Source organism: Megascapheus bottae, chromosome 36, assembly GCF_031878675.1.
Source record: "Megascapheus bottae isolate mThoBot1 chromosome 36, mThoBot2.hap1, whole genome shotgun sequence".
Taxonomy (NCBI): Eukaryota; Metazoa; Chordata; class Mammalia; order Rodentia; family Geomyidae; genus Megascapheus; species Megascapheus bottae.
Genome location: NC_143544.1, coordinates 2,239,626 through 2,347,523, shown reverse-complemented (window position 1 = coordinate 2,347,523; position 107,898 = coordinate 2,239,626). Strand labels below are relative to the sequence as shown.

The following is a 107,898-nucleotide window of genomic DNA, read 5'->3' as shown; positions in this document are numbered from 1 at the left end:
TTTAGCCTGCTCTTGTAAGTCTCCTTATAGCAATTTCCAGCTGGGCCATGGAAAAGGATAGCAGATCCTCATTCAGATGTAATTTTGGTTCTCACCAAGTTCTAGGTAAGATGCTTAGAGACTATTTCTGTGTTGACCACCTTGTTGCTTTAATTGGAGTAATGTGGCCTTTTGTAGGACTCATTGATCTGAAAGCTGCAGTTTCGAGCCAACCCAGGAAAAGCAAAGTCCCTGTGAGACTGTGGTGTCTAATCTGCCAGCAGAATGCTGAGGCAGAGTTGCTTTGGAGCTCAAAGCGGCAGAGTGCTAGCCTTGAGCTGGAGAGCTGAGGGACAGTGCCCAGGCCCCGAGTTCAAATCCAGCAACCAACAAAGTGAAATGCCAATGGGATGTTCATCCCTGTGTGGAGAGACCCTACTGGGACAAAAGAAATAAAGCATCCAGATGCAGAAAGCCTCTGCTTGGATGGCAGAGATGGTGTCCGATCCTAGAGTCACTCGTGCTTGGCCATTCAATATTAACCAGAGCCGGGAGGTCATAGAATAGTCTGTAAGCATGCCTTACTAATGCCCGTGCCTTTCATAACTGGGCAGGAACTTGTCAATCATCTGTGACAGCAGGTAGTTTAAAGTCCTAACTAGCGAATTCAGGGAAGTTTGTGGATCTGAGGCTGTGTCCCTATTGATCTGTTTAGATCTGGCAACTGAAGCATAGTTAGAGTCGCAGGGATTAAGTTCCCCAGGAAATCAGGAAAATGCCTTTGCAAATGGGTGCTAAGTAAGCTAAACTATTGTAGCCAAAGAAGGTCTGTGCAGTTGTTAAATGCTAAATATGATCTCTAGTTTGGAGCAAATCATTGTTCCTGATAGCTAATCCTGGCAACCCCTTGGTAAAATAGGCTAAACTTTTTAAGGTCCCTGGTCAAGTACAGACACAACACCCCTGAGTCAGCTTGAAGAAGTTACAGAAGCTGAATCTCCGCCCATCAATCCCCTTTAGATAAAGGGACCAGGGAATCATTGGGAGAATTCACCAAAGTCAGGCCTTAGGTTAAGCTTCTTTAACCAGTTTGCTGTGCAGAAATTTGCAGGCAACCTAGCAGGAGGTGTGACATTCCACTGGAGTTCCTGAGAGATGAAGCTGCTGCCACATAGTCTGCCCTGCCTGATTCCACCACCACCGCACAGCTGTTTCCTGAGAGGACTGGAACTAAAAACTCTTGGTGATGGGACATTCTGTGCTAACCTCAAAGTCCCCTAGGTGGTTGCAGCCATTATGGTGACGCTGGATGGGTGAATTTTCCATCCAGTGCTGAACAGCCAAGACATGGGAGATGCTAAATGGGTATAAGGACTATGGGGCCCCCAGAGGAACCGTAATCCCCACCCGAGGGATATGCACCTGCAGTTGACAGGTGTAGGCATCTGCGTGAGGTGCAGCTAAGACTGCAAGGAGACGGCCTAAATGGCCATCAGTCTCGGGGTCTCCTGCGGGACACGCCCAATAGCATGGAGGTTGGCATCTATTAAAACCCTTCCCCCGCAAAAAGATACTTGGCCTCAGCAGAAAGACAGACACATCAGCCAGTGTGTCTTGCTTCTTGCTCAACATGGCCTCCTTTCTAGGGATCAGGGCCTCTGTCTCCCCTCTCAGATTAATGCCTACCATGATTAAGATATTGCCTAAATCCTCGCCCCTCACTTATTTTAAGATGAAGGTAGGAGGTGTCGGGGACATTCTCCCCCTCCCTGAATTCTTAGTGTAAGAATGTGTCTGCATCTTGTAATTAGTTCACTAAGCAGCACATTCCTGCTTGCGTTGATATGCAAACATCCTACCACCTGGCCTCTACCCCGAGCGGTTCCTATACCCCAACCCCCTCCTGCCTCTCCTGAAGAGGCATATAAACCCCTGTGTAAAAAATAAAATTTGCAGCTTGATCAGGATGCTCGTCTTGCTGCCTTCATGTCTCCTGTCCCTTTCATTCCTCCCTCTAGGTTCTTGGCCCTCTAGGTTCTTGGTCCCGCTGGACGGGACAATCGAACCCTGGTCTTTGTGCATGCTAGGCAAGCACTCTACCACTAGGCCAAACTCCCAGCCATGAAGTATTTTTTGATCACACACAGTCAGGTTCATCAAGAATGGCTGATGACATTAAGTAGAATAAATAGCTAAGCAAATCCATTTTCAAACTAACACAAGAACTATTTGCCAGAGCTTCACCGATAAATGTCAGCTACATTAATCAATATCTATTTGGGTACATTTTGCCTTCGTTTATATGCATTTATACTTTTATACAATATATATTCAGCAAGGGCCTTCTGTGTGTTAAACACTACCCCTTAGTATGTCTTCCCAAGAGCCCTGCAAACCTGATATTATTATTCCCATTTTACAGATGCGCCACCTAAGGTCAGATGAGATAATCCTATTTTCCAAATCAAAACTTATAGGAACAATGTCACAGGCTATTTATCATCTTGAGGCAAGAAGAGCAGGGGAAGGACCCAGAATGAGACACAATCCATAAGTGGCCCTGCTCTTGCAGTCACAACGTTTGGCCATCACCGATTTCTGACCACTGATTGATTACCTTTAAAACAGTTGGCTACCCTATTCTTATATGTTTTTTGAATACTGGATTTCTGTTGTTTGAAACAGAAAAAAATATGGTTAATCCAAAGTACCCTACTTTGTCCAGTCATGTACTGACTGATAACTTTTGGTAGGATAAGAGCACTATTGTGTTTTTTTAGTCAAATTAACCACATAATACAGACTAGAAGGAAACATAATAAGCCAAACAATAAAACCAGACACAGTGTATCCCAACTCGAATTTCCTCCTGTTCCATCCCTGTCTATTTTCAGACTCCTTTTTAATGGAGACTCAAAAGTACCAGGATGCTGGATTATCTGAGCCTATTTCAGTTCCAAAACCACGAGACAGTAATACTTAGCTTAAGTAAATTGATGAAACTAAATAGCTAAGACCCTTGAGCCTGGAGGTACACTGAAGGCTTGGTCCTCACGGGGCTGCTATTGCAAGAGGCTGGCTGGACATATGTGCTAGACAGTGTGAGATGGAGGTTCTCATTGACTGTGGTCCACCTCCGCCAGGCCAGTACTGTCTCAGCATTTCCCCCCGCCCCCTCTCAGGCCAAAATGTTCTCCTTAGGCTGGCTAAGCAGTGCCTCCACAACCTGAGAGGCCCCCCCCCACCCTGTCGGGGTCCTTTGTCCCCAGTTCCTCTCTACTAGTCGGAGGGATGGGGAAAAACACACCCTGACCAGTCCAAGCCTCGAGAGGAGAGACCCACTGTCCTCCCGCATTCAGCCTTCCTTCCAGGGAGCACAAACAGAGACAACACGCAACTTCATCAAAGCAGGAAAATCTCTCTCAAAAAAAAAAAAACCCTCCTGAGGCAGTCCCTCCAGCTAATATACCCTCACTCTAGGTCCCAGCAGAGTGATAAACAATAACACATCTGTAACCAATGGTAATCAAGTCTTGCGCCCTGCCTCTTGCGCCTTGCCTTGTCTCAGCAGAAAGTTATTAGACATGGCGTTACTCGGCCCCCAACACCACTCCATGTGCAAGATTCTGTTACTCTGCTGGGGTCTGTCATCTGGCAGATCTAAGATTTGAACCCAGGCTGCTCTGGCTTCGGTAATCCTTTATCCACTTTGTATACAAATAAAGCTAGATAGACAGCAAGGGTTCCATATGTTTGTTTTCAATCTGCTATGCTCTCCTGCACTGCACTTGCAGGCTTTGCTCAGAGTCAGCATCCCCTCTAGCCACTGCCACCCTCAAGGACTTCCACTAAGCCACTGTGCCACAATGTCATTTTGTGTGGCGCAGGAACCAAGACTCCAGATGGGAGCTGGGTGCCAGGGTGAGAGCCAGGGGCAAGCAGTGAGGTTGGGGTTCATGGGTATCTGGCATCTGAGTGACCATTGTCAATGTGAGGGAATAAATGAAGTAGACACAGTAACCTGTAAACAAAAATGTTTAAATGAGGACAGAGGGAATGAGATGGATGCCACAGTGTCATTCGCTCACTAAATGCTAATTATAGTTTTCAGGCAATATCAGCTCTATTTAACACGTGAAACTGATACACTGAAGCACACAGAGCCGGAATGGTGGCAAAGGCAACAGAGTTAAACCAGGGTCTTTAACTTATACTCCAACCTCTCCAACAGGTTGTGTTAAGCTGTCAGAGAGCTTTGAGTATAAATCAGAGATGGAAGGAATTGTGTCTACAAATCCATGTGGCGGTTCATGCAGTACACCTCTTGTAGGGCACGTCACATCAGGGAAATGGAAACCTATGCTGTAGAAAAGAAGGCCTACCTCCTGGCCCAGTGCTCATTTCCTGGTTTTGGGACCCAACCTGCTTGTCACCTGGTTGGAAGGCTTGGCTGTGGTTTTGTGATGTAAAGTAAGGCTACTTCTGGGATTGGCCCCGAACACTTCCACCCTCTCAGACAGCACCTGATTCCCCTTCTTTACCTACCTCCCACCGCCCTGCCCACCTTTGTGCTGACTGGCTCCTGCATCCTATACTAACTGAATGTACTTCCTTAATAAACGAGTTCCTGCCTGATGGGTCTCCCTGACGCGTCTGATTGTCCTCCTACAAGGGAGGGCTGGGAGCTGTCAGCTGACCCTTCCTCTCTCAGCTTGTCTTGATCAGGGCGTGTTCTCTCTATCCCTCTTGCAGGTCGGGAAGGACTAAAAACCCCGACACCTCTGTCAGGTGACAAATGCAGAACTCCCGAGAGCACTGCTTGTTATTCCCAGCATTCTCTAGCCCTAGAGAAGAACCCATAGCTTCCAGGAAATCCTAGAATCAGCAACAATTGTCAAGGAGCTGAACATCACGGTTCCACCAAGTCTGGTGGAAGTCCCTGACAGCCTGAGCCCCATAGAGTTAGGGTGCCAGGCAGCCTAGGGGATGCCTGAATTATCCATGAAGGTTCCACTTAGTGTTCGTCCAGCTCATGCCAACTCCTGAACCTACCATAAGAAGGGGAGCAATCCAGTCACCCTGGTTATGCATTAAATGGTATGGGTTAGCTATACGTAGGAATAAGATTGTAAGCCCTGCGAACTGAATCCTTCCTTAGCACAGCGCAATGTGCTCATGCTCTGATGATGTGCTGAGCTGCCCAGATCAGGACACACATCGCACTGCTCAACCATCCAGGACTACAAATGGATGACTGATGAGTGGTGACTGATTATTTAAATGCCCCACAGCATTGTTTTCTTCCTCTCCTCCCCTGAGTGAGCACAGCCCACACAGGTAATGAACCAATGATGTGACCTCACTCCAACAACAGAGTAGGGTCTTTGGAGGAGTTAATTCTGGTTCAAACCCCAAATGAAAAGTAATGAGAAGGCATACCAGTGGGGGAAACTAAAATGCTGCAGTGAACATCAACAGGCTGGGCTATAGCTCAGTGGTGCAGTGCCTGCCTGGCATCCATCCCTAGCACAAATCTAGCACAAGAGAGAGGGAGCGGGAAGGAGAAAAAGGAGTTATCATACCTCAGAATCTGGCTAAATCAGCTATGCTGCTTTAAATGAGTGTTGTATTTTTTTTTAAGTTCTAGCACAATGCAATTATTGTACGGTCTTATTTCCAGGTTTGGGGTGGTTGTCCACGACTCATGGTTGTCCATGAGAAGGTCCTAGGTAAGAAGCAATGGTTAGGCATACCAGCAACAGCAGCAGCCACCCACCAGTGACAGGCAAAACTACAAGCAACAGAGAAAACCACAAGAGGCACATAATAAACCATCTGTGCCCCTCCTGCCTTCTTGTCTGATTTTAACACCATTCTGCCCCCTCTATCAGTTCTGTGAAGAACTCCCTATATTGTGGCTTTGGTTCAACTCTGCAGAATTCCTGCACAACTCTATACAAAGGTCAGGAAAAGGCCTCATGAACATACAAGAAAAGCAGCGGATGATTCTGTGCATGCTGCCTTAGAAAGTACCGCCGTGGTTCTGAATGGACTACTCCACTGTCCAACCCCTTCCCTGATCTTGATAAGCACCACAGTTGCTTGCATTCTACCAGCATCGCCCTAAACACTGTTGATTAAAGCCTGGCCACCCTGAGAGCTCAGGACATCTGAGTGCTTGCTGGAGCTGTCAACCCCCAATTTCCTCTGATGAGCACTGTCTTTTGCTTTGCTAGCTGGCAATAAACCTTGCTGTGCAAACTCCTCTATGTGTCAACCCCTGAAGTCTGTCTTTGGTGAGACCAAGAACCCGCTGGGTCTCAGTGTTCTGACAGGTGGCAATACTGTTCCACGCATGCCCATGCTGTATAACAAAGCCCTTTCTCCTCCCTTCCCTTCCACTCATCTCTTTATTTGGTGTATAGGACCAAGTGGGTGGACTTGACACTTCAAGTGTTCTGGAGCCCTCCGAGTTGGGTCTAGGGCCTAAAACTCCTGTTATAATAATGTAAGCATGTAATAGAGGAAACTTGGGCCACTATGTTTTTAAACTGTTCTGATCCCTTTGCCCTTCTCCATGAACTTCACTTACTGTTGGGAAGACAAAAGCCTCTGAGGAAAATGGTTAGGAAAGTGGAGGAGAAACAAACAGGGTGGATTTGATTGACAACAGGTGAGGACTGTTTATTGAGGCACAGCAGGAAGAGACAGCAACCTTTCCATAGGATGAAGGTTGCCTAAGGAGGAGGGGCTGGAGTTAGGCTTTTATAGGGTCTGAGCAAAGAGATGGGTTATGGGCAGCTATTAGGCTTGGGGAGACAGGGACTTGCAGTTAGGCCCACAATTGAATGTTTATAGCCAGACTTAGGTGGGATTGTCCCTTCTGCAAGTCAAGCACGTCCCTGCATCCATGGTGTCTTGCCTGATGTCTGAGATAACAGTGTGGGGAAGTCAATCCTTTGTATTCCATCTTTAGATACATAAGAAGATTGGGCCAAGAGGGGAGAGGTAAGTCCTTCAAAAACCATGGTGTTCAGAAGCAAATATGCAGAAAAGCTGCTCCTGGAACAATGAAAAATGAATCACAAGTTGTGAGCAAAATAGCTTCTCTCCCACAGGGACCCCTTCAGTCCTGTCTGCATCATCTGAGGAGGAATACTAAGCCTGAGGAGAAACCGCTTAGACAGCGGTTAGTATTCATTGTTAGTGTTCACTGGTCCTTCCCCCTGACCAGAGCTTCGCCACTTCCCCCCCTTCTCATAGTACCTCTCCCCAGGGATTGACTTTGAAACCAATGTTCCCAGAGTAACTTTAACCATCGTGAGATAAGTAACAAAGAGAAGGAAGAAACTGACCCCTAAATTTCTGGCGAGATAAGTTTTTTGTTTTGTTTTTGCTATTCATGTCATTACTAGTTATAGTCTTTCTGGTTCTATAGTCTTCTAAGACCACTAACATTGAAGCCTGCTGTTGCTGTAGCTCAGCAGCAGGCAACCCCTGCTAGTGTTGCAACTTCACTGCTGGAGTACCATTGCCTGGCTCCATGTATCAGGAAATGTATGAAGTCCAGGGACAATGAAGGGTGAGCTTTTTATTTAAAAGTGAGAACTTTATTCAGAAGGGATACATAATAAGAGCCTGTCTATAACCAAAATACAAGTACACACATACACATACACACACGTACACGCACACGCTCCAAAGAATAAAGGTTCCATCCTTGTGGCTTCTTCAGTGTGTGGTAAGTAGTTGTTCAAAATACAAGTCATGGCAGAGGGTATAGGTCAGTAATTGAGCACTTGGCTACCATACATAAGGTCCTTGTGAAACTTATGTCTTTCTATATGCACCTGGAATGCAACTTTCACACTCATGCACATGAGGCAAGCTGTACACAATCCACGTCCCAAAGAAGCTACTTTTTGAAATACTGGACAACTATCTGGGGCTACCTGGATTGAAGTCTCGGGAAGTGCATTGAGCCACACTGTTGCTGCTCTCGAGCAACACAGGTATGAGAGGGACACCCAGGGCCAGCCTGAAGTCCCCTGGAGCCGAGCGAGATGGCAAGTATCGATGATCCAGCCCTCCCCCAATTACCGGGGAAAAAACCACACTGAGCCAGGAGCTGTGTCAGCCATGAAAGCGCAGCAGATCTCTCTCGTTTATTGCGTCAGGCACTTAGTTATATACTGTTGGGGAAAGAGAAGATGGCAACTGGGAAGCTAGCCAATAGGAAGAGGGCCACTGTGTTATCACTAAGGGTCAGGGCAAACTTTTAGGTACTGGGCGGGACCGGTGCAGGAAAGCACGGGCGTAGGCTCAGTTGAATCAAGTACACAGAGATACCTCAAGAGAGGAATGCAAGGAATGCCTGGCCAAAGCCCTTTAATGGCCTCAGAGATGGAGATCAGGCCCCAACACCACACCTCCAACCCTGAGGCAGGGGTGGGCGAGGGACAGTGTGCACAGAACAATTGGTTGTTTTTGGAATAGAGGCTTGAGCCTGCCCAGGTGCATGCCAGGATCACTATCCACCTATTTTAAGCTTTTTAATAGAATTGGGATGACAGGCACATACAACCAGAACCAGAATTATCTCCCCTGAGAAAAGAGAATGTCCTCCTTTGAGGAGGCCATTTCTGGCAAGGATAAAGGTGATAAATTTATTAGAGAAGAAATAGAGCAGAGAAAGGGATCATGTGGCATAAACATGTCAAAAGAAGACAACACTTCAGCCTAGTTACCCATTTTGCGCTGCATTCCTGGTTACAGAGCAGGGCCTTAAAAAAAATTAAATAGCTTGCGTTAAACAGTGAGAATTAGAGCTTGAAGATAGCTTTCTGATTGGCTGGTCTCCTTTCTGTTTCCTGTAAGGTTGTGACACCAAAGTCCTGTATTATTTTCCTCCCCCCTCCTTTTTTTGTCCTTCATGCGTCATGCCCCCATCTCATTGTCAGACAGGTTGTACAGTTTTGGTTTTGAGATAGGGTCTTGCTAACTTTGCTGTGGGTAGGCCTAATGCTCCAGCCTCTTCCTTGACAAGTAGCTTGATTTCGAGGCATGCACCACCATGCCTGGCTAAAGCTAAAAATATTCTTTAAAAATTAGGTTTATTTTCAAAATTAGCCCATTTTGAACCTCTCACAAGTATGACAGTAATGTAAAATATTTCTGTAAACATTTGCCTTCAGAAAAGTGCTTCCATATAGACCGCATGAATAAGGTATAGCAAAAGCTACAGGGAAATGGATTTCACTACAATAAGAAAATAACACCCACCACATAGTCAGTGATACACCGGATCAAAGAGAGAACATGTGGAAGAGACAGAAAGCATTTCAACCAATCTCCTCCTATAGAAACCATAGACAAGTAACCAGTTGTGAATCTCTTTCAGTAAGGGATGTGTGTGATCGATAGCTTGCTTGAGTCTGTTGGCCTGCTGAGCCTGCTGAGCTGCGGTTCTTTCCCAAGAGGGGAAATAAGCTGCTACTAAGAAATCCCTCCAATGACTAAGAAAGACATCCCTTCAGGAAGTCCAAATCAAGTTTGACTGTTAGTCAATGTGTTGAGCAATTGTTATATGTCATTGTTCATCCAGAAGATGGAGCTTTGGTCTAAAATATGGATGGAAACACAAGTCATCAAGCAGGGTCCAGAACAAGGGAGTCCAAAGAAAATGCAGGAAATGTGGTCAGTATCAAGAAGGCCTTCAAAAGCATTTGAAATCTCCTTGGAGATGGGGTCCTTTTATCTGATTTTCCTTCCCATCATCAACTCCCATTGCTTCCACTGTTTTTATCAAGACAAAAAGAACATTTCCATGAGAGTCACAAAAATGATTGTGTGTCACCTTACTTTTTATACAGTGTTTCTCTTCCCAGAAGTCTAAAGGTTCTCTATTGACGTGTTCCATGTTTTGTGCGTTGAAAGAGGTGATATTTAAGTTCACTTTTCCTGTGGATTTATTACGCAGATGTGAATTGTATGAATTTTCACCAAAATATTCAGGTAATAAAACTCCTTCTCTCTCGCGCTTTGTTCTAAAACAGCTTGGTGTAATTTAGGCCCCATCTCAGCCACGTTTTCCTCATATCTAGCATCCATATCCTGATTTTCAGACTCATCTTTGAGCTTAGCATGGTCCTTTGAGAAACCGACTTGCATTGTGTCCATACTTAAGCATTCAGGGCAGAGCAATCTCACTGATTGCTACCTACCTTCCCTGAGGTCAAGGAATCGCAACAAAAATGTCAGTTCCCTTAAGTAAAAAGTGAAAAGCACCAGCCCAGAAAACCATGTGGACACCAAGTCACACACAGCAAGGTGGACTGTCGGCTTGCAGCGACAGCACTTGTCCTTGAGCACGGCGGTTGGTGGTGGAGAATTTCACTAGGGTACTTTGCAGTCTGCTTTGAGCGAGGCATGGAGTTTGTGAGGTGTGAGAGCCCGTGATATTGCTGCAGCAGGCTACAGTTTATGGTTGGAGCTGCCTGCGTCACCTGATAAGATAAAGCCTGAGTGAACTAATTTCAGGGAAGGACCTGTGTCACTAGATTTCAGGGAAACCCGTGCTTTATAACAGGGCCTAAGATAGTGGAGTGGCTCCTGAGATGGTGGAGCTTAGGCTAACAGAAAGAAGATAAATACATGTTGGGCAGTAGAAAGTGCCTGCTATGTTATCTGTATCAGTTAGCTATTGCTACGTAACAAATGACTCCAATACTCCGTGACTTCAAATAGTAGGAATTTAGAGTTTGTAGGTCAACTGGCAATGCTGGCTCAGCTGGGCTCATGCATACATACCTGGGTTAGGTGTGGGGTGGATGGATAGGTGGCTCTAATGATCCAGGCTGGCCTTTCTGACATCATGCGTTTATTCAGATCACAGACTCCAGATTTCTAGGGAAGAAAGATCACTGGCTAAAAGCCCTTATTCGGACCTTTGCCCATATGTGCTACACTGTACTGAGCAGAAAAAGTCAGTAGGCCTGTTTGGATCAAAGGGCTGTGGAACCCAACCCCATTCTCTTTTAGGAAGAGCTGACAAGTAATATTTCAAAGAGTATTGCTAGAAAGAGAAAGAATTGTGGTCAATGTGGCACAAAATGGCTTCCAGAGAGAATAAACTATGAGCATGCCTAGACGGCAAAGCAGTATTTATAAATGTTCAGGGATCATAATTGAAATTTTAAAAATTGTTCATCCACCAAGATGTGCTGTATTCACAAACTGACCCACTGAATTGAATCAAACCATTTGGATTGTTGCATTTTTGTCCTTTCTGTTGTTTGTGACCAGGTCTGGTCACATAAGCCAGGCCATGTTCCTACTACCTTAGTATCACAAGGACTAGGATTATAAATTTGTACTAGCACAGTTGGTCAGACTACTGCATTTTGTGTTTGCTTGTGGTCCTATGGATGGAACTCAAGACCTTGCACATGCTAGGCATTGCTGTACCATTGAGCTCCCAACCCTGTTGGAGGTCTTCCTGTACTCTCACACATGCAGTATATAGAAGCTGTAGACTTCCTAAAAATCTCCAAGGGCTGAGAAGTGCCGTGAAGCTTTACTTCACCTTTACTTTCCCCATCTTCAGCTGACTGTGAGTGAGACATTCCATGATCTTCCTTTTTTTTAAGCATGATGCTTTTGAACTATGAAGTGGATTTGAATCCAGGTGAAACAGTCAAGCTGGCATCGAAAAAGCTAGCTAAATTCTAAATAGAGAATTATTTGAAAGGACTGCTCTCACTATTTCTGCAACCAGGACACAGACTCCCACACACCTCTTTTAAAAATCGCCTTCTCTTCAGAAAAGCCAGTTTTCTCAACCAAAATTCGGTACATTTTTACGGTAACGCTGTAAAAAAGCTCTGACACTGACAGATTCTGAAGAAAATGAGGCAAGATATAAAACTTAGAATACTACTCAGGGAGCATATGGCTAGACACTTTATTTAAAGGAAAGGACAAGGAATTCAGAAAGTCTATAATTAGAAAGAGGCTTCATGCTCGGCTCCCAAGAATAAGGAGCTTTCCTAGGAACCTGAACTATTAAGATAATGGCCTCTGACATTTTGGGGAAAAAAATGGCTGTATTGTTCAAAGTCAGTGAACATGAAAAGACACACCCGGGGAGCAGAAAACTAAATGGAGGAACATGTTTTTTTTTTGTTGTCTGTTCACAGGAATAAGATGATGGACAGTGTTTCAGGAAAACCTGGGATACAAAACAAGCCGCCAATTGAAATATAAGAAAGAAACAGACCAATCCAGACTTGTACGAAACTCAGTTTACTAGGGACTTACATAGAGAAACCTGTCTTGAGTAGCAGACAGATAGGAAGATCCCCACTAGCCCAGGAAGAAGGGGTTTTATAGCTACTGTAAAAATAGGAAAGGAAGCCTGAGACCAACCAGAATATACCCGGGTTGCAGTAAAAGGTATTAACATGTCAGGCGTCAATTAAAAAGAATCCTGGTGCCAATGACCAACATGAAAGGCTGCCACTCCTTTAGTGGCACTGTCCTGTGGGGCTTATCTTAGCTTGTTTGTTTGATGCTGGGATTCAAGCAGGGCTTCGTCCATGCTAAGCATATGCTGTGCCGCTGAACTATGTACCCCCAGCCTGGATTCTGTAGGGGTTCTTGGAGTGTCTTTCTACAGACAACATTTGAAATAGCCACTAATGAATTCCTGTGTCGAGGCCAAGATTTTTGTCTCATTATAGGAAGTTTCCACAGAAACTCTGGAACTGAGTTCTGACCATGGCCATAATGATCAACTTCTGTTCTTTTTGGGTTCTCTGTACACAGGTACCTATAGCTGTTAATGCATGTATGTGGAGGGAGATGGCCGACTGAAGAAAAATCTGTGACCCAATAATCCACGATTAAAGCCCTTGGCTTCCCATGTAACTCCATATTTCAAAGCCTTACTAGGAGACTCTTTAGCCTCAAGCTTTTTCAGAACCCCACTTCTGTCACCCTCTTTCTTTCCTGAAAGCTACTTGAGAATTGAGCTATTTTATTTAGAGGCCAGCTGCTCTTCACAGGGAATGTGGATAACAAGCACATGTATGAGGATAACAAATGTGGTTGGCCTTGGGGAGAAGGGAGTAGAGCAGATAAAGGGCCTTGAAAAAGAAATAAGGCACTAAAACCCATCATATGTCTTTGGGAAAGGGAAATTGTTGCAGAGCAGAAGTAAATATGCACAGCCTGTGTCAGGATAGAAAACAGAGACCGTGAACTGGGAAAGGTGGTTGAGGCAGGTCTGAATGACTAGGTGGGGGGGGGGGAGGATATGGCGGGAGACTAGAAGACCTCAGCTACAGCTGCAGCTGCTTTTTAGACCTGCATAGCAAGGATGTATCTTTGCTCCCATTACTTGGGAAACGGATGCAAAAGTCTTCTATATTAAAGCTTACTGTATGCCAGCACTATTCTAAGTGCTTTTCATAAATTAACTCATTTAACACTGTCAAAGAAAACCTGAGCCAGACGGTAAAGTGGCAAAGCCAGATTATACTCAGGAACTATTGCAATAGAGCACAAGAGTCTCAATGTAGAAATCGGCTCAAGGACAATCAGGGTGCATAACCAAGAAGAAGGGTGGAGGTGAGTGGGAAGGAGGAAGGGTGGGACAACAAGGAGAAAGGGGTCCTGTTGGACTGACCCAACAGGATTCCTGAGGCAGGCTGGTCAGGGGGGTCAGCAATCTCATGGGAAAATAGTGGGAAATAAGGAATGCCCTCTGGTATCAGGCAGGGGATACTGGCTAAACTGATTTGGCAAGATTATTACTAAACTTGGACAATAAAAAGAGGACATGGAAGGATCGTGGCCTTTTCTGCTCAGGCTAATTTTGAACAGAGATTCCCATATCTCAGCCTCCTAAGTAAACAGAATTACAGGAGTGAGACACTGGCACTGGGCTTTGAAGTTTCTTTTATACTACGACATACGAGGAGCGGCTCATGTCTGTAAGCCACTCAGGAGGTTGCTACGTTGAGGATTATGGTTCAAAGCCAGCACACAAGAAAGTCTGTGAGATTCTAATCTTCAATTAGCCACCCGAAAACTGGAAGTTGTGCTGTGGCTCAAAGCGGTCAAGCACTAACCTTGAGCAGAAGAGCTCAGGGACAGGACCCAGGCCCCTTGGTTAAAGCCCCATGACATATAAAAAAGAAACCTGGAAATCGACAGTAAACTTCCATCGTCAAAGTCTTAATCTTCAGAGACTATCTCCACGAGGTTGGCTTGAAGATATTCATATCTATCACTTCTTGAATTTTTCCACACTGCAATTATTTTTAGTTTTCATCTGAAGTAATTATTTGGATATTTTCCAATAAGATGCTTCCCTGTGTGGCAGGAGAAAAACTCATCCTTCACTAGCATGTTTCAGTTCCTCTCAAATGACTGGTTCAGTTTGCAGCTAGAACCCCAGCTCTTCCCTTTGCCATCCTAAGAACCACGACATAGGACAAAAATGGTTTCTTGTGGTGCTGGTTCACTCCTTGAACCAGACTCACCCACCTCATGATAGATGGACATGGTAAGCACACATCACAAAGGGCTTGTCCACTCCAGCAGAGGCTCACAGACGGCACAGCAGTGCCAGCTTTGTTCTGTCTGCCAACAACAACCCTCCCCCACCAGTCCTCCCTGTCCTCTGTGGCAGCTTGGTATCACCCTATTGCTTTACTTCTGTCCTTCAGTGATGCCTGCTCATACACCGTCTAGACAAAAGTGGCATTAGGCATTTGAAAATATCTCATTTATACAAGTTCTAAAATGAAAAGTAACGTCATGATTCCATAGACTATAGGTAAGAGATATAACTATGTACAAACCTCTACACTAGTGCAAATTAGTGCAGTACTCTATTGGTTTAAATACTTTTAACATTGTTTTGCTTTGTTTTAGCAGTCCTAGGGATTGAACTTGGGGCCTGGCACTGTCCTTGAGCTTTCTCAAGGCTAGTGCTCTACCCCTTGAGCCACAGCACCAGTTCCGGCTTTTCTGTGCATGGGTTATTGAGGATTCAAACCCAGGGCTTCAAACATGCTAGGTGAGCACTCTACCCCTAGGCCACATTCCAGGCCTAGGTTTTTAGAACACAGATGTCGGTATGTACCACACAAGGCCAAGCATGTCTATCCAGTCTCAAGGCTACATGCATACATGATTCAGGGTTACATGGATATGCTGAACAAGCTGGATCCTTGTCCTTCAGAAGTGCGGGCCCAAAGCTCCCCAGAAGCCACAGGGAGCAAAGCCTGATTTATTCCACTGACCCTACAACCAACTTAACTGCTTTCCCTCCTCACCTACCCACTGGTCCTGCGCCTCTTTGTGTTCAAGGATAGCCCTCTACCACTTGACCCACAGCACCACTTTCCATTTTCTGCTGGTTAGGTGGAGGTAAGAGCCTCACAGACTTTCCTGTCAAAGCTAGTTTTGAACCGCCATCCTCAGATCTCAGCCCCCTTGAGTCTAGGATTACAGGTATGTGCCACTGGCTTCTAATTACATTTCTTTTTTTTCTTTTTCTTTTTTTTTTTTGCCAGTCCTGGGAACTGACCTCAGGGCCTGAGCACTATCCTTGGGCTTTCCTCAATGTTAGTGCTCTTCAAATTGAGCCACAGCATCAGTTCTGTCTTTTCTATATATATGGTACTAAGGAGTCGAACCCGGGTCTTTGTGCATGCTAGGCAAGCTCTCTACCACCAGGCCAAACTCCCAGCCCCCTAATTGCATTTCTGATTAATAAAAATCCAGAGAATTTGACATCATCTGGTGAATGATGCACATGAAGAACTCAATCAGACCTTCAGAGAACATGGGAATAACAAACTCAGCTTCTCCAATTCCACCAGGCATTCATCTCAATACAGAGAAAACACTGAGATACTCAAACTGAATGCAATAGGTTCTCCCCTTGGTGAGTGTAAATGAAATGAGCAGAAGTAGAAGACACAAGCAAAGAGAACACTGAGTTTATTTGCACAACAAAGCTTTCCCTGAACGAAGGCCACATGGACAATTTCTTCAGGGTGCTTATCCTACAGACATTCACACACATATTGTTGTACCTGAACTCCTGGGACCCCGAAAGAACCACCAGAGGCCAAGGCCAAAGCAAAGGGGCAAGGGTCGTTTATTGCGAGTTCGAACCCGGACCTCCGCCCACTCGTTGCCAGTGACGCAAACAGGTCCCGAGCATAGGTTTTACACAGTTTTTATAATCATATACAAACAAGTTACAGCTATAGGCTCATGATTGGATGACATTTAGTTTGGTCCATGAGTATATTTCTGATTGGTTTGGGTGCAGGTGACTAACCTCAAGCCCTTGAGAGGTCATCACCATCATCACCCAGGGGTTCAAGTCTGGGTGAGTTCCAGGAATGGGTGTTTGTTGTTAATCTATAACATTGTGGTTCTCGCTTTCCAGATCAAGGGGCTTGGAGTAATTTCCCAGAATAGGGCTTGGGGTGACTGCTCCCCAGGGCGGGCCTAGGTCAACCAGACCTAGGCCAAGTTCGGGTTGGGGGGAGCTTGCCAGCCTGTCATTTCCCATAACTCAATATATGGGAGGGCACATTTCTACGCATGCTTAAGTCCTAGAGCCCATGTTCAAAGGAAAAGACAGTGCACAGCTAGAAATTTGCTCCGGGGCAATGCATGTGCCTAGCATATGTGATATCTAGTGTGTTTAATCCATATAACCATGGGGGGAAAAAGGAAAGACAGAGAAAACAAAAACTTCTTGGCATGTTCTTCTGCATTATAATGAACCAGGTTTATTCAAGGTTATCTAAAAGAAGAAGTCAGAGCAATTTAGTGACCTTGGTGGATTCTGCCAAAAGATTTAGTAGAAAACTATGTAACAGATACTCATCAACTGTTTTTGCTGAAAAATTACAGTTTCTTCACTTGGGCCCAAAGGGGAACTACAAGCACGAAGAAGTCCTGGTCTCTCTACATTTTCTAGTTGTGTCCTTTGCTTTGGACTTTTTCTTAATTCTGCATCATTTAAAGAGTGTGTGTCTTAAAATTGGTGGAACCTAACCTTTCTCATTCCTCTTCAAGGTTGGAAGCACAGACACAGGGAATCTGAGGTATTTTACTATCTGTGTTTTACTGTCTGGGTTTTCAGGAACAGTCCCAAACCTGCATTCCAAACCTTAGATTCCAGAAACAGCAGGCCCCTCAAGGCAAACTGTTACTGCAAGGAGATAATCCTACATGTAGGAACTTACAATCTCTAGGGAATCAGATTGTCCCCTCAAACGATAAGGACTTAAGCAGTCCATCTAGCTGAAGCAGGACTGAGATAAAGGCCACCTGGACTGTAGACTGGGTGGTTTGAATAAAACGGCTTACTTCTGCACACCTCCACTCTTACCCTGATAGTTCCTCTATTTAAACCAGAAAGATGGGCTCAAACTCTTAGTCCTCATCTTCCCCAAACAGCCATTTTAATTACAATCATCTCCTGGGTTGGTTGGTTTGTTTGTTTTACTGCTTCTTTTGTTTTCTTTCTTTGGGGGAAAAAAATAAACCCGGACTTGTCATGTTAGAACCCTTAAAGTTAATCACTGACCTAGGACTCTAGTTTTTATTTTTATTTTCATTTTGGCCTAGGCACTGTCCATGACCCTCTTCATGCTCAAGGCTAACACTCTACCACTTTTAGCCACAGCACCACTTCCTATTTTCTATTGGTTAACAGGAAACAAAAGAGTCTTGCAGACTTTCCTACCCCAAGCTGGCTCTCACTACAGTCTTCAGATCTCAGCCTCCTGAGTAGCTAGGATTACAGACATAAGCAAAGAATCTAGTTTTTAGAAGAAGCAAAAAGGACAGCTTGTTCCTGGGGGTTGATCTCAGGGCCCAGGCACAGGACTTTCTCAAGGCTAGAGTTCTACTACTTGAGTCACAGCATCACTTCCGGCTCTTTCTGTGTATATGATATCAAGGAGTCAAACCCTGGCTTCTTGCATGCTAGGCAAGCATTCTACCACTGGGCTACACTCCAGGCCCCCTGATCTTCTTTGTGCTCAAGGTTAACACTCTACCACTGGAGCCACAACATCACTTCTGGCTTTTTCTGTTTAGGTGGTACTGATGAATCAAACCAGGGCTTCTTGCTAGGCAAGCACTCTACTACTAAGCCACATTCCCAGCCCCTTGTAGCTTCTCTAAAATGAACTGCTCTTCATTGTGGAGGATATGTAAACTGCCAAAAAAAAGCTATCTTTTGAGAATTATGTATTCTACAGGTATATGTGTGCCATCTACATTCATAAACTGTTTTTCTCTTGTTAATTTCTCTCTCTCTCTTTCTCCCTCCCTCCCTCCCTCTTCCCCTCTTTCTGCCCCCCTCTCCTCTTCCTCCTCTTTCTTCCCCCCCTCCTCCACCATTCTTGGGGCTTGAAATTTGGGCCTAGTCCCTGGACTTTTTTTAATTTTTCTCCTTCTATTTCTTGAGCCACACCTGCATTTCTGCCTTTCTGTTGTTTTGGAGATAAGAGTCTCATGGACTTTCCTGTCTGAGCTAGCTTTGAGCCTTGAGCCTCATATTTCAGCCTTCTGCGTAGTCAGGATAAAGGCATGAGACACAGGAGTCCAGTTTGTTAATTTTTTTTTTTTGTGCCAGTTCTGGGGCTTGAACTCAGAGCCTGAGTACTGTCCTTGGGCTTTCTCAAGGTTAGTGGTCTGCCACTTGAACCACAGTACCACTTTTGGCTTTTTCTGTGTATGTGACACTGAGGAATTGAACCTGGGTCTTCATGCATGCCTGGCAAGCACTCTACCACTAGGCCAAACTCCCAGCCTGTTAATCTTTTTTATAACAAAGGTTTGTTCCAACTGGGCACTTAGATAAATTATTCAATTTTTCCCTATTATATCAATATGTATGACATACTATTGCTTTTCTGCATGTCCTAGAGATTGGAAAATGTAGAGGACTGGTTCTTCTGAAATAAAAGATGACAAAATGTGGGAACAGCAGGTAAGAGGCTAAAAATGTCCAAATGTATTTCTACTAACAGCTATGATCATTCCTGTAAAGAGTTCTCTGACCTCACAGAGACCCCCTCAGAGAACTGTAAACAGCTCTATTACAGCATGCACTGGACCTTAAAGGAAAACATACATTAAAATGTCAACCAACAACAAATGGGTCTCCCACAGAATGACAGTGAATAATTATGTGGCCTCTGGTGTAACTTTTTGAAGTTGTAACCCTCCAATTCTAGAGGTTCTAATATGTCAACTCTGACCACTTGTCTCAATATGCTTACTTTTTTATTTAAAAAAAAAGAATTTTGGTGAAAGCCAGAGAAAATGGTTTTTGTTTGTGCTTGTCCTAGGATTTAAATTCAGGGCCTGGATGATGTCTGTGGAGTTTTTTTGCTTAATGCCAGCACTCTAGCACTTGAGCCACAGCTCATTACTGGCCTTTGTGATAGTATTCAGAGAAGAGTCTCATAGACTTTCTTGCCCTGGCTGACTCTGCACTGGGTTTCTCACATCTTAGCCTCCTGAATAGCTAAGATTTCAGGCATGAGCCACCAGCACCCAGCTGAGAAAAGTTTATTAGTCAGCACACCATGGGAAAAAGGAGAGCAAGCATTTCAACCCATCTCTGAGATGCTGACATAAGCTTTAGATTTAAATAGAAGAAGAACTGGGGCTGGAGAAGAGTTATGAATAGTTGAACAGTCCAAGGCAAACCATGGCCTGGTTAATTCTTATCTCAGTTCTGGTTCTGTGAAAGGTTCTAGAGAAGTCATTCTTGTCATCACTTGAGATTTCATGTCTCCAGGAGATGCTTCCTCCTGATCCAGTGTACAGCCTCAGCATGACATGCAGTCACCCTCCTTTGGGGGGTGGTGAAGGGGTACTTTTGGTCCCCCCTGCTGTAGCTCAATCCTGTCAGTCCTGAAATCCAAGATGACTACAACAGAGAATAGCTCAGAGCAAACGAGTCAGGTACAAAATGGAGGGAGGGAAGCCAGGTTTTCCTTCCGCTTCTAGTTAACTGTGGCCCAAGAAACTCCAGTGCTTTTCAGCACAGCAGCCTCTATGCAGTTGTTATAAAATCACAAAGCTAACAAAGGAGCCATCAGGACATTACAGAAAAGTAAAACCCACAAGCAATGAACACAATCATCCACAAGTGCAAGGTGTGGATGGCCTTATTGTTTAGTATGTGATTCTATGTACAGCTAAGCAAACATTTTGAAGTGACTAGAGTCATCATGCTTCTTCACACAGCCTAGTCAGGAATAGTTATCACTTTGAAGTTCAGAAGCCATGAATTATTTTCATCACCAAAAAAAAAAAATACTGTCACAACTCCCAAAATGCAAGCTGGTCTTTCTCAAGGACAAAAAAAAACCTTTACTAAAAAGACAAAAGTAGGAACAGAACTCTAGGTAATGTATTGGGAGAATTACAATTAAAAGACCCCGTATTCTATGCCCAACATTAAATGAGACATGAAGCAATTGTGTTCCAGAAATATAATGCTTATAAGAGAATTAATTATTGAATATATTACTAAAAAAGCATGTTTCTATTGAGTTAATAAAAAAGATGCAAAGAATTATCAGAATCTAAATACATAATAAATAAGAATGTCAGAATATAATATATAATATACAAGTTCTGGCACTGACTTCTCAGGGGAACTTTAACAATTCTACATTCAAGATGTTTCCTAGTATGATTTTTTTTTGTCAGTCCTGGGCACTGTTCCAGACTTTCCTTTCCTTTTTTTTTTTTTTTTGTTGGCTGGGGGAGCGCAGTCTGGGCTTGAGCTCAAGGACTGAGCACTGTCCTTGGATTTTCTCAAAACTAGAGCTCTACCACTTGAGTAATAGCACCACTTCTGGCTTTTTTCTATGTTTGTGGTACAGAGGAATAGAACCTGGGTCTTTGTGCATGCTAAGCAAGCACTCTACCACTAGGCTAAACTCCCAGCATGTCCTGGACTTTCTTTTACTCAAAGCTAGCACTCTATCACTTGAGCCATAGTGACACTTCCCACCTTTTCTGTATATGTGGTACCGAGGAATGGAACCTAGGGATTCATGCATGCTAGTAAAGCACTCTGCCACTAAGCCAAATTCCCAGCTCTCCTAGTACATATATACATATTTAAAACAAAGAAACATATTTACAATCAGCCGTAGTGGCTCACACCTGAAATCAGAGCACTATCCTTAAGCAAAAGGGCCAAGGCCGTGAGTTCAAGCGACAAAATCAACAACACCACCTTGGCTAAGCAGCATATACATATATACCAAAAAGAAAAAAGCAAAAACAATGTTCTATCCCATAATGCTCAAAATGTCAGAAAACAAATGTTTCCTAGAAATCATAGTAGTTTAAAATCTATAATTCTCTCATGTATCAGCAAGCCACTTCTTTAAACACCTAGAGAAGACTTGATGTTGTGAAACAGGGACTATTTGTCCTCTGTACACACTAGTAAATATGCAGTATATTAACTGAAGAGATGGGAGTTTTTCTTCCTGAACAATCACAACACTGGCGTAGCACTTTTCCTGTTTGTGTTTCTTCTTTTGGAACAGCTGCCAAATACAATGTGCACCTTTGGGTGGAGAAAGAAAGGCCTGACCACTGCCAACCAAACAACACTGCTTGTGAATTTTAACAAAACTTTACAAAATGTTCTATCAGTATCTCTACTTTTAACATGCACATGTACTTTTAACAAAACTTTACAAAATGTTATATCACTGTCTCTGCTTTTAACGTACACATATACTAAGGAACATCTAAACAATACTAGACAGAACTCAACCTAGTCGGCTATAAATACAATGAGGCATAAAACCATGGAGCCAGGTGTAGGTGGTTCATGCCTGTAATCCTAGCTGTTCAGAAAGCTGACAACCCAAAATCGAATTTTGAAACCAGGGAGAGAAGGGAAGTCTCAAAGACCCTTAACTCCAAGTAACCCCCCCCCAAAGCCCGAAGTAGAGCTGCAGTTTAAGTAGCAGAACACTAACCTTGAGTGGAGAAAGCTAAGGAATCAGTGCTCAGGCTGAATTCAAGACTCCCCACCCCCCACACACACCCCAGTCACCTGTGGAGATGTTTCTTTCTTTAGCCAGAAGATTGAGCTCAGGGCCTGAGCACTGTCCTTGAGCATTTTCAAGACTCGTGCCCCACCACTGGGCCCACAGCACCCCTGCCAGCTTTTTCTTCGTATGCGGCCTTTTTATTTCTGGCCTTATTATTCAGGAACTGGGGGTCGAATCTAGGTCTTCTTGTCCCGTAGGCAAGCCCTCTACCCCCGTGCTATGACCTCAGCCATTAAATACTTATTTATTGGTTGACCGGTCCTTACCAGGGTTTGAATTCTGGACACGGGGCGCTCTTGCTAAGTTGAGGCCTGCCTTACCAGCTGGGCCGCGCCTTTCTTGCTTGCTCGGTTCACTCGGAGCTGCCAGGGCTGTCTTGAAAGCTTACCGATTGAAAAGGCGCGCACTTCTTACCTCGCAGGCCCAGCCTGGCCTCTGGCGGACAGTCCTGGCCCCTCAGCCCGCCTATCCGCACCGCTTTCTTCGCAGCTGTCTGCCTGGACTTCCGGTGGCCACGTGCTGGCGCGCAAGCGCACTGGCGCGGGGCCACGTCCATCCGGGTACTTGGCGCGGCTTTTCGCGGCTGCGTGGCCCAACGGCGCTTCCGGTGGCCGCCATGGGCCGGGCTGAGACCGTCTGCTGGGCGTGATCGCTTCACCCCGGGGTGCGGGTGAGTGGAATCTGAACTCGGGGGGGCTGTGGTGGCCGGTGTGCGGAGGCCAGGGCCTGACTTTGCACAAAACCTCGCCTTCCCTTTCTCCAGGCAGACCAGCCGGACCCGCCGAGCCTGGGCGCCTTCGCCCCTGCCCCGCGGAGGTACGGAAGCCGCCTTCCACAGCCGGGCCTGCAGCTTCCTTTTAGTTACTGGCGTCTGATTTTTCTGGTAGTTCTTTTATTTTTTTTTTCCCCCTCAAGGCATTCGTTCTACGAGGTAATGGAGATTAGAGTCCCGCGGGCCCTTCCTGCCAGGCCGGGCCTGGAACCACCATCCTCACAACTCAACCCCCTAGAGTTGGAAGTTTAAAAAAAAAAAAAAAAATTATTCAAATCCTCTGACATTTCCTGCTTTTTAGAAAATATTCTTGTTGCCATTTACCCTTTCTCCCTTGAACACATCAGTTACAGTCATTTTTAATCTAATTATCTTTAACCCCGATTTCTGTTTTATCTGTTGCCCTGCTTCACTTGGCTGTTTGCCATTGATCGCCACTGTCATCTTGTTTTCATTTTACGACTAGGTAAAATTTTGGCACTCTCTTGAGTTCGTTCCTCAGCATGTCTTCTCACAAGACTTTCAAGATCAAGCGTTTCCTGGCCAAGAAGCAAAAGCAAAATCGTCCGATTCCACAGTGGATTCAGATGAAAACTGGTAATAAAATCAGATACAACTCCAAGAGGAGACACTGGAGACGAACCAAGCTTGGTCTGTAAGGAATTGTGGGAGAGATGACACACACATCATCTTGCCACACCAAGAGGAAAATGTCATCACAGCCTTGATAGTTGAATGTGTTTTGTTGGGAATATGATCTCTGTTTCTGTACCATGCTGTCATAGGTGGATTAAGTAGTAAATGTGGGAAAAGTTTTGTCTGAAAGAAAAAATGTTTGGTGGTGTGCTGAAATATAACCAATTTTTTGGTTGTTGCTGCTGTTCTGTTTATTTTGTGGTGCTTTGGATTTTAACCCTGTGGACTTGTATATCCAGGCAAATGATGTACCACTGAAGAATATCGTCATCCCTTAACAAGATATTTTTTGGAGATTGGTTCTTGTTGTGAAGCCCAGACTGACCTCAAACACAATCCTTCCATTTCATCCTCCTGAGTTCAAGTTACAGGTGTGAACTACTTATACGTAGTTAACAGATGTTTTAACAAGAACTTTGTCAATTTGAGACCGTTCAAAACTCCACAATTTTGTCACTATATTTGAACACAATAGCTGATGTTGGATGATTTCTCTTGGACACAACATTCAAATCTTTTTTGTTTTTAGTGTGTGTGCGGTTCTGGGAGTTGAACCTAGGACCTTTGGCATTCTAAGCAAATACCGTATACCATTTGAGTCATGCTCTAGCCCTTTTGTTTGTATTTTGTTCTTGAAAAATCATTTTTTGAGATAGAATCTTCTTGGTTCTACATCCACCTACCTAGTTTTACACACAGACGTACACCAGCATATCCAACCACTGAACCTTGATTCAGTCCCCAATTAACTAATGACAAATAGTGTAAGCTCTTAACCATTTGATATACTTCTGGATTCTTTCTTTTCTGTAAATAAGTCTTCATAGCTTTGATGGCTCTGTAATACCTTTTGGTCTTTGTACTTCATTCTAGATCTTAGTTTTTGCCAGTGGGAGATCAGCTCAGCATGGTCTCCAGGGATTGGCTAGCTTTTTTGTAAAGGGCTTAGGTCTACTGTCCCCACTACAACCATTCAACTCTGTCATTATAACACAAAAGCAGCAGCACATGATAATGCAAGGGTAAGCATGACTCAGTTCCTATAAAATACTTAACCAACTGACCACATGAGATGAGCAATCCTTTATCCCACATGAAGTCCTCCAAAGGCCATTTTTAAGCTGTTTTTAAGCTATAATTTTTTCTATTTAGATACACTCCATCAAGCATTTCATGATACGTAATTACAATAACCAAGTACCATCTGCTTAGTATAACACAAAACAGTTAATACTAAGCATTATCTTACTATATTTCAGAGATCAATTTGGTATCCAAGATTAAATGTCCCAGTGGACCTGTGTTTGTCTAAGGATAGAGTTAGGCTGTAATCCCAGCACTGGACTACTACTGCTAGAACAGGAGAAATTGCAAATTTAAGATCAACCTGGCAATAAAATAAGATCCTGACTCTAACCAACAACAAAAACTTGACATCTATTGGGCACAGTAGCAGGATAGAACTTGGGGAAAATGTTTGGAAGCAGAATTCCTTTTACCCTGGGAAAACTCTTGTCCTTAATGCCCTGAATTAAGTGCTAAGACTGACCTGCATTATTGAAGATAAGCTTAAAATTACTTGACAATATCCACAGCACAAGCCTTCTCAGAAGTATCCATACTCACACTTTAACCACATGGGCAACAGTCCTGCCGACACACTAAACCCGGAAATTTAACCACACCACACTTTATAAAAAGCACATTCATGCTGATATTTGTCCTATAATTTAATGGTGAAATCATTAATGTAAGGTCTGCCGAAAGGAAACTCCGCGCAGTTCAGGAGAAGAGAGTTTATTATGTGAGGAAAGAGCAGACTCCTGCCACCCAAGATGGAGTCAGGAGAGCAAGAGAGCTTAGGGCGGGAAGAGAGAGATTATATAGGGGGGGGTGTGGCCACAGCAGAAATGGATGTGATCTCAGACGATGGGGAAATACTTCAGACTGGGGGACCTCCCACTGCCCCCAGGCATGCCAGTTACCAGGGTTACAGGTGCTGGGCAGGGATTTCCAGGGTTCAGGGGGAAGAAGGGAAGAAGTCATTTCTTCCAGTCGGACCTAACAATTAGTGATTATGTTGTTTGTAATTTTTCCTGCTAAAATTCAGTTCTGGACTGAAGGTGTGGCTTAAATAGAAGAGTGTCAAACCCAGCAAACTTGAGGCCTTAAGTTCAAACTCCAGTACACTCTTTTAATATGTATTGGAGAAAGTTATACAGTAAGTATGTTGAATAGCTTTGTAGACAAGGTCATTTTCATTTTATGAGCTTACAAAGAAGCATCCTTTATGTGCCAGATAATAGAAATGCATATTTATTGATCATGGGAAAGCGGTCTCTTGATTATATTTCTAATAGTAGTTGTAAAAAAAAAAAGTTTTATGAAGCACTGTGGGGTCAAGCACTCTTGTAAGTACTCGTGCCTAATGATTTCACATAGTACCTAAAAGATGAATTACTGCTCTTAACAATGCTCATACAGCACTCAAGAGGCTAATACATGAAGATTCTGAGTTAGAGGCCAGGCTGAGCTATATGAAACGAAAGAAAAATGTATTTGGTACTTTATATTGATGTTTGGTCCATGCAATGGTTGTAAGGGTTACGTTTTAGTGAGGAAATGGAAGCATGGAGAAATTGAGGTTTAAACAAAAACTAGATCACTTCTATGGGGGGAGATAGTCTTATCTAGCATGCATAAGACACTGGCACACTCCCAATAGTGCAATAAAAACAAGCCACTCCAGATACTTAAAAGTTTAGTGCACAGAATTAAGGGATTATACACATTGCCAGGCAGGGGATGCACATCTGTAATCTCAACTCTGAATAGTGGAACTCAAGAGAGTGGTAGTTTGAAGCCAGCCCAGGCAAAAAAGTAAGATCTTCATTTAAATCAGTAAGGCAGGAATCTCAGCTGCCTGTCATCCTAGTTTGTGGGCAAAGGTGATAGAATTGAGGTCTAAGTCCTACCCAGGGCAAAAACATGAGACCCTTCCTGAAAATAAAAGCTAAAAAGGCTTGGGTGTGGCTTAAGTGGCGGTAATCAGGCTAGCAAGGGAAGGACTTGGGTTCATATGCCAGTACCTAGGAAAAAAACCTGCCTGCCATTTTATAGTTCTATCAGAAGTAAAATAGACAATACTGGACACCAGGAGCTCATACCAGTAATCCTAGCTACTCAAGAGGCTGAGTTCTGGAGGACAGTGGTTTGAAACCAGTCTGAGAAGAAAAGTTTGTGGGATTCTACCAACAAAATAATCAGCAGAAAAGTCTGGCTGGGATGTGGCTCAAGTAGCAGAATGCCAACTGAGCAGGCAAGAGGCCTGGAGTTCAAGCCCCAGTACCACCAGTAAAAGAAGAGTCTGCTGGAAACTCTGCTTAAGGATTTCCAGATGGCTGACCTCAAGACACTAGCCAAGACTGGGAGAAAAATCTTTCCGTCTCAATAACAAATTGACTTCCTGAGTTTATGATTTCCCATTTGCCTATCACCAAACAGCTGCCCAAAAGAACTGTCTTAAGCTTTGAATCCCTATTAATTTTCTGTTGGATTTATCTGATGCATCCCTCATGGTAGAATCACATGATTACATTGTATTCACCTAGACAATCTAACCTAATCTCTCCATTCTAAGGCTAGCTGATAAGTAACTTTAATTACTGCAAAGTCCAATCATTACAGAATGCTGTAGGATCTTGTTGCCTAAATTCTGTCTATTGCTATTGGAGAAAGATAGCCCAACACAAAAAGCTAGGAAAAGCCAGGCAAATAGCCAGGACTACATATATGTGTAATCCTGACTATTGAAAAGACAGATTAAGAGGACCAAAAAACCATGTTGGTATAGGTGCCTTTTATCCAGCTACTGGGCAGAATAAATAGGATCACCATTCAGACCAATACAGGCATACCTACAAGACACTCCTCAAACAATAACCAAGCAAAATGGGTTGGATGTATGGCTCAGACAGCATACTGTAGCCCTGGGTTCGATTCTTTAATACTACATACACAGAAAAAGCCAGAACTGGTGGTGTGGCTCAAGCAGTAGAACACTAGCCTTGAGACAACTCAAGGACAGGGCCCAGGCCCTGAGTTCAAGCCCCAGGACTGACCAAAAAGATTTGAGAAACTGGGCGCTGGTGGTTCACACCTGTAATCCTGGCTACTCAGGAGGCTGAGATCTGAGGATCATGGTTCAAAGCCAGCCAGGGCATGAAAGTCCGTGAGACTCTTATTTCCAATTAACCATCAGAAAACCAGAACTGATTCTGTGGCTCAAAGTGGTAGAGCACTAGCCTTGAGCTGAAAAGCTCAGGGACAGCACTCAGGCCCAGAGTTCAAGCCTATGACTGACAAAAAAAAAGGAAATTAAGATTACACATAGGTTTAGCCTTATACATTTTAATAACTATAGTTACCAAATATGAAAAATGTACTATTAAGAAACGTACATGAAACTGTGTCTAGTTTGAGGATGATTGTTTTCCTATTCTGGGGTTTGAACTATGGGCCTCATGCTTGCTAAGCAGGTACATTACTTGAGCCATTCCCCAATTCTTTTTGCTTTTTTTCCCAGATAGGGTTTTGGGGAGGGGAGATTTGCCTAGCTGGTCTCTTTAATTAAGCCTCCCCAATAGATGTGATGGTAGGCATGCTACTACGCCTGGCTTGTTGGCTATAACTGGATCTCACTAACTTTTTGACTGGACTAGCCTTAAACTTTCCTTCTTCCCAATCTGCCTACCAGTACGAGATACAGTTGTATGCCCCTGTTGGGGGCCGAGTCACGCCATGTCTAATAACTTTCTGCTGAGACCTGTAGTAGGGGTAAACACGTGGACCTCTTTATCCTGCCCACCTGTTGTGCTGATAGGCTATGGCACTGAATATAAGGAGGAGGGATTTGGGGAATGGAGAGAGATTTTCCTGCCCTGATGTAGCTGCGTGGCGTCTCTGTTCGTGCTCTGGGGAAGGAAGGCTGAGTGCGGGAGGTCAGTGGGCCCTTTCCTCTCCTGGCTGGTCCTGGTCGGGGGTGTTTTTCCCCATCCCTCCTACTAGTCTAGAGGGACCAGGGTTGAAGGACCCCAACATGCCCCTGTGCTTAACTCACATGAGGCAGTGTTTGAGTCCAGCACCAAAAAATAAAAATGTTAAAAGATAGATTTTGTATACTGGGTTACGAGAATCAAGTTAAGTAATATGGATAAGTGCTTAAATAATTCATTGAAATTCACTTATTGATCTTATCTGGTTTTAGAGACAGAATTGCAAATGGACAAAGGAGTCCGTTAGGACATAGGATAGAGTTTGTGTAAAATATTTGCCGCCACACATTTAAAAAAAAAAAAGAAAAGAAACCTGGTTAAAACTGTGGTGCAAGTCTCAAGCATAAAAAAGGATGCTTGGAAGGTCACTCAAAGGTTATGGTATACATGGGATTTCTCTTAAAGTAGGATTATGGCCTGAGAAAAAAATTTTCTTGGGCAGGGAGTTTGGCCTAGTGGTAGAGTGCTTGCCTAGCATGCACGAATGGATTCAATTCCTCAGTACCACATACATAGAAAGATGGTGGAAGTGGTGCTGAGGCTCAAGTGGTAGAGCTCTAGCCTTGAGAAAGTCCAAGGACAGTGCTCAGGCCCTGAGCTCAAGCCCAGGACTGGCAAAAAGAAAAAAAAAAAAAAACACCTTTCTCAAAATTAAATCTTCATTCTTAAGAGTAAAATACACATCCCTGCATGGGGAACTAAGTTGAGACATTACAACACAGGAAGAGGCATATAAGCACAGGAATTTTCTTCCCATAAACACAAAGACTGGGCAGAGGGAGGGTAGAAAGAGGAACATGACCTCTACTCTGGAAAGTTCAGGAACTGTCTTCCCAACTCTCAAATGGCCTTTCTGTGCTTCAGTATAAAAATAAAGCCTTTGCTCTTGCATCAGTGTGTCCCCAGCTAATTCTTCTGGCTGAGGTTTCAAGGACTATATAAGATTATTGTGATTGAAAAGTGATCTAATTTATTCCAGGCCAAGTGGCCAATAAGTGACCTAGCCAGACTGAATATAGATTGCCCAGCTTCAAAGATAGAGGTGGAAATTATTGCTCGTGATGGACCAGATGAGCAGTAACGTTATCTTAGTAAATAATCATAATTATTAAAGTGTTAGACACATTACCCTAAAGGCACACAACACTGCAAAGGGTAAATTACTCATTGTTGACTAAATTAAGTGCAGATTCCTTATCTGGCTTCACTTTACCAATATCTACATCCGTTTCCTCGGCATCCCTCTATATACCTATCCATTATACTCAAAATAGGGGCTGGAATGTGTCTTTAGTGGTCTAGTGGCTTGCCTAGAATGCATGAAGCTTTGAGTTTGATTCCTCAGTACCACATACACAGAAAAAGCCAGAAGTGGTGCTGCGACTCAAGTGGTAGAGCTCTAGCCTTGAGCAAAAGCAGCTCAGGGACAGTGTCCAGGTCCTGAGTTCAAGCCCCAGGACTGGCGAAACAAAAAAATTATACTCAAAATGACTCTTCAAGGTGGGACAATCAAGAACAGTCAGGAGAGGCTGAGGCGGGAGCATCTCACGTTTGAAGACAGCCTAATCTAATTGTCAAGTTCCAGCTCACCCTGGATCAGATACAGAGACTGTCTCAAGTAAATAAGATCCATGGCGCTGGGAATGTGGCTTGGTGATCGAGAGTTAGCCTAGTGTGCAGGAAGCCCTGGGCTGGATTCCCAGACCTGGCTCAAGAGGTAAAGCGCTAGCTGTGAACAAAAGCAGCTCGGAGACAGTGTCCATTCCCTGAGTTCAAGCCTCAGGCCTGGCCAAAGGGGGAAAAAAAAAAAAATCCAAGATAGGCAGGAAGCGGAGATCAGGAGGAGGAACCTAGTCCAAGGTCAGTCCTGGAAAAGGAAGAGTTCAAGAGGCTCTGCGATGGCGGACCTGGACGTTACAAAACTGGAAAATAACCGGAGCAACCGGGGCCAAGTGGCCCTTTCCTGGCGGGTCCAGGGAGAAGCCCCGGAAAGACCTCCCTCCACCATTACCCAGCAAGAAACAAAGCGGGAGGCGGGGCTCAGCTCGGCCCCGCCCCTCCTCGCTCGGCCCCGCCCCTCCTCGCCCCGCCCCCAACCAACCGCCAGCTCGGTCTCCTCCGCATCCCCGCCGCGCTCGGGGGGGCTGCGGGGCTCGAGCTGGGCCTGCTCTGCGGCCCTCCACGTTCCGTGCGGGGCTGGGGGGGGCCAGGGGCGGCGGGGAGGGCCACGGTGAGGACCTGTGCGGTGCACGCGGGGCCGCTGCGGGGCCCGGAGCTGCGCAGCAGGAGAAGCCGGGGCTGTCGTAGTCCGCCGTGGGTGCTCCGTGTCGTGGTGCCGGCCCCGGGGCTTGAACTTGGCCTTACCACTTGGCCAGGCTCCGCTGGTTCAAGGCTGGCGCGCTCCTAGAGCCACGCCTCCCGTCCATCTTATTCGCCGGTCCCCGGACGCCTCCCGGCCGCCGCTGCGGTCCCACAGCCGCGCCGGAGGGCGAAGGGCCGGCCGGAGCCGCAGGCCCACAGTCGGCTTCTACTTGGCGCCGCGCCGCCCCGCCCTCTCCGCAGGCGGCCTCCCGATTGGCCACGCAGTCACCGCCTCGCGCTGCTATTGGCCAAGAGCCCGCGGCGGGGGTGGGCCCGGGGAGATTCACCTCCGGCGGCCGGGCGGAGCGGGTCCTTTTGTGGAGCTCGACCCGGCTCGGCCAGGCCGGCGGCGGACGCGGCCGGCACAGGTACGCGGGGCCGCGGCGGCGGCGGCGGCGGCGGGACGGCTGGAGACCGGGCTCCGCGGCGAGGAGTCCGGCTGTGGCAGGAAGCGGTCCCGCGGGGTCGTTCCGGAGGGGTCGGCGGAACGTTGGCGGGGTTTTCCCGTCACCGAGCCCCCAGCCCCGGACACTCCGGCGACCCGGGCCTCCACTCCGGACACCCTCGTGACCGGGCTCCCACCCCGGACCCCCCCCCTCCCCCGCGAACGGTTCCCTGTCCTCGGAAATCCTCGTGACCCGGCCCCACCCCGGAGACCCCGGCGAACGGTTTCCCCCACCCGGAGGCGCCCGCGATCCGGGCCTCCAGCCCAGAGCCCCTCGCTGTCGTGGTCTTAAAAGTAGGCAACGAAATCAGTTTTCTTCTTGGGGGGATCAAACTCAGCAGGGGAAACCATTTATCCTGAATAATTTCTGTTAAAGAATTTGACATCGAGTTAAGTAGACTTACTCTAGACTGGAACTCATTGTACTATTTTGTGGCACTAGTTCTTGAACTCATGGCCTCACATTTTCGCATGATTTTTTTTTTTCCTACTCAAACCTGGTAGTTTACCACTTGAGTACAGCTCCACTTCAGGTTTTGCTGGCTAATGAGTCTACCAGACTAGCTTTAAACTGATCCTCAAACCTCAGCATCCTGAGTGGCTAGGATTACAGGTGTGAGGTTACCAAGATCTTAAAACTGGTTTCATTAGGATCTTGGTCAGTTGTAGTTACTGAGTGACCTGCAGCATTCATAATTTGCAGAAGGAAAGGAGATGATTTATTTAACTAGCAACCTATTCAAACACAAAAGTGTCATTGAATTTGGTTCTTGTGAGCTCTGCTTTTCATCTTAGCTTGCTTATACAATATTCATTTTTAGAACTACTGGTGGAATCCAACCTCATATTAATCTACTTAATTCTCTATCTGCAGATATGGACTGACCACATCAACACAAAGTTGAGTTCTGGCACAACAGAAGTGCATGAGCAGTGCATTATTGAAAAGATGTGTGTGGTCTAGAGACTGCTGCAATCAAAATTCATCTTGAATTTTTCCATTCTACTTGTTTTATCCACCTTGTGCCTTACATCTGTCTCCAGGACCACTGTATTTGCTTACTACTGGAATTTCAGGTGTGTGCTTCCATTCCCAACTTAAATGTTTGCCCCAAGTTGGATTCCAATGCTGATTCTTCCATTGGAAGAATTGTTAGAGATAATCTTTTTTTGTTGATGGTCTTGGGGCATGAACTCAGGGCTTAGGCATTGTCCCTGATCTCTTTTGCCCAAGGATAGCTCTTTACCACTTTGAGCCACAATACCACTTCTGGTTTTCTGGTGGTTAATTGGAAATGAGAGTCTTAGGACTTTCCTGCCCAGATTGGCTTGGTACAGGGATCCTCAGACCTCACCTCCAAGTAGCTAAGATTACAGGCATGATCCATTGGTGCCCAGCTAAGAGAGGTGATCTTTTAACAACATTAAAACAATAATGGTGGAGAAAATGGTAATATGTACTAGCTGTAATCAGTTCAGAGAAGACCAAGGTTAAGTTGATAGTTCAGTGTAAAATAACCATAAGAAAAACAGTCCCAGTTAGTCATACAAGATGAAGGGATGGTGTGTGAGTCAAGTGGTAAAGTGCCTTCCTCTACCATCCGTAAGGCCCTTGGTTCAATCCACAGGCCATCGCAGATAAAAACACAAAAACAAGAGGTGGGTACATAATTGAGTTGATAGAGGGCTTATCTGGCATCTCTATAGCTCTGGTTTTAATTCTTAGTATTTAAACGAATGAATGGATGTGGAAGTGTATTTAGAAACAAATTTTTAGAATATGTTACTGAAATTAGTTTAAGGTAATTACCAATAGGCATTGAAGAGTATGGCAAGCAACACCTGTATTTCATTAGGAACAGTTTTATTGTTTGTACTAGTATTTACCTAAAAGTTTGTACTAGTACTTACATAAACGTTTTCTAATGTAACAGCAACATTCTCCTAGCGTTAATATAAAGCTGCTGTTTATGGGAAAATTTCTGTTTCAGAGCTTAACCTTTACCTGGCACAAATGGGTCGCTAAAAAGTTTTTTTGTTTTTTTTTTATCATTATGTTGGACATCCATTACCTGTTAAGGCACTTGTCTCTGTAATCCTAACTACTGAGATCAGTTTGGAGTCAGCTTGGGCAGAAAAATCTATGACTCCATCTCTAAAAATAACTAGCAAAAAGCCATACTGGAAGAATGGTTCAAATAGCAGAGCACCAGTTGTACCAGCAAGTGGAACAAGCAGTAGGCCCTGAAAAGAGAAAAACAGGCTTTTATCTCAACACTTGAACAAAATCAACAAATGAAAACCAAAGTGGAAAGGAATGATGCCAATGATGAAACGGAATACTAATCCCAAGCTAATAAAACAAAAAGTAAGAGTTTTTGAAAAATTTGCTCACCTATCAAAAAAGAAAAGCAGCACTGTCCATTGACTACTATGAAAGAAATTTATGCTGGTAAATCTGAAACTGAAGAATAACTCAAATTAACAAAAGGATAGACAAAATATGAACAGTTACATCTATTTAAAAGTTCAACTGGGTGCAAGTTTCTTATACCTATAATCCTAGCTAGTTAGGAGGCAGAGCTATGAGCCAGCCAGGGCAGGAAAGCCTATTGGACTCCTACCTCCAATTAACTGCCAAAAAGCTGGAATTGGGTGTGTGGCTTACGTGATAAAACTCTAGCCTTGAGCACAAAAACATTCACCCAGTTCAAGGCCCGGTACCAGCATATACACATGCATACACACACACACACACACACACATATGCATGCGCACACAAAAAACCCATATGACAGCCCCTAACTTCTAAGAATCTTAACAGATCATATCATGCCGGATACACAAGACCAAGGATAACCTTTGTCCCAGGAAGGATTCTGCTGAGAGCACGCTTTCATCTAGCTCAGAATTGCATGCAATTTAAACCTTGTCCTCAATGCACCAGTCTCACACCTATAAGCCTGCTTATTCAGCACTGAGATCTAAACACTGTGGTTCAAAGCTAGACTGAGCAGGAGAGTCCATGAGACTCATTTCCATTTTACCATCAGAAAGCTGGAAGTAGAGGTATGGCTCCAGGGTAGAGTGCAAACCTTGAGCAAAAATAGGGATAGGGACTGCACCCAGGCCATGTGTTCAAGCCCCAGGATTGTCACAAAAAGAAAGAAAACCAGATATGGGTGATTCACTGCTGTGATCCTAGCTACTAAGGAGGCTGAGAGATCTGAGAATCACAAATGGAAGCCATCCCTGGCAGCAAAGTATATAACATGATTATCTCCAATTAACCACCCAAAAATAATATCCAGAAGTGGAGCTGTGGCTCAAATGGTAGAGTGCCCAGGCCTTGAATTCAAGCCCCAGAGCCTGCACAAAGAAATGTGTATCCTTTATTTCTGAGATTTTTTAATTTAGTATTTTAGATTGGTATAAGAAAAGGTCAAGTGCATAGACTTGTTAACATTAGTAGAAAATTCCTAAACAAAATGCTGTACAGGAGGTAGTGGCTCAAGCAGTTAATCACCAGCCATGAGCACAAATCTCAGGAGGTATTATCTGCCTAGCAAGAATGAGGCCCTAAGTTCACTCCCCAGAAGGAAAAAAAAAAAAATATGTAATTGAGTTGGGTTTAAAATTGAAACCACTTGCCAGGCGTGGTGGCTCATATCCGTAATCCTGGCTACTCAGAAGGCTGAGATCTGAGGATCAAGGTTCAAAGTCAGCCCGGGCACGAAAGGACCTGAGACTCTTATCTCCAATTAACCTCTAGAAAATGGGAAGTGGGGCTTGGCTCCAAGGGTAGGGGGCTAGCCTTAAGTCTATTACAATGTGCTGTTACTTTTAAGTGTATTGAACCAGCCTTGGCCCTCTGATGGATGCAACTTGACACTAGTGAATAATTTTTGTTGTTGAATTCAGTCAGCAGGTATTTTGTTTAGGAGATTTGACTCTATTTACATCAGAGACATTGGTCTATAGTTCTCTTTTTGTTGGGTCCCTGTCTGGTTTTGAGGTTGTGTAATACTGGCTTCATAGAATGTTTGGTAGTGACTTCCCTTTCTGTTTTATGGAAAAGCTTGAGGAGTCTTGGTTTTCTTTAAAGTTCTTATAGAAATCAGCTGTGAATCCATGGAGACATAGAATTTTCTGGGAGATTGTTATGCCTCAATATTGATCTATTAATTGGTTTATATTTGGTTCAGGTTTGGCAACTCGTATGCCTCTAGAAATTGATGCCTTAAGAGAAGTAACTCAGAATTAGAGAGGTAAACAACACACACACCCTTTTTTTTGTTGTTGTTCCTGGTAGTGGTGAACTCTGGTCCTGGGAGCTGTCCCTGAGCTTTTCAGCTCAAGGCTAGTGCTCTACCACTTTGAGCCACAGCATCACTTCCGGTTTTCTGGTGGTTAATTGAAGGTGAGTATCAGGGACTCTGGTGCTCAGGCTACCTTGAACCACAATCCTCACATCTCAACCTCCTGAGTAGCTAGGATTACAGGTGTGAGCCAGAGCCACCGGTGTGTGGCTTACAGCACCTGTTTTCGTATGTGGAAGTTAGGTGCAAATTATAAACTTGAAATCATAAACAGCTATACACAGACTAAAGGATGATAGAGGAGGACTCTAGTGATATAATTCTCAAACAACTAAGAAGCACTTGAACAAATGAATGCCAGAAAGCTGAAATGTTTTGTCAGAGCATGGGATCAAGGGGAATAGAGGCAGATGAATTGAGGTGGGAGGCTGGATACAGTCATTATAATTAATACATATATGTATTTTTTTAAATGGAAATATATGAATGGGGTTGGGAAAGGATAGGGGAAGATTGACATTATTAATAAAGGTACAGATGCTTATAATCTAACTTGTTGAACTGAAACCCTTTGTGCAACTACTTAAAATTATATACATGTGTATCTATACAACTTAGAATAAGGTATAGAGTCAGCCTGGATAAGCAAATCTGAGACTCACTTCTAATTCGGAAAAAAGAAAAAAAAACAGAAGTAAAGGTGTTGCTCAAGTGGTAGAGCACCAGTGTAAGCAAACAAGCCACACCCAGCAAGAACACGGGCCCTGAGTTCAAGCTTCAATAGTGGTACACACACACATACACTCACCCCTCTAATATGTAGGGCAGTTAAAGTATTAAGAAATAGGCATGAGATAAATTGAAAAAAAAAATCACTAGGGAAGAAATCTAGCTTTTAATAATGATATCAAATGTGAATAGATTAAATAATTTAATAAGGCCTGAGATTATCAGACTAGAAGAAATACCAACATCCTTCTAAATACTGCTTAATAGGAGCATTTTATGTTCAGAAATACAAAAGATAACTTATAGAAAAACAACAGCTAGGCGCAGTGGCTCACGCCTGTAATTCTAGCTACTCAGGAGGCTGAGATTTGAGGATCCAAAGGTTCAAAGTCAGCCCAGGGATAAAAGGACCTGAGACTCTTATCTCTGATTAACCTCTAGAAAAACAGGAAGTGGCTCAAGGGTAGGGGGGTAGCCTTGAGCTGAAGAGCTCAGGAACAGTGTCCAGGCTGAGTTCAAGCCCCATGACCCACAAAAAAAAAAAAAAATAGAGTGGTCATACAGACAAAATTCACTAAAATAAAAGGTATTGTTAGAGATATAAAGAGACTTTATAATGAGAGTCAGTCTCCCATAAGCTTTTAGTGGCCACATCTAAGTATATAAGGCAAGCATTGGCAGAATTCAAGAGGAAAGTACAAAATTTACCAATGACCCACCAGTTTCACAGTGGGTAAAAAGCTAGTCAGTTTACCACAAAATCAAGACACTATTCAACTAGACGTCTTTTCAACACTTTACCAGCAGAATGAACAATGTTTGTCTTATGTGTGTTTTTCTTTTTGAGAAATGGTCTCTCTGAGTAGAATCTGGCCTGAAATTCAAATTTCTTAGCATTCCAAGGGCTGGGGTCACAGGTACAAATAACCATACCTGGCAGAATGCACAGTATACTGATGACATCCTATAAGAAAAATATTGCATGGAAACACCATAGTCCACTTGTAAGCCATGGCAAGAAATAAATGAACAAAATTTTTAAATGATATATAACAATTGAAAGATTGAATTAGAAACAAGAAAAGCCCAAATCAGATGTCTCTGTTGGTTAATTTTACCTTTTTTTTTTTTTTTTTTTTCCTGGAAGCAAGGTTACTATAAAGTCCAGATTGGCCTTGACCTCATGAAAAATCTCAAACCCCCAAGCAATGGGTTTATAGGTATTTATCACCATGTCCAGCTTCTCCTATACATCTTCTATACCAGTGCACACATTTGTCCAAGAAACAGATGGAACATTTCCCAAATTATTCTTGAGGCCACTATTATGCTATCAAAAGGAGATTAATATGTCACAAAAAAATGAAATTTCAGAATAATCTCTCATGACTATAGAAGGAAAAATGCTAAGCTAGATACTAGCAATTTAAGAACAGAAGCATAGAAAAGGGATTTTGCATCATCCCAGGAAGTGAGATTTGTTGTAGAAATGGAAGGTTGGTTTTCCATCCAACCACATTAGTCTCTTGTCAATATAGTAGAAAACAAGGTATATACAGTATGTATTTTGTGTTTATAAGAGGTTTGTCAGGATATAACACTATTAGTTGTACTTACTTATTTTATCTATTCATCTCAACCTTTGCATCTTAACAAAACCTGCAAATGTTTCTTATCAAGTGATTTTTTTAAATAAAAAGTATACAATAAAAGCTTCAAGTATGAAATGAAAAAGTTATCCAGTTGGTTTTACATAGTTTATTGGCATCTTAGCAAGTTTTAGAATCATTCTTTTTGCTTAGCAATGGCTTTGTACTTAGTTAGATAACTCATCTATCAAATGTTAGTATAGGGGCTGGGAGTTTGGCCTAGTAGTAGAGTGCTTGCCTAGCATGCACGAAGACCAGGGTTCGATTCCTCAGCACTCCACATACATAGGAAAAGCCAGAAGTGGTGCTGTGGCTCAAGTGGTAGAGTGCTAGCCTTGAGAAAGCCCAAGGACAACGCTCAGTCCCTGAGCTCAAGCCACAGGACTGGCAAAAAAAAAATGTTAGTATACAGCAAGTAGTTCTGTTGACTTATTCCTTTTTAATCTGGCATATTTCTTTCAAACCATTTTACATACATGTGATTCAGAGCAAAGGTAATAGGAATGTGGACTAATGAACACTAAATTATTTTTCTAATAGATCTTAAATTCTAGAAATAATGGAAGAATTTTAAGACTTACATATTATTAAATTGGCATGCTCTTTGACCTGATATCGTGTTGAATATATTTATGCTTTCATAATATTCATAGACTAATGGTATTTCCTCCTGTATTACCATTAATTCTGGAAACTTGGCCGTTAAGAAGGCTTAAAAAAAAAAAGCCACTGTAGAAAGATGTAATGTTCTGTACAAAGTGCATTGTGAACACATGAAACTTTGTTTACTTATTTATTTACTAATTGATGAGCCTGGCAGACTTTCTTACCCAAATAGTTTTCTCAGATCTCATCCTCCTGAGTAGCTTGGATTACAGACATGAACCATTGATGCCCACCTGTAAATAAATAACTTTAATTCAGTGAAGAGATACATTTAAATGCCATATCTTAAATTCTAGGATATGAAGATGGCAAGTCCAGGTAAAACTAAACAGAAGATATTAAAAGCAAAAAAAACAATGCCTGTAAGTTGCCGGAAGCAAATAGAGATCGTGAATAAGTCAAGAAATGTTGACACTTTGAAGACAACTGTGGGGAGTAAGAATTCAAGTGCTGTGGTTATAAATAGCAAATGCAGGTATTCTGAACATGGTAGTTCCTCACTGGATTCTAACAAAAAATTAGTATTTTCACAGAAAAATGTTGTACACCCTAAGACTGTACAACCACTAGAAGAAATGATTGACTCAGAAATGAGAGTGGAAAGTGTTGATACCCCAAGAAAAGCAATAGATTCCCTCAAATTTTCTGTACAGGAGGCAAAAGATTCACAGAAAATGTACGAAACCCATTGTGAATATCAGGTGAATGGAACAAAATCCAGTTTTGAACATGAAGAGAATTATAGTAAAAAATCGACTTGCTGTCTTCCTGCTGTATTGAATGGTGTAGTTCAAAACACCTTGGATAATGAGAGAAATGATAAAATGATTCCGAATTTTAAAAAGAACTCCAATTCAGAGTCTCATGAGAAGAAGCCAAATGGCATTTTTAGTATAGATTCCTGTTTCGCACCTGCTGAGAAAACACCTAACCTGGTCAATTCAGTCAGCACCAGCAACTGTGCTGCTCCTGATGTGAAAACTGAAAAACCCTGTAAACCCTGTCCTGTCAACATTTCAAATGGTAAACCTGCAGACTCCAAGCAGCGCGCATCACTTGACACTGTTTGTATCAACAGTAAGTATATACATTTGCATCTTTTGGTGAAATTAAAAGTCAGTTTCCTTTGGGATCCTTTGAGGGCTCAAATATACAAGTAAGAACTGTACTATGTGCTACAGGGCAGTAAAGGATGACAGTAATCGCCTCAATATTTCGTGTACTTTGTTGTTGCTGGTGGTGGTATTGGTGGTATAGTGTATGGAGTGTGTGGAGTGTATAGTATATGGAGTACTGGGGCTTGAACTTAGGGCCCGGGTACTCTCTTGGCTTTTTTACTCAAAGCTGGTACTCTACCACTTCAGTGATAGATTTCATTGAAGTAGGGTATTTGTATTTGCTATTGAAGTGGATTTGAACAGGTGAGGCCCTCAAAATCATTGGGTTGGTGGCACAGACATCATCAGTGCTCCTCAAGGCTCATCTTCCTGTAGGGATAATGGAGTTCACCTATTAAGAATATATTGTTCTGTCAAAATAACTTTATCATAAGAATACTAAAGTAGAGAGTTTGTGGGTTATGTTTTTTTCTTTTGGTTTTTTGAAATGATCTCTGTTTCAATCTCAGTCCTCCTGCATCTACCTCTCAAGTACTGAGGTTCGAAGTATGCACCACAGTTATATATTTTGCAGAAATTATGAAAAAAGTCAGTCTGCTCCCATTTAAAAAACAAGTCCTTTGTGGGGTTGTGTCAATGCAGATACTTACGTTTTTAAGAAAAAAACCTGCTGCTATCATATATTTGGCTTATCTGTTTGTTTAGTGGGGCCATAAATGGAGAGAATGCCTGTTTACTTCTTTAGGAAGACTCTTATTGCTGGTCTTTATCTCCTCCAGGCCATAATCAAAAGAAGAGGATGTTTTCAGAAAACAAAGAAAATGTTAAGCGCATGAAAACTTCAGAGCCAGTTAATGGAAATACTTGTATAGCTCGGGAAAAGCAAACAGCAATACTAGAACTGGTAAATTGATGGTGCTTAAATACTTACTTCAGACACTTCCTTTTGATAAGTAAAAAATACGAGAAGTTAGCTAACTTTTTTTGTGGTGACATAGTGCAGATGACTGATTTATTGCAATTCTGATATGTGAAAACTGAATTGGAGAATTAGTTATATTACTAAAACATGTCTAGTTTCTTGAAAATGATCCCAGGCAGTAACCAAGGTAATCATGTGTAGGTAGTGCTATTGTAGAAAGAAATAGGCCTTTTGAGTCAGTTTTATACTGAAATCTCGCTGTGTAACTCACTGAAGGACCTTGAGCTTTACATCTGAGGTGTTGCTTTGTTTGTAGACCATTTCCTCCTACTCTTCTACAGCTGCCATCCAAGAGTTAAAGAATGTGAAACTCTTACCTCCAATTAAAATGGGAAATAGGGCTGTGGCTCAAGAGGTAGAGTGATAGCCTTGAGCTGAAGAGCTCAGAGACAATGCCCAGACCCATACGTAGGACAGGAGTCTTGAGCTGAAGAACTCAAGGCCCAGAGTTTAAGCCCCATGACCACTCCCTCCCCACCCCAACCCCCACCTCCCAAAAAAAAAGTTGATTACAACTCTAAACTATAGTGTGAATCCACTTCAGTTTTAGTAGAATAGCTGTAATCCAAACCTTTTACAACTTGACTACTGAACACTGCTACTGAAAAACATTATTTGATAGATAATATGTCTCTGAACTATAAGAGATCAAAATTTCCCAGCCCAAAAGTTTGTAATTGTTGTTTCTTGCAAAGAAGGGATAATAAAAATATGGCTCAAGGCAAAGTACATGTTCTCTATGAAAAGACATTCTAGCTCTGTCTTGTTCCCAGAGGCTAAATTAGAAATAAGTTATGATCTAGACATATCTATACAAAATTTGTTCCAGTCTTTGAATATTAATTTTGCTGGCATAGAAAATTCAAGGTTTCGGGCTGGGAGTTTGGCCTAGTGGTAGAGTGCTTGCCTGGCATGCATGGAGGCCCAGGTTCAATTCCTCAGTACCATATACACAGAAAAAAGCTGGAAGTAGTGCTGTGGCTCAAGTGGTAAAGCTCTAACCTTGAGAAAAGTCCAAGGACAGTGCTCAGGCCCTGAGTTCAAGCCCCACGACTGGCCAAAAAAAAAAAGAAAATTCAAGGTTTCCAATAATATTGTGTACCTCAAAATAATCTGACTTAACTCACAGAAAATAGTACTGTCCCAGTGAATTTTAAGAAATGTAGTTTATCTTTGTTTACCCCTCCCTCTCAGAAGTTTCTTGTGTACTCTTCACAACTTGAATGTTAGCTACTCCCTTTTCCTAATAGCTCCTTTTTCCCTCATAATTCCTGTCCAAGTTGGACAATATTCAGCCCTTAGTCCATATAAGGCTCTCAGAAACACTAAGAACTATGTTTTCCAAATTTGAGTGCCATAAAGCAAGATAGATGTAAGAAATAATTATTACTAATAAACACCTGAAGTATATCATTACTCGTGTGATTAGTAAGTAGAACCTATTTAAGAATATTGAAAGAATAGTGAAAACTAGTGTTTCTGAGTATGTGGCTCAGCAGAAGTGTGTGTACTAATGAGCACTGAGATTAAAGTGAGTTAGCCTACTTTGAAAATGCCAGATAATGAAATGACATTAATTTTTCATGTAATAGATGATAGTCTGTTAAAACAGCATGCCTTATACCAGATAGTATCAGTCACTACATAATTGTGCCTGGCTTCTTACTATGTTAGTGTAACCAAGCCACCCTCTAAAAATGATGCAAGTCATAGTGATTGCCTTGCATACTTGTTTCCCTCCTATCAATTAAGTGCTTTCCACTGTGTGTGTGTGTGTGTGTGTGTGTGTGTGTGTGTGTGTGTGTGTGTGTGTGTGTGTGAATTGTGCCTGGGCTCTATCCATGAGCTTCTTTTTCTTTGAGGCTAGCACTATACCAGTTGAGCCACAGTGTTACCTCTGGCTTTTTCTGAATAGCTTATTGGATAGAAGAGTCTCACACGGGGCTGAGAGCATGGCCGAGTGGTACAGTGTTTGCATAGCATATACAAAGACACAGGTTCAATTCTTAGTACCACATACACAGAAAAAACCAGAAGTGGTGCCGTGGCTCAAATGGTAGAGCACTAGCCTTGAGGAAAGCCCAAGGATAGTGCTCAGGCCCTGAGTTCAAGTTCCAGGACTGGCCAAAAACAAAAGTCTCACAGACTTTTCTGCTCATACTGGCTTTGAACATCCAACAGCCTTCTGAGTAGCCAGGATGACAGGCTTGAGCCACCATTGCCCACAGCTTTCCATTTTCATGCATCTGTTTAATATTATCGCCTTGCTATAAAAAAAAAAAATTATAAGCCAGGCACTGGTGACTCATTCCTGGAAGTAATGGTAGCTACTCAGGAGGCTGAGATCTGAGGATCACAGTTTGAAGCCAGTTGGGGCAGGAAAGTCTGTGATGTCTATTAAACTTAAAAAAAAAAAGAGGTAGAACTGTGGCTCAAGTGGTAGAGCACCAGTCTTAAACACAAAAGCCCAGGAAAAGCACCCAAGTTTAAGCCCTAGAGCTGTCAAAAAAAAACTTAGTTATCGTCATGCAACATACATTTATTGACCATCTACCTATCGGGAAACAGAAAAATACTCTTGAATTTGTGGTAGGTCTCAAATTTTGTGATCTGTTTCACCAACTGTAGATCATCCAACCATTTGCAGGAGAGCTTTTTTGTTGTTGCTAATGAAATACTAGCTTTCATTTGTGGTCATTAAAAAATAGACATGTAATATAATCTCATAGTTATGTGACATGGAACAATCAGTTAGAACTGTTAAAAAGCTAAAGCAGAATAAATCTCATTTGTAACTTGTCTGTATAAATATTGGGTGTATTCTATTGATTTTCTCATTTTTTCAAAACTTACTGATATATAGTAATACAAATAAACACAGACATAAAGTAATATGTATTTTCTCATATTCAATGCAGAAAACATAGCTGTTTTTAAAAGTAAGATGTAAAATTGCTTTTAAAATCAACCTGGAAGTGTTTCTTGTTTTATTTTATTTTTAATAATTCTAGGTCAGACATATGATTCAACAGGAGGTGCACAGTATAGATTCCAAACTATTTGATAACAAACTGAATGAACTGAATGAACGAATTGGGAAGACACAGTGCAGGAATAAACATGAAGCATTAGCTGTTGAACTCTTCGTAAGTTTCCAATTTTGTTTTAAAGAGTGAATTTGGGGTGTGGGATATAGCTCAGTGTTACAGTGCTTGCCTGGATTGCACAAAACCCTGAGTCTGAACCTTAGCACCACTTGGATCCCAATAAAAGTAGAATTTGGTGATGTCTTCTACTAAGAAGGACATATTAAAAGAATATCCAAATTTGATTCCTGGGAACAGGCCTAATTTAAGTCTACATTGAAAATAGAGTTTTTATTGCCAGCAATGTTGTCTTATGAGAAATACTCTTAGAACTATTAAGAATTTTAAGTCGGGCCGGAAGTTTGGCCTAGTGGTAGAGTGCTTGCCTAGCATGCACGAAGACCTGGGTTCGATTCCTCCGTACTACATACATAGAAAAAAAGCCAGAGCCAGAAATGGTGCTGAGGCTCAAGTGGTAGAGCTCTAACCCTGAGAAAATCCAAGGACAGTGCTCAGGCCCTGAGCTCAAGCCCACGACTGGCAAAAAAAAAAAAAAAAAAAAAAAAAATCAGCTCTTTATGGTGGTTGTTTCTTTTCTATTTGAATGTGTCTCATTAGAGCTTCAGTAACTTGTTCCAAGTGCTTTGGGCATTTTTTAAATTATTATTTTACTTTCTGGGGTTATTTGCCAATTGGTGTTAAAGAGTTTCATACCCAGGCACTGGTGGCCCACACCTGTAATTCTAGCTACTCAGGACGCTGAAATCTGAGGATGGAGGTTCCCAGCCAGTCAGGGCAGAAAAGTCCCCATGAGATTCTTTTCTCCAATTAGCCACCAAAAAGCCGGAAGTGGGGGCAAGGTAAGGGATAGATCACTGGCCTTGAGTGAAAGAGTTAAAGGAAATCACCTAGGGACTGAGTTTGAGCCCCAGAATTGGTACCAAATTTAAAAAAAAGTTATACTTTTATCTTTCAGTCACTATGTAGTCCAGGATGGCCTTGAACTCTTGATCCTCCTGCCTCCTTAGTGTGTGCATGACATTCCAACCTCTTGCACTCTTGAATATCATGCAAGCACAAAATCTGCTTTGTCTTTTTGCTTATGTCATCAACCCTCCATATCTGTGGGTTCTGCACATGTGTGTTTTAACCATTTGAAGTATTAGTTTAGATGAAATACTATATATGTGTGTATATATATATCGTAAATATTATGTATAATATATATATCATTGGAACTATTCATTTTAACTATTTGAAATGTTTAGGTAAACATGTATATCTACGGAACACCTGCAATCTTTTACTGAGTAGATACTTAAGTATCACAAGGGGTTTTTTGGGCAAGATTATTTTTCCTGTCCCTCTGTTTCTTTAGTACTGTGGTTTGATATTTACATTTTTCTTTTTTTCCAGGAGAAAATATCACGATTAAAGAAACATATTAAGACGATATTACATCAAATAAATTGTTTGGAGCCAGAGACATTGTCCAGTAATACAACCCCTGAGGTTGGTGACTGTTAAGTAGGATTATAAAAGATGAAATAGGCTGGGAATTTGGCCTAGTGGTTAAAGTGCTTGTCTAGCATGCACGAAGACCCGGGTTCGATTCCTCGGTACCACATATATAGAAAAAAGCCGGAAGTGGTGCTGAGGCTCAAGTGGTAGAGCTCTAGCTTTGAGAAAGTCCAAGGACAGTGCTCAGACCCTGAGCTCAAGCCCAGGACTGGCAAAAAAAAAAAAAAAAAGATGAAATATATGGCTAGATTAGAGAATTCTTTACTGTATACTGCATACTATATATACATATGCATATATATAACTTTCTTCCCAATGTTTAACACATTTTTTCAGATAAAATTTGCTCATTGAATATATAGCATGTCAGAATTCTGCTTCAGTGTGTCTGTGTCGTTGTTCATGCTATCCACTAGTTGTGCTATCAGTAAATTCTTATAAATTGGTTAATGTATACACATATTTTAAGTGTTATAAGTGTGAACTAAATCTGTCACCCACAAGTTTTCAACAAATTCACCAGGTAGAAATGCCTTGGCAATCTGATTTATTTCTGGTCTTTATTAGAAGTATCACTTAAGCAAACATGTTTTTTGTTGTTGACGTTTTGGTTTAGTTTTAGTTTAGGGTTTGTTGCAGGGAGTGGAGAAGATGCTGTTACTTGTGCTTGAACTCAGAGCCTAGACATTGTCCCTTAGCTTTTTCACTCAAGGCTGGTACTTAGCACTAGAGCCATAGCTCCACTTCCTGCTTTTTGGAGGTTAGAGAAAAGAGTTTCTCAGATTTTGTCTGTACTGACTAGCTTTGAACCACACTCCTGATAATCAGCCTTCTTAGTAGCTAGGATAGGCATGAGCCATTAGCACCTAGTTTGTTTTCATTATTTTCTAGTTCCTAAAACTTAAGCTAATAGAAATAAAATGTTTCCTAATGACCTAGGGTGTTTGTTTTCACTTCTTATCTTCTTCATTAAAATTCATTTTGGCAGAGAAATTACAATATTCAACAGCCATAATAAATCTATAATTTAATGTTTTGCCATTCATAGGCAAGATTTTTTTTTTTTTTTTTTTTGGCCAGTCCTGGGCCTTGAATTCAGGGCCTGACCACTCAAAGCTAGAGTTCTACCACTTGAGCCACAGCACCACTTCTGGCTTTTTTTGATGTATGCGGTACAGAGGAGTCAAACCTGGGTCTTTGTGCATGCTAGGCAAGCACTCTTAACACAAGGCCAAACTCCTGGCCCCCAGGCAGGATTTTTTTTTATTTTTATTTTTTTGTGGATCACAGGGCTTGAACTCAGCCTAGGTGCTGTCCCTGAGCTCTTCACCTCAAGGCTACCACCCTACCCTTGAGCCAAGCCCCACTTCCTGTTTTCTAGAGGTTAATTGGAGATAAGAGTCTCTGGTCCTTCTGTGCCTGGGCTGGCTTCAAACCTTGATCCTCAGATCTCACCCTCCAGAGTAACTAGGATTATGGGCGTGAGCCACCACACCTGGCTCAGGCAAGAATATTTTGAGACTATTTTCTATGTGAAATTTTATATATAATTAATTTTACTCTCCACTCAACTGCTTTTCCTTCACACACTTAATAGACTTCAAAGGAAGAAACCATGACTTTGGATAAGAATCAAAAGTCAGGAGATGACCCAAATGGAGGAACATCTGTGAACTGTGTACCTGTTAAAGCAAGTAAAAGGATGAACCCATCACCAGATGGAATTGGATTAGTTCCCAAAAGGTAGGCATTTCTGTTAAAATGCCTACTTTTTTTATTGAAGAATTTATTAACATTGATTTTTAGATCATATTTCAAATGACGTATTAGCAACCAAGTATTCAAGAAGGGAATCACTGGCACTTAGATTTTAAAACATAATCAAAATTAGGCTGAGGGTTTGTATGTCATAGATAATATTAATCTATGTATTAAAACATTTATCTATGGAGTCATAAGTTTTTATGTCTATGTAGTTGTGTTTATATTTCCAATACCATGTCTATAGCATTGGGTACGCAAATATTAAGTCCTCACTCTTGTACTGTTTGGATGTAATACCCACATATTAAGGATACCATGCGCCTTTTGTTCCTTAGGTCTTGACTTGTCTCACTCAACATGATTTGCTCTGGATTCCTCCACCTCCCTACAAATGCCATTATTTTATCTTGTCTGTTGGCTATGTAGAATTCCATTGTATATATATATATATATATATATATATATATATATATATATATATCACATTTTCTGTATCCATTCATCTGCAGTAGGGCATCTGGATTGTTTCCATTGCCTGGCTATTGTGAATAATGCAGAGATGAACATAGCTGAGCAGGTATCCTTATCGTGTCTTGGGTTATGATGTTCAGGATAGATTAAAATGCCTACTTTTTAAAAATCTCTATATATGATTATAAATAGAGTCATTTCTCAATGAAGCATATAATAGCTGAACAGTTCATCTTCACCCAAACACTTGCTTCCTTATAAAGGAAAACAATAGGTTCTCTAAAGGCTCTATCATTGTTTTAATGAATGGGTCAGATCATGGGGGGTTTTTCCATACTTCCCACGTCTGGTAACTGATGATGAATGAAATACTCAGTTCCTGTCATGTTAAAAGAAAATAGTATCATGGTGCTTTCAAACTGCAGTGAACAGGTTGACTTAGTTGTCTAGGCAGTTTTGAAGTTTGTAATCTCTAATGTTGTCTAAAAGATTTGGGACTGGTTACTTAAAATGTCTTATCACTTTACTTTTCATGTGTTCCATTACAGCGCAAGTGTTAAAAAGAAAAAAATATGTAAGCAAAAGTAAGTGAATAAAATAACATTTGCTTTAAGGACACTACCTTTCTTCCTCCTAATTACAACTCATATTCAGTATGCAATAGGACCATAGAAAAGAGTATCACAGCCATACATTCACAGTAGATGCTTGGTATCTGGGGATTTCACACGTAGTACTGACTCTTCCCAAGCTTCCCTGATCATTCATTCCATGTTATGGAGGTTCCTGTTTTGTTTCCGAGGCAGGAAGTTGCTGTGGTGAATGCCCGAGTCAGTCTCTGTGAGTCTTTTTTTTTTTTTGGCCAGTCCTGGGGATTGAACTCAGCCTGAATACTGTCCTTGGACTTTCTCAAGGTTAGCACCACTTCTGGCTTTTTCTATGTATGTGGTACTGAAGAATCGAACCCAGGTCTTCATGCAGGCTAGGCAAGCACTCTTCCACTAGGCCAAACTCCTTGCCCCTTCTGTGAGTCTTTGTAGCACTTAGGTATTTTTTTTTTTTGCATGTTCTCAAATATGAAGTAGTGAAAATTGAGAACAACATTCTGGTGATAGAAGTGAAAAAGTGAAGACCTTTAAAAATAGCACTTTATAGACAAATGTGTGCTATGTATCTAGATATGAACAAATCTGGTTTATGAAAGTAGTGCTTGTACTCTATGCCCTTGTTTGAGACATCACTATACCAAGCTTGAGTCCCACTTAAAAAACAAGAAATACTCAGTCATGTAAGGATGGAAGAACAGCTCACTTGGTAGAATGCTAACCAGTAATTGAAAGTATCAGATAGGAAAGAGAGAGAGAGAGAAAAGAGACATCAAGAATGAGAGAATACAAGAATGCAAATCAGTGGGAAAGGAAGGTCTAGGAGACTCCATCTCCAATTAAAGGATTAGTCAAGAAGGAATAAGAACTGAGACCCTGTGGCTTAAGCCCGTAACCCTAGTTACTCAGGACACTGAGCAGCTGATTCAAAGCCAGCCTGGATAGGAAAGTCTGGCAAAAAAGCCAAAAATGGAGCTGTGGCTCAAGTGGTATGGAGCACTCACCTTGAGCAAAAAAGCTCAGGGACAACACCCAGGCACTGAGTTTAAGCCCCAGGACCAACAGAAAAGAAATGATTTCAGTTAAACAAAATGTTCATTAAAACATGTTATGAAATACTTAGAATTCTAACCAATAATTTGCATGTTTAAGCTTGATCTTGCATGTTCAGTTTATTTTTATTTTTATCCTATTTTTTTATCATTTTAGTAACGATGATGTTACGTTGATTTCTGTGGAGAGTCCTAATGTAACAACTCCAGTTACATCAGATCCATCAGGTATCTTAAGAAGATGACCTTATCAAATTAGAAACCTTAAATATTTTAATACCTTTTTAACAAGTGCAAAGTCTACTCCAATGTTCTGATTAATACATATACCTAAAGAAATGATACCCTAATATAATTGACATTTTCTTTTAAATTTGTGTTTTGTTTATATAATCTTTAATTTCTTTACTGTTTTGTGTAATTATTTTATGAATTACTTGCATAATGGTTTGCATGTGCATTATTTTTAATTACTTGCTCTGGCCTTTTGGTTGGTGGTAGTAGTGGTTTGTTTGTCTGCCAATTATCTTTTTTAGGGGGAAGCAAAGGGATCTAGGTTTTAGGTCTTAATGAGATCTTAAATATAGCATCCTACCTCAGCCTCCTGAGAAATTAGAAGTTTGTGTCACCATGGCCAGCCTTAGGATATCATGAACATTTGTTTTAGAACTAAAAGTTTGTTCATTACTTCTGTTTTTAAAACTTTTCATTTCTTATGCTCTATTTCCTCTATTTTAAATCATCATCTTGCTTGGCACAGAGTTACCTAAAATTCCCTATTTATTTCATGTTTAGCTGTATTAGAATATTTGGATCTTAATTTCAGGAAGCTTTGTTGCTGGTCTCAGGAAGAGAAGGCAAGACAGTCCATTTGAAAGCTAATGCAAATAAGGTCATGTTGCATTTCCAAGCTTATTTTATTCAAATGCTAAAATAATTTTCAGATAAATTTGCAAAAAGAGAAATATAAAATTATACAAAATGAAATATTTTTTACCTCAGATTAACTTTTTTATACTAGACTGTCAAATTCTGCAATATCTAGTCATTTCAGTTATGCAATCAACTGCTAATTAGCATCTTCATTGTTGCTGTGTCTCAGCATCCATATATTTTGAAGCCCATAAATATTTAATAGCTCAATAATCTTGCCAAATGTATTCATATTTTAATAATTTTCTTTCAGATATTAGAAAAATTACATCAAACAATTCCAGCAACTCATCTAATGATGAAATTCAAGTTAGGGTGGGTAACAATTACGGTCTTTGACTATTGCTCGTTTGAATATGTTAGAACCAGGATCCTTGATATTAATGCATATGAATGACTTAGTTTTGTCATTCATTCTCTGGCTAGTTTTCCTGAAAGTGGAGTTCAGTATCTCCAGTGGACACAATGGAGTAGTTCCAAGTTCTAAACCAGCAGGCACACAAAACTACACAGCTGATAAATATATTTCCCAACCACACTCAAGTACCAGATCTATTACAGTCTTTGTTGCCTATTCAGAGAAGTAATTTTAAGCGCTTCTCATCTGTAGTAGTGTTCAGGGCCAGGAGCATGGCCTAGTGATAGAGTGCTCACCTAGCATGAACAAAGCCCTGGGTTTGATTTCCCCGTACCACCACACATACATAAAAAGCTGTAAGCGGTGCTGGACTCAGGTGTAGAGTTCTAGTCTTGAGAAAGCCCAAGGACAGTGCCCAGCCCCTGAGTTTAAGCCCCAGGGTGGGCAAAATAAATCACATTAGCCAAACACTCAGCCCCATGTTACACTTTTAAAAAATATTTTCTGCTATTAACCCCAAGCTGTTTTGTTTTTTTTGTTTTACAACTGTTTAGGCTGTCAGGAAAAAGAAGCTTGGTTTTGTTATTGACTTGACAACAGAAGACCTATTCAATAGCAACACAGGTAAAGGATTTTTAATTTTTTTTTTTTTTAAGAATAAAGGAAGGGTAAAAACTTCAGATGCATCTTTGAAACCAGTGTGTCAGGTGCATGTGTTCAAAATTCTATGCAGTTGTGGCATGTGTAGATTCATATGAGTACAGAGTTGTTCCGTTTCCATAAGCTCCCTCACACTTCCCCTTTATGTCTGCCCAGCAACTCCTGTTAAACCCTGGCAATCATCAATGTGTGCTTGCTTATACATATGTAAGCCAGACACTGGTGGTTTATACCTAGAATCCTAGCTAGGCAGAAGGCTGAGATTGGAAGATTGTAGTTCAAAGACAAGAAAAAGCCAGAAGTAGCTCTGTTGCTCAAATGGTAGAATGCTAGCCTTGAACAAAAAGAAGCTCAGGGACAGCACCCAGGGCCCAGAGTTCAAGCCCCAGACCCGCAATAATACATAAATAAATGAAAAAAAATACGTTATATGGGGGCCGGGAGTTTGGCCTAGTGGTAGAGTGCTTGCCTAGCATGCACGAAGACCCGAGTTTGATTCCTTGGCACCACATACGTAGAAAAAAGCTGGAAGTGGTGCTGAGGCTCAAGTGGTAGAGCTCTAACCTTGAGAAAGTCCAAGGACGGTGCTCAGGCCCTGAGCTCAAGCCGAGGACTGGCAAAAAAAAAATATGTTATATGATTATTTCTAGAATACATCCTTAGCAAGCCAGGACCTGCCCCCATACCCTTAAACTGCCCAAACAAAATAACACAATTATTATTTCAACTAAAATAATATAGTAGACTAAAATTGGAATTAAAATTTCATTAAAAATGAAAAAAGCCCTTGAATTCAATTATTTGGCCTTAGAAATTAAGTCTTAGTGCAGAAATACAAATTATGGAAACAGTGTTCCAGTCTCTGAAAGAAAATAACTGTCTATATTTGTATATTCAGTAAAGCCATCTTTCATTACCAAATGATAAAAAAAACTTCCATCAAAAAGAATCCAGAGTGGGGCTGTAGGTAGGTGTGGTAGAGTGCTAGTCTTGAGCAAAAATTTTAACTCAGTGCCCAGACCTGGAGTTCAAGCCTCACAACCAATCTTTTAAAAAAAAAAAAAAAAAGAATACTGAAGGAATTCATGACCGCTAAATCATTACTTCCAAATGTATATAAAGAGATCTCCACACACTGAAGAAGAAGATAAAAATACAGAGGGCTGGGAGCTTAGCCTAGTGGTAGAGTGCTTACCTAGCATGCACAAAGACCCAGGTTCAATTCCTCAGTACCATATACCTAGAAAAAGAAGCAGAAGTGGTGCTGAGGCTCAAGTGGTAGAGCTCTAGCCTTGACAAAGTCCAAGGACAGTGCTCAGGCTCTTGAGTTCAAGCCCAGGACTGGCAAAAAAAAAAAAAAAAAGGAAAATGCAGGAAAGAATAAATTGCACTGGGCAAATTTTACATTAGCAAATGAGAATTCTGAGATGAACAAATATAAAAATAGCAAAATTCTTTTCAGTTTTATCACAGAATATTACTATTGTTGTTCTCCAAATCAAAAGACAGAACAGTCAATTGGATTAAAAACAAGATCTGATGATTTGGCGTCTACACGAAAGAGACTTTCTAAGCCAGTGGGTCCTCAAAGCAGGCTGAAATGACTCTTAAATATAAATCCCATTGTATTAACAAAGGGAATAATCCATTAAGAGGAAATAATATGTATTACCAAATGTAGACATACCAAATAGGAGGCTTCCGTACCATATTCTTAACTAATAAGAAATTTTAGAATTTATACTAGCATATAAAACAAATGGATTCAACAGGTATTAGAATATTTCAGTGGTTGAATAATACGCATTTCCTAGGTGGCCCACATAGAATTTTTCTCCAAGATAGATAATATTTCAGGCCATAAAACAAGCCTTAGCAAATACAAGAAAAATGAAAAAAGCCCCTAAATTCAATATTAAAAATGTGAAGTTAAGTATGAAAAATGAGATGTAAATACAAATGGAATCCAAAGAATCAGTAGAGAATACTTAAAATATACATTATAATAAATCTGAGATTACAGAAGAAATAGATTTCTAGATGCATTTGATCTTTCAAAATTAAACCTACAGGATCTTAACCACTTAATGGTTATGTCATAAGCAATGAGATCAAAGCAGTAATAACCTGACAAAAACTAAGGACCAAATGGATTCACTGCCATATTCTATCAGACTTTTTTTTTTTTTGCCAGTCCTGGGGCTTGAACTCAGGGCTTGAACACTGTCCTTGGTCTTTCTCAAGGCTAGAGCTCTACCACTTGAGCCTCAGCACCACTTCCGGCTTTTTTCTATGTATGTGGTACCTAGGAATCGAACCCTGGTCTTCGTGCATGCTAGGCAAGCACTCTACCACTAGGCTAAACTCCCGGCCCTCAGGCTTTTTTTGTGTGTGGATCATGGGACTTGAACTCAGCCTGGGCACAGTCCCTAAGCTTTTCAGCTCAAGGCTACTACCCTACCCTTGAGCCAAGCCCCACTTCCTGTTTTCTAGAGGTTAATTGGAGATAAGAGTATCAGATCCTTTTGTGCCTGGGCTGACTGAATAGCTAGGATTACAGGCATGAGCCACAGTGCCCAGCTTCTGCCAGTCTTTTAAAATACTAGTACCGGTGTTCCTCATACGACTCCATTAGATAGAACAGGAAGAATGGTACTATACTCATTTACTGAGGCCATTTGCAAAAAAAATTTTCACCCTTGGGTTTTCCAAGGCTAAAGCTCTACCACTTGAACCACAGCACCACTTCTGGCTTTTTTTCTTTTTTTTTTCTTCCCAGTCCTGGGCTTGAGCTCAGGGCCTGAGCACTGTCCTTGGACTTTCTCAAGGCTAGAGCTCTACCACTTGAGCCTCAGCACCACTTGCAGCTTTTTTTCTATGTATGTGGTACCAAGAAATTGAACCCAGGTCTTTGTGCATGCTAGGCAAGCACTCTACCATTAGGCCAAACTCTCAGCCCCTGGCTTTTTTTCTATGTGTGTGGTACCAAGGAATTGAACCTGGGTCTTCATGTATGCTAGGCAAGCACTCTACCACTAGGCCAAACTCCCAGCCCCAAAGTGATAGTTTTTTTGTTTTTTGTTTTTGTTTTTGTTTTTTGGCCCATCTTGGGGCTTGAACTCTGGGCCTGGCTATTGTCCCTGAGTTCTTCAGCTCAAGGCTAGTACTCTATCACTTGAACCATAGCATCACATCCATAAAAAGAAAATCTTAAAAATACTCACAAATGATTCTGGAAAACTGATTATCTACACTTATAAGAGTGAAACTAAACCCCCTATGTCTTCCTCTGTACAAAAATAAATTCAAATTAAAATACAAGGGATTTCCTTGTGACATTTCTAGAGAGTAAAATATATCACTATCACCATGCTTCCCTTCTTTAAACAGTTTCAAAACGTTTCATTGTTCTTTATTTGTACATGCATTGACCAGTATTCCCCGAATGAAAGATCTTAATGATTAGAATTGAAACTACTAGAGGAAAACACACACATACCTTGAAGAAGAAATGTTATTTATAGGAAAGTAAGTTTCCTCCATTTTTATATTAAAATTGAAAATTCAAAGGAAGTTGTTTATATGCCCTTACATGATGATAACACTGCAGATTATTTCATAAATCTAGTTTGAATTAACCAGTATGAAATTACTAAGGATCTGTTAAATCATAACAGATTTAAGTCCTTTAATTATGTAGCTGGACACCCAATAGACTTAGAGGATAATGGGGAGGAAGGAAACTTGAGAGGAAGCAAAGGACAAAGGAAGCTGAAGGGAATGGTCAGACTGGAATAGGTGGGAGAATTGTTTGACAACAATACATAGGGGGTGGTTGAGGAAAGGGAGTGTGTGTTATATGTTAGGGCTGCTATTTAACAATTACAGGGTTTTAGCATGGCTAGTAAGTGGTAAAACCCATTCTAAGTTCTTTTCATTCCCAGTGATATAACTAAATATACTTGAGAACCTACCTCCAAATATTTTATTGATCTGTGTTTATCGTGTTCACTTGTCACTTCATTTTTACTATATTTAAAAAGTTGATGGGGGGAATAGGAGTTTGGCCTAGTGGTAGAGTGCTTGCCTAGCATGCATGAAGACCCAGGTTCAATTCCTCAGTACCACATACATAGTAAAAAGTGGTGCTGAGGCTCAGGTGGTAGAGCTCTAGCCTTGAGAAAGTCCAAGGACAGTGCTCAGGCTCTGAGCTCAAGCCTAGGACTGACGAAAAAAAAAAAAAAAAGTTGTTGGGGAACTTCTTCCAAGTAGTAATTGCTCCCAAATCAGTAACAGGGAAGAGAACCCTGCCTGGCTGTCTTGTACTAAGCTCTCAAAGTGATCGCAGGAAGGAATTTGAGGTTCAACCAAGGCAGACCCAGAAAGTGTATTAGTAAAAAGCAAAACCAAAGAAAGATGAAGAGACTGGCTGGCAGACCCGTTGAAAACGTGTACCATGAGTACTTTCACGTCTCCAGGATTTATGGTGACAAAGTAGTTGGGACTGGGCTTGAATTCACTTTAGAATAAGTGCCTCCCCCCAAACAAAAACCTGGTATGTCATCATCCTACTGTCCCACTGTTTTAATATCAGGCCCAGCCATTGCAAAGTTGGCCTATTTAACTTGGGTCACTGATGTCAAAGCATTTCCTCACTGATAGCTGACTTTTCTCTAGACAAAGAAAGGGTTTTTTTCTCACATACTCCTTTGAAGACATTCGTCTTCAAGATGAATGTTTTTCTTAGCAAACACTGTTTGTGCCCTTTGGAGTCACTTTTCCAGAGTCAGGGTCTTGTTTTCTTTGCTCAGTCCTGGAGTATCCTAATCACCCAGATATGAAGGCAAGGTCAGTTGGGAGAGAGCTGCTCTATTTTTCTTTCTTATTGCTAAGGGTTGCACCTTATGAGAGAATGAATGTAAGATTCTAGTAGTTAATTCTATGAGATGCTTATTTGTGGTTTATTTTTAGTATTGGAAATCAAACATAGGACTTCGTTGCATGATAGACAAGTACTTACACCACCACCACTACCACCCCCTGCGCTGTTTTTCTTTTTAAACTTTTGTGTGTGTGTGTGTGTGTCCACAGAGGTTCCAGCTGTCACCCTAGGGTCTTCTCACAAACCACTTTCAATCTCAGAAGAAAAGGCTCCAGTGGCCACAAATGGAACTGAGGTACTGATGAAAAATGCAATATATAAGACCTTCGTTCTATGTTGCATAGAAAGGGACTTTTTTTTCTCCCTTGCTGGTTCTAGAACTTGAACTCGGGGATTGGGCGCCATCCCTGAGCTTCTTTTCCTCAAGGCACTCTACCATGTGAACTACAACACCACTTCCAGCTTTTCCTGTGATTAATTGGAGAGAAGTCTTATGGACTTTTCTGCCCAGGCTGGCTTTGAATTGAGATCACATCTCAGCTTCCTGAATAGCTAAGATTACAGGCATGAGCTACCAGATCCCAGCTACTTTTTTTTCCTTAGTAATTGCATAAAGGAGTTTTAATTTTAAAAATAATAGCCATTGTTGATAAGGGTGGAAGGAAATGGCTGCTTGAGACCTGACAGTTTAGAAATGAATAGGATATCTCTATCTTAAATGTCTAGGACTTAACCATGTTCTGTATTAGTGATATTCCTCACTATAGAAATCTTCACTTCCTTTTATGGTCCTATCCTCATACTTAAGCATGAATTCAGCCTTGGTAGGCTCTTGAAATCACCTTTTTAAAGCTTGTATGAAAGATTGACTACTCAAGACCACCCAGTGAGCCTGCTAAACTTGTTCACAAATATTCTTTTAGAATTGTGATTCCTTTGAGCACCTGCCACCTCTCCCAGAAGCACCACTGCCACTCCCAGAGCTGGCGGACAAGAGCCGAGACACGCTTCCTCCACAGAAGGCTGAGCTCAAGGTGAAATGGGTGTTGAGACCCCTGGGCATTGCCCTGACCTGGAATATCAGCAAGATCAACCCCAAGTGTGCTCCCGTGGAGAGCTACCACCTCTTCCTGTGCCACGAAAACACCAACACTCAGCTGATTTGGAAGAAAATTGGAGAAATTAAAGCTTTACCTCTCCCAATGGCCTGCACTTTATCCCAGTTTTTGGTTTCCAACAAATACTACTTTACTGTGCAGTCAAAAGATATTTTTGGGCGATATGGACCATTTTGTGATATAAAATGCATTCCTGGGCTTTCTAAAACTCTTGAGAATCTTTAGGCTATGTGTTCCATGTTGTTTTGTTTTTTCATATTTGTTGTTTACAATGTTGCTGTGACACTATTTGCTATTTTGCAGTACCAGTTCAAACTGAACCCTTTTATGGAGGTAGTTCTCCTACCTGTATTGTAAGTGACTTGTGTTTCATGAACTTCTAATTTGTGTTCGGTGTGTTCTTCAATATATATGTTCTCAAGCATACGTGATCGTGAACCATGTTCTAGTTCCTTTGGTGCCTGTGATGCTGCTATTTATGTGACCTGCTAGGGGTCAGGAGTTTGTTGTTGATGTTGTTTTATATATTTTAATTGCTAGGCACCCATCACTCATACCCATAACCCTAGCTAGTTAGGAAGCTGAAGTTGGAGGATCACAATTGTAAACTAACCTGGGCAGGAAAGTCTGTGAGACTCCTATTTACCACCAAAAAACCTCAAGTAGAGCCATGGCTCAAGTGGTAGAGAGTGCTAGCCTTAAATGGAAAAGCTGAGGGACAGGTTCCAGACCTTGAGTTCAAGTCCCATTAACATATCCCTTTCTACCCAAAAAAGTAAGAGTCAACTTCTCACTGTGGCCAGATCATGCCTGGAGTACAGCTTCAGCAAGACTCATGCAAAAATGTCTTCCTAAGTGGGCTGAGGATTTAGGCCCCTTTCTCTTTAATTTTTTTCTTTTCTTTAAAATTTTATTTTATTTTATTGTAAAGGTGATATACAGAGGGGTTACAGTTACATAAGTAAAGTAATAAGTACATTTTTTTTTGTTGAACAGTTTAACCCTCTCCCTCATTTTTTCTTTTTAATTTTTGGCTATGACAATCATTTTAGAAAATAGTTTGGAGGATTTATCTATATGGTTATGTATAAAATGTGTTAAACATGATGTGCTATGCACACAAAAATGTTGTGTCATAAAAACATTGTCTAGCCTGCTGTTTGTGGAGTTATCCTCCTTAAGATTTAAGGGTTTAATTTGCTGAATGCTACCCTTTGCAAATTTCCTGGTTGTGAGCATTATAAGTGACACACTGGAAGGGACTTTGTGAATGAGTCTCACGCAAGGCCCTTCCTTATGGAACTTTGAAGTAAGTACACATGACCCAAGCCAGGGCATGTGAATAGAAACTTGAGAAGTTGTAAAGGTCCAAGGGAGACCAATTTCTTGGATGGCAAATAGCTGCAATGTTGAGAGACTAAATGAAAAGATTGTTGGAAGAGGCCATTCTTTCCTGGTACAGAGAAGGATGTGAGATTTAGAAAATTAACCAGAGATGGTTTTTCCTTGGTATTTTGTGAATGCCTCTACATCTTGTCATAAATAAAGCTGTTATTTTTGTCAGTCTCCTGTGTCTTTATAAAACATGACTTAAAGAGCCAGGTATGGAGCTGCGTCTGGATGAGGAGACCCACCCTCTGAGGTAGCATTTCAGGCCCACCATGGCACCCTCCAGCACAGAACAGGCAGGTAAGAAAGACCCCAACAGTGGACCAAAGGATCATGACACCCATAACCCAGCAGGACAAGTGTCCAAGCAAGTCTCAGACAAAAGAGCTCCCAGACCCCACATTATGGTGGCAGGCTGATGGGATGCAGAGGCCTCTCAGGGCAGCTCAAACAGCATCAACGTTTTCTGCCACTTAAAGGAGCAAGAACAAGAAGCTCAAGTTTCAGTGATACCAGAATCAAGTGGGCCACAGGAACGTGTCTTGGCACACAGTACACAGGGACTAACATCACCCTTTGAAATGTGGCCTTTATCTCTCCATTAAGAAACCACCTCACTGACTCATGAGCTTACATTGAACTTGCTGAGAACAAACAGCTCATGGTTCATGCTCTAGGAAACTTAGAAACTTAGCCTTAAGAAGTATATGTGCATGTAGTAGGGGGTGAGACATACTCTTCTACTGCCTCTTCCCCTCTTGAGTTTTTTGCCTCATGAATGTAACCTCTCCTATGGCTTGGCTTCTGTTATAATTAGGTGTTTAGAAGGTGACTTTTTTTTGGGGGGGAGGGAGATATGGATCCTGGGCACTATCTCTGAGCTTTTATATTCAATGCTAGTGCTCTGCTACTTGAGCCACAGCTTCACTTCTAGTTTGTTTGTCATGCAGCTTGAACTCAAGGCCTGGGCACTGTTTCTGAGTTCTTTTGCTCAAAGCTAGCTCTCTACCACTTTGAGCCACAGCATCACTTCCTGTTTTCTGGTGGTTAATTGGATATGAGTCTCATGGACCTTCGGCCCTCAGATCTCAGCCTCCTAAGAAGCTAGGTTTGAAGGCATGAGCTATCAACACCTGATTGGAAAATGACTTTTTATTGGTGAGGTCTTTCAACATTCTAATTGGTTGGTGATTTCCAATCAGATCTTTTCTGTGACCTCTCTTCCCATACCCCTGGGTCATGGAAAAGCCATTACATATAATGGGTTCTATAGCTGTGTTGCCTTGGTGCTTGTTTTAACCTAATTTGGCCTTTTTTTCACACCAGGAGCAGCGATCCGTTACCCTTGACACAGTTCAAATTCTCACAGTGCCTCATGCAATCCTCTGTGCTGTCCAATAACTCCTCTGAGCACAGTCAGACACAACCACACTGACTGCAGTTGCGCTTTGTGATGCAGTGGAGCTTGAACCCCAGGAAGATGAGTGAGACCTCAGAAGCTTTGGTCCCACAGGTCCTTCACTTGCTGAGCACCCGCCAACCTTGCACTTCCATCAGTCATGTGATCAATGTGTGGTGAGTAATAATTACATTTTATGTTATTCCGCCTCTGCCTGGTGTCACACCTGAACCTCTCTTCCCCATAAGGCTTTCTCAGAGAGTGGCTCTCTTAAGAAACAAGACACATTGATCAAGACGAAATCAATCTTTGAACTCATGCTTTCATTCATTGTCTGGCACTCTACCACCTGGGCCATGCAAGAAACATGGATCAGACCGAAAGCCACAGCTTGTCGTGGACCAATTAGATTTAACAGTCTCTGTAGTTGCAGTCATTCTTACTGGTTTTTCTCTTGCCATTTTTTATTTATTTAATTTTTGTTTGCCAGTCCTGGGGCTTGATTAGGGACTGGGCACTGTCCATGGGCTCTCTCAAGGCTAGCACTCTACGACTTTTTTCTGTGTATGTGTTACTAATGAATCAAACCCAGAGCTTCATGCATGCCTGGCGAGTTCTCTACCACTAGGCTATGCTCCTGGCCCCCATTTTTAAATTTTTTTTTAAATTTAGATCTAGACATAACTCAAGAGCATATTTGGGCTGTATTTGAACATTCCAAAGGTTTATATAATCAGATCCCAATAAAGTTGGCTCCTTTTCTAATCCACCAGGATTATTAGTAATAAAAAATTCTTTACTTTTGGCCTATGCTAGAGACAACTGCCTAAAACTAAAATATGCAGATTCTGTCAATGAGCTTCTCTGGCCTACAAGCAAGTATGTTAAGTATTTATAGGAGATATACTGACTGGCTTAGAAAGGAAGGCATGTCTGGTGCCTGCCTTGGGAGTCAGAGACCAGAGAGAGGATAATGAGTTTGAAGCTACCAGACACTCAGGTGGGACTTGAACCCACAGCATTAAAGTCACCACCACTCAGTGAATTGAGCCAGGAGTCATTCTAACAGCTGCACAGTGACTGCTCTCCACCTTTGGGCTGTTAGAGAACAGCTTCAAGCTTCAGCACAGCTGAGGGTTTTGTTGTTGTTGTTATTGGTCAGGGGCTTGAACTCTGGCCCTGGCTGCTGTCCCTAAGCTCTTCAGCTCAAGGCTTTGAGCCACAGCACCTCATCTGGTTTTCTGGTGGTTAACTGGAGATAGGAATCTCATGGACTTTAGTGCCCAGGCAGGCTTTGAACTGTGATCCTCAGATCTCAGCCTCCTGAGTAGCTAGGATTACATGCATGAGCCACCGCTGAATTTTTAAAGGTAAACACACGCAGGTGGTCACAACCACACTCAGTTGGTCATCACTGTATGATGCCCTAGGTCAATAACCACAAGTATGAGACCACACACAGGTAGTTGAGCAGGTGAAGCATTTTCATGAAAGTGGAATTTGGCAGCTAAGTTGACAAGTTATTACAGCGTGAACTTCTAGGGAAACTGAAGAAAACAAGGATTGGGCATGAAGTCACAGCCAGTTAGAGCCTGCAGATCCCTGGTTCTTGACTGCCACCTGGTGGTGATCCTGGACCCACAATCATACAGACTCCCAGATCCAGAGATGGAAGAGATTCTAGTGAGGATGCCCCAGTTCTGAGATAGGAACTGGAAATCTAAGTGACCATCCAAAAGTTAGACTGTTTCACAGAGTGTATGACTCTCCAGCCAGCAAAAGGGAAGAAGTGTTACAGTACCCACAAAAAGATCAATCTGAGACCTATGGCTGTATCCACAGTCTATGTTATAGGTTGAATAGTGCCTGCCTCTGAAAGATAGGACCACATTCAAAAACTGCAAGTGCCTTTATTTGGGAAAGGGGTCTTCTTTGAAGATGTGATAAGGATCTCAAAACCCTCTTGAATTTCATTTGGGCTCTAGAAGTGATGGCACATGGAAAAGAGACAGAGAAGAAAAGGTGGCATTGTGATGGCAGAGACCAAAAGCCAAGTGTGCAGGGAAGTACCAGGAGCTAGACATGTTTGTTGTTGTTGTTGTTTTGTGGGGTTTTGTTTTGCCAGTCCTGGGCACTGTCCCTGAGCTTTTGCTCAGGCCAGCAGTCTACCACTGGAGCCACAGCACCGATTTTGGCCTTTTTTGTGTATGTGGTACTGAGGAATGGAACCCAGGGCTTCATGCATGCTAGGCAAGCACTCTACCACTATGCTACATTCCCAGGTCTGGCCACAGTTTTACAAGATTAGTGCCTACCTTTTATTTTACTTATTTGTCTTATTTACTTTATTGTTTTGTTTTCGTTTTGTTTTTTTTTGCAGGCCAGGCTGCTGTCCCTGAGCCTCTATATTCAAGGCTAGTACTCTACCACTTGAGCCAAGAGCCAGGTACCCGTGTCTCATGCCTATTATCACAATTTGAAGCCAGCCCAGGCTGAAAAGTCCCTGTTCAAGCCACATGACTGACAGAAACGTCTCATGGACTTTTGTGGGGCATACTTCAAACTGCAATCCTCAGATCTCAGCCTCCTGAATAGCTAGGATTATAGGCATGAGTCACGGACACCAAATCTTGCCATTTAATGATGTCCCAAATTGGTCAAAAAGCCCAAGGCGAAGCTGACAATGCTAGAAGCTGAATTAATTAGGTGGAAGTCAGTTCCCTTTGGGCTCGATTATATTTTTCTTTTATTTACCTCCACAATTAGCCAGTAACATTTACCCATCTCTTGCTCATATACTGAGACTCTAGGGTAGCAAGCCCAGAGATTTGTGGGATAGATGAAGTTTAGATATATCAGGCATCTTATTTCAGACCAGCAGACTGTATACATCTAATCTGGTAAATTTACAAGCAGTGGTTATTAATTTGAGCAATGAGGACTCTATACTTGGATAAACTCGATGATAGTCCAAGATGTAGAGGAAATTAGTAGTTGCTAAGAAATGTCTGACATGACAGGCAGGGAACAGATGGTTCAAACAACCCAAAACTTTATTTTCATCCTTCTGTTGCATTGTCATAGTGGATCATTCATTCATGGATTTTCCCATCAGTGAATTAGGGGACATTTACTATGGGCACATACTGACCCAAGTACTAATGTAGAGAATTAGACTAGACAGTCCCTGTCCTCTTGACAATTTAGTAGGTTCCTGAGGTCCACCAGAGATAAGCAAGTAAAAAGTACACATAAACCAGAAGTGGTGGTTCATATCTATAATCCTAGCTGAGAGGCTGAAACGGGATAGATGGATGGATACATACATACATACATACATACATACATTCATGTATGTCTGTGGCCCATAATGATAATAAGCAGGGAAATGTGCACTTTTATCTGGCCAAATCATCTAGCTGTTTCTAAGTGAGACTTTAGGTAAAGGCAGACATGTATATATCTGAAGTTAATGTCAAGAGTACATGACTCAACTGTTGAGTGGTTTGAAACACTGTCTAAAGGACATTCAGCAACTACAATTTAATCTCCAAATCTAAACGAACAATTTGGACAAATTGCCACCAGATGGCAGAAGGGCCTCGCTCCGTGTTCGCCAGTTTGTTTAGTGAATATCTAGGTCTAATGTGATCTCTCGCTTTACCACTTGAGCCATGCCTTCAGTGGGATTTTGTGAGACTGTACCAGCTGGCCCTCTGAGAGAAGCATAAGGAATTAACCTAGAATGAACTATTGATCATTTTATTTTTTCACACAGTTTCAGAGAATACAAAAACATAGAAAATACACTATCTTAAAGATATATTTAAGTAAAAAAATCACCTTTGTCCCCAAAGGTGATTTTTGTTTTACCTTAACCTCTTGGCCTGTGGCCTTTTTTGATTTGAAAAAAAAAAATCCCTGTCCCTTGTTGTGTGGTTGGGTAACCAGTGCATCTCATTCCCCACTTGGGCAGATTTTGTTGGCTCGGCTTCTCAACGTGACTGTGTTCTGAGTGTGAGATTTCTAGGGTGCGTCCTAGAACCTCGGCCTGTCTGCAATACAGATCACCAACAAGTAGCAGGGTATGGAACAAGTGTTCCACAATTTTCCCATATCTAATTCTGTGCACACATGTCACGCAAAGCAACCCACCAAACATTCTCCAAACACATTTCAACAGAAACCCAGAATAATTTTAATGCAAACAACAAAACAAGTTAGTCTGACTCCATCACACCCCTCCCCCCATTAAAGAATTACAGTACTTTATTTTTTTTTAAGTCATAAGATATGCAAACTATAGTTCCCTCAGATAACAGTAACAGATTTGGTCCTAACATTTGGTTCTTGGATGCTTTGGCTTCTTAGATGATCTTAGACAGCTGATGATGACCACAAGCCAGGGCTCATTGTGTTTCCTTGGAGATCTGCTGGATACTTCCTGTCTTACACCATCATCTCTTTCCCAGGTTCCCAAATGCTTATCTCAGCAGAGAAGAGGTTTCCCTCCTGTATCAGAACCCTGTGTGACAGACAGATGTTGGCAGTGATACTGCACACATTGGTAGCCAGCGGGGAAATCCCCACTGGGTCATCTGGGTCATTCCCATTGAATCCAACAGCTTACAGGTACTCCTTTCACCCCTGACTTGCCCCAGCTCTGGCTGGTTCTAAGGTGTTGCCTTTGCTTCCATCATGACCATCAGAACATTATAGAAAAGCTTTACACACACACATACACACACACCTTCCTCTCGAAGCCCTCATGGCACTATGATCCACAATTTTGTGTGTTTGTGCCGGTACTAGGGCTTGAACTCAGAGTCTGGCCGTTATCCCTCCTTAGCACTTTCACTCAAGGCTGGTGCTCTACTACCTGAGCCAGTGCTCCACTTCAGAAATTTTTGGTGATTAATTGAAGAAAAAAATCTTCAGGATTTGTCTACCTGAGCTGGCTTAAAGCCAAGATCCTCAGATATCAGCTTCGTGAGTAGCTAGGATTCCAGGTGTGAGCCTGGAATTACAGCACCCTGCTGTAATTTACTCTTGCTTATCATGTGACTGGTGACAGTCTTCCATCCTGGAAAGAAGGAAGTGGTCATCTGTCCTGGCTGTGGCTCCATATCACTCTATACTGAGCTGAGGGCTTTCCCAAACTCCGTGAGGGCAGGGAAGATGTTTCTCAAGAGGGTCTCAAAACACAAGTCCAGTAAACTTCAAGGACCAGAGCGGGGCCTCTTGTGGGGCCTCTAGTCCCACACAGCCCACCATAGCCCTGTGCGTAAGAAGCATCCTGCCTTTGTCTTGCTGACTCTTTCTGGTGGACAAGAGTTCAGTATAGCCAGGCTTCAGAGTCTGATCTTCTGATCTCAAGAACACAAGCACTCCTCTCTCACTCATGTCTTTGGTTTTTGTTGTTGGGGTGGTTTTTGTTTTGTTTTGTTTTGTTTTGAGGGGTGGGGCTTTTGTTTTGGGTGGAAATTTTGTGTTTTGGTTTTTATTTATTTGCTTTTAAAGGAAACGATATATTTGCTAGAAAAACCACACACACACACACACACACACACACACACACTGATTATATACAAAATGGATAAGTGGGCGTGAGTGCCTACTGCAGGGAGACTGGTGGTTTCTGCTTCTCTATTTGCGTTTCCTCAGGACCAGGTACATGAGGCCGCTAATGAAGGTGAACGCAAAGGCTACCCAGGCCAGGATGAAGGAGTACCCATAGCTGCCTTCTGACATCAGGTAGCCGTACTGGCCCACGTTGGTGGTGTGAAAGTCCTGACGCCGGTCTGTATAAATGGAAGCCCCGACCATGACACACAGACCTATTGGAAAAAAACCCAGGGTTCAGGTAAGTCACGGGGGATCGAGGTACACCCTACACAGCCCAGAGCTCATGGCTGCAGCTGAAGACAACTCAACTCTCCTGCTGGAATATTTATAATTGTTTTCCTTTCCCAACTACTGCTTTAGATACTGTCAGGTTCAGGCTGGAATGTATGGAACTGCCTCAACCCCTTTGGAGCTATGGGGCAGAGGCTGGGGGGAGAAGACAAGGATAAAAGGTGCCAACACTGATACGCAGAAGGTGAATCTGAAAGTGACAGAAGGATGGAAAAAGTAGGAATGCCTTAATGTCAAGGACCTGACCCCTTCCACCTGCAAGCTACTGTGTAAAAGCAGTAACTGCCTTAATGGTTGAAGTCATCTCTAGTTGGATTTTGTCTGCTGTGTAGTACAAGCACTGCCAGTGCTCACAGACAGCAGGAAGGGCATGAGATGGAGGGCTGCCTTTCCCTTGGGGGACCAGCTGCTGCTGAGGGTCTGTACATGAAAGGACCCCAGAGTTTCTCTGGCCAGCATGTAATAAGAAACGGCTGTGTGGTGATGTGGCCTTCATCGGAATCATCCCTGCACAAACCCAGAGGGAGAAACAGTGCTATCTCCAACTCTCTTCAGCATGGAAGCCAAGATCTGTCCATCTCCACACCTAAGCAGCTGGCAACATGGCTTGGGCCCAACATAGGCATCTCTGCCACTAACCAGCCAAAAACCTGTTGATGGCTCTCAAGTCCCCAACTCATTCCCATAGCCTCTAGGGTCCTGTATGATCGCTCTGGCTCATGTCCACATGCCAGCTTCTCCAGCCTGGCCTGGCCCGGCCTCCCAGGGTCCCCACAGCACTGGTTTCCCACTGAGCCCCTGGAAGCTCAGCCTTCCTATCTCTGGGCCCACTAAACCTCCCATCTAAATCCAAATACCCCCAAATACAAAGTGCACATGGCACAACCCTAGGCGCTTCTCTGTGCACTGGAGCCAGTGGCCCCGTGCTTCCACTTACACGACATAAGCTGAATGATGGAGGTTAAGACGAATCTCTCTCCCTGCTTGAGGCGGAAGAGCTGGAGCAGGAAGATGATGAAGGCGATGCAGCATAGGATGCTGGAAAGGATCATGGAGGCCTGCACCGCCTGCAGCGTGGCATAATCTGCGGGCAGAGGGCAACACATGGCTGAGGATGGCTACTGGGGCTAGCAGGGCCAGGAAAAGCCCAAGTGGAGCTGGGCAGGTCACATGGTCTGTGGTTCAGGCTGCAATCTGTACACTCTGGGGACCAGAACAGCCAAGGAATCTTCCAGACCTCTGCACTTTAGAGTCATGTGTGAGATTTGCCAAATGGAAGATCCTTTACTTGATCAGAAGGTGGTTGGAGGAAGGGCCCCCCTCTCCTGTGCTCCTTTCTTACTTCAGGTTATAGGGACATGCTTGGCTCAGAAACAAGGGACTTTAAAATAAATTACGCCAGTACTGAGGCTTGAACGCAAGGCCCGGGCACTGCCCCATAGCCTTTTCACCCAAGGTTGGCACTCTACCACTCGAGCCACTTCCACATTTTTTTGCCAGTTATTGGAGGTAGAGTCTCAAGGACTCTTGAGTGGCTAAAATTCCAGGTGAATCACTGGTACCTAACTGGGCTTCCATTCGTTGTACAAGAGGGGAATTTTATTGTGACATTTCCACACTTGCATACAAGGTACCTTAACCAAACTCACTCCCTCTATCACTTTTACTTGCGGTTTGGTGGTTTGTATTTTGTTTTCAACACAGGAGCCAAGAGACATTGAGAAAGAAACATGTCTGGCCAACATCGTTTCATTTCCTGAGCTTTTGGGATTTTTGTTTTGTTTTTTGGTCCATAGTAGGATTTGATCTCAGGGCCAGGGCAGTGTCCCTAAGCTTTTGTGCTCAAGGCTAGCATTCTACCACTTTTGAGCCACAGCTCCACTTCCAGGCTTCTGGAGATAAGAGCCTCATAGATTTTCCTGCCCTGGACTGACTTCAAATCATGATTCCTAGATTTCAGTCTTCTGAGTAGCTAGGGTTACAGGCATGAGCCCCAAGTACCTGGCTTAAGCTTTTGTTAATTTTTTGTTGTTGGAGAGCTGGGGTGTGAATTCAGGGCTTGCTAAGGAAGTGTTCTACCACTAAGCCACACCCTTAGTCCTAGTAGAGTACTTTGTGAATTTTCCCTTTCATGGGAAGTGACACTGGCTTGTTACTTAAATAGGGAAGGAAAGTGGCCTCTGTGAGCTGCTGTGTTGGCAATGTTTTCAGGAAAGGGCCAGTCAGGAAATATCTCAGGCTTGCAGACCATCCAGTTTCTTGTCACCTATTCTTTGCTTTTTGGTTTATTTTCTTTGAACAACTCTTTAAACATTTCAGAAACACTCTTAGCTCATTAACCAGCCTCAGAACGGGCTCAGTTTTAATTCCTAATTTTAAAGAAAAATAACAAATAGAGCCAAGCATGGTGGCTCCGGCCTATAATCCTAGGTACTTGAGAGGTGGAGATAGAATCAGTTTAAGGCCAGCTTGCATATAAAAGTTTGTAAGACTCCATCTTGCACTCCTGTAATCCTAGCTACTCAAGAGGCTGAGATGGAAGGATCGTGGTTCAAAGCCAGCAGAGGCAGAAAAGTCCATGAGACTCTTAAAGTGAAGTGGGGCTGTGATTCAAGTGGTAGAGCATTAGCCTTGACTAAAAAAGCTCAAGGACTGTACCCAGTCACTGAATTCAAGCCCCAGAATCTGAACAACAAATTCTAAGACTCCATCTCAACTAAAGGTTGTGCTCAGGGGAAGCACAGCAGCTCAGTGCACACCTGCCAGCCTTTCACACCAGCGAGCACAAATAGGATCACACCCCAGGGCATAAAGGGAGACCCTGTCTTACCAGTAACCAAGGTAAAGGGGGCTTAAATAGTGGAGGACCTGCCTAGCGTAGGCAAGGCCCTGCAGTCAACCCTTTAACTAACTCAGAAAATGAGACTTGCTTCTCTATTGACTCCAATGAGGACATGAGGAGAGAGCCTTGGGACCAGAGAGGACAGGCCCCGTGCTCCCCCAAAACACTCAAATTTGCCCAACAGGATGCCTCTAAATTTGCATATCAGATGAACCATCTTAAGCATTAGTCTATTAGTTACATGGAAGGCCATCCTGAGAATGAGTTCACTGGCTCTGGAATACCAGGTCCAGCCACACAACCCTCATTTTATCAGACACCTGGGGGGCCCAAGAGCACATCCCCTATGTCTGAACTGAGATTGTAAGCATGCAGTACTACACCTGACTTTGTCCAGGTTTAAGATTCGTTTGTTTTTGTTTTTTCAGGTCTTGGGTATGGCATGGTGGTAGAACATGAGTTTAGCATGCATGAGACCTAATGCCTACTACCAAAAAAAAAAAAGAAGAAGAAGCAGAGTTATCTGCATCCACAAAGGTCCTTCATTTATCTGTGGTTCACTTAACAAGGATTTTACCACTTGTGGTCTCAGCTGAAGACACTGAGATTCCAGGACGTGAGATCACTCAGCCCTCAATGGCAGGAGGAGATGACAGGTTGGAAAGCAGCATGGAGGCAGGGCCTGGACAGTAAGGAGAAAACCCTGGGAAGGGGCTGGAGGAAGGGGGATGGAAACGCCTCTCTCCCTTTGCTCAGAAACACAAGAGCTGAGCCCAGCTAAGCAGGCCTGGTGTGTGGGGATTGTGACTCCCACTGTCCCTGCACAGACATCCAGCAGGGAAGGCCTGGGCATGGACCCAGAGCAGAGGATCTCCTTCCATGCACACTTAATGAGCTCCACTCCCCCACTCACCTGAAAAGGAGTCATCGATTTCTGTACAATTCGAGTTGTTCTTGCACACTCTCCAGACATCCACAGAAAAGTCTTCTCCTACCCACCAGGCCTATATCAGGAAGCGGAAACAGACAGGAAGGCTGTTGGTTAGTGATGTCAGCGCCCAATCCTCGTATGTGACATGGTATGCAGCATGGCAGACAGATGGTCTCCAGCTACAGCCTGCAGGGCCCTGGGGATCATGGTCAAGTGCTCACTCTCTTGCGTGACCTGAGAGAGAGGCATTGGGACCCACCTACCAGGATCAAGGAGACACCAGGCTGCAGAAGGATGCATTGCGGCTGGTGTCCCCAGGTCCCATGGGGTCAGATGAGGCAGTTGTAATGATCCAGAGTGGTCAGGCCAGGAGTGGTAGTATACACCTGTAATCCCAGCAGCGCAGGAAGTGGAGATGGGTGGACCCCAGTTTAGGCCCTGTGCACATGTGTGTGTGCACACCTGCTGAGTATGTGCACCCACACACACGCATGTGCTACAGCTTGAACTTGGGGCCTGGGCACTATCCCTTACTTCAGCTTTTCTACTCACGGCTGGGCTCCACTTGAGCCACAGCTCCATGCCATGCTTTGTTAGCTGGAGATGAGTTTCACAGACTTTCCTCTTAAATACGTATCTCTTTAGTCTGAAGTGACCAAGGCCTTAGGATCCAAGGCATGGTTAACATACTTCATTCCCTACTGCTGGGTGGACACCAATGGTCACGCCATTCAGAGGATACAATCGAGCATGAGTTCTTCCAGGGAGGGCGTGGGCAGGGGCAGGAAGCCACATGGGCTCCTGGCTGGATAGGAGACATCAGGGTAGATGGTGGGTGGGGAGAGGAGGGATTCACTGCAAGGGTAAATCTAAAGCCATGGCCTTCATTCAACACAGGGAGATTTGCTCATAGGACAGCTGACAATGTCTGGGAACATTACTGGTTACTACAGCAGTGGGTGCAAGTGCTACTGACACCTAGTGGACAAAACAACAACTACCCAGAGGTACAGGGAAGCCATGTGTGTGGTGCAGGAGGGGCCTGCCACCAAGAATTACCCAGCCCCAAATGAGAGAGGGCAGGCTCTGGTGGAGAATTGGGCTGTCACACCAAGCTTCAGGAAGGAACCCCAGGGAAGTGGGAAAAACCTGTCCTCCAAAACCTGCCATCCTAACCTGACCCTGGTATGTTCTAGAAGCCGCACATGGGGGCCACGAGGACACCCCTGTCTCAGGGCTCCCAGGAAAAGGAACTTACGTTCTTGATGGTGGCCACAAACAGCAGGGCTGCAGAGGTGATGTGGAAGATGATGATGAAGACCAGAAGCACCAACATGGCTGCGGGGCAGGGTGGGCCTGGGGGCACGAGAGGGATGTGCTGAAGAGAGTGGCAGGGACACAAAGTCAGATATGTTGCCAGAGGAGCAAAATTCAAAACCACAAATGAAATGTGAAACCAATTCAGTTCTATCCTCTCAAGGTCTCTATTCACATCTCCCCTCATCCCACTGACATGTGACGTAATTTGCTTTATTTCTGGCTCTGGAGCTGAGCTATTCAACTGCTTTTTGTGGGGTCTCTTTAGTGTCTTTAATGTGGAAGGGTTCCTCAATCTGCCTCTCTCTCTCTCTCTTTCTCTCTCTCTCTCTCTCTCTCTCTCTCTCTCTCTCTCTCTCTCTCTCTCTCTCTCTTTCTCTCTCTCTTCTGTGTGTGTGTGTGTATGTGTGTATAATTTTGGGGCCAGTCCTGGGGCTTGAACTCAAGGCCTGGGTGGGCATTGTCCTGAGCCTTTTTTGCTCAAGGCTAGCACTCTACCACTTGAGCCATAGCGTCACTTCTGGTTTTTTCTGAGTAATTTACAGGAGGTAAAGGTCTCATAGACTTTCCTGCCCAGGCTGGCTTTAAACCATGATCCTCAGATCCTCTTGAGTAGCTAGGATGACAGCCATGAGCCAACAGCCTCCAGCTCTGTCTTTGTTTTCTTGTTGTTTTTATTTTTGTGACATTATTGATGATTTGAAATATCTGATCATCTTGTATTTGATGTGGCTTCTCCCTCTCAATCCTGCACAAACTCTCTACCCCTGGCTTTCCTGCCTCTTCTGCCATCCCTCCCCCTCAGGAGACTGATAAGGCTGGCTCACAAAAGAGCAGCTCTTTGAACCCAGGACACATCTCAGGAGCTGTGAGGCTGGGGAATTCAGTCTGGAAGGTCCCCGAGGCCCTGCACAGCCACCCAGTGATTCTTTCCAGCCCAGAGATTCTTCCAATTCCTTCCACTGCACAAGCTCCCCTTTGTGTCGGCCTGCGTCATTCTCTGTGGCCTCCAAACACTTGCACTGCTGCCCCCTTGAAAAGCATCTCACACACCACACTGAAATGCCATGTGCTTCAGTGCCCACTGGCATGCCGAAGGGCCAAGTTCACCAGGCCCCAATTGGCAGAGTGGCTGTTGCTTCCCATCAGGTGACAGCAGTGCCCATGGACACAAAATCCAAACTTTCTAGAAAGCATCACAGTCAAATATTACAAGGCATTAAATGACATGGGCTCACCCAGTGAGAACAGCCCCTCCCACCCTTCTGATGAACTAAAGCCAGTTTGGTGTGAGTCTCCACATCCCGCCCCCTTTCTGTGCACACAAAAAGAAGAAGTAGAGCTTGAAACTGCCACTAGAAGGTTTGCAAAGTTTCCCTATAAAAAGTAGGAACTGGAGGCTGGGAGTTTGGCCTGATGATAAGAGTGCTTGCCTAGCAGGCACAAAGTCCTGGGTTCGATTCCTAGGTACCACATACATAGAAAAAAGCTGGAAGTGGTGCTGAGGCTCAAGTGGTAGAGCTCTAGCCTTGAGAAAGTCCAGGAACAGTGCTCTCAGGCCCTGAGTTCAAGCCCCACAACTGGCCAAAAAAAAAAGTAGGAACCCTTCACTTTAGGGTCCGTGACTTCAATTGCAGAATAAGAATTTCTGGACAAGTCCCTATGACACGAAAACTTGATAGAGCTTTATTAAGTAAGCAGGCAAACAGACTAGCAGAAAGGAAAAGGAATGCATTGTAACAGTACGGGGTACTCCTGGGCTTTTAGGGGTATTTATAGGGTAAAGGCAAGGGGTCTGACTTCAAAGCTATGCAAAGACAGATGCGTTATCTTTGCTTTTTTTCCCCCCTCCTAGAGCTGCTCTTCCACTGAGCTAAATCTCCAACCCATTATCTTTGCTCTCATCACTCCTGGTGTTACTCTCTGGATATTTGGGGCATTCTTTTCAGGTAAGAATGCAACCCGCCAGAAAATAGATCCACGTTTCCGAGTTGCCTTCACCAGGTCTTGTTTTCCTCAAGTTATCCTGCTCAGTCCTGGGGTTCAAACTTAGGCAGCTGCAGAGTCATGCCTCCAGCCTTAGCTGGATTTAATAACATTGTTCTGGGTTTATTATACTTCTAAGGTACTTTCTTTTTATAGTATATAATGCCATATATAGTCATGACGTAAAATAGCCTTTTCAAACAAATGTATAAAAGTTTTAGAGTCAATCATTTAAGAAAACTCCTATGTAAATAGGTGGATCTCAGCAAAAGTGAGAAAGTGATTCGGCAATATATGTCTGGACTCACTGCTTTTTATTGTTTTTGTGGGTCATGAGGCTTGAACTCAGCCTGAGCGTTGTCCCTGAGCTCTTCAGCTCAAGGCTACTGCCCTACCCTAGAACCCTTGAGCCAAGCCCCACTTCCCGTTTTCTAGTAGTTAATTGGAGATAAGAGTCTCAGGTCCTTTTTTGCCCGGGCTGGCTTTGAGCCTTGATCCTCAAATCTCAGCCCCCTGAGTAGCTAGGATTACAGGTGTGAGCCACCACGCCAGGCTTGGGCTTTCTGCTTTAACTCCAGGGAGTGATTGAAGCTAGAAAATCAGAGACCACAGAGAGATTCCTGCAGAGGAGGAAGAGTTGGGGGTCAAGTCAGATCTTGTGCCCAGCATAAGACAAAGGACTGGGGGCAGACAACAGTAGCTATGTATGGATTGTTTTAAACTTGAGGAAGCGAGAATTAGATGTCACCTATTGAGTGACAGGAAAAAAAAAACCCACAGGACAATCAGTGCTAGAACTTGCGATCCCAAGGTATTAGCTTTTCTCACCTAATTGAATCCTCCAGAAGGCATTCTTTCCCTCTGCATATAAGTCTACCTTGTTCTTGTAATGTTTGGTATTGTTGTATGACCACCTCCACTCTTCTGCCAGGTGGCTTTCAGCCTCTGCTCCTCCAGACCACAGGACCACTAAACAGCCACGCACTTCTTTCCATTCTTGCTCAAGATAGATGTGCATTTGGGGGACTCACGCCTGTAATCCTAGCTACTCAGGAGGCTGACATCTGAGGAGCAAAGCCCAAAGCCAGACTGGGAAGAAAAGTGCATGAGACTTTTATCTCCAATTAGCCACCAAAATCCTTAAGTAGAGCTGTGGAAAAGGCTCAGAGACAGCACCCAGGCTCTGAGTTCAAGCTTCAGGACTGGAACACAAAGTATCATACTGGACACTGATAATGCTAGGCTTCCAGAGTGGCCATGACTCCTGCAATACAGTTCCCTGGACTAGACTGCCCCTCATCCCTCACTTGCCCTCTCCCTTGCTGACCTCTCCTCTCCTCTCATGGCACTCTCTACCACTCTGAGTCTTATGCATATGTCCCCTCCTCAGAGAAGGAACCTGGACCACTTCAGGCAGTTGCCATGCCACCACTCCAGTGTCATCCCCTCAGCCCCGTTTCTTTTCCTGGGCGGACTTCAAACTGGGTGAAGGCCATCTTGTCTCTGTTTACTGTCCATCTGCCCCTCTGCTCCCTGGCATGCCTGCTGCCCAGAAAGCTGTCCCTTTGCATTTCTAGAAACACAGAACTCTAAAGGCCTATAGAAAACTCAAAAGTCTGGCTGTCTAGGTAGGAGCTAAGGCCCAAGAGGGTCAAGACCTACTCCAGGCCCATGGGAAAGCAGGAACCAGGCCAGGACTGGACCAGGCATCCAGCCTTCCCACCAGACTGCGGCAGGAGAATAGTCTAGAAGGATGGTGACAATCTTCCCCCTGTTCTGCTCCCCTAAAAATCCCTGTGCCTTTCCAACACAGCGTCCACGAGCAACACAGACACAGATTTCCCCTGGAATAGTGCATGCGTCTCCCGATTCACTCCCCATACAGGGAGGTGGGTTGTTCTCGTGAAGAGCCTGGAGGCTGGGTCTGCCCGGGCTTACTGCACTCCTCAGGTTGCAGCCTACTGAGTAGCTAAGATGACAGGTGTGTGCCACCACGCGCGGTGGCATTGCTCTCTCTATTCTTCCATTTCTATGTCACTCCAAGCTTTCTAGTGTGGAAGCCCAGATACAAAGCCCCCTTTAAATGGACGGTATCTTTCCACAGAGCACACACTCCAGCCCTCCCCTCCCCTCCCCTCCTTACACTCCTATGTGCTGCCTCAGCAGCTGCAGCTAGTAGAGGACAGAAAGGGTAAACCACACGTGCACGCACATGTACGTACACACACACACACCACCTTCCTAAGAGAACACTAGCAAATTCCACCCAGGGCCTTCAAGACGTGTAGGAAGTGCAGCAGACACTTGGGGGGAGGCCTGGATGTCATTCCTGTGCATGAGAGCCAAGCCTGTTACCACTGGAGTCCGCCTTGCTCTCCACAGCAGTTCCTGTGCTGGTTTCAAGCTGGCAAAGCAAACAACCACTGTCCTCCATTTTCACACAGGGCAGAAATGGGGTTCCCAGAGGCTTCGGGTGACTTGCCGGGGTTTGCAGGCCTCACACTCAACCCCCTTCCCTGTTTCCACTCCTAACCCAGGGCATTTTTCTACTCTGCCCTTTCCACCCACAGGCTTAGGGCCGAAAGAAAACCACAGACACAGTCCTGCTGGTGACTCACGGGCTTCCACCCCCAGACTCCACATTCAGTCGAGAAATGGAGGGGCTCCCCATTTGCAGCTTGTGGGGGACTGGGAGGCCTGAGGCCCTCCTCAGAGGCTGAGTAGAGGCCCTTCCTGGCCTCTCCTTCATTAAGCCTGCCCCACAGGAGCCCAACCCCTCTTCAGATGCCAAGATGAACCGGAAAGCCCTCTGTCCCCATCCAGGGACAAGCTGTTAAGGATGACTGCTCCATCCACTGGGCGCCATTCCCATCCTCCACCTTCCAGTCCCGCCTACTATTCCAGCCTGGGTCTGAACTGAGGCCTCATCCAGAATGGAAGTCACAAGAATCACCCTGAGGTAGGGAGCCCTGAGCAGCTGGGTGTCCCCTCAGACTGCCCTTTCTCACTCTGGCTGGGAACTCTGGGGACTGGCATGCTGGCTGGGCCACACTGCTGGCATCATGCCCAGGCTTCTGCTACAGCCAGTGCTCCAAGCCCTGGCAGCCTGGAAGTTCCAGGGGACAATGGCTTTGGTCTCTGTTTCCAGGAAGGTGGAGGGCAGCTTGGCCCCCGCCCTGGGGTCTGCATCTCAGCCCTCTGGGAAGCTCCAAGCATCAGAGGTGCTCTGGGTCCCTAGGGGTGGCCCAGCTTTGCACAAAGGGTGGCAGGGACTCTCTGGGCACAGAGCCAATATTCTGCTCTGTCCGGAAATGGCTGCTGGCTGGACAGTGGAATTTGGGAAGGGTCCAAGACAAAAGCCGCAGAGGATGAGCCCAAAATAATCAACAGTAATGTCGAACGGCCAGTATTTACTACCGCAAATGGGCCAGAACAGTGCTCAACTCTCTTCACCCGAGGCTTTACTTGGTCCCGTTTGACCACTGAGGTTAAACTAAGGCCCAGAGAGGTTAGGCAACTTGATCAAAGTCTCAGTGGAGCTGGGATCTGAACCCAGCAGTCTGCACCAAAGAAACCACCACACCCGACTCACGTCAGGATGGTCCAAAGTGAGGCACAAAGTGAGATCCTACTTCAAAAATAACTAATGGGGGGGGGGAGGGAGATGGGGGAAGAGGCACAGAAAGTTTTCAGTTTTCCTCAGCAAAGACCACTCAGCTGACCACAGACTACAAGCCAGTCTAGCTGCACCCATCAGTAGAATCACCAACTCCATCTGTGTTCTCGGTTTACTCTGTCACATTCTGGGAAGGTTTGTTACACAGCAAGAGCTGACTGATACAGGGGAGACAGCAATGCTGCTGGTTCGACTGAGAGCCTCTGGCGGACAGAAAGCACATCTCCCTCCTCTTCCTCAGCATCTGGCTTACTCAGCACATGCTTGAATGTTTTGCTGGTCTGTGGCTGCAGAACAATTATTAGTGGCCATCCTTCAATGACTCTCTCTGACTCAATAAATTACAGCACACACCACTGTCTGCCGTCAGCCAAGGATCTCGCTGTAATTACGCTGTATGGCATACCCGCTCTGAGGCCCAGAGGGGGTAGGCAGTGTTCCCATGGGCACACAGCATGCAAGCAAGGTTAGCTTGGATCAGGTGTGGTAGGGGTAAGGCAGGTGTCAAGTTGAAGGTGTACCCAACCCTCTTGGCCCATCAGGTTTGGAATGTTCTTTCCCAGCCAGCACCTTCTCTGTGTGATTCCCCAGAGATCAGCAGAGCAGCCATTTCCTCTTTTTAAGGACGGTCCCTCCAGGAGTCGAATCTCAGCAGCAACTGAGCCAGGTCAGAGGATCCTTGTGATCAGGATGTGAGGCCAGCCCCTCTGCTCACAGTGGGAATCCTAGCTACTCAGGAGTCTGAGTACTGAGGTTCTTGGGTCCATACCTGAAAAGCAGGGATGACCTGGGCTCCCCATCTCCTCCTGGATAGCAGTGGATGGAAAGCACTTCCAACAGTACCAGGCATGAAGTGCTCCAGGGAAGGACTTAGTCCTGGAACCACCCCCTCCCTGTGCCTTGCCCCACCCATAAATGCTCCTTTCCCCTCTGCAAAGGCCACAGCCCTTGGGAGGAGTTACCAAGTAGAAATCAACCATCAGGGACAGGGGTGCAGGGTGACACCAGTGGACTCTGTGTCCAATAGGACACTTCCCCAAATCTGCCATTCCTGTAGTGGGAGTTTCATCTGCATACCACTGAATGTCCATCTCTTCCTTTCTTGCTCGCTCTTTCTTTCTTTCTTTCTTTCTTTCTTTCTTTCTTTCTTTCTTTTTTTTTTTTCAGTCCTGGGCTTGGGCTCAGGGTCTGAGCACTGTCCCTGGATTTTCTCAAGGCTAGAGCTCTATCACTTGAGCCTCAGCACCACTTCTGGCTTTTTGCTACGTATGTGGTACTGAGGAATCAAACCCGGGTCTTCGTGCATGCTAGGCAAGCACTCTACCACTAGGCCAAACTCCCGGCCTCCTTCTTTCTTTTTAAAATGCTGTGCTGGGACTAGGACTTGAATTTCGCCTTTTCACTCAAGGCTGGCCCTCTACTACTTGAGCCAAAACTCCATTTCTGGCTTTTTGTTGGCAAATTAGAGGTTCCAGTCTCACTGATTTTCCTGTCCAGGCTGGCTTTGAACCATGATCTTCTGATCTCAGCCTCCCCACGTTGCTGGGATGGCTCTGTACTCACTTCCTAGACTTGCACTTTCACTAAAGGAAGCCTTAGCTCACAACTGAAATGGAAAGGTTGGTGTCGCTGGCCATAAATAGCAGGGGTGCTGGAAAAATAAACACAATCAAAATGACGATGTTAACATTATGAAATTCCAACTAGTAATCCCAGCGGCTGCCAGCTCGAAGCCAAGGCTGGCTTGCTTTCTATTTCTATTTTTCTTTCTATGTCTCTGCTCAAACAGGATGTCACACATGGAGTGGGTAAAAGACAACACCAAACTAGGATTTTTCTATTGGAAGCACTGGAGGTGATTTGGAGAAGGAAATAGTATTTTATGTGACCCTATGTCTGTTTCCCCCCAGTAACGTCTACCTGGGGCCATGGGGGGGGGGCACTCTGGAGGAAGGAGGCAGCGCCCCCATGTTCCCTCTCCGATGGGGCTGCTGTACAGTGGGATCAGGAAACTGACCCAACCCAGTGTGGGTGGCTGACTCTGCTTGAGCACCCCCGCCCCAGCCACAGCCATGCGGTTTCCACAGCGTCTTCAGTGTATGGACCGTGTGGACACTCTGTCCCATCTACAGCCTATAAAGCACACAGTTAGGTCTCATACTACAGGCCAGGCATAGTGGCGTACACCTGTAACCCCAGTGCTTGGAAGGCAGAGGCAAGAAGATCGATCATAAATTCAAGCCTGGCTGAGAGGTGGGGGCGGGGCTTTACTGGAAGGCTGTGAAGTGAGACCTTACCTCAAAAAAAAAAAAACCAAACAAACAAATAGAAAGTAATACATTCTTTAATAAATTCAAGCATGCTACAGTTTTGAACATGATTGTATGCTACAGAAATAATCCCCAAATACCTTTAGGCATGCCACCCTCATTCTTATGGGGTTATGGAAAATTACATTTATTTTGGGGCCTCTGACCTCATCTCTTCCTGACATAACAGAAGGAGGGGAGCGACTGCCGGGCCCCAGCTACTCATCCTTACAGACACCCTATGGCCTGGTGTCTGTCCCTGTGAGACACAGGCCCAAGGCCCTGGGTCTTCCAGGCACTAAACATGCCGGCACTAAAGCCCCTGTGAGCAATGGCCAAAGAGAGATGTGACTTGATCTGGAATTCAGTGCTCCCCAGGAAAGAAAAACGGTTTGAGGCTGAAAGAAAGAGAGCCCAGGGCACAGAGAAAAGCTGGGGGAGAGGGGCAGGGAGACAGCAAGTAGAGGAAGTAGTTTGAAGCAAGTCAGCCAAGGGGGAGAAGGGCCACATGGGTCCAGAGACAACCTACCCTCCCTGGGGGCTGAGGCCACCCTTCCAGGGAGAGACTGAGTGGCTCTTCCCCAGGCCATACTGGTGGCGGCCGGCCAAGCCTGAGCCACAACAAGGCTTTAGGAGCAATCGAAACCACTGAAGAACCTCAAGTGGGTGGTGGGAGCGAGGGGCTGGCTTTGATTGGCTGTATGACCCTTCGGAAGCGCCTACAGAAAGTGGACGTCCAGATCGGGAGATCTGTGGGGACAGTGGCCATGGTGCATGGACAGAATGTCTGAGTTACAATGGCAGTGGGATGAGCCAGGATGCCAAGATGGCAGCCATGGTGATGAAGATAAAGTATGGATCCCACTGGTGCTGAAAATGGTTCTAAAGATGCCGCCAACAGCATTCCTGGGATCTCAGTGCAAGCTGGTGACAGGTGGCCTAGGTGCTGTCCCTGAGCTCTTCACCTCAAGGCTAGCGCTCTACCACTTGAGCCACAGCACCACTTATGGTTTTCTGGTGGTTAATTGGTGATAAAAAGTCTCTCTGACTTTCTTGCCCCATCTGGCTTTGAACCACGATCCTCAGATCTCAGCCTTCTGAGTAGCTAGGATTAGAGGCATGGGCCACTGGCACTCGGCTTCACTATATTCTTTAACCATCTAAAAAGAAAAAGCAGGGGCCGGGAGTTTGGCCTAGTGGTTAAAGTGCTTGCCTAGCATGCATGAAGACCCAGGTTCGATTCCTCGGTACCACATACATTAAAAAAAAAGCCGGAAGTGGTGCTGAGGCTCAAGTGGAAGAGCTCTAGCCTTGAGAAAGTCCAAGGACAGTGCTCAGGCCCTGAGCTCAAGCCCAGGACTGGCAAATAATAAATAAATAAAAATAAAAAGCATTTTTAAAGTTCAGGACAACTTTTGCTGACTCCTAAGCGATACCATTAGCTCCGCTTATAGGGGTTCTGTGCTGTTTATCTACGTTTTTCCAAGGCCAGCCAAAAACAACACAGGTTTCATTTTTCTTGTTTTGATGTTCACCTGCTGATCTTCCCTTATCTAGGGCGTCACCAATCATAACACACTTGGGAAAAACATTCATCAGAAGAAAATGAATGAGATTAACTGCATCTTAAGCGAGAGAGACTCTGTAACTAAGAAAACAAGCGCGTTGAGACAGCAGCCAGTTGGCAATGGGCCCTTATCATCCTGTGTGGTGACAGCTATTTTGCGCCTCAGATTGCTAAGGACTGTTTTAATACCAAACATCACCCCTGGGTCCCCTCTCACAGCTCTGCATCCAGAAGCTTCTACACGCTGATGGTATCTACCCTGGGAGGGTAAGGATTGGAGTAGCCGCTCTCCCGTCTTTTCTCTCCATCCCTTACAAACTCATGGAAATCTAGTTTCTCAAGGACAGTAATGGAAGTTCTCATCCAACAACCACTCATTAAGCAACAGAGACGCTGTGGGATGAGAGCCAAAGACACCTCTGCACCATGAGGAGGGCAGGGCCACTACCTGCGGCCCCTCCCCTGTGCCTGTGCCCCCTCCCCTATGCCTGTGCCCCCTCCCCTGTGCCTCCGCTAGTCCCCACATGGGCTCCCAGGTGCCTGCCAGCTGTGTACAACGCCTGACAGCCTCCAGAAGCTCAGCGGGAAATTGACCCATGGCTTCAGCATCATTCTTGGCCCCTTAGGATGTAAGTGTGGGAACCAACACCCCTAGACAATTGCCACGTGGATTGAAGGTCCCTCACCCCTGGGCAGTTATGACCGGAATCTGACCACTTCTGGGTCACTGAACTCCTTCAGCTGCCCCGTCTCCACACCCTGGCTCTGCCCACCCACTCCATTTGCACTTGCTTGTATCACCCTCTCCCTCTCTGGCTGTCAAATTGAGACTTTCTAGGCTCCCATACAAAAGGTCCTGCCTGTAATCCTACCTATGCATGAGGCTGAGATCTGAGAATCATGGTTCAAAGACAGCTAGGGCAGAAATGTCTGTGAAACTTTATCTACAATAAACTACTCAGAAAATGCCAGAAGTGCCACTGTAGCTCAAGTGGTAGAGTGTTAGCTTTGAACACAAAGATGCTCAGGGACAGCGCCCAGGCTCTGAGTTCAAGCCCCAGGGGGAAGGGAACAAAGCCCAGGATGTGGGGGTGGGGGAATCAAAAGGTAGAGAGTCCAACTAACAAGCAGAAGGCCCTGAGTTCAAACTTTGGCCCTATTATATGAATAAATGAATCATAAGTAGGTAAATAAATAACAAAATCCCTAGGACTTCATAGAAGACCCTCCCCTCCTCCAGTTCCTGCAGAGCACACCCCTGCACGGGTCTGAGCCAGGCTAGGTTGCCTGTGATAGTGTTGGGGTGTGTGTGGCTGGGGTGTCAGGTTACCGTAGCGGCCTGGCGTCTATATTTTTAGATCTCCCCCCTCCCGTACCCCCCAGTCCCATCCTGGCCTGATGCTAACCAGAGCCAGATGCACAGAATCTCCATTCCCGCCTAAATGTCCTGCGTAAATGAAACTCAGGGGGGCCTTCAGAGGATGCCAGGGCCTGGGGCAGGGTGGGGGGCACCCCCTCCTATCTCACCCGCACTCCATGCACCCTCCCTGCACCTATGTCATGGCTTCCTTGGACAAGCCCAGGCCAGCAGCCTAGCCAACCGAGCCTCTCATGCCAGGCCAGCGCCCTCTTTCCTCAATCCAGTTTCCCTTGCCATTCACCCACCTCCCCAAGCCTGGGGACACACTCTGGCACACGACCTCACACACGCACATGTGCCCTCTTGCACAAGCCTCCTGGGCCCGCCTCCGTCTCCCTCCAATACCAGTGGCAGGAACGGGACGGACACCCCTTCTACTTCGGAAGGGCCAGTGGCTTGACCCTGATTGGCCACAGTGCTGGGCACCAGCCATGGATTGCAACACACACCACTCATTGACCCCTCCCCTGGGAGGTGGCTCAACCCCGGCCTCCCAAACACACCCGGCCGCCAGCCAGCGGGCCAAGGCCGTCCCATTGGCCTGGAAAGGTATTTATAGTTTTGTCTCGACAGACTTCCTCTCTGTCATGTCTGTCCCACAGTACTCTGACAAAATGCTGAACCTCACTGATCCCTACCACCAGCAAGCTCCCCCCCACCCCCCACAAGAGAGGCCAGAGGCTCCAGAGGGCCTTGTAGGCCTGGCTGAACCCCCAGCCACTTATCCGCAGGTGGCACCATCACTTAGGCCTTGAAAAGTGATCATGTGTACTTAAACGCAAGAGGTTTTCACTCCCGCTGTGAAACACAGAAGGAAGGAGCTCAAAGGGGTGGGGAGGGGGAGACCAACGTGCAAACACCTGTGTGGCCCAAATGAATGTTCTAGTATATGCCGATACTAGGGGCTTGAACTCAGGGCCTGGGCACTGGCTCTGAGATTTTCTTTTCTTTTTTTCTCAAGGTTGGCACTCCACCACTTAAGCCACAGCTCCACTTGCAGTTTTTTGGTGGTTCACTGGAGATATGCATCTCACCAACTTCCCTGCCCAGGCTGGCTCTTCACCATGATCTTCAGTGTTCAGCCTCCAGAGTGGCCTGGATGACAGGTGTGAGCCACTGACCCCAGGCTCATCTCCACAGTTCAATGCCCACTGGAGGGGGGAGCAGCCTAGCCTGGGAAGCAGTCTTCCCCTCTGCGTGGGGACCATCTTGCTAACTTCCCACACCACCTCCTCTCCCCAGATGGCAGGAGAATGTCAACTCCTCCAGGAGGGGCAGAGTCGGGTGGGTGAGGGGCCTGCTCCGGGTCTGCTGTCCCTGCCTGCTGCCTCCCACCCAGTCCTCTGTCCCCGTGGGGGTGGAGGCAGTAGGAATTCAAAATCCCTCAGTGGGAAAACAGGTTCTGCACCTTCTTGCCACCCCCATGGCCCTCGCTGGGCTGTGGTCTGGGCATCTACCTGCCAAGGCCCCTGTGGGTATCTTTCCTGGTTTTCCCCACAAGTGCCCCCCCTTTTTTTTTTTGCAACCAAGGCATCTCCAGGTAGAGAAAATGGTGTTGGAGGTGGGGTGGGGCCTGCAAAATCTGCTCCTGCGCTGATGTGTAAAACCTTGAGTAACTGGGCCCCCAAACCTGGGTTTCCCCACTTGCCATCCAGGAGAGTGCTGGCAGTGGCTCAGGGTGGGGCTCACCTAGAGAAGGGGGGAGCAACAGGGACACCTACTCAGCCACCCCTTGCCCAGGGATTCCCCCACCCCTCCCCGCCAAGCATGCCCCTCGGGTCAATTCTGGGCATCAGAGAAGAGCAAGTGGGAGGTTGGGTTCTAGCTGAAATGCAGGGGTTTGGAGAGGTGCGTTTTGCCCCAAGTGGTCGTTAAGACATAACACATACATACATCTATGTGTATTGGGGGTTTAATGTATATGTTTTAAAGTGTATATACATGTATATTGCAATGTATATGTGATATACACATATATATGAAATACACATATATATGTTGTACAAATGTAACACATATTATGCAATATGTTATATATGTATATATTATATATTTGTTTGCATTTTAAATATAGATTCTGCAAGTATGTAAAATACACACGTGCCGCATGTATGTTTTAATGTACATATATGCATGTGTGTGCTTTAATATGCATATATTACAGGCGCACTTCGGTCTGTCATTGGCACGAAATGCACTCACAATATTGTCTATCAGTCTTCACTATCACCCCTCAAACATCCTCTCCAACCAAAAATGAACCCACAGAAACCACCAAACAACTGCTCCCCAGACGAACCCCAGCAGCTTCTGTCACTCGGCGCCCACTGGTGGGCCGCAGCCCCTCCCCAGCCCGCTCCCTCTGCGCCCCTGGGTGCCAGGTGGGATTCCGCCCCAGCCTCCATTCCCTGAGGGGTCGGGGCGTCGCCCTGGCGGCGCCCCAGGTCGCCCCCCGCCGCTGGGCGGCGCCGCTGAGCCGCGGCCGGACGGAGCCAAGCGCGCAGCCAGCGGGGACCCGCGGGGACCCCAGGGCCCAGCCCGGGCGCAGGGCGCAGGGCGGGGCCCTGGGGTCGGGACCAAAGCTGCGGATTCCCGGGGTCCCCACGCGCATTCCGAGGAGGCTGCTCGGACGCCCCGGCTCCCTGCGATCGGAGCGGGTGCCCCGGACCCCTCTCCGAACTTTTCCCGCCCGCCTCGACGCAGAAGGGGACGCGGGCTGTCCGGGACGGCGGGGTGGGACCCCGGCGCAGGAAGGGGGCCCGGGGCGGAGGAGGAGACCACGGCACGGAGAGATTCCCGGCCGGCGCAGTGGGACCCCGCGGCGCCCGCAGGGCGCTCTGCCCGCCCGGGGTCCCCACCCGAGCGGGGGCCGGGGGTCCCCGCCGCCCGGCGCGCCCCGCTGGCCCTGGCGGCGCCCGAGCCCGGTTCCGCGCGCGCGGCGCCCTGCGCGGCCCCCACTCACCGGCGCGGGCGGCTGAACGCAGACGATCGGGGTGCGAGGCGCGGCGCCGGGCTGAGTGGAAGGTCCGGGCCCGGCCGGGGCCGCCTCCTCCCGCCGCCCCGGTCCCGCCCCGGCCCCGCCCGGGTCCCGCCCCCCCCTCCTCCTGTTGTCAGCGGCTCGGGCCGCGGAAAGGTGGCGCCGGGTCCCCTCCCGCCGCGGCGCGGGGCGGGGTCGGGGGCGCCGGGCCGCTGCTCTTTCCCTCGGGGCTCCCCTCTTCGCAAGCGCCCCATCTCTGGCACGTTTGTTAACTGGGGTGCGGGGGGGGCGTCGTTGGACGCTGGGCTCATTTTTCCCCCCCTCTGGAAATGGGGGATCCCAGGCCCCGCGCACAGGAATCCCCCCAGAAACGTGCGCCCAGGCCCTGCCGCCGGGCAGCGGGGCCCTGGGACCAGCGAGGTCCTCCCGCCGCTGCGCCGGGTCCCCGGGTCCCCGGGTCCCCACACCCCAGGCCCTCCGGGCCCCCGCCCGTCCTTCCTGGCTTCCAGTCTTCCAGAGGCTAATGGGAGATGAGAGTGTGTCTGACGCTCATGCCCTGGCTGGCTTTGAACCTGGATCCTGCCATCTCAGCCTCCAGTAGGAGGATCCCAGGCCCTGAGCCTGGTCCCTGACCTTTTCCTTTAAGGCCAGCGCTCTAACCACGCTGAGCCACAGCCGCTACGTCCAAAGGTCCTTTAAAACCATGTGGTCATTCAAGATAAAATAATGGCATCCGCAGGGAGGTGGAGAAATCCAGAGCGGATCATGGTGAGTGAGACAAGTCAAGAGCAAAGGAACAAAAGGCGCATGGTATCCTTAATATGTGGCTATTAGATCCAAACAGTACAAGAGCCAGGACTCAATATTTGCATACCCAATGCTAAGGACATGGTATTGGAAATATAAACAACTACATGGACATAAAAACTTATGACTCCATAGATAAATGTTTTAATACATAGATTAATATGTGTCTATGACATACAAACCCTCAGCCTAATTTTGATTATGTTCTAAAATCGAAGTGCCAGTGATTAGATATAGAGATTCCCTTCTTGAATAGTTGTTTGTTAAATACGTCATTTGAAATATGATGCAAAAAATCAATGTGAATAAATTCTTTAATAAAAAAATTTTAAGATAATTTAACAAATTATATGGGGGCCAGGAGTTTGGCCTAGTGGTAGAGTACGTGCCTAGCATGCACAAAGACCCAGGTTCGATTCCTCGGTACCCTACACATAGAAAAAAGCTGGAAGTGGTGCTGTGGCTCAAGTGGTAGAGCTCTGGCCTTGAGAAAGCCCAAGGACAGTGCTCAGGCCCTGAGTTCAAGCCCATGACTGGCAAAAAAAAAATTATATGATCATTGAAGATGTTCAAACCCTGAGAAATTACACCTGTAATCCTAATTACTCAAGACACCTGAAGAAAAGAGGGTCAAAGCCAGCCTAGGCAGAACAGTTTGAGAGATCCATCTCCGATTAGCCAGAAATAGGCTGGTGGCCTGGCTCAAGTGGTAGAATGCGAGCCAGAGCCAGCACAAGGCTCTGAGATCAAGCTCTAGAACCCACAAGCAAAGTGGAAGGAAGAGACTCTTTGGGGCTGCAGGGGTCAGGAAGGAATCCCAGGAAGACAGAACAGATAGGTTTCTGTCCACACCCTGGGGCTTGAACTCCAGGACTGGGCACTGGCTTCCGACCTCTACCCTTATATCTCAGCCTCCTTTGTAAGTAGGATTATAGGTATGGACATATGCACCCGGCCTACACTCTCACTTTGAGACAATTACTTTTACAAACACTCCCTTCAATGTAACAACAAACCAACCACAGTAGTTCATGTCTATAATCCCAGCCGCTTGGTTGCCACAGGTAGAAGGGCGATGGTGGTGGCCATTCTTGGCAAGAATTGTGTGATCCTGTCTGAAAAACTGATCTAAAGCAAGAAAAGAGCTAGGAATGTGTCTCAGGTGGTAGATCAGCTGCCTAACAAGTATGAGGTGTCGAGAGTTCAAATCCCAGTTTATAAAGAAACAGATTCAGAGAAGCTATGAACATACTTTGCCCAAAGACCCTATACAGGGGACCTTGATTATATAATCCACCCCCCTTCTGCCCCCAACTAGCAGCACTGTTATTGAAGGCCAGCCATCTTGCTGGAGCTGTCATCTGGCCATAACCTCCCCCCCGACACACACACCTGAAGGGGTGTTCACAGGAGAAAAATTAACTCTGTTTAATACATTTATTTAAAAGGAAGCCCTCCATGGCCAAGGTAAACAGGAAACCAATGCCATCCTCAAAGCATAAATAAATAAAAGAGAGAAATATACCCACAAATATAAATACAACCAAAATAAAAGTGTTTGTAAACTCTGGCTACATATTGATGCCTGAGAGCCTAAGGCTTTGGGTCCCCTAAAAAAGGGAAGGGACAGCTGGGCACCCATGACTTATCCCTGTCATCTTAGTTACTCAAGAGGGAGGCTGAGATCTGAGAATCCAGGTTGGAAGCCAACCCAGGCAGGCAAGCACTTTTACTCAAGGCTAAGGCTCTACCATCTTGAGCCACAGCACCACTTCTGGTTTTCTGATGGTTTGTTGAACAGACGAGACTCAAGGACATTGGTACCCAGGCTGGCTTTGAACCACAATCCTCAGTTCTCAGCCTCCTGAGTAGCTAGGATGACAGGCATGAGCCATGGGTACTGGCTTCTGTGAGATTCCTATTGTCAATAAATTACTCAAAAAAAAAAAAAAAAAAGCTGGAGGGGTAGGGATGAGTGGGTTAAAAGGTTAAAACAGCAGAAGGCTAGAGAAGGTTCCGTGGACTCATCACTAGAAAAGGGAATCTGCCTTCGCCAGGCCTGGAGATGCCAGGTGTGGCTTTCTCCTCTGCCACCTGCTGCTAGGTCTCCTGCTGGTGGGGTGTGTCCCCAAACCCAGGAGGGAACTCTCAGATCGAGCCCCTCCCATTTCCAAACTCTACTCCCAGGGCCCCACCCTCCTGCTCCATTCATCCCCTACCTCTTTCTTTTCCTCCCTAAACACACCCCAGTGTCTCCGAAACCTGCCCCATATCTGCTTCTATCTCCACTCTTGAGTGTTGCAATAATCCTGAAACTCCATCGCGCTGTGGGAAGGGAGGGAGGGTGTGTCGGATGGAGTTCTCACTCCCCAAATACCAACCACCTGTATTTGTAGTCCTGAGGGATCTCACTCCAGCCACAGCCCTGTGATGGGTGGGGCTCGGTCACATGACCTACTTCAGCCAATGAGAAGCCAATATTCAGCTCACCTGCAAAGTATGCTTAGCAGGTAGTTGACCCTCTGGCAAGCAGTTCCTAGGAACAGAATATACCTCTGGTTGCTCACTGGTCCCAGAAAGAAAATAACAACAACAACAAAAGACAGATGGACTAGCATTCCCCTAGTTGACCTGAAACAGGCTGGGTCACAGCCCAGTTCAGCCATGCTGCAGACTTGGTGAGTAACTAATGCATATTTATTGCTGCAAGCCCCTAGGGCATTCTGGCTCTTTGCCACATTGCAGTGGCTGGCTTCTAAAAGTACCATCTTATCATTAGCCCCATGGGTCACACCTGTAATCCTAGTTATGAAGTAGGCTGAGACCCCAGGATTGTGGTTCAAAGCTAGGAAAGTCCATGAAACGCCAATGAACCATCAAACAGCCACCGGTGGGGCTGAGACTTGGAGTGGAAAGCACTAACCTCGAGGTTTACCCCATGGTAAAGAACTAAGGTTCTTGCTGGGCATGGTGGCTCACACCTGTAGTGCTAGCAACTCAGAAAGCTGAGATCTGAGGATCGCGGTTCAAAGCCAGCTAGGGCACTAATGTCCGTGAGACTCTTATTTCCAATTAACCACCAGGAAATGAGAAGTGGCCCTGTAGCTTAAGGGGTCTCTCCTGGAAACTCAAAGGCAGAGGAGCCAGTAAGCCCTGCTCAGACTCCTGACCCACAGAAACTGTGAGATCATGAATGTGTTTTGCTTTAAGCTGCTAAATGATGGGGTAATGTGCTACATGGCACTAGATAACCAACATGCAAACTAAGAATAGACTTAATCTTGATGATTCAGATTTTGGTGGGGGTAGGAAGATCTCTTAGTCGTAATAGTCATGTCTATCACACTCTGCTTCCCAACAAAAGGGTGACCAGAGGCTCTGGGGGACAAGATGGCCTGTTTTCATGTTGGATGTCCCTGTCGGGTTAATGGCACCGCGTCCCCTTCTCTTTACTTCAGGACACAGGCACACAGAGAAAGAAGCCTGTACCTATGGTGTTCTTTGTCACAGAGATGAGGGGACTTGTAAAGGGCTCTGCTAACTGATACCTCATACCTGTAATTCTAGCTACTCAGGAGGCTGAGAGCTGAGGGTTGTGGTTCAAAGCCAGCCCAGGCAGGAAAGTCCCCTCTCTCCAATGAACCACCCAAAACAAACAAACAAACAAAACAATAACAAACATGAGGTGGAGCCAGGACTCAAGTGGTAGAGCACTAAGATTGAACAAAATAAAAAGCTCTGGTATGACAGCCAAACCCTGAGTTCAAGCACCAGAGCTGGCACCAAAAAGAAATAAATAAAACTTGTGCTCACATTTCATTTACAAAGCAAGTCACCTGCTGATTTTTACCAGCTGTTCCATCTTTCGGGGGCAGGCAGGGGACTTTGTGTCTGCCCCTTAGCTCTCAGCGTTTCTGGATTTGGTTTGCAACAGCTTTGGCAACTCTGTCATGAGCTTCTTCCCGTGTCCACAAGAAGCCCTTGCACATTCAGCATGGAGGGAAACTTCAGGATCGACTCTTTTCTTTGGGTCAGGCATGAGACTTGAAGTCAGAGCCTGGGTGTTGTCCCTGAGCTCTCTTGCTCAAGGCTAATGCTCTGCCACTTTGAGCCACAGCGCCACTTCTGGTTTTTAAGTGGTTAATTGGTTAATCTCATGGGGACTTTTCTGCCCAGGCTGGCTTCCAACCATGATCCTCAGATCTCAGCTTTCTGTGTGGCTAGGATTACATCTAGCCACATAAGCCACCAGCTTCTGGCTGGGATCCATCTTTTCTGCCCTCTACACTACTGTCTGGAACTTCCTGCAAAGAGAATTTGAATTTACCTGCCCAACAGGGAGTCCTCTATGCCTCTGCCTGGCTCTGTGGCTCCAGCTTCCAGCACATTCTTTTTGTAGGAGTGGTGTCTTCGAAATACAATCCATCCATGACGGGACATCTTGATCTGAGAAGCAAGGCAGGAGAAGGAGCTGGGGGTGGCCGTTAAGTACAAATATCCTCTTCAAGAAGTTTAATGATCAAACACAGTCAGCACAGAATTCCCAAATCTAGGCTACTGCTGCACTGTCCTGGACTTCTTTCTTTGTTAGTGGTACTGGCATTTGAACCCAAGGACTGCTGCTTGCTAGGCAGGTACTTGACCCCTGAGCCATGCCCCTAGCCCATTTTTACCCCCTCGTTATTCTTCAGGTAGCATGTCCTGTGTTTCACATGATCCTCGTACCTCCACTTCCTGGGATCACAGGTGGGTGTTGCCACCAGGTTTACTGTTTATGTGAAGTCTCCGAAGCTTTTTTCCTGGGCGAGCCTTGAACCTTGAGCCTCACGATGATTGCCTCCTGATCAGCTGTGATGACAGCCAAGAGTCCTGACTTGGGCTTCCAGAAAGAACCATTATGTATATGAAATTCAAGCATACAGTGCAGTTATTCAGGAGTCTGAGACCCAGAGGACCTCAGAAAACAGGCCAGACAGAAAAATCTGAGAGACTTCATTTCCAGTTAATCAGAAACTTGCGGGACTGGAGGCATGGCTCAAGTACTAGAATGCCAACCATGAGCTAGAAAGCAGAGCAAGATCATGAGACCCTGCATTAAAGCCCTAGTACATACACACACACACTCACACAGTGTGTTGTGACTTCTAGACACTGTGGTGAAAATGAACTATTTAACTTGTGGGTTGAGACAGAAGGGAAAAGCTAGGAGGAGAGCATGAGGGAAAGGATGACCGTCCAAAGAAGATGTACTCTTTCCCTGACTTACATAACTGCCATCCCTCTATACGTCACCTTTATAATCACAATGCAATTTCTTGTCACCATCTTGAAGATAATCGTGTATATGTGAGCGCACGCATGTGTGTGCATGCCCACACACACATGTACTGTTCCTGGGGCTTGAATTCAGGCCCTGGGTACTGGTGCCTAAGATTCTGTGCTCCAGGCTGGTACTCTACCACTTGAGCCACAGCTCTACTTCTGGCTTTTTTTGGTGCTCAATTGAAGAGTCCCACAGACTTTCTTGCCCGGGTTGGCTTTGAACCTTGAACCTCAGATCTCAGCCTCCTGAGTAGTTACAATTACAGGCAAGAGATTTTTTTCTTTTCTGAAATCCTTTCGGTTATTACTGTCCTCAGAGAGAGAGAGACCCGCATCTCTGGGAGCCTATGAGGACATCCTTTGTACTTTTCTAAATATGTTTAGCTTTTCAAAACAGCATCCTTCCTTTCCTTTCCATCTGCCAGACAATTGCTCAAGGAAATAATATTTTTTTCCAGCCTCTCATTTCACATATACTTACTATGAATCTCCTTTGTGCCAGACATTGGTGGGGACATAAACATGTCCCCAAACCTATTGGCCCCACAGAACTTAATAACAATGCTGACTGATGTTACTTGTTACCCTGCTTGACGTGGGTATCTGTTGTGTTTTTCTTTCTGAGATGGCTGGGTATCTTTGTGCCTATGAATGGTCTCTTTAGCTCTTAAGACTGGGAAAATATCTTCCCCCTCTCCTCTGGAAAGGAGTCAGCTATGCCTGCAAAGTCTAGAATTCTAAACATACGTGGATTAAAATTCCTCTGCAGACAGACCCGGGCTCTCTGTGGCCCTCGATCCCCCTCCTGTTTGTTTACCCTTGAGAATTGGTCATCCATTGAAGAGCACTGGATATACTCCTGAGTGCTGGGATTACAGGTGTGGGCTACCAGCACAGTAGTTTGTTGAGGGGTCAGTCAAGGCTAGACTGCAATGGGGACAGTAATGAATGACAGTGACGTAGGTCCTGGCCGGAGAGGGGTGGGGACAGTCTGGTGAGGGAGCATAGGAGAGGAAGTAAAGAAGCACAGAGACAATTCCAGTTTCTGTCCCCTGCTCTTCAGGAAGCGAAGGAAGATCCGCGATAAAGGAATCAAAACATGGGCAAGATAAACAAGCAGTTTGGGGAGGGGTTTGTAGTCCCGGGGTAGGAAAGAGGAGAGAGGGGGAAGGCATCTGGAAGAAGATGTTGTTAGCTTTTTAAACTTGGGAGGCAGGTGGGCCTTCAAGGAGCTGTCGGAAGATTCCAGAATGAACAAGAGTCTCCTTCAGAATCCCACGGTGAGGGAGGAAAAAAATGGAAAACAACTAATTGCAAAAGACCTGAGCGTGGCTCACGTAGTAGAGCGCCAGCAGGGCAAGCGCTGGGCCCAGAGTGCAAATCTTAGTTCTGTAAGCAAGCAGGGCTTATAGGAGGAAGACAATGCTAACCATTCAACAGAGCCTGTCACCCTGGGGTCCGTGCCATGCACCTTATCAGCACATCAGGCCAGCTGGAAAAACACTGAGGTGGAAGGAACTGGCCCAGAGAGGGAGCTTCACCTAGTCCAGGTCACCCGCTGTCCCCCACAAGAGAACCAAGTCCTTTACAATTCTCCTTCTGCTGCTTCTCTTCTGAAAGAGCTTGCGGGCCTCAGCCCAGCCGCAGCAGCCAGACGCAGTTGAAGTGCATTGTTTTGCCTTGTTGTATTTATTCTCCTCGTTTCCTTCCATTCAAGTTGGAGAGTCTGAGAAGTTCACCTCAGGACTGGGGAATGTGGCTGCACAGTAGAGTGGATGCCTGTGCGTGTGTAGCCCTGAGTTCAATTCCCACCACCCCACTTACACACACACCAACTTTTTTTTTCCATTTTAGAATGCATTTATGTATGGATCGCATGTGGTGGGTCACATGTGTAATCTCAGCTACTCAGACATAGGACTGTGGACAGGGCTGGCTGCATCGGAGATGCATTCACTAAGTGGCGAGAGCTACACGTGGGCCTGGTTGCTGCATTCCCACCTCCGGTGCTTCTCAGATTCTGCCACCAAGACAGCCGCATGCCTGTGCCTCCTGACCAAGGTGGGCGGTGTCTCTCCAGAGGGCCTCCCATCTGTGGGGCGTGGTGCCACCAATGGCACCACGGCTGGCCATGCCTTGCACTCACCCAACCAGTCAGCCCATACCACCCACATGCCAGCAGGATCGGTGTGGAGGGCGCTGGGCGTGACCCAGCTGGCCCGTGCCTGTCCCCTGTGCCACTCCCCAACTGGCTCCAGGTGCTGGGAACGGAGGAAGGGAGCCCCTGCCAAGGTGGGGGGGGGGTCCCTACGGCTTGCCCAGGCTCTTGAGTGGGGGAATGTGACCCAGGTTTCTGCCCACCGAGGCACTGGAGCAGGTGGGGCCACAAGGGAAAGGAGGAGGCCTTCTCTTCTCTCACTAGGACTCAGTTTCCCCATCTGCAGACAGGTCAAAGAATTCCCACAGGGTAACTCTGAGTCCTGAGGATTAGCTGGGGCCGTGCATACTTTAGCATCCCATTCATTCATTCATTCATTCAAACTCATTTTTCTTTTTAATGAGCCAGTCATATTCCAAAAACTCTGTCCTGCCCAGAGAAGCAATGACAAGAAGTAGCCACCGTGAGCTGGGAGGTCTGGAGCTGATTGTTCTGAGTGGAAGGAACCCTAGCATGTGCCAATGTCCTGGGATGAGAAGCAGTTTGCCTTGTGGGACATAAAACATAACTGAGACAGGAAGCCAGAGGGCTGGAAGTGAGGTCAGGGGTCACACTTGGCCCTGGAGAAGGGGTCGCCACCAACTCAGAGCTCAGCAGGAGTTCCCAGGTCCTAGCAGTGACACTGGAGCCTCCTACCCCTCAGAGAGCCCAGAAGGGGCTATCACCCGGCCCTTTCTGGCCCCAGAGATCATCTTCCAGTCCAGTGGGGTTGTGTGTCCTCCTTGTGACCACAGGAAGGCCAGCCTCTTATTGGATGCCTCCCCTCCACATCTGCATGGGAGAAGGGGGAATGGGGCATGAGGCGGCAGGTGCTGCTGCAGCTGCTGTGCGCTCTCCCATGTCCAACCTCAACCTGTCCTCCCTCCCTGCTCTCTGAGCCCTGCTCCCTGCCATCTCTCCCTCACCCCAGGCGTTCCTTGGCACTTGGTTGGTCTTGAACTCCCGGCCTGAGTGCTGTCCTCGAGCTTGTTCATTCAGAGCTGGTGCTCTACCCCTTGAGTTACAGTTCCACTTCCAGCTTTTTGGTGGTTCATTGGAGAGAAGAGTTTCACTGACTATCCTGCCTCCAGCTGGCCTTGAACCTTGATCCTCAGATCTCAGCTTCCCGAGTTAATGGATCTGAGTCAGGCCCTTGGCAAAAACTCAAGATCCTTACCTAAAAAAGTGAAAAAAAGAAAAGGGGGGGTGGGAGTTGGGGATGGGGATGTGGTTCACATGGCAAAGCATTCATCTAGAAAGTACAGGGCTGTGGGTTCCAGCTCCAGAATGAGAGAGAGCGAGGGAGAGAACGCAAGCAAGCAAGCAAGCGTGAGCTGGGCCCAAAGTGCCCACCTGGTTCCAGGCCAGAGTTGCCAGGCTCTGCCAACCCTACACAACCCCATTCTCTGGCTCCCTTCCCACCTCCAGGGAGGGCCTAGGGCAGAAATCTGGCCCTACCCACCCTGGTGGGGCCTCCATCGCCTCCTAGAAGGGGAAGCTGTTTGTTTGGGAGGAAGTGGAGCAGAATGAACAGGGCCCAGCTTCAAGCCAGGCTGGCCAGGCCTCCACATCCTTGTGGCTGGGGGCAAAGGGGTCTCCTGGGGTGCAGAGGTGACCCAAACCACGTCCATGGGGGGACTTGGGGGTTTTGATGCCCTGTCCTGCAGGGAGGAGCCCCAAGCAAATCTCATCTCAAAGTGCATGGGAGAAAACCAGCTTTGCAAGTCCCAGGCCTCTGGAGGGCTGGGACAGGTGTGTGTCGTTATGCTCAGGCACTACATTGTATTCCTGAAGCTTGGTAAAAGAGGGGAGGCTAAGCCAGGTGCCCCTGGCCCACGCCTGTCAACCTAGCTGTCATCCTAGCTACTCGGAAGGCTGAGATCTGAGGATCATGGTTTGAAGCCAGCACAGACAAGAGAGATCATTAGACCCTTATCTCCAACAAACTACTCAGGAAAAAAACCAAACCCAACCAGAAGTGGCACCGTGGCTCAGGTGGTAGAATACCAGGCTTGAGTGAAAAAGGTCAGGGACAGTGCCCAGGCCTTGAGTTCAAGCCCTGGAACCAAAACAAACCAACAATAACTTTGTGAGATCATTTAGCTAGATTTAACCATTTCAATATACCCATATATACATTCCAAACGCATGAACCTACTGGCTCACACTTACAATCCTAGCCAGTGAGGAAGTTGAGATCTAGAGGATCCAGGTTCAAGATCAACCCAGGGCCAAAAAAAAAAAAAAGTCTGTGAGGCTCCCTCTCCAAAATAAGCAGAATTAAAAAAAGGAAGGTTATGTGGGTGGCTCAAGTGGTGGAGCAATCGGCTAACAGTTCAAACTTCAGTAACAAAAGAACCCCAATATCCATTGTGCAAATGCATCGTAAATGTGTGCTTTTATATGTTGATTTTTTTAAAGGCAAATTTGAAAGAAATAAAGCAGAGGAAGAAATCAAAGATGCCACAGAGCCTGGAGGGTCTGGTCTGCCATCTCCTGCCTGCGTTTCTAGATGTTTGGAAGGCCGAGGTAGGAGGATTAGAAGCTGAGGCTGGCTGGTACCCCAAGCGAATGACCTTGTTCTCAAGGTCACAATGGAGAACACCTAGCTCCATGCTTGGAGCGGGGGCCCCTGTGTGCCACCCCCCCACCCCAGGGTGGCTGGGTGAGTGTTGCCTGCATATAAAGGCCCAGCTTGGGCATTGGTTAGCCACTGAGATGAGCCACAAAGCCACAGGAGGGAGGGAAGCGGGCAGAGGGGCCTCCCTGGCCAGTGCTCGAGCCCTGGGTGCCCCAGTCTGGGTCAGAGTTAACTGGGGGCTGGTGTCCTATGGCCCCGCTGCCCGCTTGCCTCTGCAGGACTGGAGTCCACAGGCTGACACCGGCTTCCTCCCCCTGCAGATTCCAGCTCTGGAAGAATGCGTGCCAGACAGAAGTAGGGTAGACGAGGCCTGTGCCGGGCCACAGGCCTGGGGACAGCTGGCTTCAGACGGCCAGGCGTCGCTGATGGGGGGGTGGGGGTGACCGTACTGTCCTAGGCCATCATTGAAGAGATGGCAACCCTGATTGCTCAGCTCTGCCCCTCCCAGTCCCAAGAGGAGAGGAGGGGTAGAGAGTGAGGCTCAGTGCCTCAGAAGTGGGCACTACATGGTTTCTGGGTGGGGGCTCAGGAATTTCCACTTGGCATGCAGAGTGAACCCCAGCCCCAGCTGCCCCCCCATTACCCCCAGCCTGGCCCAGGCACAAAGCCCGTGGCTGGATGGCTCTAGTTCTTTCAGGTTTGGGATGCGGGCTTGTCACATGTCAGAACATCAGTCCTCAAGCTCAGCCGGGGCCTGGCGGGTGGTGGGGTGAGACTCGATCCCCCCCAGCTCCCCTCAGAACCCCCATGCAGGGACCCCCACCTGGCTATGTTGTGCAGTGGGCCTGGGAGAGCAGATGGAATGGGCCAGCCTCAGCAAACCCCGCTTCTTCCTGAGTTTGGGGAGTAGTGGTTTCCCTGCTCCTGAGCCCTTGGTCACCATTGTCCCTTCATCTGGTGTGGCCTTGCCTGTGTGGGCAAAGTCCAATAGCATCTGAACTCCCTGCCCACAGGACATGGGTTTGAGCCCCATCCTGGTCATTTCTGGCTGTGGTGGCTCTGGACTGGTTGCCCTTTGTCTCTGGGCCTCTCAGTTCTCATGTGGAAAGTGGAAGGTTAAGGGCATATCGCCTCCATACCCTCAGCATTCTGGATGCCGCCTCCTGTCTCTAGATGGAGACCTGGGGACCTGCGTTTGTGAATGGAGAAATGGGAACTCCGTTTCCACCGCTCACCCCCAAATCATCTCAGCTCAGGCAATGGGGTTGGGGTTCTGTGGGAATGGGGGTGGTTTCCATCCAGGCACTGCTTTGGCTTTTTGGCAATTATGTTGGTGGATGTGATGGTCAAGCTGTGAGGCGAGACTTGTCCACTTTAGGACAATTGGCTATTGTCCCCAGCCAGCTCCCGTGTGAACTCCCCGCCCCCTCCCAAGTCACAGAAATATCTGGTGTTGTGTTTGTCTTGCCAGAGCTTGAACTCGGGGATTTGCCTTGGCTCCGTTTGATTTCTGGGATGGCACTCTACCACTTGAGCTACGTCTCCAGTTGTGTTTTATTTTTCCTGCTGCTTCATTGGAGATGGTGTCTTTTGGGCTTTTTCTGTCTAGGTTTAAAGTCTGGTTCTCAGATCTCAAGCTCCTGGGTAGAGAGAATTACAGGCAGGAGACATGAGTAACTGGTGAATTGTTTTGTGCTAGTCCAGGGGCTTGAACTTAGGGCCTGGGTGCTGTCCCTGAGGCTTTTGTTTGGCCATTGTCTCTCTCTGCTTGCCTGTCAGATCCCAGGCCACCAGGGAGCTCTTTGCCTCCAGGGAAGGGAGCAGATCCCAGCACTGGCTTCAGAGCCACTGGGAGTGAAGCTAGCTACCTGTTACAGCAGCTCTCTGAGACTGAGACTCCTGAACTAAGACTCCTTTTTTTACAGCTGGGGTGATGAGCAGTGGAGGGCTCTGGGGAAAGGAGAGAAGGCTTGTGTGCAATCTCTTCCCCTCTGCTCAAGGGCCAGCTTGGGACGGAGCAATGGAGATGCTGCCCCAGGGAGATGCCAGCCGCGTGAGTCATTTTCTATTTTCTAGTAGCTACTTAAGAGAAAAGAAATAGCCTGATAAGACAGGTGTGGTCACACACCTGAAATCCCCAAACTGGGGAGGCGGAGGCAAGAGGATCAAGAGTTTGAGTTCAGCCTGGGCTATGCAGTGAAACCAAATCTCAAGAAAATGAAAATACACCAGAACCAGTGCAAGTGACTCACACCTGTCCTCCTAGCCACTCAAGATGAGATCTGAGGATCGCGGTTTGAAGCCAGTCCAGGCAGGAAAATCCATGAAACTCTTATTTCCAGTTAGCTACCTAAAAAAAAGTGGAGCTGTGGCTCAAATGGCAGAGCACTAGCTTTGCACAAAGAAAAGACAGTGTCCAGACCCTGGGTTCAAGTTCTGTTTAGCATCAGTGCACACACACACACAAAGTGAAATTAATTTTTAATATTTTTCTTTAACCCAACATGTCCCAAGTCTAGCAAGTCTGAGGCTTGAGTTCAAACCTCAGTACTGCACCCTGCTCCCCCCCCACCGAAAAAAAAAAACCCCAGCAAACCACCCAGAGGGGATCTCTAGTATGTGCTGCACCTCAGTTTCCTCTCCCTGGAGGGACTGGTTTCAATGTCCCCCTCTGGGTGTTTTGTGGGGACACAGTGGGACTCAGGCATTTGAACACAAAGCCAGTAAGCAAATGTAATGTGTGTGTGTGTGTGTGTGTGTGTGTGTGTGTGTGTGTGTGTGTGTGTGTGGTGCAATTAGGGCAGGGCACAAACAGCCAGCATGAGGGAGGACATAATTTTTCACTTTTCTCCAGCCAGTGGCCAAGTCCTGTCCCCAGATGAACAGATCCTGGATCCTTCTGGAGGACAGCGTGACTCTGTGGGGCACACCGGGGGGCAGTGAGGGACAGGGCAGGCTGTGCCCGGCGAGGCTCAGAGAGAAGCAAATGCCAAGTTTCTTCCTCTGAAGCCAACCCAGCCCAAACCTTCCTTTCATCCAAACCCGTGCACTAAGTGGGCAAACAGGTTCCCCACAGATGTGGTCCCTCGATGTCAGGGAGGGGCCACGCAGTCCCCAAAGCTGCGCAGCCAGAAAACCTCCATGTGCCAACCTGGGCCAAATGCAGAGGAGCCCGAGTGTCGGCGTGACATGGCAGGTGCTAGCCACGGATCTGGGTGTGGTCGCCCAGAGCCTAGGAGATCTGAGACGGGATGCTTACCCTGCAAGTTACTGAGTGTCCAGTTTGCCAGCATAGTGGTCCAGGGATGGTCAGCAAGCGAGTTCCTGGAGCCTGGGGGAAGAGTCTGGGAAACAGCAGGGAAGCTGAGGCACAACTCATTTTCTGGGGGTGGGGGAGCGGGGTCTTTGCAGGAAGACAGCGTCCACACGAAAATACAGAGATGTGCAGCATGCCACCGTTTCTGATTGTCTGGTGGTTAATTGGAGATAAGAGTCTCACAGGCGGGCCGGGAGTTTGGCCTAGTGGTTAAAGTGCTTGCCTAGCATGCATGAAGACCCGGGTTCGATTCCTCGGTACCACATACATAGAAAAAAGCCAGAAGTGGTGCTGAGGCTCAAGTGGTAGAGCTCTAGCCTTGAGAAAGTCCAAGGACAGTGCTCAGGCCCTGAGCTCAAGCCCAGGACTGGCAAAAAAAAAAAAAAGAGTCTCACAGGCTTTCCTGCCCAGGCTGGCTTTGGGCCACCATCCTCACATCTCAGCCTCCCGAGTAGCTAGCACGACAAGGCGTGAGCCACTGGAGTCCAGCTTGAGAAAACACTTTTTGAGGCGTGCCCCCGCCCCCCTCCCCGCCATCAAGGTAAATGCAAACACCACGTTAAATGGAAATGAAATCTCTTTAGGAAACTTTTCTTCGCAAGGAAAGCAAGGCGGGCTGCTGGCTCCGGTCAGATGCCTGAGTTCAACACTCAGCCGTGCCACTTGCGGGCAGTTTGCCATTGACAAGCTTGCTGAAGCTTCCCAGCAAAATGAGGGTGAGGACAGCCTGTACCTCGTGCAACTGGAGAAGATTCCAGAAACTTGTTCCCACAGCCTCTGGGTGAGTGAAAGCCAGAGGCAGCCATGTCACCAGGGAGGGCAGCGGGGAAGCAGGGGGGCTCCAGATGCACCCGTTTGCCTAGTTAGTGCTCCCACAGAACTCTGCAGCCCTGCCCCACTCCCTTTTGGAATCCTCCATCTGGGGTTCCCATGCTGGGGGGGCCCCCAAGCCTTGGAGGAGGCCAATTTGGAAAAGAGAAAGAACAGGTCGAGTCTGGGAACCTAGCTCTGGCCTGCCCAGGCCTGCCACAGCCTCCCTCCCCCCTCTTCCTCACCAGCCTCCAGTCACCCACTTGGCCTCACACAGCCCTCGGGGGTGGAGCTGGCAGAGACTCAGGGCCGTTCCCGCCTCACGGGCTCTGTGTGCCAGCCATGGGCTCTTGTCACCCTTGTGTCTTTCTTTCTTGTCCTGAAGGTCATCACTGAGAGCTCTTTAACCTTTGGGGCACACAGAGCTGCCCACAGGAAGCATGTGGGTGGGGGTTGCCTGGCATGGAGGCTGGCTTTAGGGGAGGTCAGCAGAAGCCATCTGTATGGGTGTTGGGCAGAGAAACATAGCCCATTGGGCCCCCCAAATGCCCTCAGCCACCCTGGAGCTAGCCCATGACCACAACCCCCCCCCCCCAGGTCCAGGGACTACAGGATCACCCCCTCCCCCTCTCACCCCTTCCTCCCCCCTGCAAACCCAGGCCCTCTCTCTGCAGGCCTGGGTGGGGCCTGGGTGGTTCTGGATCTCTCCAGGGCCTCCCCCGGCACCAGCCCCTCCTCAGGAGCCCCCAGGCCAGCAGCAGGCATGCTGCCAGGCTGGCAGGGCGGGAATCCAGGAGTGGGGAGAGCTGGGGTGGGGTGGGAGGATGGCTCCCTCCATGTCCCCGAAACTTCCTATCCCACCATGCCTTCCCCACAAACATAGTGGGAAAGCATGGCAGGGAAGGGTGGGGTGTCTGAAGTCAGGGACACACCAGGACATGAGGAGCTAGTGGGGTCCCCCAGCTACCCCAAAATGGGAAGTTGGGGAGAAGAAAGGGAGAGGAAAGGGTACAAGGCAGAAAGCTGTGCAAGGAGAAGGGGTGTTAGGAGGAGCTCTGGTCAGTCCCTGGGGCTCAGCTCCCTGCTCTGAGCAGACTCTCTGTGCCACCTGGTGAGGAAAAGGAGGCTGCTGCCCCCGCCATCTAGGCAGAGTCCAGAGTCCTCCTCCCAGCTTCCTTGTTGTTGCTGTTATTGCTGCTGCTGCTGTTTTTGCCAGTCCTGAGGCTTGAACTCAGGGCCTGAGCACTGTCCTTGGGCTTTCTCAAGGCTAGAGCTCTACCACTGGAGCCACAGCACCTCTTTTGGGCTTTTTCTGTGTATGTGGTGTAGAGGAATTGAACCCAGGGCTCTGTGCATGCTAGGTAAGCACTCTATCACTAGGCCATGTCCCCAGCCCTCCCAGCTTTTTTTTGCCAGCACTGGGCCTTGAACTCAGGGGCCTGGGCTCTGTCCCTTCCTCTTCCCACTCAAGGTGAGAGCTCTTCTACCTGAGCCATGGCTTCACGTCAGTGGGTGGGAGTCGGGGGGGGGGGGCAGATGGGGAATTCCAGGCCAGCCTGAGGTACAAAGCAGAACCGAAACACCAAAAAGAAGAGGAGTTTTTCCTGAGCCATGCAGGAGACAGACGCTGGAGGTGACTGCACTGAAGAAGGAGCAGGGGGTCCCCCCATAGCATTTAGGGGGTATGTGGGGAGCCCTCACTCTCCTGGAATTTCTGATTCTGTGGGTCAGAAGGGGATGAGGAGTCACCCCAAGCCTCGAATCTACTTCACTGGGGTGGAATTACACTGGGCTGCCCCCCAAGGAGGGAAGGAAGGGGCATGACGTGTCATTTTGTCAAACAAGGCTTCCCTGGGGGAAGGCCCAGGCTGAGCGCTGAGCAGTGGTGAACGGGGGGACGTGTGGTTCTGGTGGATGGCGTGGCTCAAGCAAAGGTCCTGTGGGTAGGAACGTGGAGCTCAGGAGGATGGAGAAAGTAGAGAGTGTGTCAGAGGGGTTGAAGTGAGCAGCTAGGTGCCCCAAGAGCACTGGGAGAGCCTCGCAAAGGCCCCCTAAGGCTGCCATGACAGGTCTGTGGAAAGGGTTTCTCACTTAGCAGGGTGTGCACGGAGCCTTGGGTCCATGCCAGGTTCTGGCAGAGTCTGGCTTCTCCCCCAACTCCCTCCTCCGGTGGGGCCTGGCACAGGGGAGTGGGGGAGCCCAGGGGAAGCTCCATTACATTCCAACCCCCTCCTGCAGTGCCTGCCTCAGCACCTCTCCAGACAGGGGTGGCCTCGCTCACCCAGAAATCTGTTTTCTGTCTCTACTGCCAAGCAATGGGCTGGGCTCCCCACCCCCAACTCCCACCCACTCTTGCCCAGAAAGGGTGGTGTCCTGGCAAGACATTAGAATAGCAGGGGGTACAGGGAGCAGACAGCCCCCAGGGCCCAGACTCCCCTCATCTCATCACACCACCAACCCACAGGCCCTGGGCAAACTGAGGGTGCAAGAGTCATCCCTAGCCTTTCCCAACCTGAAGAGACCAGCAGGTAGGGGGAGGCCATGGAGGAGCCAGCTCGCAGTGCCCTGGAGGTTGCATGGGGATAACCCAGAGCTGCCCCAAGTGGCATTCAAGGGGTGAGGGGTCAGGCAGCATGGCCGCAGGGTGAATCTCATTTGCACACACCAGGAAGGACCTGGACAGGGCATTCTCGATCTGTGATCTCCACAGGCCTCGGCTGTCCACTCACCACTAACCTGTGTCCTTATCTCCTGTTTGCTTAGCTAGAAATTTCCTGGACTCTGGGAAGATGGCTGGGGCCAGGACAGGGACGCAGAGGTGGGTGACTTTCTCCTGGCAAACCTGTGAATATGACTCCTGGATGCCAAAGCTTATGACAGAGAGGGGCTTCCTCCCGTCAGGGGTTCTGCACCCTCTTGTTTCAAGGGTGGTGGCTCCCCATGCCTTCCCTCCTGCAAACCCCACACTCTTGCACCTTTCTTATTCCTGAGCACTGGGGAGGAGTCCTTTCTCCAGAGGGCTCCAGGATGGCTAGGATGAAGGGGGAACTGTGGGTGGCTGTGGGGATGGACCCCTCCCCCCCACCCGGTGCCAGCTGTGTGCCAGTCTGACAGGGACTTTCTCCTGGGTTGGGTTTGGTTTTTGCTCTACTACTTGTGCCACTTCCAGCTTGTTGATGGTTAATTGGAGATAAGAGTCTCACACCCTGACTTTGATCCTCGACCCTCAAATCTCAGCCACCTGAGTGGCTGGGATTACAGGCGTGAGCCACTGCACTTGAGACCCGATACTTTCGATTCCAAACCATAGGCATCTTACCGACCACCCCACGGTCCTGCCAGGTCTGTGCGTGGGGACAGGGAATCACACAGCCCACAGGCGGGCAGCTGTGGACAGCTCGGTATGGCGTCCACTCCCAACTTCTACACCACCAACTGCTGGGCTGCTGGGCCCCCCTCCCAGGACACACAAGCGTCCTGGCATGTGACACGGGCTGGTCATTGGTGGGGGAGAGAGGCCCCCACATGCCCTCTCCCGGCCCCTGGGTGCCGTCCTCATGAGTGCCACCCCCAAGGCTGCCCCCAGAGGAGCGCCAGGAATGCCAAGCACCACCACTGGGTGGGGTGACGGGGGGGTCTTGACTCAGGGACACAGAGCGTTCCAGCTCAGGGCACGTCCTGGGGTCACGTGGTCGCAGGGAAGGGAGCAGGAATGTTCTGTATGTTTCCAGAGATGAAAGGAATGTGGATCGTGTGCTCTAAACCTGCCTCCATCCCCGGCCTGTGTGAGACGACACTTGTCCACAGCCACGGAGGATCATGGGAGCGGACAGCCAGCACTTTGTGTGACACTGACATTTCTGGGCCCGGCAGAAGAATGCCGCTGCCTCCCTCCCTCCCTCCCTCCCTCCGTCCCAGCAGGAGGGGCCTCAGTACTGAGGGTGCAGGGTGGCACAGCGGTGGCTGGAGCCAGGGGTGGGGAGGCAGCTCATTCTGGTGTGTCACTGTGAGTGCTTGGTGATGGGGGTACTTAACCCCCGGGGTTACCTGCTGGGGAGGTGCTAGGCATGCAGCAGGCATTCCACTCCTAATCTGTGCTGTTTGCATTCTGGTCTCCTCCAGTGAAGGAGCTCGTGGAGAGACTGAGGACGGTGGCTCTGGGCCTCTGGGGCAATGACCTTTGCCACACCCTCTCTGGACTGTAAGATCTGCTTTGAAGGATGGCTTTTCAGCTGGGTGCTAGGTCTCACACCCAGCCTCCGGGGAGGGTGAGATCCAAGGCTTTCTGGGTGAAGCCAGCTCTGGCAGGGCCAACTCTTACCTGCAACTAACCATCCCAAGGCTGGAAGAAGAATTGTGGCTCATGTAGAACAATAGCCTTGAGAAAAGAAAGCTAAGCCCTAAATCAAGGCTGTGAGTTCAAGACCAGCACAGAAGGAAAAAAAAATTGCCCAAGTGATGCTAAAAGGGGGCAGGGAAGCCTGCATGGTGAGAACATGAAATCAAGACCAGCCTTGGGTTGTAGTTGAGAGCAACACATCAAAACCCACTTCATACGTGACTGGCACGAGGTGCTCACACTCCAGGAAGGGAGTGACACTCTAGGAAGGGGCCAGCAGGCACAAGGCAGCCTAGAACTGCTCACACGTGAAGAGCTCAGGAAAAGTGGCAGGTGACACACTGTTGTGCTGTTTTATTGAAGTGGTAAACAGGCCTGCTATGTCCCCAGGTACTAGAGTATACAAGGAGGGAGGGAGGGAGGGAAGGAGGGAGGGAGGGAGGGAGGGAGGGAAGGGAAGAAGAGAAGGGAAGGAGGGAGGAAAGATAAAAGGAAGGATTGATTGAGGGAAGGAAGGAGAGAAAGAAAGAAAGAAAGAAAGAAAAAGAAAGAAAGAAAGAAAAGAAAGAAAAGAAAAGAAAAGAAAAGAAAAGAAAAGAAAAGAAAAGAAAGGCTGGTTCCATTCCTCAGGCCTCCCAGGGCCTCCCCCAAAGCCAGCCAACCCCAAGGAGAGAGCTCGGGAGACCTGGCATGGGCACACTTATTTTAGCTCTTTATATATTTTCTCGCAATCAGAGGAATCAGTGAGTGTGGCACCTGGGCTCGGGGCCAGCTGTTCAGCAGACCCGGGGTGCGCAGGTGCTGGGGCCCTGGCAGTTACAGGGGGCAGAGCTGGAGCCCCAGGGGAGCATGGTTCCTCCGGAGCAGATGGAGGGGCAGGTGTAGCCCACCAGGCGGGGCGTGCTGGGGAAGGTCTTCCGCATGCCCATGCACTTGTCCTTGTCGATGCACAGCGTGTTGGCCTTGATCGCCAGCTCGTGCTCCAGCCGGGACTTGGTCATGGCCAGCAGCTGCATGGTGTCCTGGGCCTCCCGCAGCCTCAGCCGCAGCGTCTGCAGGGTGTCGTCGATGGTAAACACCTCGTTCAGGAGCCTGGGGAGTAGAGGTTGCCCTTAGCCTCAGCTAGCGGACCCCCAGATGGGCCAGGGGGAGGGCCAGGCCGCGGGCCCTGGACAGACAGACAGGGAGATGGATGGACAGATACAGGGGCGGGTCACCAAGGGTGATGAGGTCGCTGCTGGTTTCTCAGTAGCTTAAACAAGGCCTTAACATGGGCCCTGCTGGGTCCCCAGATCTAGGGAGAGGGTAAACGACGAGGCTTAATTAGGGGGAATCCGTTTTCCACACTCAAGGGTCGGTAAGGATCCCTGGGACCCCCCCCCAGGGATCACACACACGCACACACTGCCCTCTTTCCCCGGGTCACTCACTTAAACTGCGCCATGTCCCTACACAGCTCCATGTTGGGGCGCCGGGTCCGGCACTCCAGCCTGGTCTGGGCCACCTTCAGCGGGCACTCCTTGGCCATGATGGCTCTCTCCAGCAGCATGATGGTGTTTTCCGTCTGGAAGATCTCCTGCAGTGTCTGTGGAGACCACGTGACAGTCACCACCCGCCAGGACGCTCCGTGTCTTCCCCTTGCTGGCTGGAGGGTGCTGGGGTGCGCTCTGCCCTTACGTTCCCCTCATCCCTGCGGGGTGGGGACCCCGCATGTGGGCCTGGCTACCCACGACTGTTCCCATGCATGAAGCAGTGACGGGCTACTTTTCTCTACCCTTGTACCCCTGGTCCCTCTGCTCATGGCATGGCCAGCCTCCTGGAGACCTGGCTCCAAAGACTCCTGACTCCAGGGTCTGCTCACGCATGCTCACTGAGCATCTAATGCCAAGCACCTGTTTTAGCAGAGGACACAGCAGGGGACAGGACAACAGGACGGCTGGACAGCCCTGAGGTTCACATTTCCCTCCCTGCCCATGAAGTACCTGGCTTGATAGGGAGGAGCAAGCACTTTCAGAAGTTCTTCACCTCCTGTTGGAAGCACCCATGGACACGTGGGGCTCACGGGTGGGTTCTCTGTCACCCGCCAGGGCCCACTTCGGCCTGGAATTCCCACACGGACCCACACCACGCCTCTATCACTCACCAAGTATTTGCTCTGGGGTCTCACATTCCCAGTTCTATAGGAAAGGCTCTAGAAACACTCCCTGACCCCAGGTGAGGAAGAGGAGACCGTGACCTCGGCAGTTCCTCTTCATACCTGCTGAGCACGACTGGCCAGGGGCCAGGGGGAGTCCAGCTTGGAGCCATCACCATTGTCTGGCACCCAGACCTCTTCCTGCAGCCCCCAAGCAGCTACCGATTCCAGAGGCTTCCGCAGGCCCCAGGCTCCCACTGTGGTTTAGTAGTCGGTTGTGTTTTCTGTATTTCTCTTCTGTTGGTTTTCTACTTATTTGCCAAAGAGACAAAAACCCCAGATGGGTGCAGTGGCTCACGCCTGTCATCCTAGCTACTCAAGAGGCTGAGATCTGAAGATCATGGTGCAAAGCCAGTCAGTCAGGCCGGTCTTGTGGCGAGTGAATTTGGGGAATCTTGTCTCCAGGTAACAATGCACGTGAGGGAAGGGGCTGCCGTGGGACTGGGCAGTGGGCAGGGGAGGGAGGTGAAGGGAAAGTGGTAGTTTCCCACCCTCACCCACCTTCTCCTTTCCCACACTTGTTCCCCTTATTCAGCTGTATGTCCTGAGCAGACCTGTCTGTGGGTTTTCCAGAATACTGGGGATTTCTTCCTCTGGATGCAGAAAGAGGCTCAGCCTGGCACAGTCTGGAGGCTGGGCAGGGAAGCTGGGGATTGGCTCAGGGGGTCACCCTATGGGCGGGGCCCAGCCCAAGGTCTGGCCAATCACCTTGCTTGCCCAGTCTGCCCTGCCCTGGCTGGGAACTCAGCTGGAATAGGGTGGGGTCAGAGCAGGCTCACCTCACTCCCTCTCCCAGATGGGGGGCTCTGAACACCCCAACCCTTGCACAAGAGCTCATGTGCCCGACAGGCCACCACCCTGAGCCCCTTTGCAGCCATTCTCCAGCTTCTATTCTCTTTTTTTCTACGATGTTGTTGTGAACGTCTGCCCGTCCCTGTAAAGAGGCTTGAGTGCATTCCCTTGCAACACTCAAATCATCAGAAGGATGAGGAGAGCCAGACAGCATGGATGCTTATGGATTCTTGTTTCTTGAAGAAACAAACAAAAAAAAATTAAAATGACTTCTGCCTGTTGAAATCCTAGTTCTTGGACTTAGCAGGATTGAAAGTATATTTTTAGAAAGACCCCGTAAAGAACCACCAGGCAGAGAAAGGGGACAAGGAGAAATCAGGTGATAATTATATTACTATGCAACACCAAATGCTATGTGTAGATTTCCGAACTCAAGTAAATAACTCCTC

At 46.3% G+C, this 107,898-nt stretch overlaps 4 protein-coding genes and 1 long non-coding RNA gene across 10 annotated transcripts in view; 3 read left to right on the top strand and 2 right to left on the bottom strand.

Annotated features, from left to right (window-relative positions):
* The first annotated feature begins 22,710 nt into the window (after positions 1–22,710).
* On the top strand, positions 22,711–23,767 carry LOC150042200 (large ribosomal subunit protein eL39-like). 3 transcript variants are annotated; one of them, XM_090324806.1, is made up of 3 exons: positions 22,711–22,791; positions 22,885–22,937; positions 23,360–23,767. In XM_090324806.1, exon 3 carries the CDS (start codon positions 23,397–23,399, stop codon positions 23,550–23,552), a length of 156 nt encoding a protein of 51 aa, XP_090180932.1. In that variant the 5' UTR covers positions 22,711–22,791; positions 22,885–22,937; positions 23,360–23,396; the 3' UTR covers positions 23,553–23,767. The 3 variants fall into 3 exon arrangements, with proteins under 3 accessions (XP_090180932.1, XP_090180931.1, XP_090180933.1); XM_090324805.1 differs by having other exon boundaries at positions 22,885–23,004; XM_090324807.1 differs by lacking the exon at positions 22,885–22,937 and having other exon boundaries at positions 22,714–22,791.
* A 7,489-nt stretch (positions 23,768–31,256) lies between these two features.
* Atf7ip2 (activating transcription factor 7 interacting protein 2) lies at positions 31,257–58,921 on the top strand. Of its 4 annotated transcripts, XM_090325004.1 has the most exons (14): positions 31,259–31,372; positions 32,324–32,526; positions 33,530–33,817; positions 39,109–39,889; positions 40,710–40,834; positions 43,924–44,058; positions 45,415–45,510; positions 47,117–47,262; positions 48,303–48,338; positions 49,569–49,639; positions 50,598–50,659; positions 51,257–51,326; positions 56,454–56,539; positions 57,168–58,921. In XM_090325004.1, the coding sequence occupies exons 3-14, from the start codon at positions 33,767–33,769 to the stop codon at positions 57,585–57,587; spliced, it is 2,079 nt and encodes a 692-aa protein (XP_090181130.1). In that variant the 5' UTR covers positions 31,259–31,372; positions 32,324–32,526; positions 33,530–33,766; the 3' UTR covers positions 57,588–58,921. The 4 variants fall into 4 exon arrangements, with proteins under 4 accessions (XP_090181131.1, XP_090181132.1, XP_090181130.1 ...); XM_090325005.1 differs by lacking the exon at positions 48,303–48,338 and having other exon boundaries at positions 31,257–31,372; XM_090325006.1 differs by lacking the exon at positions 33,530–33,817 and having other exon boundaries at positions 31,258–31,372.
* Positions 58,922–65,192: 6,271 nt separating this feature from the next.
* Positions 65,193–85,138, bottom strand: Emp2 (epithelial membrane protein 2). Its single transcript, XM_090324604.1, has 5 exons — positions 85,077–85,138; positions 71,098–71,217; positions 69,822–69,912; positions 67,004–67,150; positions 65,193–65,987 (listed from the first exon to the last, which is right to left on the bottom strand). The coding sequence occupies exons 2-5, from the start codon at positions 71,173–71,175 to the stop codon at positions 65,797–65,799; spliced, it is 507 nt and encodes a 168-aa protein (XP_090180730.1). The 5' UTR covers positions 71,176–71,217; positions 85,077–85,138; the 3' UTR covers positions 65,193–65,796.
* Positions 69,868–71,180, top strand: LOC150042198 (uncharacterized). The gene is made up of 3 exons (XR_016533628.1): positions 69,868–69,949; positions 70,737–70,846; positions 71,036–71,180. It is a non-coding gene; the product is annotated as an uncharacterized LOC150042198 (long non-coding RNA).
* A 20,015-nt stretch (positions 85,139–105,153) lies between the features above and the next one.
* Positions 105,154–107,898, bottom strand: part of Tekt5 (tektin 5) — a 16,559-nt gene continuing 13,814 nt past the window's right edge. The window contains exons 6-7 of the mRNA XM_090324750.1: positions 105,894–106,048; positions 105,154–105,555 (exon numbers count right to left, since the gene is read on the bottom strand). Of these exons, the coding sequence (XP_090180876.1) occupies positions 105,240–105,555; positions 105,894–106,048 (471 nt within the window). The 3' untranslated portion in view covers positions 105,154–105,239. The remainder of the gene's footprint in view (positions 105,556–105,893; positions 106,049–107,898) is intronic.

Coding starts and splice junctions, on each gene's coding strand:
- LOC150042200 (XM_090324806.1), top strand. CDS start 23,397: ATGTCTTCTCACAAGACTTTCAAGATCAAGCGTTTCCTGGCCAAGAAG.
- Atf7ip2 (XM_090325004.1), top strand. CDS start 33,767: ATGATGCCAATGATGAAACGGAATACTAATCCCAAGCTAATAAAACAA. Junction 40,835..43,923: donor AAACAGCAATACTAGAACTG/GTAAATTGATGG, acceptor TAATAATTCTAG/GTCAGACATATGATTCAACA. Junction 49,640..50,597: donor AGTTACATCAGATCCATCAG/GTATCTTAAGAA, acceptor ATTTTCTTTCAG/ATATTAGAAAAATTACATCA.
- Emp2 (XM_090324604.1), bottom strand. CDS start 71,175: ATGTTGGTGCTTCTGGTCTTCATCATCATCTTCCACATCACCTCTGCA. Junction 69,913..71,097: donor TTGTGGCCACCATCAAGAAC/GTAAGTTCCTTT, acceptor TTCCTGATATAG/GCCTGGTGGGTAGGAGAAGA. Junction 65,988..67,003: donor CATCATTCAGCTTATGTCGT/GTAAGTGGAAGC, acceptor TTTTTCCAATAG/GTCTGTGTGTCATGGTCGGG.